General features: G+C 41.8%; 2 protein-coding genes across 3 annotated transcripts; one reads left to right on the top strand and one right to left on the bottom strand.

Annotated features, from left to right (window-relative positions):
* Positions 1 to 17,353: 17,353 nt before the first annotated feature.
* Positions 17,354 to 79,065, bottom strand: ZC3H6 (zinc finger CCCH-type containing 6). Of its 2 annotated transcripts, none has more exons than XM_070068806.1 (12): positions 78,606 to 79,065; positions 58,479 to 58,677; positions 49,178 to 49,300; positions 46,636 to 46,906; positions 42,181 to 42,314; positions 28,194 to 28,310; positions 27,470 to 27,581; positions 25,305 to 25,414; positions 24,862 to 25,115; positions 22,737 to 23,248; positions 22,190 to 22,426; positions 17,354 to 19,849 (listed from the first exon to the last, which is right to left on the bottom strand). In XM_070068806.1, exons 1-12 carry the CDS (start codon positions 78,635 to 78,637, stop codon positions 18,369 to 18,371), a joined length of 3,582 nt encoding a protein of 1,193 aa, XP_069924907.1. In that variant the 5' UTR covers positions 78,638 to 79,065; the 3' UTR covers positions 17,354 to 18,368. The 2 variants fall into 2 exon arrangements, with proteins under 2 accessions (XP_069924907.1, XP_069924908.1); XM_070068807.1 differs by having other exon boundaries at positions 78,998 to 79,065.
* Positions 79,066 to 90,707: 11,642 nt separating this feature from the next.
* ZC3H8 (zinc finger CCCH-type containing 8) lies at positions 90,708 to 114,685 on the top strand. Its single transcript, XM_070068805.1, has 9 exons — positions 90,708 to 90,912; positions 95,473 to 95,569; positions 102,196 to 102,430; positions 103,548 to 103,681; positions 106,813 to 106,935; positions 107,315 to 107,426; positions 108,587 to 108,696; positions 109,912 to 109,959; positions 114,115 to 114,685. The coding sequence occupies exons 1-8, from the start codon at positions 90,713 to 90,715 to the stop codon at positions 109,933 to 109,935; spliced, it is 1,035 nt and encodes a 344-aa protein (XP_069924906.1). The 5' UTR covers positions 90,708 to 90,712; the 3' UTR covers positions 109,936 to 109,959; positions 114,115 to 114,685.
* Positions 114,686 to 119,084: the final 4,399 nt, after the last annotated feature.

Here is a 119,084-nt window from a genome sequence, read left to right as displayed (position 1 = left end):
GAGCTGAAAGATTTATAGGTTAGACTGGGGAGGCCACAATTCACTTTGCTTGAATGATTAGACTCCGTTCAGGTTCTCCAAGGAGAAACTGGGATTGTGTCCACCGGGAGCTAGGAGGTGCAGGTGCGGGGCTGTAGGTGCTGACAGAGAGAGTAACAGCTGGAGCAGAGGCCTTACCCAAGCCCATGGGAATCTGTCAGTTTCACAAAGCTGTCTGGTAAAGGAACCAGGCAAAGAGGGATGAGGACATCGGACCCTTGTACATCCCTGAGGACTGAGTCCTGGGCTGGGGCCACAGTCTGGGAGCAGGAGCTCGCCGAGGGTCAGGGCCAGGGCCAGGGTCTCGCTTGTCTGTGGGGGCACCGTGTGAGCCGCCTAGATTCAGGTACAGCTCTCAGCAGGGAGGGGCCGGTGTTAGATGAAATTGAATTTCCCACAATCCAGTGGGGCAGTGGCTCAGATTTACAATAAAGGGTTTCTTCCAGGTTTTTTTTTTTAAGTGGGGTACAATCTGGTGAGTTTTGATGAGTGTGCCCCCGAACCTGTCACCACAGATGAGATAATGAACAGGTGCGTTGTCCCCAGCGTACCTGCCATGCTCCTTGGTCATCTCTGCCTGCCTCTCCCTGCCTCTCCCCCAGTCCCTATAACGACTAACCTGCTTGGACACTTGCAGGAGAGTCTGCACTCCCTAGGACTTTTATAGAAATACAATCACTCAGCAGGCATTCTCCCCACCCACGCCCGTCCCCTGCACCCCCAGCTTCTTTCGTTTGGCTCAAGTATTTTGATCCTCCTCCTTGTTGTGTGCACTAGTGATGCATTTCTTTTCATTGCCTCGATATTCTATTAAGGCCGGCGCCGCAACTCACTAGGCTAATCCTCCACCTGTAGCACCAGCACCCCGGGTTCTAGTCCCTGTTGGGGTGCCAGATTCTGTCCCGGTTGCTCCTCTTCCAGGCCAGCTCTCTGCTGTGGTCCGGGAGGGCAGTGGAGGATGGCCCAAGTGCTTGGGCCCTGCACCCCATGGGAGACCAGGAGAAGCACCTGGCTCCTGCCTTCGGATCAGCCCGGTGCACTGGCCACAGCGGCCATTAGGGGGTGAATCAACGGAAGGAAGACCTTTCTCTCTGTCTCTCTCTCTCACTGTCCACTCTGCCTGTAAAAAAAATTTTAAATAAAAAAGTCTACTAAGTGGATGTGTATACCAGCATGGTTTATCTGCTCACCTGTTGATGGATGTTTGCATTGCCAGAGGTTTGGAAACCGAAGCGAGGAATGGCTGGTTGCGTAAGTGAATGTAAAGCTACAAAATTATTTTTCAGAATGGCTGTACGATTTCACATCCGCATCAGCAGAGTTTGAAAGTTCATTTCCTCCAGATCCTTGCCAGCACTTGTCCCAGTCTTTTTAATTTAGCCGCTGTAGTAGGTAGGCACGGCATCTCACTGTGGTGTGAATTTTCATTTTGCTGGTGACTAGCGATGCTGTACTTATTTCCACCTGCTTATCTTCCTTAAGGCAACTTGTAGAATCTGTTGCCCTTTTTTCTATTTTTTTTTTTAATTTTGAGATTGTTTAAGTATTCTTTGTCGAGTATGTGACAGCAAGTGTTTCCTTTCAGTAGGAAGCTTGTTTCATGAAGATCATCTAATTTGTGAGTGCACTGTCTGTTTGGTGTCATTGTTGCTGTTGAACCGTGCTGTTGATGTCTTGAGAACTCTGCCGAATTTAGATCACAAAACTTGCTCCTGCTTTCATCTAAAAGATTGCTAGTTTCTACAACCGACTTTTAGATCTGCGGTCAGTTTTGAACCAACTTGTTTAAAGTGTGAGGTATAGCCAAGACACTCTGGCAGAAAAAAAAAAAAAAAAAAACTAAATGAAAGATCTCTGCGAGTGAGATCCTGGTAGAAAGAATGGGTCAGCAAAGGAGGTGCCTTTCTCTGAAGGGAGGAGAGAACTTCCACTTTGACTATGACCCTGTCAGAATAAGATCGAAGTCAGCGAACTCAAAAGGCTTCCAAGCTTTGGAAACTCATGACTAGAGCCTAGGGAGATTACTGACGCCATAAACAAGAGTGTCAATTTGTTAAGTCAACAACAGGAGTCACTGTGTACTTACTCCCCATGTAGGATCTCTGTCCTTAATGTGTTGTACAATGTGAATTAATGCTATAACTAGTACTGAAACAGTATTTTACACTTTGTGTTTCTGTGTGGGTGCAAACTGTTGAAATCTTTCCTTAATATATACTAAATTGATCTTCTGTATATAAAGATAATTGAAAATGAATCTTGATGTGAATGGAATGGGAGAGGGAGCGGGAGATGGGAGGGGTGCGGGTAGGAGGGAAGTTATGGGGGAGGGGAAAAGCCACTGTAATCCAAAAGCTGTACTTTGGAAATTTATATTTATTAAATAAAAGTTAAAATAAATAAATAAAGTGTGAGGTATAGGTCAGGGTTAATTTTTCGAGATGGATGTCCAATTGTTCTAATACTATTTATTGAAAGATTATCTTTTATGGGACCGGTGCTGTGGTACAGTGGTTTAAAGCCCTGGCCTGAAGCACCAGCATCCCATATGGACACCAGTTCTAGTCCCGGCTGCTTGTCTTCTGATCCAGCTCTCTGCTGTGGCCTGGGAAAGCAGTAGATGGCCCAAGTGCTTGGGCCCCTGCACCCACATGGGAGACCCGGAAGAAGCTCCTGGATCCTGGCTTTGGATCAACCCAGCTCTGGCTGTTGCGGCCATCTGGGGAGTAAACCAGCAGATCGAACACCTCCCTCTCTGTCTCTACCTCTTCTGTAACTCTGTCTTTAAAAAAAAAAAGTGGCCGGCACCGCGGCCCACTAGGCTAATCTTCTGCCTGTGGTGCTGGCACACCAGGTTCTAGTCCCGGTTGGGGCTCCGGATTCTGTCTCAGTTGCCCCTCTTCCAGGCCAGCTCTCTGCTGTGGCCCAGGAGTGCAGTGGAGGATGGCCCAAGTACTTGGGCCCTGCACCCCATGGGAGACCAGGAGAAGCTCCTGGCTCCTGGCTTCGGATCGGCGCAGCTCCAGCCATTGAGGCCATTTGGGGAGTGAACCAGCTGATGGAAGACCTCTCTCTCTGTCTCTACCTCTCTCTGTAATTCTTTCAAATAAATAAAATAAATCTTTAAAAAATTATCTTTTTTGCATTTAATTGCATTTGCACCTTGCACACAAAAAACCCACCTGATCATTGTTGTTTGGGTTTGTGTCTTCACTCCATTTTCTGTGTATTAGTCCGTGTCTGCCTTTCAGGAGTCTCACACAGCCTTGATTTCTGCTCTTATAATAAGCCTTAAAATTGGGTAGCATGAGTCTACCAACTTCGTTCTTCTTTTGCAAGTGGTTTTGACTATTTTCATTCCTTTGTCTTGCGTACAAATTTTAGAATCAGTTTTTATCTCACAAAATAATGCTGGGATTTTGTTGGAATTGCATTACGTTTCTAGATTGTTTAGGGAATAAAATATTTTTAAAAAATAAATATTAAACAAAATTAAAATTAAAATATTTTAAAAAATATTTCAGGAAGACAGATGGAGACAGAGAGAATTTCCATCCCTTGGTTCACTCCTCAAATGCCAGCAGCTGGAATGCAATCTAAATCTCCCTTGTGGCTGGCAGAAACTCAGTCACTTGAGCTATCATTGCCACCTCCTAGGTCCACATTAGCAGGGACCTAGATCAAGAGCCAGAGGTGGGACTTGAACCCAGGCACTCTGATATGGGGCATGGACATCTTATCCACTAGGGCAAAAACCAGCCCCTGATACCTCAACTCTGAAAATATTTGCAGTTCTTGAGTGCAATACATCTTTTCCATTTACTTAGGATACATTAATTTCATCAGTATAATGTGGCTTTAAACAGGACTCTGCACAGGTCTTCTATACTTGAACCTAAGTATTCTGACTTTCATGGTTATAAATAATACTGTAAAAATAAATTATACTGTTTTGAAAATTTTTCCCTTCCAATTTTCTATTACTAGTATAAAGAAATGGGATTGGTCTTTACATGTTACCCCTATATCCTGCTAGGAACTTTTTTTTTTTTTTTTTTTTTTTTTGACAGAGTTAGTGCGAGGGAGAGACAGAGAGAAAGGTCTTCCTTCCGTTGGTTCACCCCCCAAATGGCTGCCACAGCCGGCGCTGAGCCAATCCGAAGCCAGGAGCCAGGCACTTCCTCCTGGTCTCCCATGCGGGTACAGGGCCCAAGCACCTGGGCCATCCTCCACTGCCCTCCTGGGCCACAGCAGAGAGCTGGACTGGAAGAGGGGCAACCGGGATAGAATCCAGCGCCCTGACCGGGACTAGAACCTGGTGTGCTGGCGCTGCAGGCAAAGGATTAGCCTATTGAGCCGCGGCGCCGGCCCCATTCTGTTTTTATATTGTCAAGAATGTTTTAGAAATTTGTTATTTATTTGAAAGATGGAGACAGAGAGACAGAAATCTTCCACCTACTGGTTCACTCCCCAGATGCCTACAACAGCCAGGGCTGAGCCAGGCTGAAACCAGGAGCCTGGAACTCAAGCTAGGTTTCCTACGTGGGTGGCAGGGGCCCAAGGACTTTGGCTGTTACCTGCTGCCTCCCAGGATCTGTATTAATAAGAAACTGGAGTCAGGATCCAGAGCTGGGTATGAATCCCAGGTACTCCAATGTTAGATACAGGCATCTTAGGTGAGATGTTTATTTTTTTTCATTTTATTAGAAAGGCTGAGAGATGAACAGATGGACAGAGATCTTCAATTTACTGGTTCAGTCTCCAAATGCTAGCTGAAGCCACAAGGCAGGAACTCCATCTGTCGCCCACATGGCGGGCAGGGCGCCAAGTACATAAGCCATCATCTCCTGCCTTCCCAGGATGTATATTAGCAGGAAGTTAAGATTGGAAGTAGAGCTGAGACTTGAACCAGGCACTCTGACATGGGATGCAGATATCCCAAGCGGCATTATAACTGCTCTGCCAATCCCCACCAACACCACAAGCACCAAATACTGTTTGCAAATAGGCACTGAATACTCAGGGGAAATATGGTAGTTTGTTGATTCCAAGAAAGTACCTGTCTTTAAAACGTTTTATATTTATTTGAAAGGCAAAGAAACAGAGGTAGAGAGAGAGATCCTCTATCCACTGGTCACTCCCCAAATACCACAACCAGAAGGGCTAAGCCATGTCGAAACCAGGAGTCTGGAACTCAATTCAGATCTCCCAGGTAGTGGCAGGGATCCAAGTCCTTTTTTTGCATTTTTAATTTTTTTATATGAGAGTTAGTTATAAACAGAGAGAGGGAGAGACAGAAAGGTCTTCCATCCACTGGTTCACTCCCTAAATGGCCGCAATGGCCAGAGCTGAGCTGATCCAAAGCCAGGAGCCAGGAGCTTCCTCCAGGTCTGCCACATTGGTGCAGGGGCGCAAGAACTTGGGCCATCCTCCACTGCTTTCCCAGGATACAGATGAGAGCTGGATTGGAAGTGGAGCCCATATAGGATGCCAGTGCTGCAGGCAGAAGGTTGGTCCACTACTACGCCACAGCGCTGGTCCCCAGGGTGATTTTTAATGATTATTTCAAAGGCAGAGCAACAGAGAGGGGGCAAGATGGAGATGGAGACACACACACAGAGGGAGGGAGGGAGGGAGGAAAAGAAGGAAGGAGAGATGGGGGGGGGGAATCTTCTATCCACTGGTTCACTGCCCAAATGGCCACATTAGCCGGATCCGCACCAGAGTGAAGCCAGGAGCTTGGAACTTCATCTGGGTCTCCCACATGGGTAGCAGGGGCCCAAGCACTCAGGGTCGTCTTCCACTGCTCTCCCAGGTGCATTAGCAGAGAGCTGGATTAGAAGTAGACCAACCTGGACTCCAACCAGTGCTCAGATATGGCATGCCAGCGTCACAGGTGGCAATTTAACCTGCTGCACCACAGCACAATGCCAGCCCTTGGGACCCAAGTACTTGAGTCTTCAACTACTGTTTCTCAGGTTGCACATTTGCAGGCAGCTGGAATCGAAAGTGGACCTGGAACTTGAACCCAGACATTCTGACATGGGAAGCAGTGTGTCCCAAGAGGTGTCTTCACCATTGCACCAAACATCTGTTTGACTCACTTTTTCAAGTTGTCAAGCTTATTGACATAAAATTGTTTAGAGTGTCTTTTTCTTATGTTAGCCTTTTTGTATCTGTGGGATTTGCAGTTATGTCATGGCTCCCATTCTTGATACCGGCACAGTGATGCACTGCACAACAGCGCTTTGTTGAGTGACAGACTGTATGTACACATTCAGTGGTGGACCCGTGAGATTATATTGCCCAGTGATGTCACGGCTGTCTTAATTTGTGTAAGATGTTTGCACAATAACAGAATCACCCAAATTTCTCAAAATGTGTCCCTGTTGTTGATCAAAACATGACTGTAACTTACCTCTTCACTCATTTTTTTTCCTGATCAATCAACCTAAAGGTTTATCAAATTTTTAAAAAGATTTATTTATTTGAAAGGCAGAGTTACAGAGAGGCAGAGGCAGAGTGGGGAGGGAGGGGTCTTCCATCCGCTGCTTCACTCCCCAAATGGCCGCAACGGCCAGAGCTGAGCCAATCTGAAGCCAGGAGCCAGGAACTTCTTCAGGGGTCTCTCACGTAGGTGCAGAGCAAGCACTTGGGCCATCCTCCACCGCTTTCCCAGGCCATAGCAGAGAGCTGGATCAGAAGTGAAGCAGCCAGGACTCAAACTGGTGCCTGTTTGAGATGCTGGCATTGCAGGTGGTGGTTTTACCCACTGCGCCATAGTGCCGGCCTGGTCCTTTTTTTCTTGATCAGTTTGGCAAGTGGTTTATCAAATAAGTAATTTGTAATTTTTTTATATTGTTTTCCTGATTTTTTTTTTTTTTGACAGGCAGAGTGGACAGTGAGAGAGAGACAGAAAGGTCTTCCTTTTCCATTGGTTCACCCCCCAAATGGCCACTAAGGCTGGCGCACCGCGCTGATCCGAAGCCAGGAGGCAGGTGTTTCTCCGGGTCTCCCATGGGTGCAGGACCCAAGCACTTGGGCCATCCTCCACTGCACTCCCAGCAGAGAGCTGGACTGGAAGAGCAGCAACTGGGACAGACTCTGGCGCCCCAACCGGGACTGGAACCCGGTGTGCCGGCGCCGCAGGCAGAGGATTAGCCTACAGAATTGAGCCACAGCGCCGGCCTATGTTTTCCTGATTTCTACCGTTCTTGTTTCTTTTACTTACTTTGAGTCTACTTTGTTATTCTTGTTCTGGTGTGTCAAATTTAAAACTGAAGCCATCAATTTAAGACCTTTCTTTTATTCTAATATAGGCATTTAATGCTATAAATTACCTCCTAAATACTGCTGTAGCACAGATTCTGGTAATTTTGTTTTTATTTTCATTCAGTTCAAAATATTTTCTAGTTTCTCTTTTCATTTCTCTCTGGAAGAGGGTGGGGAGGGCACCTTGGCACACTTTAATAACGAGCGTGACATAGGTCAGCTCCTCCACGCCACCACATACTCATATCCCATTTGCTGCTGAACCCTCATAAAATGCCTTCCCGTATAATATCACACATGCACAGAAAACCACATTTCTCTTGCACATGAAGTCCATAAACTGAGAGACCCGTGAGTCCTGAGGTTCTCCATTCCAGGGGAATTCCTGACTGTCAATTCTGAACTGGAAGATGGGTCATGTGATGACCTGCATAGGCTTAGGTGCCCCCATTTTCAGAGACCCCATTTTCTCAAGGACAAAGTGCACCCACGTTCCACAGCAAGTGTGTTTTCACACATCCGTAATGATTAATCATATGAACATCATGACAACTGCTTTTGAGGTAATCTTTTGTCACGTATCTTTGTCATTTTTCTTATAATATTTTTATATCAAAGTCTTTTTTCAAGTTGCAACATTTTGAAGAAGCCATGGGCCCTGGGAAGGGACACACACCCCACATACAAAAGCCCCTGGTGGACATTTGGTGCAGCAGTTCAGTTGCTGCTTGCGATGCCTGCATCCCATCTTCGAGCGCCTAGTTTGATTCCTAGCTTCTTCATTTCTTTTTTTTTTTTTTAAGATTTATTTATTTTACTTGAAAGTCAGAGTTACACAGAGAGAGAAGAGGCACGCGTGGGGGGGGGGGTCTTCCATCTGATGGTTCACTCCCTAATTGGCTGTGACGGCTGGAGCTGTGCTGATCCAAAGCCAGGAGCTTCTTCCGGGTCTCCCACGCGGGTGCAGGGGCCCAAGGACTTGGGCCATCTTCTACTGCTTTCCCAGGCCATAGCAGAGAGCTGGACAGGCAGTGGATCAGCCGGGTCTTGAACCGGTGCCCATATGGGATGCTAGAGGTTCAGGCCAGGGCGTTAACCCACTGCGCCAGAGCGCTGCCCCTGGCTCTTCATTTTAGATCCAGCTTCCGGCTAAGGCACCTCCTAGGAGGCAGTAGCCAATGGATCAAGCACCTGGACCCCTGCCACCCACGTGGGAAACCTGGATTGAGTTCTAGGCTCCTGGCTACAGCTTGGCCCCCAGCTCTGGCTGTTGCAGGCATTTGGGGAGTGAACCAAAGGATGGAAAATCTTCATGTCTTTCAAATAAAATGAAATAAATAAAGGTCTCTGACATGAAGTCCAAGGCTGTCACGTCATAGTGTGTGCGGACACAGGGAGCTCCTGCTGAGCACGCACTGGGTGAGGTCATGGAGATGGCGCAGATGGAAACAGCTCCGAGGGCCACGGAGGAGAGCAGCACACAGCGCACTGGAACAGAATGTGGTCAGCAGCAGGGGCGCACACAGAGAACGAGTCCTGCACAGAGCCACAGATTAAGCAGAAAAGGCAACGGAGAAGGAGCCTGGACTGCCCAGCCAAAGGAGCCTGGACTTCTTGCCCAAGTAGAGGAAGTCAGGAATGCTTGGAGGCCAGTGAGTAGCAGGATACCAGCTGCATTTTTGGACAAACTGGTTGCTGTGTGGAGGACTTAGAATGGGGTTCCCACACTGAGTTCCTAGGTGATCCAGGAGTGGGACCCAGCACCCGTCCCACAACTTCAGCCATAATGTCTCTGCTTTTATCTATTTTTTTTACACTGGAGTTACAAATAAAATTTTCATTTAGAAATTGTAGAACATAAAGACAGTCTTTTGTTCACTAATAGGCACAGAACTGGCCAGGAAGAGGTGCTCAACAAATGTTTGTTGAGTGAAGATGGACATTTGCTACAAGGAATCAACCATTCCGATTCTCACTCAGTAATTATTAACCTGCGACCCTTCCACTGTGGGCAGTGTTCTTCCCTAGATAAGGACGTTGGCCAGGACATAGAACTTGCCTTGTCAGGGGAACGTCAGCAGATACAACGGAGGCTTGAAAGGAGCCTGAGTGTTCTTGCTCCAATCTAAGCAAGCAATCTGAGAGCAACCTCTCAGATTCAGATATTTTAACAGAACATTAATTTTAGCAAATTTAAGAGAGGCGGCCAGCGCCGCGGCTCACTAGGCTAATCCTCTGCCTTGCGGCGCTGGCACACCGGGTTCTAGTCCCGGTCAGGGCGCTGGATTCTGTCCCGGTTGCCCCTCTTCCAGGCCAGCTCTCTGCTGTGGCCCGGGAGTGCAGTGGAGGATGGCCCAAGTGCTTGGGTCCTGCACCCCATGGGAGACCAAGATAAGTACCTGGCTCCTGCCATCGGATCAGCGCGGTGCGCTGGCCGCAGCACGCTGGCCGTGGTGGCTATTGGAGGGTGAACCAATGGCAAAGGAAGACCTTTCTCTCTGTCTCTCTCTCACTGTCCACTCTGCCGGTCAAAAAAAAAAAAAAAAATTTAAGAGAGGCTTCCTGGATTGAAGGCAAGATCAAGCAATGGGGCCTTAAATGCTATTACTCTTTTTTGGTTAAATGAACTTCAGTGTCTGTGTACTAAGAATAAACTGGGGGCCAGTGCTGTGGCATAGCAAGTAAAGTCGCCACCTGCAGTGCTGGCATCCCATATGAGTGCCGGCTCAAGTCCTCGCTGTTCTACTTTCCATCCAGCTCTCTGCTATGGCCTGGGAAAGCAGTGGAAGATGGCCCAAGTCCCTGGGCCCCTGTATCCACGTGGGAGACCTGGGAGAAGCTCCTGGCTCCTGGCTTCAGATCGCCTTAGCTCCTGCTGTTGCAGCCATCTCGGGAGTAAAACCAGCGGATGGAAGACCTCTCTCTCTCTCTCTCTGCCTCTCAAATAAATAAATAAATCTTTTCAAAAAAATAATAAACTGGCCGGCACCATGGCTAACTTTGTTAATCCACTTCCTGCAGCACCGGCATCCCATATGGGCACCGGGTTCTAGTCCCAGTTGCTCCTCTTCCAGTCCAGCTCTCTGCTGTGGCCTGGGAAGGCAGAGGAGGATGGCCCAAGTGTTTGGGCTCCTGCACCTACAGGGGAGACCAGGAAGAAGCACCTGGATCCTGGCTTCGGATTGGCACAGCACTGGCCATAGCAGCCATTTGGGGAGTGAACCAACAGAAGAAAGACCTTTCTCTCTGTCTGTCTATAACTCTACCTGTCAAAAATAAATAAATAAATAAATCTTTTAAAAAAGAAAATATAAGGGCAAAGAGTTAAATGCTATCCCCTTCCTTGCAGAAGGTCTGGGATAGGTCCTGTTTGCAAACTCTTACAAGTACACATGGCTCCCCTATGCTCTGTCTTCAAATGCTGAAGTGTGCCGGCGCCACGGCTCACTAGGCTAATCCTCCGCCTTGCGGCGCCAGCACACCGGGTTCTAGTCCCGGTCAGGGCGCCGGATTCTGTCCCGGTTGCCCCTCTTCCAGGCCAGCTCTCTGCTGTGGCCAGGGAGTGCAGTGGAGGATGGCCCAAGTGCTTGGGCCCTGCATCCCATGGGAGACCAGGAGAAGCACCTGGCTCCCGCCATTGGATCAGCGCGGTGCGCCAGCTGCAGCGTGCCAGCCGCGGTGGCCATAGGAGGGTGAACCAATGGCAAAAGGAAGACCTTTCTCTCTCTCTCTCTCACTGTCCACTCTGTCAAAATAAATAAATAAATAAACAAATGCTGAAGTGTTATTCAGGCAAAGCAGCACACTGCCAGACAGGTATTATTAGAAACATTTTTATTTAAATCCTGACAATAAAAAGGTAACACAGGGAAAAAAATGACAGAAACTTGCAGTAACAGAATGCAACCTGGAATTTATAGAGAATTAGAAGGAAAAAAAAAAAGAGAATCTTGATTTTGCCAAGTGGTTTGCTATTTCTCAACATAATAATTTTCCAATTCAGCAAAATAACTGTTGAACAGAGAATAAACAGATTAACAAATTAGTTAATCTACTGAAGTGTCATCTACTACACCTTCCAAAGTGAAGCAGTAAGGCAGTATTTCCCCAACATCTGAAATACAACTTGAAGAACTGAAATAATACTAGAAAGTTAAAACAAACAAAAATCAACCTACCTCATACCAAACAGGCGTAACCTGGATTTCAGGTCACAGAGTGTGCTGGTAGATCTGATAGAAGATAGGTGATCCTAAGTCTAGGCACCTCCCCCCGCCCCCACCACCACCACTGTCAGCCCTACACACTTCCTCTGGACGCACCTGCCACGTTCAGGCACAGACGCCTGAGCTTAAACACAAAGGCCCTGGGCCCCGGGCCCTGGATCTATGCTGAGCCCTTTCTGATTCCTGGATGGATGGGGTAAGAGTGGGAAACAAACAAAACGAACTTTAAACTTTGGCAAGTCAGTACACAAATGACTATTTCTTGATTGTCACTTTTGTAAGGAAACTTCATTCTAACTCTTGAAAAGATATTTTATGTTATTTGACATCCCTCAAACATGTGAAGGGTAAATTCCTGTTCAAAAGAGTTGGACTAAGACCTCTTCCCTGTAATAATGGTTAGTTCATCATTTTTGCACCTTCTCTAACAGGCATATAAAATGTGTGGTCTACCATGGACAAATAGCCAAAAGACGTTGCTGGTTATAGAGGCCTGGGAACATGTGGATAATATTTTGAAAATTTTGGTCTCTATATATTGCCTTTATAAATAAATTATGTGTTTCAGAACTTTCATAAACTATTAGCTAAAGCAAATTTCAGCATTCCTCTAAATCCTAATACCTCTGTGAGGGTAGTAAAATCAATCATGAGCCACGTACGTGGGACTCAATAATTGGCAGAGCTGGTTGCTTCTAAAATGCTATCATTAGCTGACCACTTTTTTTTTCTAACAAACTCTAAGTTAAAAAAGAGACTCAAGATTAAACAATGCTATAAAATACTATTCAAAGAACTCACAATCTTTGATATTAAGGAACAAATTTTCTTTATGCCTGCCATGATTTTGCTAACTGTAACATACTTGTTTTGTTCCCAAGGGTAATGAAAGCTGTTTAAAGATGAGACAAAGACCCCAAATTAGAGTCCCATCATCACTTGAAAGGGTAATTTTTGCTGTTAGTGGTGTCAGGCTATCAGGAATTTTAAATGCTACCGATAATTCCTTAAATTAGACCTATCTTCATAATTTTGGTTGATAGTTTAAGAACAAAGTTGGGGAGGAATATAATTAAAACCAAAAATATATGACTTTGGTTATATACCTTTCTGGTTATGAAAAAAATCCTTCACATATATATAGGAATAAATTACTGATCTATTCAAATTTTCCCCATGGAGTAAGTGGAGTTATGTTTGAAGTCTGGAGGACTTTTAAGAATTGTGAGTTATTATAGAAACATATGACCTCCTCAGTTGTATGTTGTCCTAACCTTGCCTTCATATTGTTTGGGGATGGGAGTGGGAGAAAAGGAGACGAAGTGGGGGTACTGGTCTTGTGGCACAGAGGGTTAAGATACCAGTTCTGATGTCACCATGCCCTACCAGAGCTCGTTTGAGTCCCAGATACTCCACTTCCCATCCAGCTCCCTGCTAATGTGCTTAAGAAAGGAGTGGAAAATGGCCCATGTAGGAGACCTGGATGGGGTTCCTGGTTCCTGGATTTGGCTTGGTTCAGCCCTGGCTGTTGTGGCTATTTGGGGAGTGAACCAGCAGATGGAAGACCTGTGTCTCCCATTCTATTTATTTCTGTCACTCTGCCTCTCAAATAAGTAATCTTAAAACAGATAGCAAGAGAGAAAATGGGTTCCCTATGTCTACTGAAAAGAAGTATAATTGATAAGTTCATTCTAATATGATCAGGGAATGCTTCTGCCATCTCTGTTCTAGTTGACAGCACCTGTGAAACCTACTCCTGATTGGATGTCAAGAAGCAGCTAGCAAAGTACACGCTCTATGCCTGGGTTCGCTGCTAAGGGGAAACTTAAAAGTACGTAGACACAGATGAGTCTTGTCTCTGAAAGTACAAAATGTGGCTTAGAATAACTTCCTACTTAAAAATTAGAAATTCTAAGCATTATGTTGATGTTAGCTTGACATCCTTTCTTAGGTCTGCATTCTTTCCAAGGAAAAGGCAAGTTAATTTGGGTCTTCTTACAACTAGCAAATATTGCTGATAAACAACATACATACCCGAACACAACACTCCCGCAATAGTGGAACTGGTAGCCATTAAAATAGCTTCTGCAGACCACATTAAGCTGTCTGGGGAAAAAACATCACGTAAACACCAAGTCATAACATACTGGGAAGGAAAACAGCTTTAAACATTCAGACCCTGTTTGGTTATATTTTATCAAAACTTAGGTTTTCTAAACTAAGTCTTATTTAAACTAACTATAGCTAATATTTTTTTCTACTGGGCTTAATTTTTTGTTTCATTTTATTTTTGTTTGATACATAATAATCATACCTTTTTATGGGTTTTGAATACAATAATATTTTCAAGCACTGCTAAACCATTTCTGGAAAAAAAAAAAAAAAACTACAACTCTTTGTTTTAGAAACTCACAAAAACCCAAGGACTGAAGGTTCCAGGGGCCCTATCAGTGGACTCTTCTACAGACGGCCCTCAGAGGCAGAGCCCTCAACACAGAGCAGCTACTGAGGTGCAGCCTTCAGTGTGGCAGGGTAACGCCCAGGAAGTCAACTGTAGCCCAAGATTCTGGGTAGTGTACACAGGGATGTGCGACCAGCCCCTCCCAGGTCTCACATCTGGCCCCTAGGGACTTCCTAATTTCTAGCTGCTATGAACCGAAGGAAATGATACCTTTATCAAGCAAGTGCGGAATCCGAAGACCTCAATGTCACATGCCTGAGAGGTGAAGTAAATAAACCCGTTTCTGAGTCAAGCAAACACATCATGCAACATGGACGCTCACAACATTTTTACCCTTCATCAAAACCCAACCTGTATAAAATGGGCAGAGAAGTCAGATACCAAGGAGACACTACAAGTTTATACAGCTCTAAGGTATGGAAGTCCTGTGTCTTTGTGGCACAACAATGCTTAAGGAAATTGTTAACTTGATGGGTTAATAGTCTCTGAAACAACTTCTCAGGCAAGTCTATCTTTGTGTCTTCAGTGTACATCATCTAAAACAATAATATTGGTATATCACAGTAACCGTATCATGTTGTTTTGGAATTTGTACAACTTAATACACCCCAATGGAGGTTTAACTATTATATTCATGAAAGTTATAAAGCAATTTTGTATTTACAAATACTTTACAAAAATCATTCATTCGTTCCTTGCATCAAATCTGTGGTCAATTAAAATTATCTCCATTTCACAGAAAATGAACTAGACATTGAAATAAACTGTCTAGCAATCAGTACAAGAAGAGAACATGATTTCATTTTCTTTAAACTTCCAGCACTTCTGGTGTTCTCTCTCCTCCTCCCTCCCTCTCTTCAGCAATGTAACTTACTGAAAGCTCATACGATTTATCTAGTAATAAACTATTTCTCCATTCTTAAATAAGATTAGCAAGGAACACGACTATGTAAAAGTCCCATGGCAATTACAATAGACAGAAACCTAAGCATACAGCATTTCACAATTAGGGGGCTCTGACTGCAGCTTAATTATGGGGTTTGGAGCATTCAGCTGGGAAACACAGAGGGTCTATAGAGATATGCTTGCTATTACTGAGGCAGGGTGGAATTCACTCCAACTTTGACTTGTTTTAGGGTTGCAAATCAGGTTCTCAGCAAGATATGGAAAAGAAGTTGCTAAATATAAATTATTAGGCTCTTTTGGTGTACCAGTTCAACACACTGATATATACCTTCTTACTGAACATGGAAGTAAACAGGCACAAAACTTCTGTCACAAACCAGAACACCCAGCAACAGGTGTTTGGCCTGGTGGTTAAGACACCTGCATTTCACACTGTAGTAACTGGGTTGGACTCCCAGTTCTAGCTCCTGAGTTCAGCTTCCTCTTAATGCAGACCCTGGGAGGCAGCAATGGTGGCTCAAGTTAATGGGTTCCTGCCACCCTAGGTTTGAGTTCCCAGCTTCTAGCTTCAGTTTGGGGAGTAAACCACTGGATGGAAGCTCTCCGTCTCTCTGCCTCTTAAATAAATAAAAATTTAAAATAATAATAATGAGTTCAGTAACATCTCAGCTGATGAACTTACCCAGACTGTTATTTTTAAAAGTTATTTCTATTATCTCAAAATATGTGTATCCTAAGAATAAGGACATAATTTATTTTTCAGTGTGATAATGTCAAGTACATTCCATGGATTCTGAAAATATAGATTACCTTAAGTAACAGCTCATTAGTAAAGGAAAATAGATACTTACTAAATTTTTGTGAGAAAGTAGAAAAGAAGGAGAATATTAAATAATCCATGTTGATCAAATATGACAAAATGTCCTGTGAGTCAATGTTATCGCAAAAAACTCAGTACTAAAAATAATTTTAAAAATAAATAAAATATTTTCACATAAAATATTCTGTCAGCTTTGAAACTATGCTGAACTTTCTTGTAAAATAGCCTCAGCTGATGCCATAAGGACTCAAAACTAATGAATTAATGAACATTACACACTTTGCATTAATGACTTTTAAACCTTACATTTAAATTAATCTTTCAACATCTCCTTTAGTAGTAAAAATAATTTCTATCAAGAATTTTAATCCCATGTTTTCATACATTTTTATTTATTTGAGAGGGGAAGCAGAGAGCAGAAGGGAAGACAGTAGAGGGAGTGAGAGAGCAAAAGATTCCCCGATGTACTGATTCACTCCCCAAACACCAAACGCCTTGCAATGGTCAGGTCTGGGACAGAGCCAAGATGGGAGCCAGGAACACAACCCATGTCTACCACGTGGGTGCCAGCTGAACCACCACTGCTGCTTCCCAGGGATGCACTAGCAAGAAACTAAAGTAGGAGCCAGATATGAGAATCAAAGCATGCACTCTGACAGAGGATACAGGCATCTCAACAGGGAGGCCACAGGCTTGCTCTCTGGGTCCTAATTTGATCTTTAACAAGCCAAATTATCTCTTTCGTATGACATTTAAAATATAAACTGCATTACTTAACAATTATAAAATACATGAATGAGTTAAGGATTTGCTAAAAAAATTCATTTACTAAACTTCAGAAATTGTACTGATTTGATACTGATTAAAGAGTAAATTGTACTTTGGGACATACATATATATATATATTCATTGTCAGATTTAACCATTTTATTGACTTTTCAATTAACAATAAAGTTAATTTGGACACTAAATCAGAAAATACTTTCTATGGTGACTTTAAACTGCATTTTTCAACCCACAAATTTATCCAGAGCCATGTTTTAGGCAGTAAGAATTCACATTCCCTCTAACTGTCCTTCCACAGAGAATACAATGAACTTCGTAGGTGGGCAGAGTTCTGTTCACTTAACTGCGACCGCGTTTCCTCGTTTTACCATGGAATTGAAGCAAGAAAAACTGGACAGAGAAGTGAATAGAAAGGATTTTCATTATTATCAAACCATATGCTATCTGAGTGTTAAGGTTCCCACACAAATATTTTGCTGTATATTTTTAAAATCACTTCTCAAAGGTAGCTGTTTTCATCTAAGAACTGATTTTACTAGCTATTTTCATTATCTTTTATCATGAAATACTCCTTTTTCAAGTTACTTACTGGAGTTTACACCAGCAAACACAGTCAGGAAACTCCAGTTTAAGATATGTGTCAGTGTAATACTTAGTTTCAGTTATAAATCATGTATGTATAAAACAAACAGAGCTGCTATTATCTACATACTATAATAAAGAATGAATATAAGTTGTTTTTCATAAAAATACAACTTCTTATCAATTTATATTTCCAAAATATGAGGGCATTAAATACTTAAAATGCCAGGTAATCCCCTCTGTTACAGAATGCCAGTCAGGTTAGAACTGAAAGAGGTTCTTTATTGATAAGACATAGATAGTTGACTACCTGCAATCTATATGTTTTCTTGCTGTTTAAGAAAAAATATAGAACCTAGACATTTAAAACATTATCAATGTAATAATCACTACAGACTCACCATATCTTTTAAAATTTTGTTAAAAATTGCCAAAACCATGATGAGCACAATTATTACAGCTACATTATTTGGAAAAGTAATATAAATTATGCTGCTAAAGACAAAAACATTGAGATACATAAACATCACAATGTAACAGCAATAACTCATGACTATTTGATATGAAAAATTAAATTTAAAAAGTTATGTTAGAGAACTTGGGAATCTTTCCCTTTAGCAAAACATTCTTCTATTTATATACCTTCCAACGTCTATGATACAGTATACAATAAAATACTTTTAAAAGATATGACATTCAAATGCTTCATTTACACAAACAGTATTACCAATACTAATAAAGTGATGCCCTTAAACAGTAACTGCTCTGCTAATTTTGATTGTAAAATATTTTCTTTACTTCATTTTGTATTTTAGTTAGCAGTTGGCATTACATACTAATCAGTTCTGGGCTGACAAATGGAGATGGTTTTAGTCAAAATACTGTTTCTCAAAAGTAAGGTACATCAATTGCTTGCAACTAAACAATCATATAAAAGTGGTAATCATTTATCTAAACATTGATTATGAAAGACAACTAGCATATATTCAGGCAGAGCACTGAATTCATGATGGGTTATTTACAATAAAAGTACTTTTACTAAAACTAACATGATATATAAGTTTCTATGTCAATTACTACAGTCTCTTAAAGTTATAAAAATATTATATAAAATACCACAGGCTTTAGAGGATATAACTTCATGTGGTTCTGATACTAGCAGCTGAAAAGTGTTTATAATTTAAAAATAAATAAACTATAGAGGTAAACCAGTTACAAAACAGCAGAGGACTGCAATAGTCACAAGAATGAAAAGAATTGCTTGATTACAGAACAGCTAACAAAATGGTGAAGCAGTTGGATCAAAAGTTTTAAAAACCTCTTTTAGAGATTTATCATCTGTTTCTCTATTGGGATCATTATCTGGAATTGGGCTCACTTGTCCAGGTGGCCTTGACTGCCTTGGATCGCTGTACTGGGGTCTAATCAAACCTGTGAGGGCCTGAATAGGAAGACTGTGCACTGCTGGGAACTGAACCTTACTGGAACTTCTGAGACTATCCACCTGTGTGTCAGCTGGCCCATCGACAGTGCCTTCCACATTTGGAGAGCTTTTTTGTGGCAGGACTGCTTCGCCAGGGGAAGGCTCGTTTTTGTCATTATTTTTTAACCCACCACTTTTTTTCTCATTCTCTGAATTTTCTCCTAAAGCAGCTGTTGCTACCTCTGATGTAGATGAACCCTGCTCCCTAGGGTCATACAAACTAATAGCACTAAGGACAGAACTTGGAGTTCCCAGTGGAAGGCCTGCTGAAGATGAGAGTTTAGGAGCGTATGGAGGCAGAGCCCCAGAACTAGCATTGCTAGTTACTGCCCCTGAGGACTGTGATGAACCCGAGTTTGATCTGGCTGAATGAGGGGCACTCTTGGATGGACGTGATTCCTTCACAGCCACCTGATGAGACTCCGCATTGGGCAGTCTGTGAAGCCTAGGATCGAAATTCTTTTGCAGCCTAGGATCTCCTAATTTACTTCCTGAACTATGTGAGTCTCCAAATTGTTCTGGGTAGCCTTCTCTGCTTGTTGTGTTACTTTTGGCTTTGATTGCTAATTTTGGATCATTAGATGCTATATTTTGATGAAGATCACTTTTTGTATTCCATAACCTACTGAGCCTCTGGTCAGCTATTAGAGGGGGCAGAGGTAAATTGATTGAAGATACTGGATCAGGTTTAGGTAAAGGTACTGGAAGTAAGTCTTCAGGAGCCCACACAATGTGTTTTGCAAAGTTGGGTTTAGTTAGGATAATGTCCATTTTAATGTGACTGAACTGTCTCAACTGTGACCTTGGATCCTGGAGCATTATACCAGGTAAAGGTTCCAAAGGTATGAGGAAGGCTTTTTCTCTCAGTTCTCTTTCTGTATCTTCATCATCATCATCCCCTCTTTTGTGTTTGACATTAGTACCAGTGTTTGTATGATGTAAATCAAACTTTGCTCCACCAACAGAAGAGCTTACATGACCACTTCCATTCCCTCTTAATTTCCTGGGATCCCATGCAAGTCTAAGATCCAGCGGGGCAGACTCGGACGGTTTTCGAACATCTTGCCTTGAGTTGGCCCTAAGTCTAGGGTCAACCACTTGATTTCCTTTACTTTTCTCCTTAGCAAGTCTTGGGTCAGTAGGAGTGCTAAGTTCTGTGGAAGGCTGTTGCTGGTTCCTTAAAGTTTCTGTTTGTTTCTGTAACGTTTTCAGTATTGACTTGACACTGCTTCCTTCTTCCTCTTCACTACTGGAATACCAGTTAACCGTATCATCTAAATGCATATAAAAATTTATTGTAAAGACTGAAGTATTCATATTTTGCCTTAATTAAGATAAAAAATAATATTTCTGAAATCATTATAGTCTAACTTTAAGAAAATACATGATAAGAATGCCATGTTTCAATTCTGGAACAAGATGAAAAGTGGTAAAGTGATTACCAATTTGTTGAGTAACTCTGTAAAGGAAGAAGTACATATCGGAATATATGTAAAATCTTTCCATTCAGAGAAAAGTCAGGATCTTTCATTCCAGTTGGCCAAAGGAACTAAAAAATGTGTGCCATTTGTACAGCAGGGTTGGGGAGAAGGGAAGATACTCTTGGAAAGGTACTCTACACTGTTTGAGTCTCATCAATTCAAACAATCCTTAAGCTTCACAGCTCTGGACTTAAAACAAGGGAAAACAATTAACTAACAACCATGGTGATGGGAGTTGAGCAAATGAGGGACTGGGTGAAATTTCATTTATGCTTTATTCTATCTTTAGATGTTTAACATTTGCGAACATATTAGCTATTCAAACTGAAATTGAAAAGTAACAAAATAAATCTAACATCCTAAAATTTATGTATTTTAACTTTCTGAGACCGTATTGGGCCTTACTCATAATGCCTATTTAGCCCTAATGCACTGGGCACACTTTTAAGAAGCCTGATTATCAGAGGTCCTCTCCCTAGTTAAGTAGGAGGGATCACAAATGGATGTTTCTATAGGAGGGCAGTTCTCCTTCCTGGCCATTAAAACATACATAGGTTGGCTCAAAATTGGCCACATAGTATCTACTCTTCACATTCTTGTCAGAACCCATCTCTATCTTCGAACATCCTGCATCAGTAAAATATCCTAGATATTTTCATTTTTACCTTATTTTGCTGCCCACTACATTTCTACCATATGAAAGTGTGGGTCTCTGGCTTAGTTTGAACAGAACTGTGCTTTATTAAAACAAGCACTGGTATTTAGGGTGGAATGTGGTTTAAAACAGTATATAGCATATCACAAGAGCAAAGTTTTACTCAGATCTCTGTACTTCTAGATACTACATCTCCTTTCTTCTCTTTGATCACCAGGAAGCATTTAGCTGGACCTGTGATTCACTTCAACTGGATGCAGTTACTTTAAATATTTCTGTATAGTGACTCTACTGGTAATATTTGTTGTTTTTATTCTTACTTTCTTTGCATTTTCATAACAATTTATTTTAAAAGCAGTCTTAAATCATTTTTGGAATGACAGTGAATCGTAACAGGATGTAGAAGTGCAGAGATAGGTCAACGGAAAAGAGGTATTAGCTCAGAAATGACAGTTAACAGCTTTTTTAATCAAAAAAGACATACAATTAATGAAAGCATTACAATTTATAAAAATGAAAACACATAAACCTAGCTGTTAAAGATTATTTTTTTCTTTCTATTCACAGCAAACAATTCTCACTGAACATCAACAACTATGTATCACAGTGTAAAATTTTATATCATTTTGAGTTTTCTTCTTTATGAAAATATAAAGTTCGCAAGAATTTTGGAAAGATCGTCATTAAAGTGTTTTTTAAATTAGGTTTTAGTACTTGAAGTAATATATTTAAATAGTAAAAATATGCACTTATGAGAATTCTTCATTTCCTTAGATAAATGAAGAGTTAGCCAGTCTACAGCCATACCACCCTGAATGCGCCCGATCTCGTCTGATAAATGAAGAGTTAGCTTACCTCCTTTGAAAATATAACAGATCATGTTCATAACCTTATAGCTACCTACTCTTAACTTATATAGTTATTTATGATTAAGAGTGGCCAAATACAAACTAAAAAAGAGTACCCAAACATATCAGTATGTCAATTATGTAATTCACAAAAAGAAGTGCTTTAAATTTTTCTGATCCTTAACTGAATTAATTGCTATATACTTATCAATACCCCAAATTCTAAAATATACTTACTATTTTCATCTAACCTTTTTTTCACTAAAAAGTATTTGTTAATAACATAGCAAAATATTAACTGTGCCCATAAAAAATTATCTAATAACGAAAAAGTTGGGGGTTGGTCTAGAAGTCAAATCTCCAAATTGGAAAGTATTTTTTTCCTGTCTTATTTCTTTTCTCCCTTAATAAAAAAGGGCTCACTTGCTTACAAGTCTACTCGCTCAGGACTTGACCTCTAGTTTTAGATGTATTCACTACTTCAAATGAACCCTTTTGCAATTTATTATTAATGCATTAATGTCACAATCAATCCTAAGCAGATAGGGGCTAGAGGGTAAATCAGAAATGGGAACTGATTTTCAAGTGTTAATCTATATAAATTAAGATGTGTTATAATGCCTGACATACCTTCTTCCTTGCTTGGTGCCCGATGAGGATGAGTGCTGGTTGGTTCTTCATCTTCTTGATATCTTTGAGTAAGTCTGACAAAAAGGGCTCTCTGCACTGCAGGGAGGAGCCCTGGAGCAGACAAGGAGCCATGGCCTGTGATGTTGCTGCTGCAGTCAGACCCACCAGTCCCAAGGTTAGGTGAGTCTTGAACCATGGGAGGCTGCTGCTGGCCAAATTCCCCATGCCACATCCCATCTACAGACAAAACAGGAGAGCAGACAGATACTGTGTGAGCACAAACTCCACCACAGACGTAAGAAATAGAAGCTTTACTAACAATCACCTTGATTCTTATATTGTTATATAATTTAAAAACATTGTTCAAAGTTATTTCAAGTTCTACATTCTAAAAGTTTGGCTAAAATTAAAACATATTTTAAGGTTTCAATTAAACCAATTTTACTTAGCTTTACTTAAAACATGCACTGCTATTATACTTTTAATGAAAAAACAAGACTCATAATATGTTAAATTAAATATGAGTTATTTCAAGAGGTAAACTTACCACTGCAGTTACTGGGTGTCTGAAAATTATGTACAGCATGCTGTGAATAGTAATTACCATAAAACTCATCTGGGGTTTGAAGGGATTCATAATTGGTATTGAGTGGCATTTCACCAGGACCTTGCTGGTATGATGAACCTGGAGAACAGTGATTCTCTCTGGGGACCTTCATCCCATGTCCTGGAAATGCCGGGGAGTGATAAGCCCCACTCATATTTGGTGCTGTCAAAGGTGCATCTGGTTGGACAAGTACTCCAGCTTGATTGTGAGGGCCTACAATTTCAGGTGGACCAGGTGGCAAAGGCGGGCTGTGTCGCATTGCTAGGCCAGGAGGACCTGCACATGGGTGATGCCCAGGAGAGCCTGGGTGTATCACAGGACTACCGCATCCCTGAGACACATTAGGTCCTGGACCTGGACTTGACCCAGAATTATAGATGTGCTGAGGGTGTGGGCTGCTTCCCTGAAATTGTGGTCCCGGTGGTGAGGCACTGTTATAAAATGCTGGTGGCCTGCATGTAGAAAGAAAAACAGTTAATAGTTGAAAGAAAAGAGATAAATGAGAATGTTACAATTCTGAAAATAAATTGGTTATGTTTTTCTATATCAGAATACTATGTATTCAAAGATGCCATTTATTCCATATCTTGTATAGCACAGGTGGAAATATCATAAACGCCTTGCTTTCATGGCATGCTAGAATTTTCTTAATTGCTACTTACCATCAGCTAGTCTAGAACTTACTATAGATAAGTATTTTTAAAAATACAGAAAAGTATGAAGATAAAAAAGAACCACCTCTAATCCCACTGCCTCCAAATTTTTTCATTGGTTCTCAGTCCTTTTTCTAGGCATATGTACACTGTTTTTTTTTTTTTAATTTTATTTATTTATTTATTTTTGACACACAGAGTGGACAGTGAGAGAGAGAGAGACAGAGAGAAAGATCTTCCTTTTTGCCATTGGTTCACCCTCCAATGACTGCTGCAGCCGGCGCACTGCGGCCGGTGCACCGCGCTGATCCGAAGCCAGGAGCCAGGTGCTTCTCCTGGTCTCCCATGTGGGTGCAGGACCCAAGGACTTGGGCCATCCTCCACTGCACTCCCTGGCCACAGCAGAGAGCTGGCCTGGAAGAGGGGCAACCGGGACAGAATCCGGTGCCCCGACCGGGAGTAGAACCTGGTGTGCCGGCGCCACAGGCGGAGGATTAGCCTATTGAGCCGTGGTGCTGGCCTACACTGTTTTTCACAACAAAATTGGAGTCATACTATATAAACAAACAACTTTTTATTATACTTTCATAATTGGTTATATATCTGATGTACAAAATAACTTCTGCTTTTTAAATGTTGCTTATCTTCCTGGACATTTTACTAATTAATTATTATTTCTAAACTCAATCTTAGTCAAAAGGCCAAGAAGCAAAATAATTCTTATTTCTAATACTTCTATCAGCTGATTTTTCATGATATAGTCAGGATCACTACTCGGCCTTCTGGCTAAGATCAAGTGCAGGATATAATGAGGAAAAATACACAAATAATGAGTCTGCTCTTCACTTCTAGTTTTTATGCCTTTTCTTTCTTTTATCTTATTGGTTGGGATCTTATATCAGCAAAATTGGACACACTTGTTCTCTTGACTTTAACAGAAATTTTTTTCAATTTATTTTATTTTTATGTGGAAGATTTACAGAGAGAGAAAGAGTCAGAGAGAGGTGGGGGTGGGGGGAGGTCTCTTATCCCCTAGGTCACTCCCCAGATGACCACAACGGCCAGAGCTGAGCTAATCTGAAGCCAGGAGCCAGGAGCTTCTTCCAGGTCTCCCATGTGGCTGCAGGGGCCCAAGGACTTGGGCCATCTTCTACTGCTTCCTCAGGCCATAGCAGAGAACTGGATCAGAAGTGATGCCCATGTGGGATGCTAGCACTGCAGGCTGGGGCTTTAACCCACTGTACCACAGTGCCAGCCCCTAACAGAAATACTTTTAATGGCTCCAATTAACTGTGATATCTGCTTTAGATTTCTTGTTTCTCATTTGCTGAGACCACATTGCTTCCCCGAACTAACAATGGGACAAATTTTTAGGGAAAAAATGTGCTACCACTTTGAAAATTTTAACTTACTTCTTCCCAATTTTATGTGCTAAATCCACAGTAGGTTTTACAACTATTTCAAAAAGAGAAGGGATTTTCTTGAAGTCATCTGGAATATCCGTCTGAAAATCATCTTCAGGATCAGAAAAGGGAAAATGCTCTGGTGGGGTTGGCAGAAGTCCAACTCCTGGAGGCGGCTTGGGAAGAGGAGTTATGCCACGTTTTCTAAGTTCTTCTAATTCTCTTTCATCTTCATTTATAAGTTCTTCCTCAGTATTCAATACCTAAAATAATTAGTTAAGATTATTATTTCAAAACAACCTCTCTTCCTCACTTTTAAAACTGTAAAGGCTTTAGTAAAAGAAAATATAATATTAAAGTTAAAATAGATCAGAGACAGTTAACTCCTCATTTTAGATACAGACTGATGATGTTCAAACAAGTTAGAGATATTGTTTGAAGTATATACTCACTTTGTCCAAAAGTTTCTTTGTTTCTTTAGTCAGATCATCATGGGAAAATTTACATTTATCTCCTTGGTAACATTTTGCTCCTGTATGATAGAACTTACATGGAAATTCATGTAAATAAAAATATTAAGGAACAGACCAAGTAAAGTCAAGACCTAATTTTTGAAAACCAACCAATGTAACTGCTATGCATGATTAGCTCCTGGAGAGCTACTGTACAACATTGTGCCTGTAGTCAGCAGTACCATACTGTATACTAAACATGTCAGCCCCATCCCTCAATTATAAACTTCCTCATTAACCGTTCAGCTAATGATTTTAGTGACTATCAGTAACCACTACTCGGATCTATTATTAGAATTTGCAAAATGATAGGATTGTTAGATCAAAAGGTGAATGCATGTGTAATTTTGCCAGACACTGACAAGCTCTCCTCCATGAAGATGCATCATTTTGACATCCACACAACAAGGTATTTTCTTACATTTTTTTGTACCAAATTTTGCTGTTACATTTACTTGATTCTTATAAATCTGTGTCATTTCAATGTAGCTTAGATTATGTTCCTCTTATTATCAATAAGCTTGAGCATCTTTTCCTATGTTCTGAGATTATTTGCATTCCTCTTTCTGTGAATTACCTGTATCTCTTGCTCAATTTTTCTAAATTTTTTCTAAATTTTTCTAAATTTTTAGAAACTCACATATTAAGGGTATTACCTTTTTATGATATAAATTACATATAATTTGCCCACTTTATTACTTATCTTTTTACTTACTCTGTTGTATCTTTTTGTTATACAAATTTAAACTTTTTTATTCAGTCCAATTTTCAATGCTTTCCATCATTGCTTCTGGATCTTAAGACATAGTTAGGAAAGTTCTCTGTTCTGAGTTATAAAGGACTTCACTCATGTATTCCTCTAGTAAGTACATGGTTTCATTTTCCACATTTGAATCTAAGACAACAGAAATTTTTCTCTATCCATTTTATTCACTTTCCTTTTGTTTACATTAATTAAAAAATTATCTGGAAAAATAAATGTGAGAATCTAGCAAATGTCACAGTATGCTGTTGAGGCAGCAACAGTCACTGCAAAGCAGCACAAACATGAGGGCAACCAAATCTACACAGCCAAATAGAAAGTTCAGGAAAAAATGTATGTATAAATATTCTGTCTCTGATAAAAAATGGGGTTTCAAATCCATGGGGAAAGCTCCCATAGCTATAAATGGTAGTAGAGAAGCAACTAGATATTTGGGGGAAAATTAGTGGAAAGATGCATAATAACTATTTTTTCAAAGGATCAGAGTACCATATATAGTGGAATCCCATTTTGGGTAGATGCAGCAGTCCAATTTAAATGTATCATTTCCAAAGAGAAAAGTATGGAATTACATACAGTGTTTATCACTGGGTGGTAAAAACTGATGAGACCTCATGTTTATAATTTTCAACATTGATAATTTATTAAAGAAAAAATTACATAAGAAAATGAATATTTTGCTAACTACTCCTTCAGGAAGCACATTCTCTTGATATGATTTAAACTGATTATATAAAATATAAAGTACGGGGCTAGTGCTGTGGCATAGTGGGTAAAGCTGCTGCCTGCAGTGCAGGCATCCCATATGGGTACTGGTTTGAGTCCCAGCTGCTCCATTTCCAATCCAGTTCTCTGCTATAACCTGGGAAAGCTGTAGAAGATGGCCAAGGTCCCTGGGCCCCTGCACCCACGTGGGAGACCTGGAAGAAGTTCCTGGCTCCTGGCTTTGGACTGGCGCAGTTCCAGCCATTGTGGCCAACTGGGGAGTGAACCGGCGGATGGAAGACTGACTCAACTCTCTCTCTCTCTCTCTCTCTCTGCCTCTCCTCTCTCTCTGTGTAACTCTCTCAAATAAATACATTTAAAAGATATATAAAGTACCTTCACTTCATAGAACTGCCTTCCAAAGGGAAGATATTTCATTTCCCTGAAAAATGAAAAGTTAGTTTGTCCTTTTGAAATATAAGATTTGACTAGATGGGGTTTATGCAATGTGTTGTTTTAAATTTAAAATCAAACTAGGCATTCTAGGTTATATTTATGATTTTTAAAAACTTCAATAATACTTTAAAAACCTTAGTATTTTAGCATTTTGGTCAGTATATATTATAATAAAGGATATTATGCATATAAATGCAGTTCTCTCCTTTGGTACAATATCCTTGTAAATAAAATTTGCAGATCTCTTTTCTCTTCTCCAACTCTGCATCATGATCAAATTTACATTGATCTCCCTGTTCAAAAGAAAGAAAGAAAGAATTGAATTACTGAATTGCATTTTCTCCATGGTGTTTCTTGGTAGAATAGCAGTCATTATCTTCAGTCTTTAAATAATGAGATAATAATAACTGAAACAACCCCTTAGAATTCTTGTCCAAGACAGTGGACATGGCCATTTGCAGCAGGCCAGCTAGTGAGCAAGGCCTCAGAGGATACTGGGAGCATTCCAGGGCATGCACCATTTCTAGATGAGCTACCCTGGGGACTTATTTAACTTCTTGTTGCCATGTGTAAAATGGGGACAGTAACAGCAAGTACTTTGTAGTGTCACTGTAAGGAATGAATCATTTACAGTTAGTTGTACTTTGAACAGTACTTGCTACACAGTCAGAATTATGTGCTTGTTAAATAAAACCTGATTTTAACAAATTATGCTATTGTCCCAGAATACAATTAAATGAACACTCATGTACAGTATTTCCATGCAAGATAAATTTTAACTAATCAGTTTTATTACAATTACCCAATAATAAAGTAAAATAAGATAATCACCGCCAAGAAAGACTTTTAAATTTTAAAAATCATTTTAGAAGCAGAAATGATTTATGGCATCTCCATAGATTTACCTTAATACATCTCCCTTCCAGGAAGTATTTACAGATTTGTTTTCCTTTGTGTTCCACTGTGTGTTGATTAATAAATTCCTGAGTCATAACCTTCCATTTTTTCCCTGGTTTACTATACTGTAAGAAAAAATTTCATTTGAATGCAACATGTGAAATATTAATAGTTATAAAAATATACAGTTAAACATACCTGGGAAATGGTATACAATGACTATTAAAGTTATCAAGATCCAATGTTCTGATGCTAATCATTTATTTATAGAGATATACTTCTATTAATCTGCTTACACAACCTACTAATAGTTACAAAGAAGTCTATTTCTATTTTAATGAGGATCATAACTATATTTTTAAAGTAAAATCATAACAGGCTTGCAAGTGCACAAAACTCTGTTTTGGTGAAGGCACAATAAAATGTGCACTGTCATGTATCATTGAGATGTCTCTTATGAAAGACTTCAAAATAGCCATGCTGCTTGACATATAACATGTACATTTCAGGATCACTCTAAAGGAACTATCAGGGAGGCACTCAAAAATTTATTCACAAAAGTAATTACTGAAGAATTACATACATGGTAAATCAAACAAAAATAGAAACAATCTACACATACAAAACTAGGAGACTGGCCGGTGCCGCGGCTCAATAGGCTAATCCTCTGCCTGTGGCGCCGGCACACCGGGTTCTACTCCTGGTCAGGGTGCCGGATTCTGTCCCGGTTGCCCCTCTTCCAGGCCAGCTTTCTGCTGTGGCCCAGGAGTGCAGTGGAGGATGGCCCAAGTGCTTGGGCCCTGCACCACATGGGAGACCAGGAGAAGCACCTGGCTCCTGAATTCGGATCAGCGCAGTGCACCGGCCGCAGCACACCGGCCGCAGCGCGCCGGCTGCGGCGGCCATTGGAGGGTGAACCAACGGCAAAAGGAAGACTTTTCTCTCTGTCTCTCTCACTGTCCACTCTGCCTGTCAAAAACAAACAAACAAACAAACAAAAACAAACTAGGAGACTGGGCAAATATATTTTATTCATTTATGTGCTGAACTATTACATAATCATTAAAAAATATATGCTTACTATACTTTACCAAGTGAAAAATGATCCCAGTTTTTTAATAATAAATAACAGCAAAAAAAAAAAACTTGAAAGAATAGATTGCTACATCTTACAGTGTATATCAATCACTAATTGTGACATTAAAAGATTTTGTATGTGATTATCTTGTACTTTCTTCAGGAAAATAAGAAGAAAACAGAAAGCATGTCTTACCTTTAAATTAAAAAAAGTAAACTAAGAAAGAGAAATGTATGAAGAAAAATTAAGAAATCTCACAGCCAGATTTGTTCTCCTCAGTCCCCTGTTCAATTTTTGCTGCAAGTCTAAGAAGACTGAGTAACAAGTCAGGCTATGATGTTTGGTCACACTGAATGTAATGAGTTACATTTATGAACTCTAAAATTTTCAAGCACCTATCATGTGCTCTGTCTTGCACACCACAGGCGCTGAAGTAACTATTTACTCTTGATACGATTTCAGATTTCCCTCTTCTCTTAATGGAACTTAATGACAGTCTATGGAAAATGGGATATTGCCTCACAGAAAATACTTGAGGCAATGAATGGCAGGCTGAAATGTGATACTTTGCGATCCCAGCTGAAATTATGTTTTACTGTATGAATTCTTTTTTTTTTTTTTTTTTTTTGACAGGCAGAGTGGACCGTGAGAGAGAGAGAGAGAAAGGTCTTCCTTTACCGTGGGTTCACCCTCCAATGGCCGCCGTGCCCAGCGCGCTGTGGCTGGCGCACCGCGCCTATCCGAATTCAGGAGCCAGGTGCTTCTCCTGGTCTCCCATGGGGTGCAGGGCCCAAGGACTTGGGCCATCCTCTACTGCACTCCCTGGCCACAGCAGAGAGCTGGCCTGGAAGAGGGGCAACTGGGACAGAATCTGGCACCCTGATGGGGACTAGAACCCGGTGTGCCGGCACCCCGAGGCGGAGGATTAGCCTACTGCGCCGCGGCGCCGGCCTGTATGAATTCTTAAAAGATAGGCAGCTGAGCCGGCGCCGCGGCTCACTAGGCTAATCCTCCGCCTTGCGGTGCCGGCACACCGGGTTCTAGTCCCCATCAGGGTGCCAGATTCTGTCCCGGTTGCCCCTCTTCCAGGCCAGCTCTCTGCTGTGGCCAGGGAGTGCAGTGGAGGATGGCCCAAGTGCTTGGGCCCTGCACCCCATGGGAGACCAGGAGAAGCACCTGGCTCCTGGCTTCGGATCAGCGCGGTGCGCTGGCCGCAGCGCGCTGGCCACGGCGGCCATTGGAGGGTGAACCAATGGCAAAGGAAGACCTTTCTCTCTGTCTCTCTCTCACTGTCCACTCTGCCTGTCAAAAAATAAATAAAAAAATAATTAATTAATTAATTAATTAAAAAAAAAAGATAGGCAGCTGAGTAAGATGATCTGGTAATTGTTTCCTTACAGAAACATCAATTTGAGCAGCTATTCACGCACAAAGTCACCTTCACAAGAGCTAAGGAGGTCAGGTTAGAGACCGCAGTGCCTGGTTTTAGCACGATAAGAAGAAAAGATGCATTCAAGAAAGCAGGAAGGAGAGCTGCTGGATCATCCCTCCAACTCCTTCAAGTAGCATAGAGTGGAGAAGGACTTCCTGTTTGGGAGAGGCAGAGGGAATTAAGTCTAGACTTTAGAACTGAAGCCCAGTACCAAACCTGCTTCACAGGCCAATACCTGTGGACTGAGTCTTTGGACCTTCCTTAGCCAGGAGGCCAAGGGAGCTGCCTTCACCTCCCCTCCCCCAACCTCCAACAGACAGTAGAGCAAGGCTTCAGTCAACAGGAATTAGGGCAGGAAAGTGAGCTTAGGACTTTCCCTTGAAGCTCATTGCCAGACCTGCTGCAGTAAGAACCAAAGAAAGCTCAAAAGCCTCCATCCCTAGGCCAATGCTAACAGAGCTTCTAGATGTATCCTGGCATCAGGAGATCTATATTCTTGTGGGATAGACTTTTTTTGGTCTGTCATCACTAGCACTGCATAGGCCTGGATTACACCCTGAGAATGCACAGGGCCCAGTGATGCTGACACTTAGGTGCAATGTGGTCTATTGTCAGCCTGGGCAAATCCTCTCAGTTGATCTTATATCCCAGCCAGTATCACCTGTGGTTGGTTGCAGCAGGCTTAGGTCACATGTCTACCTCAGCAGCAAGCAGCCATAGCAAGGTGGACTTTGGCCCTATCCTATGCTGTGCTGGTATTGATGGGCTGTAGACTCCAGGTGTTACCTAGCATTGTGGTACAGGTGCCCATAGCACTGCTCAGTCCATTCCTCGCCCAACCCCAGGTGGCATAATACAGAGGGAGTAACTTATCTGCTTGAGGGTTAGAAAAGGGAGGGGAGGGGAGGGGGAAAAGGAGAGGGGAAAGGGAAAAGGGAAAGAAAAGAAAAGAAAGATTAAAAAAAAATACTGAAGACACAGGGCCAGCATTGTGGCACAGCTAATTAACACACTTCTTGGGATGTCCACACCCCATGTCAGAGTGTCAGTTCAAGTCCTGGCCACTCTGCTTCCAGTCCAGCTTGCTGCTAATACATCCTGGAAAGTAGCCAAAGAGAAGAGTAAAGGCATAGAAAACCTATCTAATAAAATAGTAACTGAAATCTTCCCCAGTCCTGAGAAAGATTTGGACATCCTAGTATAGGAGGCCCAAGGGATACCAGATAGATATGACAAGAAATGACACTCATTGCAACACATTCAGGTCAAATCTCAAAAGTACAGCACAAGCCGGCGCCGCGGCTCACTAGGCTAATCCTCCGCCTTGCGGCGCTGGCACACTGGGTTCTAGTCCCGGTCGGGGTGACGGATTCTGTCCCGGTTGCCCCTCTTCCAGGCCAGCTCTCTGCTGTGGCCCAGGAGTGCAGTGGAGGATGGCCCAAGTGCTTGGGCCCTGCACCCCATGGGAGACCAGGATAAGTACCTGGCTCCTGCCATCGGATCAGCACGGTGCGCCGGTCGCAGCGCGCCGACCACGGCGGCCATTGGAGGGTGAACCAATGGCAAAGGAAGACCTTTCTCTCTGTCTCTCTCTCTCACTGTCCACTCTGCCTGTCAAAAGAAAAAAAAAAGTACAACACAAATAATTCTATGATCTGTAAGAGAAAAACATAAAACACTTAGGATAATCAATTTATCAGCAGAAACTTTATAGGCCAAGAGAGAATAGAATAATATACTCTAAGTATGGAAAGAAATAAACTGCCTACCAAGACTACTATACCCAGCAAAGCTAACCTTCATAAATGAAGGAGAAATATTTTCCAAAACAAGAAAAACTGAAGGTATTCATCGCCACCACACTGGTTTTACTAAAGATACTTAGGGGAGTCCTATATACAGAAGCAAAAGAAAGGGTAGGAGGGTAGAGTGGGAAGTATCACTATGTTCCTGAATCTGCATATAGGAAACACATGGAATTTGTATACCTTAAATAAAATTTAAATAGATAATTATCATTATGAACACATATGAAAGTATAAAACCCATTAGAAAAAAGAACATTCAAAATAAACAGAACAAATTTTTTTAATGACAAGACTAAGTCATGCTTATCAGCAATAAATCCTTGAATGTAAATGGAATAAATTCTCCTATTAAAAGCTATACACAGGGCCTGGCACTGTGGTGCAGTGGGTTAAAGCCATGGCCTGAAGCGCCAGCATCCAATATAGGTGCCAGTTCTAGTCCCGGCTGCTCCTCTTCCGATCCAGCTCTCTGCTATGGCCCGGGAAAGCAGTGGAAGATGGCCCAAGTCCTTGGACCCCTGCACCCATGTGGGAGACCCAGAAGAAGCTCCTGGCTCCTGGCTTCAGACTGGTGCAGCTCCAGACATTGCAGCCATCTTGGGAGTAAACCAGTGGATGGAAGACCTCTCTCTCTGTCTCTAGCTTTCTCTGTAACTCTTTCAAATAAATAAAATAAATCTTAAAAAAAAAAAAAGAAAAAGAAAAAAAAACACACTATAGACCCAGGGCCAACACTATGGCGTAGCAGGTTAATCCTCTGCCTATAGCACCAGCATCCCATACGGGCGCCAGTTCGAGTCCTGGCTGCTCCTCTTCCAATCCAGCTCTCTGCTATGACCTGGGAAAGCAGTGGAAGATGGCCCAAGTCCTTGAGCCCCTGAACCCATGTAGGAGACCTGGAACAATCTCCTGGCTTCATATCGGCTCAGTTCCAGCTGTTGCGGCCATCTGGGGAGTGAACCAGCAGATGGAAGACCTTTTTTTCTCTCTCTCTCACTGTCTGTAACTCCACCTCTCAAATAATTAAGTCTTTTAAACAAATAAAATAAGTAAATAAAAGCTATAGACTCTGGGTTGGTTCTGTGGCACAGTGGGTAAATCTGCCACCTATGGTGCTGGCATCTCCTCTGGGTGCCTGTTTTGAGTTCTAGCTGTTCCACTTCCTATCCAGCTAATGTGCCTGAGAAAACAGGAGAAGATGGCCCAAGTGCTTGGGCCCCTGCACTCACTTGGGAGACCCAGAAGAAGCTCCTGGATCCCAGCTTCAAATGGCCCAGCTCTGACTGTTGCAGCTATTGGGAGTGAACTAGCAGATGGAAGAGCTTTCTCCCTTTCTGTTTCTCTGTAACTCTTCCTTTCAAATAAATAAATAAATCTTAAAAAAAAAAAAAAAAAGCTACAGATTCACTGAATGGATAAAATCCAGCCCTAATTATATGGTGCACACAGAAACTCAATTCACAGACACACACAGACTGAAAGTAAAAGGATAGAAAAACATACTCCATGCAAATGGAAAGCAAAAGCATGCAGGAGAAGCTATACTTATATCAGACAAAATAAATTTTGAGACAAACACTTTATAAAAAGAAACAAAGTCACCATATAATAATCAAGGGATCAATTCAACAAGGAAATCTAATAATTGAAAATGATATGCACCTAATGCTGGAGCACCCAATTTTATAAAACAAACATTTTATGTCTGAAGGGAGAGATGAGTTCTAATATAATAACAGGGGGTACTTCAACACCCCCACTTGCATTAATGGACAGATCATCCAGACCAAAAAATTTCAATTAAAATAATCAGTTAAACTGTACTACAGATCAAATAGACTTTACAGATACTTACAGAACATTTCATCCAACAACTGCAGATTACATACCCATCAGCACAAAGAACAATCAATCTCTCAGATAAACCATATACAGGCCACAAAATAAGTTTCAATAAGTTCACACACACAAAAAATCATAATCACATCATGTGCCCTTTCTGAACACACTGGAATAAAACTAGCAAAAGAAACTTTTGGAATGATACAAATACAGAGACTGAACAACATGCTCTTGAATAAACAACGAATCACTGAAGAAATCAAAAGGGAAATTTTAAAATTCCTTGAAACAAATGAACATGGAAATGCAAAATATCAAAACTTATAAAATACAACAAAAGCAACACCTTAAAGTTTATAGCAAAAAACTTTATAAAAAAACAGAAATATATTAAAGATAATGATGTATCTCAACATCTCAGAAAAGAACAAACCAAACACAAAGCAGAAGTAAAGAAATCGCAGAGGCCAGAGCTGTGGCGCAGCAGGTTAACGCCCTGGCCTGAAGTGCCAGCATCCCATATGTGTGCCAGTTAGAGACCCGGCTGCTCCACTTCTGATCCAGCTCTCTGCTGTGGTCTGGGAAAGCAGTGGAAGATGGCCCAAGTGCTTGGGCCCCTGCACCAGCATGGGAGACCCGGAAGAAACTCCTGGCTCCTGGCTTCGGAATGGCGCAGCTCCAGCCATTATGGCCAAGTGGAGAGTGAATCATCGGATGGAAGACCTATCTCACTCTCTCTCTGCCTCTCCTCTCTCTGTGTAGCTCTGACTTTTGAATAAATAAATCTTTTTTAAAAATCACAAAGATCAAAGCAAAGATAAATTAAATACAGGCTAAAAAATTATAAAACATTGATGAAAAATAACAGAACAGGAGAGGAACTGTGTTCCCAAAGCACTGTTGGAAATTTTTTGGAGGGAAGTATACAGAAAGAACAGAGATTTAGTGGAGCAGCAAAGATCGTACAATCATGCAGCAGCTAGCAGGATACCACCAGCAACTCCTGTGGCTGTCAGGGATGCCATCTTCTCAGGCCACAGTGAGATGAATCTTAGCAGCCTGCCACACCACTGGTAATCCTGTCTAAGGGAGAATCTCATGATCCCTACTTTGTGAGTCCGGCCTGAAGAGCTGGTGGGGTACAAGGTTCACATCTAACTGTGAACGGAGGGCACACCGCTCCCCTTCCCTCACATGATCAACCTCTGTTGAGCAGGTGGCTGGCTCTGGGAAGGGGCAGTTCTCTCTGTGGACGGAGAGGCTCGCAGGACAGGAAATGGATCCTCTGCACCATGACTGTGGGAATCCTGTGACTGCACCATAGGCCGGAAAACTGAAAAAGGTGTGAGGTGTGCCTGGTCTTTGGCAATCACTGTGTCTGCTTGCAGCTACCTGAGTGCTGGGGAGGGTCATTGCAGAAGGCTCCGTGCTCACACTAGGGAGCACAGAGATCCTTTGTATGTTTTGTGCCCCTTAGTGTGTGGGGTGCACAGGCACTCTGGGCTCACCTTGGGCAGTTGGTTCACCCTGGCAGAAAAGGGTTGCAGTTGTAAGCAGGCTAGCCCGTGTGCCACTGCTGCTGACAATAGAGATCTACCATGCCAAACTTGGGTGGTTTTTTGTTTTTGTTTTTGTTTTTGTTTTTTTTTTTTTTTTTTTTTTAACTCTGGATTCTTGTCCCAGTCTCAAGCTCTGGCCAGAGCTTCCGGCCCCATTCAGCACTAGCCTCAGGATATCTGCTGAAGGAGCACACATTCCACTAACCCATAGAGGCACATTTCAGAGAACAAAGATTTCAGTGGTGATATCATCAAGTATTTACCCAAATGCATAAAAACAATTGTAGAGATACAAGAAACATGAACAAGGAAAACAATATGACACCCCAAAAGGAACACAACAATACTTCAATATTAGTCTGTGAAGACAAGGAGGTTGATGAAATGCCTGAAATGAATTCAAAAGAATGACCATATGATTACTCAAAAACATTGAGAGGCAAACACATGAGTTAAAAAAAAAATCTATACATGACATGAATGAGAAACTCTGCCAGGTAATAGAGATATTAATGAAAAATCAAACTGAAATATCAGAAATGAAGAATTCAATACATCAAATACAAAGTACAGTGGAAAGCCTCAGATTTGATGAGGCAGAAGAAAGAATACCTGAGCTAGAGGACAAATCTTTAGAAATATCTATTAGACAAAAAAAGAAGAAAAAATTAGAAAAAAAATCAAAAACCATTTTGAGATCTAAGGGATACCATCAAACAACTACATATATGAGTCTTAGGAGCTCCTGCGTATATTGAAAAACAGAATTGCTTAGAAGAATTACTCAGTGAAAGACTATCAGAAAATTTCCCTAATTTGGAAAATGTAAGGACAGTCAAGTACAGAAAGTGCATAGAACCCCTAATAGGCATTATCAGAAAAGATATTCACCAACACATACTACAATCAAACTTTCAAAAATAAAACATAAAGAAAAGATCTTTTGTGGCTGGTGCTGTGGTGCAGTGGGTTAAAGTCACAGCCTGCAGCACTGGCACCCCAGATGGGAGCTGGTTTAATTCCTGGCTACTCTACTTCTAATTCAGCACTTTGCTAATGTGCCTGGGAAAGCAGCAGAGGATAACCCAAGTCCTTGGGCCCCTGCATCCATGTGGGATACCCAGAAGAAGCTCCTGGCTCCTGGCTTCATTTGGCCAAGCCCCAGCCACTGTGGCCATTCAGAGAATGAACCAGTGAATGGAAGATCTCCCCCCCCTTTTCTCTCTCTCTCTCTCTCTAACTCTGCCTATCAAACAAATAAATAAACCTTTTAAAAAATCTTAAAATGAACAAGAGAGAAACACTAGATTACCTTTAAAGGAACTTGAATTAGATTAATGGCAGATTTCTCATCAGAAATCCTACAGGCTAGGAGAGAATAGAGAGACATAGTCCAAGTCCTAAAAATTGTCAACCCAGAATATTGTACCCAGTGAAGCATTCATTTATAAATGAAGACAAAATAAAGACTTTGCAAAAATAAACAGAAATTGAAAGAATTTGTCACTACCTGGCCAGACTTACAAATGATATTTAAGGATGTGCTACACACAGAAGCAGAGAAAGATAATCAGCATCACGAAAGAATATAAAAGCAGAAAACCTCCTATAAAGGTATAAAGGAGATCCAAAAGAAACATTAGGAATATGGCAGGACCAACAATAACCTTTAAAAGTAAATGACCTAAATTCTCCAATTAAAAGATACAGACTGTCTCGATGGTTTAAAAAACAAGAGCCATCTATTTTCTGCCTACCAAGAAAAATACTTCATCAACAAAGATACATGCAAACTGAAAGTGAAAGGATGAAAAAATATATTCCATGCAAATGAAATTCACAGAAAAGCAGGAGTAGCCTTCTTTAATATCAGACAAAATAGACTTTAAGACAAAAAATGTTAAAAGAGACAAAGAAAGGCATTATGTAACAATTAAGGGATCAATTCACTAAGATGTGACTATAGTATATGTACAAGCACCCAATGCTAGGGCACCTGGCTATTTAAAATAAATGTTAATGGATCTAAATGGAGAAAAATGCTCCAATATAATAGTAATGGATGACTCCAACACCCTACTTTCATCAATGGACAGATCAACTAGACAGAAAAATCAATGAAGAAATAATACAGCTAATCTACAGTATTAACCAAATGGATCTAATTGATATCAAGAGGAAATTTCATCCCATAGCTGCAAAATGCACATTCTTTTCATTGCTGTATGGAAAGTTCTTTAGGATAGACCAAATACTAGTCCATAAAACAAAATTTAAATCATATCACATCCTTTTCTAACTATAACAGAATGAAGCTAAAAATTAATAACATAAGGAACTCTAGAAAATATGGAAACCAATGAAGAATGATCAGTAGTGGGTCATAGAAGAAGTCAAAAGGAAAACTAGAAAAGTCCTAGAAAAAAATGAAAATGACAACAAAACATATCAAAACTTATGGGATATAGCAACAGCAGTGTCAAGAGGAAAGTTTATAGCAATTAGTGCCTTCATCAAGAAATTGGAAAGAGAACAATAACTGATCTAACAATATATCTCAAAGATCTAGAAAAACAAGAACAAACCAAACCCAAAATTAATAGGAGGGAAGAAATAATTAAAACTACAGAAGAAATAACCAAAATTAAAATAAAAACACACAAAATATCATGGAAATGAAGAGCTTTTTTAAAAAAATAATAAACAAGACTGATATACTACTGGCCCAACTAACACCCCCACCAAAAGGAGAAGACCCAAGTTAATAAAATTAGAGATGAAAGTAGCAGCTCAAAGTACGACTCAGGAAACTAAACTTTTTTTTTTTTTTTTTTTTTTTTAATTTTTGACAGGCAAAGTGGACAGCGAGAGAGAGAGAGACACGGAGAGAAAGGTCTTCCTTTGCCATTGGTTCACCCTCCAATGGCCGCCGCAGCCAGCGTGCTGCAGCCGGCGAATCGCGCTGATCCGAAGCCAGGAGCCAGGTGCTTTTTCCTGGTCTCCAATGAGGGTGCAGGGCCCAAGCACTTGGGCCATCCTCCACTGCACTTCTGGGCCATAGCAGAGAGCTGGACTGGAAGAGGGGCAACTGGGACAGAATCCGGCGCCTCAACCGGGACTAGAATCCGGTGTGCTGGCGCCGGCCAGGAAACTAAACTTTTTAGCTATAAAGTAAATTACTGGGGGCCAGCACTGTGGCGTAGCAGGTAAAGCCACTGCCTACAGTGCTGGCATCCCTTGTAGCTGCTGGTTTGAGTCCTGGCTGCTCCACTTCCGATCCAGCTCTCTGCAATGGCCTTGGAAAGCAGTAGAAGATGGCCCAAGTCTTTGGGCCCCTGCACCTGCATGGGAGACCCAGAAGGGGCTCCTGGCTTCAAATCAGCACAGCTCCAGCCACTGAGGCCAATTGGGGAGTGAACCAGCGGATGGAAGATCTCTCCTCTCTCTCTCTGCCTTTCTGTCTCTCTTTAGGTAACTCTGCCTTTCAAATAAATAAATAAGTAAATAAATCTTTAAAAAAAATAAAGTAAAAGAACTGGGTATAGAAGCACACGTACTTCGCAAGCATTCACTTTATTTTGGGTTAGGGAAAGCAGCACATCATAGAGGTATAATGATGTCTAAGATGATGAATATGAAGGTTATAATAACTACAAATTCTAAATTAGTACCTTTAATAATTCCAATGCTGCTCTTCCATGGAACAGTGACTATCAATAGGTATGCATTTGTGGGAGAAGAGTTTGTAGTCAAATAAATTTTGATAATTGTAGGCTTCTTTATTCCTAACCTGCTCAGAACATTTAATATATTAATACTGACATTTTGCTGCTGTTTACACCTGGGTATATAATTCCTAGGAAAGGAAAGCCTAACAGAACACTATTAGAGGATTATTTTTGTTTTTAAAATCATCAATTTTATTTTGAGGCTCTATTAAACATTTTAATTTTATTATGAGATCACTTAAATTTGCACCTCTATTGTGGTATTATAATTAATTAAAACAACAAATTTTTTCAGTTTATTTACACTCATTTTATCTGAGCTGGCTATCTTTCATTTAGTAGGGAAGGAGCATTGTCATCAGAGATGCATCAAAGGGTGAATAAAGAAAATGTGACATAACTACACAATGGACATTATTCAAGCAAAGAAGGATGAAATTCTGGGGCCATCAGTGTGGCGTAGTAGGCTAAGCCTCCACCTGCGGCACCGGCATCCCATATGGTCACTGATTCGAGTCCCAACTGCTCCAATTCCAATCCAGCTCCCTGCTAATGCACCTGGGAAAGCAGAAGAGGATGGCCAAGTCCTTGGGCCCCTGTACCCATGTGGGAGACCAAGAAGGAGCTCCTGGCTCCTGGCTGTGGATCAGCCCAGCTCAAGCCATTGCAGCCATTTGGGAAGTGAACCAGTGGATGGAAGACCTCTCTCTCTCTCTCTCTTTCTCTCCTGTGTCTCTCTCTCCCTCTCTGTAACTGGTTTTTTTTTTTTTTTTTTTTTGGACAGGCAGAGTGGACAGTGAGTGAGAGAGAGAGAGAGAGAGAGAGAGAGAGAAGGGTCTTCCTTTACCGTCGGTTCACCCTCCAATGGTTGCCGTGGCCGGTGTACTGCGGCCGGCACACCGCACTGATCCGAAGCCAGAAGCCAGGTGCTTCTCCTGGTCTCCCATGTGGGTGCAGGACCCAAGGACTTGGGCCATCCTCCACTGCACTCCCGGGCCACAGCAGAGAGCTGGACTGGAAGAGGGGCAACCGGGACAGAATCCGGTGCCCCAACTGGGACTAGAACCCGGTGTGCCAGCACTGCAGGCAGAGGATTAGCCTATTGAGCCACGGTGCTGGCCAATGTAACTCTGCTTCTTAAATAAATAAATAAACAAATCTTTAAAAGGATGAAATTCTGTTATTTGCAGAAACGTGGATGGAATTTGAGAACATTATTTTTTTATAAAAGAGCTATTTTCTTTTTTCTTTACAAAGATTTATTTATTTATTTGAAAGTCAGAGTTACACAGAGAGGAGAGGCAGAGAGAGAGGTCTTCCATCCACTGGTTCACTCCCCAACTGGCAGCAACAGCTGGAGCTGAGCTGATCCGAAGCCAGGAGCCAGGAGCTTCTTCCAGGTCTCCCACATGGGTTCACGGACCCAAGGACTTGGGCCATCTTCCACTGCCTTCCCAGGCCATAGCAGAGAGCTGGATCGGAAGTGGAGCAGCCGGGTCTTGAACTGGCGCCCATATGGGATGCCGGCGCTTCAGGCCAGGGCATTAACCCGCTGCACCACAGCGCTGGCCCCAGGACATTATTTTTTTAGAAAGATTTTATTTCTTTATTTGGAAGGCAGAGTTACAGAGAGAGAGAAATAGAGAGATCTTCCACCTGCTGGCTCACTCCCCAAACGGCTACAATGGCCAGGGCTGGGCCAGGCTGAAGCCTGGAAATTATTCTGGGTCTCTCATGTGGTTGTAGGGGCCCAAGGACTTGGGCCATCCTCTGCTGCTTTCCCAGGTGCATTATCAGGGAACTGGATCAGAAGTGGAGCAGCTGGGACTTGAACCAGCACTCTTATGGGATGCTGGCACTGCAGGTGAAGGTTCAACATACCATGCTACAGCACCAACCCCAAAGGCATTGTTAAATGGAACAAACTATACACAGAATTACTAACATAGTATGTTCTTAATCATTTGTGGAAGCTAAACATATCAATCTCTTAGAAGAGAACATTATATAAGGAATCTTCCAAAAATCATGGAGGATACATAGTATAAAAAATTGATGAATAGAATGCAAAATAGCTTTTGCACCAAAAATAAATTTAGCTCTTAATTCTCTTTTCCATGAACTTTTTAAAGCATCCTTGCTGTGTCACTAGAAAATGGGAAGAGAAGCAATGAGGGGGATGGAGATCAGTTAGATAACAAGTACTGAAACACAGTTACCAGGCATTCATCCTGGTGCTCTGTAGCACAGTAAGGGAACTATTGTCTGCATCAGTTTATACTCTATTTAAAAATAACTAGAAAAGAAGGCTTGCAACACACAGAAATGATAAACGTTGTTGGAAGGAAATGCTAATTACTCTTACTGGGTCATTATACATTGTGTACGTGGCTCAGATTATTACACTGTGCCCCAGAAGTACATAGAAATATTGTGTTGATTTAAAAACACATGAATATTTTTAAAACGTTAAAAAACCTTCTTTTCAACCAAATAAATTAAAATATGGAAAAGCTACTCTCTTCCTTAATATAAAAATTCTCGGTACCTCTTGATAGTCATCTGTTCCTGAAAAAACATGTCCTTTATTAGTTCTTCCTCCACGGTCTTTTCGTTTGATTTTCTTCGGCAAACTACGTCCACGACCAACATTATAACTTTTAACTCTCTGTTGTTCAGTACCTAGAAAGTTGAAAAGTACTTTAAATATTATAGAAAAAGAGTAGAATGGTCAGTCTATTAATTTCAAAGGAAGGGTATATTTTTAACTAGATTCAATAAAAAAATTAATGAAATCTTTTTACTTTACCACAAATGTACTGCTTTTTGTTCCTTTGCTTCTTAAAGGATGTTAGCAACATAGGAAGGAAAGGAACAAGGATATACATGGCTAGAGAAGCCAAATGTAGCCTTATGCCTTTTAAATTTCCTTAGGATAAATGCAAGTCCTTCTGTTTTAAGAGGATTAAATATTATATTAATACTTAAAGAAGACATCACAGATATTAGTGATTAATTTGTAGCAAACTATTTTTTGAGGCTTAGAACAGTTTATTTTCTGTGATTCAACTTAAGTTTAGTTGAGATAGGTTGATGTTTAGCTCTATGCAGTGGTTTTTATTTTTAAGAAAACTTTTATTTAATAAATATAAATCTCAAAAGTACAACTTTTGGATTATAGCGGTTTTTCCCCCAAAAACCACCCTCCTACCCACAACCATCCCATCTCCTACTCCTTCTCCCATCCCATTCTTCATTAAGATTCATTTTTAATTATCTTTATATACAGAAGATCAACTTAGTATATACTAAGTAAAGATTTCAACAGTTTGCACCCACACAGACACCCAAATTATCAAGTACTGTTTGAAGACTAGTTTTACCTTTAATTCTAATAGTACAACACATTAAAGACAGAGATCCTACATGGGGAGTAAGTGCACAGTGACTCCTGTTGGCAAACTGTATTTCTATCGATAATCTTTAGTAAATCTAAATATATATCTCCAAGTAAAAATTTTTTTTCACTTTAGAAAAACTTGGTGCTTAAAAGTATCCCAAAAGAGGCCGGCGCCGCGGCTCACTAGGCTAATCCTCCGCCTAGCGGCGCCGGCACACCGGGTTCTAGTCCCGGTCGGGGCGCCGGATTCTGTCCCGGTTGCCCCTCTTCCAGGCCAGCTCTCTGCTGTGGCCCGGGAGTGCAGTGGAGGATGGCCCAGGTGCTTGGGCCCTGCACCCCATGGGAGACCAGGAAAAGCACCTGGCTCCTGGCTCCTGCCATCGGATCAGCGCGGTGCGCCGGCCGCGGCGGCCATTGGAGGGTGAACCAACGGCAAAGGAAGACCTTTCTCTCTGTCTCTCTCTCTCACTGTCCACTCTGCCTATCAAAAAAAAAAAAAAAAAAGTATCCCAAAAGATACCTAAATTACAAAAACTATTATGTTAGGGTACTAAGTTATAATATGTAGTAATTTCTCATTTTACCAAAGTCATACTGAAACTACTAAGTTTCCTAATAACCTTAAAACCTACATAACCAACCAATAAACATATGAAAAATGTTTCACTTTATTAAAATAAGTAAAAGTATAAAATTAGCATATCCATTTTCACTTTAGAAAGTAATAAAACTTGGAGTCAGCACTGTGATGCAACAGGTCAAGATGCTGCTTGTCAAGCCAGCATCCCATATGGAGCGCCAGTTTGAGTCCCATGTGTTCCACTTCCCATCCAGCTCCCTACTAATGTGCCTGGGAAGGCAGAAGCGGATGGCCCAAGTACCTGGGCCTCTGCCACCCATTTGGGAGTCCAAGATCGAGTTCCTGGCTCCTGGCTTTGGCTTGGCTAAGACTTGGCTGTTGTAGTCATTTGTGAAAGAACCAGCTGATGGAAGATCTCTCTTTCTTTCTCTTCATCTCTTCCTGTCACTCTGCCTTTCAAATAAATACATAAACATTCTTTAAAAAATTAAAGCTGATTGTTGGTATAATGTGGAGAAATTTGCATTTTCACACTCTGCTGGGGCTGGGGTTATAAGTTAGCACATTATCTTTCTGGATATCTATTTGATATATACCCTCAAATAGATGAAAGATAAGTCTTTTGATTTAGCAAACCTATTTTTTATTGTGATTTTTTTTGAGAGACACAGAGAGATAAACAGAAAGAGGGCCTCCATCTACTGGTTCACTTCCCAAACACCCACAATAGCCAGAGGGGAGCAAGGCTGAAGCAGGGAGCTGGCAAGTCAATCCAGATCTCCCAAGAGAGTGACAGGAATCCAACTACATGGGCCATCTGCTGCTGCCTCCCAAAGTCTGCATTAACAGGAAGCTGGAATTAAGAGTTGGAATTGAGAATTGAACCCAGTTACACCAACGTGGAATGCTGACATCCTGGCGACAGCCTTAACCATTATGCAAAACAACAGCCCCAGGAAATTTACTTTTTATAATTTATTCTTTTTTTTTTTTTTTTTTTTTTTTTGACAGGCAGAGTGGACAGTGAGAGAGAGACAAAGAGAAAGGTCTTCCTTTGCCATTGGTTCACCCTCCAATGGCCGCCGCGCTGCGGCCGGCGCACCGCACTGATGCAAAGGCAGGAACCAGGTGCTTCTCCTGGTCTCCCATGGGGTGCAGGGCCCAAGCACTTGGGCCATCCTCCACTGCACTCCCGGGCCACAGCAGAGAGCTGGCCTGGAAGAGGGGCAACCGGGACAGAATCCGGCACCCCGACCGGGACTAGAACCCGGTGTGCCAGCGCTGCTAGGCGGAGGATTAGCCTATTGAGCTGCGGTGCCGGCCATAATTTATTCTTTTTTTTTTTTTTGGATGGGCAGAGTGGACAGTGAGAGAGAGACAGAGAGAAAGGTCTTCCTTTGCTGTTGGTTCACCCTCCAATGGCCGCAGCGCTCCAGCGCACCGCGCTGATCCGATGGCAGGAGCCAGGTACTTATCCTGGTCTCCCATGGGGTACAGGGCCCAAGCACTTGGGCCATCCTCCACTGCACTCCCGGGCTACAGCAGAGAGCTGGCCTGGAAGAGGGGCAACCGGGACAGAATCCGGCGCCCCAACCGGGACTAGAACCCGGTGTGCCAGCGCCGCAAGGCGGAGGATTAGCTTATTGAGCCACGGTGCTGGCCCCATAATTTATTCTTAAGAAAAAAATATATGCCAAAGTTATTTTCTGAGATATGCTGAAGTATGTTTACTGTAGAGTTCATCACAGAGTTGGAAATAAAACTGGTTATAACTTGAATATCAAATAATCATTGTACTACTACTAAACAAACTGAACAATTTAAGACAACTGTGTATGATTGATTGAATAGAATGTAGGTATTTAAAACTGTTCATCAACATAGTAGTGATTGAGATACATTTCATAGTCAAGGGAAAAAACCAATAAAACAATATGTATAGTTTTATTAAAAATAGTGATCAGATTATTGCTGGATTATCTTTCCAATACATAGGAAAATTTTTCTGTACTTTATCTTCTATTACTTCTGTAACTCTGGGGGAAAATATCCAAAATAAAATGCAATATTCTTTAAAAAGACAACAGTGAACTTGAAAACCGTAGGCAGGAAGGGATATGTAAGCTCTCTCAATATTACCCTTCTTCTTCAAATATGATGATCCCTAATAATACTACATTTAGATTCCAGGAACAAACTTACTCACTGCAATAGAATCCATGTAGATAAATTCTTTTTCCTTTAGTTAAGCTAACCCTAAAATTCATAATTTTAAAAGGATTTTTTCTAGAAAATGAAGAAAAATTTAAGCAGGGAAATGGGCAATTTTACCCATTATTAATTCCTTTATTCAAAAAATAATCTTTAAATTGGGTGTGAGTTCACTTCTTCACCTCAGCCTCATCTTGTTCTGGTTCTCTGGAATCAGACATATTAACTAGCCAAAACCTAAGTCTGATTTGAGCCTTTTGTGTTTCACATAAATATGAAATATCTGTCACTAGCTAGCAACTCACCCTGGTCTGTACAAGGACAATGTACCTCAGTATAGCAGATAAACAGGTGATCATGACACAAATTTCTCTAGATTATGTTCTTATTTCCAATCCTAAAGGATGTTTACAGCCCTATGTATATTTGCATAGCATAGATAATCATCATATTTTAGCCTAATAAAATAATAGCTACCTAGAATGCTGCCTTATTGGTCTAAAATATAAAGTAATATAGAAACATAACTATATACTAGCATAATATAAAAGAGAGGGGAAAACATAAGAAAGTTGTATTAAATTTTTATATACTTTTAAAGAGTATTTTTCTAATTGAAATAGTAAGACATCAAACAGATCAATATATTTGTAGATTTTTTTCAAGGTCTACCAAAAAAAGGAAAATGAAATTAGGTACCATAAGAGTAAGCTGATTTGGAGAAGGGGTTAAGACATTCTAAGTTTCACTCTATTGGTACCTACTGGAATAAGGTTCTCATATTCTAAAACAGACTACAATTTCAAACTTACCTTGTTGAACTCCTTTCATTCTTTTTTTGCCTGGTTCTTTAGAAAATGATGACCCTAAAGCAGTACTTGAGGTTTCTTTAGCATGTCTGTATTGTTTCAACTGACTGGCAAAATCTTCCTCAGTTTCCTGACCGTAGTTACCAAAGTTGTCATCACTGTAGTTACCAAAGTTGTCATCACTGTAGGTACTGTAGTCATCATATTCCTTACTCTTAAATTTTTTATGTTGACCCTTCTTTGATGTCATGTAGCTTCCTGATATGTGTCCATGCTAAGTGAAAATGGAAAATCATAAGAATTTTTCTACTATATACTTAATAGCAACACATCTTTTCCTCTAAGTTGGGAAAAACAATAAGAAAAAGTAGTTATTAGTTCTGATTCTTTCTTTTTAATTAACGTATTTAACAGGCAGAGAGAGAGAGAGACAAGCAAGAGAGAGCTCCCATTTGCTGGTTCACTCCCCAAGTTCCTGAAAAAGTCGTGATGGGGCCAAAGCTGGGAGACTTGAGCCATCACTGTTGCCTCCCAGAATCTGCATTCAAAGGAAGCTGGAGTAAGGAGCCAGAGCCATGTGTCACACACAAACTTTGATGTGGAATAGGGGCATCTCAACCCCTAGGCTAAACACCTGCTCCCAGTTCTGATTCTTGATTAGTCTTCATTTATAAAACTTTTGAACACTAAGCTCAAAGAGCTAAATGCTAGCTCTAACGTTATCAAACATTATATTTTTTACACTGTAGCTTAAAAGCCTGCTTTAGGCCTCTCTGACAACACAGAAAAGATAATAAAACAGAATGGGGGAGGAGTGTGGAAAATATATGAATACCTAACATTATTATTATTATTATTATTTTTGACAGGCAAAGTAGACAGTGAGAGACAGGGAGAAAGGTCTTCCTCTGCCATTGGTTCACCCTCCAATGGCAGCTGCAGCCAGCGCACTGCGGCCAGCACACCGCGCTGATCCGAAGCTAGGAGCCAGGTGCTTATCCTGGTCTCCCATGCAGGTGCAGGGCCCAAGCACTTGGGCCATCCTCCACTGCACTCCCGGGCCACAGCAGAGAGCTGGCCTGGAAGAGGGGCAACAGGGACAGAATCCGGCGCCCCGACTGGGACTAGAACCCGGTGTGCCGGCGCTGCAGGAGGAGGATTAGCCTATTGAGGCACGCGCCGGCCTGAATACCTAACATTGGCATTGCAGCATAGCTGGTAAAGCTGTCATCTATGATGCCAGCATCCCATATAAATGCTGTTTCAAAATCTGGCTGCTACGTTTCTGATCCAGCTCTCTGCTATGGCCTGGGAAAGCAGGTGAAGATGGCCCAAGTGCTTGGGGCCCTGTACCCATGTGGGAGACCCAGGAGAAACTCCAGGTTCCTGGCTTTTGCCGGGCTCAGCCTCAACTGTTTCATCCATTTGGGGAATGAACCAGCAGATGGAAGATCTCTCTTTCTCTGTCTCTATAATTCTGCCTTTCAAATAAATAAATATTAAAAAATTCTCAAATAACATGACATTAAATTAAAAAATTACATGTTTGGAAAATGTTGTTTATATCTAAGGCCTAATAGAAAACAGAGCTTTCCCTAATAGTGAAGATAATCTAGTGGGTAAGCTGCTCACTAGAAAATGTTTATTACAACAAACATCATTAATTTTATTGCTTTTTACTAAAGGATGTGAATCAAAGGATGCAGTTTTGTTTATGTGATGATGATATTCAAATCTGTCTTAAAAAGCAGATGTAAGTGCTTCTTCAGTAGCACATACACTAAAAAAGCAGATGAAAACCAAAGCAAAAAAAGGTAACTGATTAGATGAAACTGTAGATTCATTAACTGAACAATGTTTAAATCACCTTTTATTAAAAATAATTATATTAGTACTCCAGTGATATATTTTACTTTTTATGATTAAAGACTATTTTGTTAGTGGATTTTCTTTGCAGATTAGATGCTTGTCATAAAATGTTTTTAATTTTTAATATTCTCTGTTCATTGCTTTATACAAATAATCTCTGTATTCCCACCTTTTAAAGCAGAATTATACTTAAATTTTCAATTTATTTCCTCTCATGATTCCCAATAGCTATGGCAGAAGCAGTCCCAGTGTCAATCAACAAACAGACAGACAAACAAAACATGGTATATACATACAATAGAATAGTATTCAGCTTTTAAAAGAATGAGATTCTGATATGTGCTATAAAATGTGCTAAGTGAAATAAGTTGGATACAAAAAGACAAATACTGGGTGATCCCACATATATAAAGTATGTAGAGCAGAAAAAATTCATACCGACAGAAGGTAGAATAGTCATTATCTGGGGTTGCAGCAAAAAGAAATTGGGTTTTATTATTTTATGAATACAGAGTTTCTGTTTGGAATTAACAAAAAGTTTTAGAAATGGCTAAGTGATGACGACTGCACAATACTGTCAGTATACTTAATGCCACTGAATTGTATACTTTAAAAATGACTGAAGTAGACTTCATGTTATATGCTTTACCACATGTGTTTTTTAAAAAGGCAATACCTGAGGAAATGGAATGTCATAATCCCTGTAGAAACTAGTTCTCTTTTTATGGGAACTTTCTGTATGTTCAACATCTGAATCAAGGCTGTAGTCGGAACTATCATCACTTGATGGAGAATTATGCTGAAGGGAAGAAAAAGACAAAGATATTACATTTGCAAAAGGAAGAAAATTAAACTAGGAACCAGACAAACTTGTTTCAACCATAAATACTAGTACATTACATTATTCCAGTAGACTCTGAAATACTATTGAAAAATTATATTTTTTAATTAGACTCTGAAGTATTTTAGAAAAATCATTGCATCAGAGGCTACCACCATGCCAACCTCTCCTAGGTATTCTGAGAGGAAAGTATGTATCTTCCCCCTCTGCTTAAGGACTTTATGGCAACATTTTCTTCATCATCTCTTTGGCCCCAAGACTTTAAACAGAAGTTCCCTTTGCTCAAAAATGATCTAGTCCTTGGGCCCTGCACCTGCATGGGAGACCAGGAGGGGCACCTGGCTCCTGGCTTCAGATCGGTGCAGCACCAGCTGCAGTGCGCCGGCCACGGCGGCCATTGGAGGGTGAACCCATGGCAAAGGAAGACCTTTCTCTCTGTCTCTCTCTCTCACTGTCCACTCTGCCTGTCAAAAAAAAAAAAAAAAAAAAAAGTTGGAAATAAAGTAATCAAAAGTTATCAGACAATTAAGTGAAAAGATATGGTATAGTTTTTATTTGAAAACATTTGTGTTTCCTTTTATGTCTCCTTTAAGGGAGAAGGGGAATACTGTGTTTAATGTTCAAAAGTATCTCTTAAATTATTTTACCTATTATATACTAATGGATTATCTCCTTCAATAGGCATGGTTGTTAAGTACTCGATTTCAAGTCTAAATTATGTTTTCTATTACACTCCTTAATACTAGCATCACATCACCCTACAGTGAGTGAAGAGTGTAAAAGGTTCGGGGCCAGCGCCATGGCACAGTAGGTTAATCCTCTGACTGTGGCGCTGGCATCCCATATGGGCACTGGTTCTAGTCCCAGCTGCTCCTCTTCCAATCCAGCTCTCTCTTATGGCCTGGAAAAGCAGTAGAAGGTGGCTCAAGTGCTTGGCACCTGCACCCACGTGGGAGACCCAGGAAGAAGCTCCTGGCTCCTGGCTTTGGATCAGCACAGCTCCGATTTGTCTGTAACTGTCTGCAACTCTACCTCTCAAATAAATAAATAAAATCTTTAAAAAAATGAGTATAAAAGACATATAAGCGCTGGGGCCAGTGCTTTGGCATAGCGGGTAAGGCCACCACCTGCACTGCTGGCATCCCAAATGGGTGCTGCTTCAAGTCCCAGCTGCTCCATTTCCGATCCAGCTCTTTGTTAATGCTCCTGGGAAACAGTGGAAGATGGCTCAAGTCCTTGGGCCCCTGCACCCATGTGGGAGGCTCAGAAGAAGCTCCTGACTTCTGGCTTTGAATCAGCACAGCTCTGGCCATTGTAGCCCATTGGAAAGTGAACCATCAGACGGAAGACCTCTCTCTCTCTCTGCTTCTCCTTCTCTCTGTGTGTAACTCTGACTTTCAAGTAAATAAAATAAATCTTTCTTCTCTTTTTTTTTTTTTTTTTTTTTGGACAGGCAGAGTGGACAGTGAGAGAGAGAAACAGAGAGAAAGGTCTTCCTTTGCCGTTGGTTCACCCTCCAATGGCCGCCACGGCCGGCGCGCTGCGGCCAGCGCACCGCGCTCATCCGATGGCAGGAGCCAGGTGCTTCTCCTGGTCTCCCATGCGGGTGCAGGGCCCAAGGACTTGGGCCATCCTCCACTGCACTCCCTGGCCACAGCAGAGAGCTGGCCTGGAAGAGGAACAACCGGGACAGAATCCGGCGCCCCGACCGGGACTAGAACCTGGTGTGCTGGCGCCGCAAGGCGGAGGATTAGCCTAGTGACCTAGTGATCCACGGCGCCAGCATAAAATAAATCTTAAAAAAAAATAAAAATAAAAATAAAAAAAAATAAAAAAATAAATCCAGGACCAGCGCCATAGCTCACTTGGTTAATCCTCCACCTGCTGCGGTGCCAGCATCCCATATGGGTGCCAGATTCTAGTCCCGGTTGCTCCTCTTCCAGTCCAGCTCTCTGCTGTGGCCCAGGAGGGCAGTGGAGGATGGCCCAAGAGCTTGGGCCCCTGAATCCGCATGGAAGACCAGAAGCACCTGGCCCCTGGCTTTGGATCAGCTCAGTGCCAGCTGTAGCGGCCATTTTGGGTGGTGAACCAATGTAAGGAAGACCTTTCTCTCTGTCTCTCTCACTGTCTATAACTCTATCTGTCAAATAAAAAAAAAAATCCAATTAATGGCACCGGTGCTGTGGTGTAGTGGGTAAAGCCACCGTGCTGGCATCCCATGTGGGCACCAGTTCTAGTCCTGGCTGCTCCACTTCCAATCCAGCTCTCTGCTGTGGCCTGGGAAAGCAGTAGAAGATGGCCCAAGTGCTTGGGCCCCTGCCAGCATGGGAGACCCGGAGAAGGCTCTTGGCTCCAGATCAGCCCAGCTCCAGCAATTGTGGACATATGGGGAGTAAACCAGCAGAATGGAGGACTTCTCTTTCTCTCTCTATCTCTGCCTCTGCCTCTCTGTGTCTCTGCTTTTCAAATAAATAAATAAATAAATCTTTAAAAAAATCCAATTAATAGGAAAGCTACTAAGTGATTCCCTTCAATATTCAAATAGTGACAGAAAGAATTTAAGGACTTAGGGGACTTTATATATGCCATAATTTTCACACTTCTCTGCTTTTGTAGTCTCTGTCTTCTTGGATAGCTCACTAATATCTACCTATCCCTCAAGATTTACTACAAACAACTTGCTGCCCAACAATAAGAGAATGGTTTATTAAAATGCAGTACCTAACAGTCTATTAAACTGATATTTTGAAAGATTTTTATAGTAACACAAAAGTTATCTTTTATATTAAATATTAAGTGAAAATTTAGGTATAAAAACAGTATTATTTCGAATATTAAGAACAAAAACAGAAACAAAGATATAAAATAAATACACCAAAATGTTAACAATGATTATTCTTAGTAAGTTTAATTATAGAGGTTTTTCTCTTTTCATTTTATATTTCTTAATTGTCTAATTTTCTTGGAATACATATCCCTTACAAGAAGAAAATCATTTTTAAGAACATATTCAAAGACTCTTGGAATATTTTTCTGACTTCTTGGTGAGATCAAATATTTCTCAGAGGCATACAGAATGCTATTTGACATGTTTACAAAAGAAAAAGCTTTTCACACTTCTGAAGCCTTTCCTGTTTCACTTTGTACTGCTTTCCTCCCAATAGCTAATGGTTCTGTTCTCTTCCACCTCTTCTTGGAGAAAGCAGTCTCTTAAGGGCTCAGCTCTCCTGGACCTTTCAAAATTACTGCAAAGAATACATGCCCAATGGGAACTCTCTTGCTATTTCCAATCCATAATGTCCTCCCTCTGTGTATTTCATATTTGCCCTAACCTAATCATATCTAAATTAAATTCCATTTTTTTTTCCTAAACTAGGATTATCTATTTTCTGTTTCTAACATTTATCTATTAATAATAATCCCCTCTTGGCTAAAAATGTAGGAGTCTTCTTTGCTTACTTCTTCTTACTCTTCTGCAAGTTTCATGAACCCCTTCTGCAACTTCTTAGATTTATCTATTCTTCACCATTCTTTTTTTTGTTTTGTTTTGTTTTTGACAGGCAGAGTTAGACAGAGAGACAGAGACAGAGAGAAAAGTCTTCCTTCCGTTCGTTCACCCCCCAAATGGTTGCTACAGCCGGCGCGTTGCGCCGATCCAAAGCCAGGAGCCAGGTGCTTCCTCCCAGTCTCCCATGCAGGTGCAGGGCCCAAGCACTTGGGCCATCCTCCACTGCCTTCCTGGGCCACAGCAGAGAGCTGGAATGGAAGAGGAGCAACTGGGACAGAATCTGGTACCCCAACCAGGAGTAGAACCTGGGGTGCCGGCGCCGCAGACGGAGGATTAGCCTTGTGAGCCGCGGTGTCAGCCCTATTCTTCACCATTCTTACCACCACAAACTTGGATCAACCTCTCATTCTACAAACTATCAAACAAATTCAATATAGTCTAAAACAAAAGCTTGTATAGGACAAATAATTAACAAAAGTAAACAAATGAATAATAAATCTTATAGGGAGAAAGTTTAATAGTTACTAGATATTTAGCATTATTTGTTAGCACATACCTAAGAATAATATCTTCTCTTTCTATATATTTTTGTCATGACTGAATTAAAAAAAGTTAACTTCATGTTTCTTTGGTAAACATGAACAAATAGTATATAAATGTACTTCTATGGCTAATATAAATAAACAAAGCTGTCTCCTGCACTATGTGCTTCACATTTCTCAAACATCCAGTCCACCCTGCACCCTGGTTAAATTTCCTAAAATGCCACTTTCCATGCAAACAAGGCTTACTAAGACATTTTCTTAATACTAGTACATCAGTGTTAACCAGCTTTGATATTTTCCAAACCTTCCCAAGACTGGCTTGTCTCACCCTTGTCCTGCCTCCTGTACAATGAAAACAAGCAGTTTAGTTACTGTCCATAGGTCTCTTTCACATATGAGATGCTCCTGAAGCTTCTAGTCTTGATATTCCTCATCACCGGAAATATTTTATCTTCTTTTCAAATATCTTTTTCCACATCAACTCTGATACTAACTGCCCTCCCCCTTTTTTATTTTTTTTTTCCCCAAGATTTACTTATTTGAATAGGAAAGTGACAAACAGAGGTGAGGGGAGAGAGAGAGATTTTTTTCATTCTTTGGTTCACTCATAATGCACAATGGGCCAGGCTGACCAGACCAAAGCTAGGAGCCCAGAACTCCATCCTGGTCTCCTACTTGGGTGGTAGGGGCCCAAGTACTTGGGCCATCTTCCACTGCCTTCCCAGGCACATTAGCAAGGAGCTGGAGAAGTGGAGCAGCTGGGACGCAGACTGGGTAATTTGTAACAAAGTTTCTTCACTCCCAGATAATAGAGTATATTCACTTATTCTATCACTTATATAGTTTCATTTTTAAATTTATCCACCACTGATTAAAAAAGTGGTTCCACTTTTGTGTTTGTCACTAACTCTCTCAGCACTCCTTATTTTAAAATTCACAATGTTGTTGATCTTTTAAAAAATTACTGGTTTTTCATTCTAACTTATTACGTTCTAACTGTAATTTTCTTACATACTTAATTTTCCTTTGTTTTGTTTGCTTTGTTCTTCCTGCCTTTCAAGCTGGATATTAAGTTTACCTTTCCCCCCATTTTTATCACCTATTCCCCCCATGGACACTTGATACTATAATACTGCTACAGTTTAGATGCAATGCCCCCAAGGCTCAGGTGCTGGAGGCCTGGTCTTCAGTGAAGTGGTAGCTTTAAGAGGTGAGACCTAGTGTAAGGTAATGAGGTCTCTGGGGGCCACTGTACTTGGAAGAGATTAATGCTCGTCTCCCAAAATGAGTTAAATCTCTTTGAGAATGGGTTGTTATAAAGTGAGGACACTTCACCCACTTGGTCCCTTCTACATACAGCCAGTTCCCTTTCCATTTTGTGATGCAGCCCAGAGAGCCCCTGCCAAAGGCTGAGTGGATGTGGCCACCCAATCTTGGATTTTCAATCTCCAAAACTAAATCAAACAAACTTCTTTTCTTTGTAAGGAGCCAGCTTCAGGTCTTTTGTTATAGCAACAGAAAACAGATTAATACAAACATCATTTTTCTTCAGATAACTGCTTTAGCTATATTCCCAGGATACTGATATATTAAGATTTTATCATTATTTTCATAGATTTCTGCAATTTTCATCTGTGTGTTCCTATGTTTCACAGGCTACTTACAGCAAGTATTAAATTACCAAACAAAGACATTTTTGTTTCTTATTTTATTATCATTAGTTTCATTGTACTGTGGTTTGAGACGGCTCTTTGTACTATTTCTGTTCTACTGAATGATCTGTAGTTTTCTTTGTAATCTATGATATGGTCAGTTTTTATGATTATTCCAAGTGTAGTTCAAAGTAAGATACATTCTCAGGATTCTAAACTTATTACGAGGATATTTCAAAGTGCTCACAGAAGACAGAATTAAGATAAGTTTATTTTGGTACAAAAATTTTAAAGCCATGCACATGAGTATTTATAAAATATATTCCATATCCTAACCATCTGATTGATCTCTTAGATTAAGAGGTATATGGGGGGGTGGGCCGGCACTGTGGCGCAGTGGGTTAATGCCCTGGCCTGAAACACTGGCATCCTATATGGACACCGGTTCGAGACCTGGCTGCTCCACTTCTGATCCAGCGCTCTACTATGGCCTGGGAAAGCAGTGAAAGATAGCCCAAGTCCTTGGGCCCCTGCACCCACGTGAGAGACCCGGAAGAAGCTCATGGCTCCTGGCTTCAGATTGGCGCAGCTCTGGTCGTTGTGGCCAATTGGGGAGTAAACCAGTGGATGGAAGACTTTCTCTCTGTCTCTCCTCTCTCTGTGTAACTCTTTCAAATAAATAAATAAATAAATCTTATTTAAAAAAAAAAAAAAAGAGGTTTATGGGTATGTTGGATATGCTAGGTATTATGTTCTACTTCTGCTGTATTAATAACGTATCTTTATCATAAATTGTAACCTTTAACATTATAAAAATGCTCTTCTTTGTTTCTTTCAAGGGCTTTTTGACCTAAATTTGACTTTCTCAGTTGTTAGCAGTGTGACTTCTCCCTTCTCTTTCTTTGCATTTTCCTGGTAGTTTTCCCATTATTTGTATATATTTGAAAGGCAGAATTACACAGAGAGAAGGAAAGAAAGGGAGATCTTCCACTGGTTCACTCCCCAAATGGCTGCAAAGGCCATGGCTGGGCCAGGAGAAGCCTGGATCCCATAACTTCATCTGGGTCTCCCACAAGGGCAGCAGAGTCCCATGTGCTTGGGCCATCCTCTGCTGATTTCTCAGGAGCATTAGCAGGGAGCTAGATGACTTGTGGAGCAGCTGGGACCTGAACCAGTGCCCATATGGAATGACATTATCACAGGTGGAAGTTTAATACACTAAGCCACAACACAGGCTCCATATTTCTATCTTATACATAGCAGAGTTGGATTTTGTATTGGTATTTAGAAAGGTTTTTATTTTTATTTGAATGATTTTTCCATGCTACCTTTATCTAATAATTTTAGTCTATTTTTGCATCCAATTTATTTGCAAATAGGAACAAATGAAATTAGGTAATAACCTCATTTCCTCTCTCCCTTTCATTCCCAGGACAATAGCCTGATTATCTTTTTATTCTCAGTTAATAACTTGGTCTTTTTTTAAAAAAAATTATTTGTTTGAGAGGAAGAGAAACAGACAGAAAAAATTGCCAATCAGCTGGCTATCTCCTCATCTCCTCAAATGCCCTAATAGCTGGGGCTGGGCTGAGCTCAAGCCAGGAGCTGGCAACTCAATCCAGGTCTCCCATGTGGGTGGTAGGAACCTAATTACTTGAGCCACCACCAATGCCTCCCAGTGTCTATATTATCAGTAAGCTGGAAACAGGAGCTGAAGCCAAAAATCAAACTCAGGTACTCTGATATACAACGTGGATATCTAACTGCAAAGCCAACATCCACCACAGAGATTTGATCTTTTTACCTAGATGGCGAAAGAACTTTGTTTTCCAAATTCTATTTGTGTTATCTGATCATGGCTTGTACTGTTTGCTTAACTTTTTATTATTTTGAAATTAAGATTTTTCATATGCTTTGTGAGCACTTTCTTTTCTAGAAAACAGTAGTATCTCCTTATTCTCTTTGTTCTTATAACTTCCACAGAATAAGATAATAGTCTTCTCTCACTATTTATGGGAAAAGGGATGGAGCAGGCTGGGAAGCTTCCCTAGCACCGTGGCTCTAGAGTTCTCTCTTCTGCTGTTGGCAGGGCTGAGCATTTTCTGAGCTGTGCCTTTCCTGCTCCCTTCCTCCATTTGTTAACTGATCATTTCTTCCTTGGACTCAGTATGCCTAGGTCTCAATTTGGATTCTATTCCTAGAAGTTATCATTTTTTTAAAGATTTATTTTATTTATTTGAAAGACAGAGTTACAGAGAGAGGTAGAGACAGAGAGAGGTCTTCCATCCGCTGGTTCACTCCCCAGATGGCGCCCACATGGGATGCCAGCACTTCAAGCCAGGGCTTTAACCTGCTGTGCCACAGCACCAGCCCCAGAAGTTACTTCTTAAGTGAGTTATTCTGTCTTAGAAAAGTACTTGGTTGATTAGTACTAAGAGTTCATCAAGCCCAGAGCATTCCAGCATCATCCAGTTTTCTGCAGCCACCTGACACTCATGTGTAAACTGGAGCTATTAAAGTCCCTCCTGGCTTCTGTTGCTGTTCCCAGACTGACCCACAAGCTTTCCATGCTGAGTGGGAATCTACCACTTGAGATAAAGGACTGTTGGCAATTTGTTTTCTAAAAGTCCTATTCCTCTCCCCATGCTTTGTTCTGCACAGTTGCTGATACTACACTAGTCCTGTTACTGTCTATGGTTTAACTCAATCCATTTGTAATTTTGAGGTTTCTGGGGATAAGTTGTTACTTCATTTTTCTGCAGATGTTGTCCATGAATTTTTGGTTTTGCTATTCTGTTATTCTGTTTTTATGGGGGAAATAAAGAGAATTTCAAAAACTGCTCCATCACTGCTGCCAACTTTTTCCTGATTTCTCTGTCAACATAGGTTCCCCTTCTTTCCCACCCAAAACCCACATTATTTTCCATCCAGAACCCTATTGCTTTCTTGATAACATCTGTTTTTTTTTCTTTGATTACTGCTTCTGTCCTTCCTGCTTCAATATAATCTCTGTAAGACGTAACTGCTTCACATACCACTACAACGCTCATCATGTAGCACAGTGACTTCCACAGTAGGCACTGAATGCATATGAATGAATAAATACATGAACGGACATATAAAATGTTGCCAAACTATATCTGCAGAGAATGAAACCTTTCCTTAACCTCCCAATATCCTTGCATGCAATCTCCCATCTGTTAAAAGACTATTTATTTTAACCTGCAGTACAATTTATCTTGATTTTTAAAAATCTTTAAGATAATTCATATAATCTCTGCATTTAGAAACTTTGTTAAACATATAAATAAAATATCTAACCCATACACATCATAAGAAAGCAGCCACTGACTTACAGGTTCTAATTTTCAGTATTTTATATTTCACAGAAACTTACCAAAAGAATTTTTTTAAAGTAGATTCTAACTAACCTTATGTTTCTCACGTTTTCTCCTTTTGGATTTTTTCTTCTCTCTTTCTTTCTTGTGTTTTTTCCTTGATTTTCTGTAGGATTTCTCATTTTTCTCATTTTTCTCATTTCTCTGCTTTTTATCCTCTTTTGCTTCCTGTTGTTGTGTTTCTTCAAGTCCTGCATCATCTATTTCACCATCTTCTAATTCACCATCTTCTCTGTAGAATACAGTGAACATTTTAATTTTCCAATGTCAACTATAAAAAGATCTTACAGAAACTTTTCAAAAGGAAAAAAAGTATGTGCCAAGAACTTAAATTATATTCATTTAGACCTTTTTTCTATAAAGGCATAGACAAATATTTTACATTTTTAGGCCATGTGAATTTTTGCTGAAAATTCTTTTTTTAACAATCATTAAAAATTTAAGAGCCATTCTCAGCAGCTGAAGTTTTCAAACCTGTTTTAGATTGACCCTTTCACAAAATGAATGAATAAATGCAGTGCCACTTCAAATTATTATACTAGTTACCATCTACTAAACTACCTTTAAAAAATTAAATTACTTTAGGAAACACTAATTCCAGAAAGAAAATTTTAACTTAGCTGTTCATGGAAAGCTTTAAAATAAAAGCCATCTAAACTTCTTATCAACAAAATAAACTTTAATAAATTTTAATATGTAAATATATAGTAAAACCTGACATACAAAATAACTGTAAATTCCTCAATTTGAAAAAACTGAAAGGCAAAATTATAAACCTAATCCCAGTTTCCAAATTCTAGTACATTTGGAAGCTCAATTAGAGGATAAAGATGACTTTTACATTTTGATTTTTTTATAGTTATAGAAGCCTAATGTTCAACTGTAGCACTTTGGAGCCACTTGTGGCACAGTGGGTTGAGCTCTTGCCTAGGACATTCACATCTCATATCAAAGTGCTGAGATAGAGTCCCCACTCCTCTGCTTCCAATCCAGTTTCCTGCTAAGGCACCTGGCTGCACCTGGGAGGCTGTAGTACAATACTTGTGTTCCTATCAACAACATGTGAGACCTTGACAGAGTTCCTGCCACCCGGCTTCAGCCTAGCCTAGCCCTGGCTATTTCAGGCATTTGGGGAGTGAACCAGCAGATGGAGGATCTCTTTCTCTCCCCCAATCCCCTCTTCCTCCCCCCTTTTCTCTCTCCATCACTGCCTTTCAAACAAAAATTTTTTTTAAGATTTATTTGAAAGTCAGAGATAGAGAGAGATTGATCTTCCATCTGCTGGTTCACTTCCCAGATGGCCAAGACAGCTAGCACTGGGCCAGGTCAAAGCCAGGGCCAAGAGCAGTCTCCCATATGGGCAGCAGGGGCCTAGGTACTTGAGCCATCTTCCACTGCTTTCCCCAGGCCATTAGCAGGGAGCTAGATTGGAAGTGGAGCAGTTTGGAAGTACTCAGCTAGTAACTCTTACCTCTCTCATTACTGCACTCAGCATATTATGTTCAAATGGCTTCTTTTTTATTTGTTGGTGAAAGCAGAGTACGATTGTCTTTCATAGACTATTTCTAGCTTCTTACTGAATGCCTGAATATATAATATTCATGACCCTGCACTACAGAACAGGCCTATGATACCACCTTAGACTGGTTGTAAAGAAACTGTTATTTTCCCCTGCATGAAATAAAAGAGGTATCCACTTTAAAAAGACTTCAAAATTTCTTGTGAGGCATTTCTTGTATTGATTTCAATAAAAATGCTTTGAGTCTTACAAAATTATATAATGTTATTTCCCAAGAAAATTAGCATACATATTCTCCAGAAACAAATAAAAGAATGCTTTTAGTAGACTTTGTCATAATAGTAAAAAAAAAACAAAAACAAAAAAAAAAACAGTAAGTCCCCAAATATCCATCAATAGGTTAATAGACATAAATTGCGCTTTATTTACATAAAACTACATTGATGAAATTTATAAACAATGAGCAAAAGAAGCCAGACAGGACACTGTTCCATGATTTCAAAAGCAGATAAAACTAATCTATAGTGACAGAAGTCAAAATAGTGATGGCTCCTTGAACAAAAAAAAGGGAAGGAGGACACTAAGACTCTTAGTGGGGCTTTGAAATATTCTGTACATTGACCTGTACATATATATATATATAATTTGTAAAAAGTCATCAAGCTATACATTTAAGAACTGTGTATTTTACCACTACACAAAAAAAAAATTAAAAACAAATGACAAAACAAAATCAATGACTGTTTATCCTTTCTTATACAACCCCTCTTTCCCTGATCTGAGTTCCTTAAAGTAAAAAAATTTTTAGCTGGGGGCAGGTATTTGGCCTAGCAGTTAAGAAACCCCATATCAGATAACTGGATTTGAGTCTCGGTTCTGAGCTTGATTACAGTTTTCCAGACTCTGGGAGGCATCATATGACTGCTCAAGTAGCTGGGGTCTTGCCACCCACATAGGAGACTGGAATTGAGTTCCTGACTCCTGGATTCAGCCTGACCCAGCCATGGCTGATTTGGACATTTTCGAGGTGAATTAGCATATGGAGACTCTCCCTGTCTCTGGGTATCCCTCTGCCTCTTAAATAATTTAAATAAATAAATGATGGGTTTAAAATTTTATAATTGGAAATCACTAATTCATATTTAGCATTTGACTATAATTGTTTAAAAATATAAAGTATCCAAACTAAAATTGCTACACGGGAATTTATGTGCAACTTCATATAAATTCTTTAAGTGTGAAATATGGACTGTTTATATTTTATTAGACAAAACACTACAAGTTTTTAAAAAACTTACTCTTCTCTCAGCATATTTATGATTTCAGTATTCATACAACTGATTTAAACTTGTGAATTTTCATTTGGTTATCAAAAAAAAAAAAAGAACAAATAAAATGTCAGTGTTGGGACATGTCGTTAGCCTAGCATTTATGATGCCACATCCTTTATCACTGTGTGGGTTTGACATCCAGTTCTGGCTCCTGTTTCTAGTTTCCTGTTGCTAATGCCAATCCTGGGAGCCAGTAGCGATGGCTCAAGTGATTGGGTTCTAACCACTAGCCCTGGTCTAGCCCTGCCACTGTGAGCATCTGGGGAGTGAACTGGCAGATAGCAACTCTCCCTCCCTCTTTGGCTCTCTAATAAAAAAATTTTAAATAAATAAATAACACCTCAACTTTGAGTACATACATAAAACGTGTGGTATAACAGAAGGAGAAGGAGATTTAACAGGAGGAAAGCTGGGCTCTAATTCCAGCTCTGATGCCAAAATAAAATAAATCTTTCTTGAATGAGCATCTAGTAATGTATGAGACACTAACCTAGTTCCGTGGTCTTGAGAAAAATCAAAGGAAGAGATTACAGAATTAAGAAGGCAGGTATTTTGTGCAGCAGTTAAGCCTATGCTTGGGACACCAACATCCCATATCAACATTCCTGGTTTCAAGTCCCAGTTCTGCTTTCAATTCCAGCTTCCTGCTAATGCGCACCCTGGTAAGCAGCAGGTCAAGTACTTGGCTTCCCTGCCATCCCCATTGGAGACTGAGACTGAATTCTGGATTCCTGGCTTCAGCCTGGCCCAGACTTGAGTACTGTAGGTATTTTGGGAGTGAACCAATGGATGGAAGATCTTTATTTGTCTCACTCTTTCTGCCTCTCAAATAAAATTTTTAAAAGTTTTTGGCCGGCGCCGCGGCTCACTAGGCTAATCCTCCGCCTAGCGGTGCTGGCACACCGGGTTCTAGTCCCGGTCAGGGCGCCGGATTCTGTCCCGGTTGTTCCTCTTCCAGGCCAGCTCTCTGCTGTGGCCAGGGAGTGCAGTGCAGGATGGCCCAAGTCCTTGGGCCCTGCACCCCATGGGAGACCAGGAAAAGCACCTGGCTCCTGGCTCCTGCCATCGGATCAGCGTGGTGCACCGGCCGCAGCGCGCTGGCCCCGGCGGCCATTGGAGGGTGAACCAACAGCAAAGGAAGACCTTTCTCTCTGTCTCTCTCTCACTGTCCACTCTGCCTGTCAAAAAAAAAAAAAAAAAAAAAAAAAAGTCTAAAAAAAAAGTTTTCAAAAAGAATGCTTAGATTTGAACTAATGACACCATTACAAGAACTGTTTCTTTTACTAACCTCAAAACATTAAGAACTTTATAAATCAAAAAGAGAAGGGAGTGGCCATTTGGTGCAGTGGTTAAGATGCCATTTGTGGGGCCAGTGCTGTGGTATAGTAAGTTAAGCCTCCGCCTGTGGTGCCAGCATCCCATATTGGTGCTGGTTCAAGTTCTGGCTGTTCCACTTCCAAGCCAACTCTATGCTATGGCCTGGGAAAGCTCTGTAAGATGGCCCAAGTGCTTGGGTCCCTGTACCCATGTGGGAGACCTGGAAGAAGCTCCTGGCTCCTGGCTTTGGATTGGCCCTGCTCTATCCATTGCAGCCATTTGTGTAGTTTAACCAGTGGATGGAAGACCTCTCTCTCTGCCTCTCAAATAAATAAATCTTAACAAACAAACAAACAAAAAAGATGCCATTTGTGATGGCTGCAACCCATATTAGGTTTAAGTATCAACTCCACTACTGATTCCAGCTTCCTGTTAATGCACACCATGGGAGGCAGCAGGTGATGGCTCAAGCAATTGGCCCCCTGCTACCTATACTGCATTTAGGCCTGCATTTAGTTCTAGGCTTCTTGGCTTTGGTCTGGCTCAGCCCCAACTATTGTGGGCATTTGGGAAGTAAACCAATGGGTGTGGAATCTCTGTCTACCCTTCAAATAATTTTTAAAAAGTAATTCAGTTATACATGTGAATTTTTACTAATATAAAATAATAATCATTTCTTTTTTAGGAAAGCTGCATATTCATGTTTATATACCAAATATTGGATATAACTGTTCATTTAATAAAAATATTTTTAAATAGTTTATCTTTTTTTTTTTTTTTTTTTTTGACAGGCAGAGTTAGACGAGAGAGAGAGACAGACAGAGAGAAAGGTCTTCCTTTTCCTTTGATTCACCCCCCAAATGGCACCTACGGCCGGCGTGCTACGCCGATCCGAAGCCAGGAGCCAGGTGCTTTCTCTTGGTCTCCCATGCGGGTGCAGGGCCCAAGCACTTGGGCCATCCTCCACTGCCTTCCCGGGCCTCAGCAGAGAGCTGGACTGGAAGAGGAGCAACCGGAACAGAATCCGTCGCCCCAACCGGGACTAGAACCTGGGGTGCCGGAGGATTAGCCAAGTGAGCGGCGGCGCCAGCCTAAATAGTTTATCTCTTGAACAAATCGAAAGAGACAGAAAATAGATTAGGTGCTGCCAGGTTGATAGAGGGAAGAATGAGTCACTGCCAATGGGCATCAGGGTTTTTTTTTTTTTTTTTTTTTGGAGTGATAAAAATGTTCTAAAATGAGATAGTGGTGATGACTCCATAACTCTGAATTAAATCTAGTTATATTTAAACTTTAAAAGGTTTAACTGTATCTTAACGAAGCTATTACTTACGTAAAAAATAAAGCTAAAAATGATTTTTTTTTCTCCAGAGTTACATCTGGATTGGAGACAACTGGAGAAAATCATAGTATACAATAAACTCTATGGAATGTATTTAGTTTATGGAAACTAGCTTGAATCAAGTAAAAATTGATTTTGTCTTTGATCCAGTCTTTTTTTTTTTTTTTTAATTTTTTGACAGGCAGAGTGGACAGTGAGACAGAGAGAGACAGAAAGAAAGGTCTTCCTTTGCTGTTGGTTCACCCTCCAATGGCCACCGTGGCCAGCGCACCGCGCTGATCCGATGGCAGGAGCCAGGTGCTTATCCTGGTCTCCCTTGGGGTGCAGGGCCCAAGGACTTGGGCCATCCTCCACTGCACTCCCTGGCCAGCACTCCCTGGCCACAGCAGAGAGCTGGCCTGGAAGAGGGGCAACCGGGACAGAATCCGGCACCCCGACTGGGACTAGAACCCGGTGTGCCGGCGCCGCAAGGCGGAGGATTAGCCAAGTGAGCCACGGCGCCGGCCCTTGATCCAGTCTTAGAATCTGAATCTGTCAAAGCTTTAATCCAAATACAGATTCTTTCAGGAATGAGACTTAGCAAACATACATGGACAATATTGTACTATTTAATTAGCCTAACATGCTTCATAGTCCTATGAGAACCTTTTTTTTTTACTTTGTAATTTTTTTTTTTTTTTGGACAGGCAGAGTGGACAGTGAGAGAGAGAGAGAGAGAAAGGTCTTCTTTTTGCCCTTGGTTAACCCTCCAATGGCCGCGGCGGCCGGTGCGCTGCGGCCGGCGCACTGCGCTGATCCGAAGCCAGGAGCCAGGTGCTTATCCTGGCCTCCCATGCGGGTGCAGGGCCCAAGTGCTTGGGCCATCTTCCACTGCACTCCCGGGCCATTGCAGAGGGCCAGCCTGGAAGAGGGGCAACCGGGACAGAATCCGGCACCCCAACCGGGACTAGAACCTGGTGTGCCGGCGCCGCAGGCGGAGGATTAGTCTATTGAGCCGCGGCGCGGGCCCTATGACAACCTTTATAAATTTTGTTTAATCCTATTTAAGATATCTCTACTTCAGAGATAATTGAGAATTCCTTTCTTACTTTTGTTACAAGTAATCCTCTTTGTTTTTGAAACTGTATGTGACTCTCCTAATCTCCAGAGCCATATATCTCTATCTATGCTACTACATAGCTGCTATTTCACTGATGTTACAAAAACTTATTTTGCAATAGAAGGGATATAAGACGACTCTAATAGCCAGTCAGGCTAAGTGCCAACCCACACAGCAGTAAAAATGTAACCTTCTGTTGTGCCCCTATAGGACTAAGGGAGGAGCAAAAGGGGGAAGTGTTAATATGAAACTCTTCCAAGTTTCCAGTATGTGCATGCAAGTGATGACTGTATGTCCAGGAGTTTAACAGACTTGCATATCCTACATCAGATCCCTCTGTTAAGTAATCCCTGTACTTTTGTGACACATGCAGAAAAAAAATCGAGAGATTTACCAAGCACCAAATGAACCAATCAGATCTTAATACATAGATTCCCTCCAAAAAGATAATACTTTATTTCTCTCCTTGTCTCTACTACAGTTAGCGTGGAGAGACACACTGAACTCTTTTATTGCCCAGCAAGCACATTACATTAGCTTTTATTTTTAAGCTCTAGTGACATTTGTGTTATTCCTTCAAAGGTATTTATCGAGCTGTTTTATTGGAAAAAAAAACATTAAATATGCAACAAATCACAGCTAAAATCCCAAAGATTAAGGATGACACTAAGATTGAGATTAGACTATAAGAGGGTATGTCAGAAATCACTAATTTTTAGATGTAAGTTATAAACTTGGCTTTGAGCTTTAGGACACAAGGATTAGGCATAAGACAATAGTGCTTCAAAGACAAAAAACAGACTAGCTGCTCCAGGTAAGCACAGAAATAAGATCACCGAGAAATTTCTCCTCTTAATACTCATAAATATTACCTATTATAATGGAAAGTACTTAATATGATGGACACTGTCCTCAAAAACATCTCTAACTCACATAAATTTGTTGTTTACAGCATACCTCAATTTGTGCCAACAGACAGGCTGCCAGGATTCAATTAAGAAAAAGCAATTATATAAGGAAACAAAGAATTATTGTCCAAGGACATAACTGTCAGATGTTCTAATTTAATCCAGGGATGAAATCTACACTATCCAGAGCAGCAATTCTTAAAACTATATGTAAATTAGCACTGTCCATCCAACTTAAAAGTGGGGCACTCATTCCTTTAAAATGCATTTATTCACCACCTTCTCAGTAGGGACAAATGATAAACAACAAAAAGAAAGAGACATGTTTCTTCTCTCATTAAGTTTTAATCTAGTGGTGGGAGAGATAGACACAAATCAAAGAATCATACAAATAAATATAAAATAACAACTATACAATTATATGAAGGAGGCATGTGGTGTTATGAGAACACACAATGGGACAGTCATATGCCAGGGAAGTCTGGAAGCCTGTCCCTGAGGAAGCAGTGAATGCACTGATACGAGTAGTTAGCCCAACCTCTCAGAGTACAACACACTACAGAAACTGAGACAGAGCTGATGCCAATGGGTAATAAATATGAATTATTTCAATTCCTCAGGAGTTATTTTAATGTTTGTCAGTAAGGGGTTGCCACCAGGATAAATCAATTAAGTTGAGAATATGGGATCTGGTGTTAAAAGATACTAAAGGGTCTTCTTTTTATGAAACTATTTTCTTAGATATTCAAAGAACATTAATCTTAACTTTAACAAAAATTTTAAAATGTGTATTTATTTCTTTGAAAGGCAGAGAGACAGGAGGAGACAGAGAAAGAGAGAGATCTTCCATTCCCTGGTTTATTTCCAAAATCCGCGCCCCCCCCAAACAGCCGAGGCTGGACCAGGACACAGTCAGGAGCCAGGAACTCCATCCAGGTCTCCCTCACTGGTGATAAGAATCCAAGTACTTGGACCACCATCTGCTGCCTCCCAGAAGCATTAGCAGGAAGTGGGTCAGAAGCATAGGCCAGACTCAATCCCATGCACTCATGGGATGCAGGCATCTTAAGTAGTACCTTAACCCACAGTGCCAGAATGTCTGCTCCAGTCTACAGTTTTTATTGTAGCTTGTAATTTTTCCTAAATAAGAGGTAAAAAGACTTAACAAAATCAAAAAGAGATGGGAAATGGGCCTCCTTATTTCATTTCAGGGTAACAGGTGTGATGACAGAATAGTGCAGTTTATTTAACTACCCACTAGAAAAAAGCCTCCACATCAAAGTCACAAAGAAGGGGGGAAAAACTGGAGAATGCTGGAAGAAATGAGAACTGCTTGCATTGCGAAGGCTTGCAGTTCAATTAAAACAAGAATGGGCCGAGCACCAATACCCAGAAGAGAATGGAATATATTAATGAGGCAGATAGCTGCCAGAACAGCAATTTCTACCTAAAAGTTAAAGAGGAATCAAACCAAAAACAAATACATCTTATTTAATGAAGACCCAGGGTCTTGACAAAATGAGATCACCTGAATCTGAAAATGTAAACAGGAGTATGAAACAAGAACAATAACCAGCAACAATAGATTTCATAAAAAGTACCTTTCAATGTTCTAAACTGTGGCATATTAAAACTGATTACATAAGAAGGCATCAAAGGGCTGGGGTATACTGCACAGCAGTTAAGATACTGCCTGGGATACCTACATCCCATATTGGAGTGCCTGGGTCCCAGTTCTGTATGTGTTGCCAATTCCAACTTCCTACCAATGTGCACACTGGAAGGCAGCAAGTGATAGTTTAAGTGCTTGGTCCCTGTCATCCACATGGAAAACCCAAAATGAGTTCTAGCCTCTTGGTCACAATCCAGTTGTCATGGGCATGTAAGGAGTGAACCAGCAGATGGAATACCTCTAACTCTCTTTCTGCCTTTCAAATAAGTAAAAATAATTTTAAAAAGAAAGACATTGTCGGCCGGCGCCGTGGCTCAATAGGCTAATCCTCCACCTTGCGGCGCCGGCACACCGGGTTCTAGTCCCGGTCGGGGCACCGGATTCTGTCCCGGTTGCCCCTCTTCCAGGCCAGCTCTCTGCTATGGCCAGGGAGTGCAGTGGAGGATGGCTCAGGTGCTTGGGCCCTGCACCCCATGGGAGACCAGGAAAAAGCACCTGGATCCTGGCTCCTGCCATCGGATCAGCGCGGTGCGCCGGCTGCAGCGGCGGCCATTGGAGGGTGAACCAACGGCAAAAGGAAGACCTTTCTCTCTCTGTCTCTCTCTCTCACTGTCCACTCTGCCTGTCAAAAAAAAAAAAAAAAAAAAAAAAAGAAAGAAAGACATTGTCTAGGGTCGAAAGAGCAAAAAGCTCTACAATCAGAAAAACCGATGTTCAAACTCTGCTTCTTAATCATATTCATATACTACCTATACAAACTTGAACAAACTACCCTACTCCTCTAATACTGTTTCCTATCTATAAAATAGGACTAATTAATCACCTTCACCATCACAGAGTGGTCTAGGGTAATTACCCAGCACTACACCTGTCCCCTTTGTGGTTTACCTGAAATACCTGTATTAGAAAAGATCAGCCCTTGTCCTGACTGTTGATGAACAACTTAATACTTTATCCCTTTTAGTATTTTTTTGTCCTACTTAGTACTATTGGTTGAACTCTGTAATTAACAATTATTCTTAGGTGTTTAAATTTAACTGAAATGTGAACTCTGTTAAATATAAGAGTGGGAACAAGAAGGAGGAGAGGTACAATTTGGGACATGCTCAATCTGACTTGCCCAAACGGTAGTTAGAAACGTGCCAGGGGATTCCAATTCAATCCCATCAAGGTTGCATGTACCAATGCCATCTCACTAGTCCAGGTGATCAATTTCAGTTCACAATTGATCATAATGATAGATCTAAGAGTCAAAGAGATCACCTAAACAAGTCTAGTGTCTGCTAATACTAACTGATAGAATTAAGGAGGAGAGAACGATCCAACATGGGAAGCAGGATACACAGCAGACTCGCAGAAGGGCAGATGTCCTAAACAGCACGCTGGCCTCAGAATCAGCCCTTAAGGCATTCGGATCTGGCTGAAGAGCCCATGAGAGTATTTTAGGTATGGAAAGCCAATACACTCTGGCGGGGGGGAAAAAAAAAAAAAACCAACTCTAAATGGTGAGATCCCAGTGGAAAGAACGGGTCATCAAAGAAGGAGGTGCCTTTCTCTGAAGGGAGGTGAGAACTTCCACTTTGACTATGACCTTATCTAAATAAGATCGGAGTTGGCGAACTCAAAATGCTTCCATATCCTTGGCAACTCATGACAAGAGCCTAGGGTAATTACTGACGCCATAAACAAGAGTGTCAATTTGTTAAGTCAACAACAGGAGTCACTGTGCACATACTTCCCATGTAGGATCTCTGTCCTTAATGTGTTGTACAATGTGAATTAATGCTATAATTAGTACTCAAACAGTATTTTACACTTTGTGTTTCTGTGTGGGTGCAAACTGTTGAAATCTTTACTTAATATATACTAAATTGATCTTCTGTATATAAAGATAATTGAAAATGAATCTTGATGTGAATGGAATGGGAGAGGGAGCGGGAGATGGGAGGGTTGCGGGTGGGAGGGAAGTTATGGGGTGGGGGAGCCATTGTAATCCATAAACTGTACTTTGGAAATTTATATTTATTAAATAAAAGTTTAAAAAAGACAAAAAAAAAAAACAAGAAAAGCATGGGCATGCTATACTAAAGGTGCTTTCACAGAAATGGGAAAAGTTATAAATCCAAGGAGGATTTCTAAAGAGAAATTTCTCTAATCTTTCAGGGACTAACAACTAAATACCATGTGAAACAAGTAAAAGCAGAAGGTATGCTGGAGTAGAACAAGTTTAGAGTCTGTCTCTATGATTATGCAATGGGTAGCAGAGGTCTGCTTAAAAGTCTTTGATACAGCCAAAGACTTCCCAAAACAAAAATGAAAGTTCATTTTCATAATATTCATTCAAAAGACCCTTAATATGTATGGATTTCATTTTCTTTTGTATCAAAATAAACTTATAGGGGCCAGCGCTGTGGCATAGCGGGTAAAGCCACCTCCTGCAGTGCCGGGATCCCATATGGGCACCAGTTCGAGTCCTGGCTGCTCCACTTCCGATCCAGCTCTCTGCTATGGTCTGGGAAAGCAATACAAGATGGATCAAGCCCTTGGGACCCTGCAGCCATGTGGGAAGACCCAGAGGAAGCTCCTGGCTCCTGGCTTCAGGTCGGCGCATCTTCGGCGTTGTAGCTAACTGGGGAGTGAACCAGCGGATGGAACATGTCTGTCTGTCTCTCTGTCTCCGTCTCTCTGACTTTCCCTCTCTCTCTGTGTAACTGACTTTCAAGTAAAATGAAATAAATCTTTTAGTTTCACTTTCCATGAACTTTTTGAAATACCCTCATATTTTTGACATTATGGAGAAAAACCATGCCATTCTTCAAATATCCTTTATGCTGTAAACAGATGCATACTATATGTGAACAAATCAAAAGTGTAATTTAGCTTGCCATACAGGTTTTTTTTGAGACTACTTTTTTTTAAAGTATCCACTTTTATATTTCATTTACTTTCTTGTGTATTTAACTAACCTAGAACTGACTTACATTCATTCAATGTCTATTATCTTTTTTTTTTTTTTTTTTTTTTTTTTTGACAGGCAGAGTGGACAGTGAGAGAGAGAGACTGAGAGAAAGGTCTTCCTTTTTGCCGTTGGCTCACCCTCCAATGGCCGCCGCGGCCGGCGCACCGCGCTGATCCGATGGCAAGAGCCAGGAGCCAGGTGCTTTTCCTGGTCTCCCATGGGGTGCAGGGCCCAACCACCTGGGCCATCCTCCACTGCACTCCCTGGCCACAGCAGACAGCTGGCCTGGAAGAGGGGCAACCGGGACAGAATCCGGCGCCCCAACCGGGACCAGAACCTGGTGTGCCGGCGCCGCAAGGTGGAGGATTAGCCTAGTGAGCCGCGGCGCCGGCCTCAATGTCTATTATCTTGATTTGGACTCTCTAGTGTAGACTAAAGAAGTCAGAAACTCCAGAAACATCAAATAAATTTCCATTAGAATATGAATGTCAGAGAGCCGGCGCTGTGGCTCACTAGGCTAATCCTCCACCTTGCGGCGCCGGCACACCGGGTTCTAGTCCCGGTCGGGGCGCCGGATTCTGTCCCGGTTGCCCCTCTTCCAGGCCAGCTCTCTGCTATGGCCAGGGAGTGCAGTGGAGGATGGCCCAGGTGCTTGGGCCCTGCACCCCATGGGAGACCAGGAGAAGCACCTGGCTCCTGGCTCCTGCCATCGGATCAGCGCGGTGCGCCGGCTGCAGCGGCGGCCATTGGAGGGTGAACCAACGGCAAAAAGGAAGACCTTTCTCTCTCTGTCTCTCTCTCTCACTGTCCACTCTGCCTATCAAAAAAAAAAAAAAAAGAATATGAATGTCAGAAAATAATCTTCTAAGTGTCATGTCAAAACAAAAATAAAAGCTGTCAGTGCTTTCCACGTTTTTGTATATCAGCTGCCTAGAAACGCCTATTGCATGAATCAACAATGAACCATGGTGAAATTGTTTGTTGACTTAGTAAATATCCCAAAAGGGCATTTGGTCTCCAATTGGTGTTCAAGATGCCAGTAACTATGGGGGCCAGCACTAGGTTAAGTCTCCGCCTTTGGTGCCAGCATCCCATATGGATGCTGGTTGGAGCCCCGGCTACCCCACTTCCAATCCAACTCTCTGCTAATGGCCTGAGAAAGCAGTGGAGGATGGCCTAAAAGCTTGGGCCCCTGAACCTATGTGGGAGACCCTGAGTAAGCTCCTGGATCCTGGTTTCAGATCGGCCCAGCTCCAGCCATAGCAACCATTTGGGGAGGGAACTAGCAGATGAAGATCTGTCTCTCCAAAAAAAAGAAATTATATAACTATAATTATGAGATCCAGGAGCCAGGTATTCAATCCAAGTCATCTATCAAATTAGTAAGGACCCAACCACTTGAGCCATTACCTGCAGTCTCTGAGAGAGTGAATTAGTAGGAAGCTGGAGCAGAGCTGGGATTTGAACTGAGGCACTCCACTATGGGATGCAGCTATCTTCCCAACATCTTAGTTGCTGGCCAAATGCCCACACTCAAAGTAGATATATAAAAAAAAGAAGGGGCCAGCACATGGCACACTAGGTTAATCCTCCGCCTGCGGTGCCAGCATCCCATATGGGCACTGGATTCTGTCCCGGTTGCTCCTCTTCCAGTCCAGCTCTCTGCTGTGGCCCAGGAGTGCAGTGGAGGATGGCCCAAGTGCTTGGGCCCTGCACCCGCATGGGAGACCAGAAGGAAGCACCTGGCTTCTGGCTTCAGATCGGCGCAGCACACCAGCCTACTGGCCATTTGGGGGGTGAAACAACGGAAGGAAGACCTTTCTCTCTCTCTCTCTCTTACTGTCTAACTCTGCCTGTCAAAAAAAAAAAAAGTTATTTTATATAAAGAAAAAATTAACAAGTTTAGTTCAAATACTGAGTTGGCTAATGACTAGGATGACAAATGACCATAAAAATCTTAGCAAATATAAAGGTTAATAGTGACTATATATAATCCTAACTCTGTTCAATTGCTGGTGTATTAGTTTTTATAACATAAAACAAAAATCACTTATAAAGATTGTTTCAGATTTTTAGTTATTTTGCCCCATGAATCTTCCAGCAAAAAAAGTCTTACTTGGGGTTTCTGCACATATTTTCTGGATGAAATATAAGCAGAATGTTAACTTTGCCACTTTAAAATTTCATGTGAAAGATTATGTTACATCTAACATAATTTTTGTTCCAGAAGTATTTATGTATATCTGAATATACATACATACAAAGATGTTGGAGGAAAAAAGGTTCAACTATCTTGTATTCCACCAACCTAAAGTGAAAGTGACCATCTATTTAATACCTACAATGTACATTACAGCAATCACACCAACAATCTACCAATAGGCAGTGCCTACTGCTACTACACTTGTAGATTCCACTCTTAAAACAAGGTTACTACAATTGCTAACAGAAAACAGCTGGTTAGCATAGAGTTAAGACGCCTGCATCCCACACTGGATGTGCCTGGGTTAGATGTCCAGCTCTAACTCCCAACTCTAGCTTCTCACTAACTTGGACCCTTGGAGGCAACAGTGATGGCTCATAATGTGAACTCCTGCCACATGTGTGAGACCTAGATTGTGTTCTTGGATCCTGGCTCCAGCTGCCACCCATCCCTAGCCACTGCAGGCATTTAAGAAGTCAACAGATGGATAGGGATTCTTTCTCTTTCAAATAATTAAAATTTCTGACAATAAATTATTGCAACTTTAGGGATGACGTTTCTTATTTCTTCAGGTATGCTAGATGTTTATGATGATAATGACTTTAGCTCCTACTTTGGCCAAATAGTTGTATTGGGTTTCAAACTTGACAAACTGCCATTAAAACAAACAAAAAAATATTTTGTGCAATGTATGTATAGTCAAAATATGTAGGTATTTCTTAGGCCAATGGATCATCCCTGTCCATGCTGATTTGCTTATATAAAGCATACATTTTAAACAGAATTGTATATATCCCAAGGAAGTAGAAATCAACCCACAATCTCTCTTCTTATAGAGGTTATAAAGCACTCAACCTCACACACAAACACAAAGATCTAATGTTAGTTTATTGTAAGCACTACCCAGGAGAAAAAAATACCTTGTAAGGCAGATAGATCCAACTGACTGCTGACAGTGTGCATAGATATTAAGCTTAAAGTCTACCAGTTTGCAAACCCTACAGCACTCTTTCATGTGAATAATAAAATACTCTAATATCCTTTTCTCCATGACACACAGACCTGGGTGCTGATTCATTTCAACTAACGTCACAGCTAAAAACCCCCAGACACTCATATTTATCTCCACTTCTATCGATGCTAAGAAATACTTCAAAGATTTTGCCTTGTGTGTGCTTCCTCATTGCCAATGGCTTTGATTAGGACTTCATCAACTGGACTTTCACAGCAACTTGGCTCATCTTTTCTCTCACACTCCATATTCATCCACTAGCAAATCTACTAGTTCTGCCTGCAATCAAATCCAAAGCTAGCCATTTTCACACGCATGTCCTAAAATAGCATCTCCTGTGGCCTGGATTACTACAGCCATTTCTTTTCACCACTCTTTACAAAACTCTATACAATCATCATTACAACTCTCTCACTCCTCTCCCCCTTGTTTGCTCTCTTCTCCAGCCACACTATTCCCATATCTCACTGTTATTGTTTGCTTGCTTTTTCCTACTCCTAACCACAGAGGCTCATTCCTGGCTGCAGGCTTTTTGCACCTCCCATTCCCTTTATCTTTCCCCAGATGTCATGAGACTGGACTGCTCTCTCAGTTGAGGGCTTTGCTTAAATGTTATTCTAAGTGCTTCCCTAAACACCCTATTTAAAACAGAAACATTCTCCCATATCCACAAGACTCCCTATTTTCCTTTCTGCTTTATTATCATCTGATGCATTTTTCAAGCGTGTTTATTTATTCTCTTCCCAGGATAATCTAAGCCCCATTACAGTAAGGATTTTTTTCTGCATTGCTGTGCATGGAACAATACATGTTAAATATTAGGTGTTTACTGTTTAATGAAAATGATTGAATAGCCTGTCTTCCTTCTACTGACCCACCTTTCCAGAGTTCACTTCCTCCTAGCTCTCAAGTTATTATACTAAAAAATGCATCTGATCATTCTCCTGGTTAAATACTTTAATGGCTTCACATCCTTCAGAGCCTTTCCCCCCATGTCCCAAATAGTTGTACAGTCTCTGCACACTAATGCTCTTGTCATAACAGAACCTACTATGTCATTTCATTTCTCCTTGCTTTTCATATAGCTCTGGTTCTACTTAGCCTCATCTTTAGCTATCCTCCAGACCTATCTATTCCCCCCCCCAACCTTTTTTGTTTGTTTTGAAGATTTATTTATTTATCTTAAAGTCAGAGTTCACAAAGAGAGAGGGAGAAACAGAGAGCCAGCGAGGTCTTCCATCCACTGCTTCACTCCCTAAGCGGCCACAAAGGTCAGGGCTGGGCCATCCTCTGTTGCTTTTCTTAGGTCATTAGAAAAGAGCTGGTTGGGAAGTGGAGCAGCTAGGACAAGAACCACTGCCCACATGGAATGCTGGCATGGCAGGGGACAGCATAACCAGCTATGCTACAACATCAGCCCCAAGACCTCTCTATTCTGCAATGCCTCCCTGAAGATTTTCTCTGTACTCTAACACACTCAGTTCATACCCCCACCATAATACTTGGGCTATAACTATGTATCCATTTCCCAACTAGATTCTAAGATCCCACAGAGCAAGTACATGATGCCATGATGCTGCATCTAGATTTGTTTCATCAGTGCTTAATGCTATACTTCGAAAGGAAACACTGAATCTGGGGTGGGGGGGGGGGAGGTAGGGGTTGGGGACAGAATGTCTTCCTAAGAGAGTGCTTTCCAACCTCAAACCTGAACCTGATACATAACTTCAGTTTCACATTTCCTAAAGAAGGACTCTGTATGGTAATTTCAATAATAGTTAAATTGGTGGATTCAGAAATCCAAAATAATAGTCAGGGAGGGCAGCTACTCCACTAAACAAGCTAATTTACAAATCAGATATTGAGTAGAGCATAAAGTATACTCTGATGTGAAAAAAGGCATCTATAATTCTTTTAACTGACTTTTTAAAGAGAGAAGGGAAACTGGTGACAATCTAGTTCAACTACCTCATTTCATGAAGAAAAAAAAATCATTAAAAAGAGTATTAACCAAGTTAGAAGACAGACCAGAATCAAAATGGAAGGTTCTCTCAAACATAACACATTACAATTCCAACCTATACAAGAATTAAAGGCCAGAAATCACTCAGTAACTTCCCTGTGCCAAACGTAAATAGTGACAAAATATGGCAAGTAGTAGTTTGTATACTAGGTCCTTATCTGGGCTGTGATTGTGAGAGCTCAAACAAATCACTGAACATTGTAATACTACCATGATGACCTACCACATGGGATTAATTCAACAATCAAAGGAAAGTCTTGTCATAAAGAAAGTACAATCATCTCTATTCTAGTCACTTCAGAATCTCCAGTACAATCTTTTGGCAAGATTTCAATTGATATAGGGAGCTATGGAGGGCCATAAACCACCATAATTCTGACTATTTGGAATTTTACTGTTGTTTATATGACAAAGGAAAGGAGGGAAGGAAGGCATTGAGGATGTTTATAATAGGCAAAGAATTATCTCCTTGCAAAGGAAAGTATTAGCCATACCTCCTCATCAGTTAAACTCTAAGGATCATAAGCTTACATTAATTCATATTAAAAGCATCTTTTGCCCCAGTGCAGGCCTTGTAAAACTTATCAGTAGCCCATTTCAGAAAATTCTTTAGTAGTTACTTGGGTTGCATTTATCTTTTCCTTCTCTACTGCAGAACGTGTCCAAAGCAGGGGCTCATAGTATTTAGCCTTCAAGAGTTGTTTGCAAATTGCTTTAATTGGGTTTAACTGGGTTAACATCCAACTGAAATATAAAGCTAGCTTGCTCGAGCTGCGCCTGAGAGGAATTCAGTATTCCTGGGAAGCATTCAAAACTGTTTAAACACAGGCCGAGGTTCAGCCTACAACAACGACACCATTACTTTTTTCCAAAGCGCCCCAGAGATGGTTGAGAACCACCGATCTTGGGGAAGTTGAAATTTTCCCTTGGAATCCTTTTAGCAATAACATAAGTAGCAACAAGGCTGGAGCTAGAACCATTTCTCCTGACTATTTAGATAGTTCAGGTTTTCTGGGGTTTGTTTTCACGTGGGACGACTAAAAAAAAAAAATAGTATGAGAAACAATCTATTTGCCTCAGAATACTGCCACTTAACTGAATTAAAATATAGCTGAAGAAAATATTGTGTACTAATCTGAAACAAAATAGGCTAAAATCACACTAATCTTGACCACTAATCTTCAGTTCCTACTAAGCTGTTAATATTTCACAAAGAATTCTTCAAAGTTTTCAACATTTAAACCAGTATTTTAAAATTTCAAGTCATTTTTAAATTCCTTACTAGAAAACTTATATTGATTTTTGAATCTGGTGACATGGTTGCTTCATTATGTAGAATACATAATTCTAAATCTTAAAGGTACTCTACTCTGCACTAACAGATAACGGATTTCCTTTCACATAAAAGAACAAATTTTAGTCTGTTTTAGCAAAACCCCATCACTGGTTTGCCCACAGATATTCAGAGTGGAAAACTTCTCAAAGTACTAGTGAATTCATTTCATGCATTCTTTTAATGGGGAAGATTAAAAAAAATAGTGAGGTGCAAAGTTCATGCACCTATATTTTTAAGAGTGCATTTTCTTTTCTAAAAACGACTACACCTTTGACTTGTCTTCTAGGAATCTGCTTTTATTATTACCGTACCAAAACTGTTGCAAAATCACTTTTATCTCTCTCAAGATTATCAAACAGATATTTCAAATTCCAGTGATGTCTGTGATTTTTGTTTCTGGGTTTAAAAACAAAACAAAAATAGAAAAGTGTTTAGAATGCGTTACCAAAAGCTGAACAAGTTACTCCACAGGTAAAACTTCAGCAACCTGTATATGACTTAGAGCACAATGCATACTTTTGATTACTTCTATTAACAATGAAGCTAATTACGAGGTTCTACATTTTCAAACTGTTATTCTACGCAAAAATAAAACGCAATGGATTTTGTGCCGGTAATTTTAATGAATGAAAGCCCCTCCCTCTCCGTGATTAAGATGACTACGGACGTAAACTTACAATCTAACCGAAGCTTAAGTCTCCTAAAAGCGCATACTTTATAACTGTCCACCGAACTGCTAAATGGAACCAAGAACCTGCCTCTTCGGCCACAGCCAGAGATTAAAAAAAAAAAATTTTTTTTCACCAGAATCTGTTACATCTTCAAGCGATACACAGTATCTAGAAAATCGGGCCAGCTGGAGTAACCCTCAGCGTTCCCACTTTCGGAGCAGGCTGCGCTACATACACCGAGGTCTGCACATCCCAAGTAGTCTCCGTGTTAACACGTTTAACTTGCCATTCCCAATCCCAAGGGCGAGACCGCAGACGACAACGGCCCTCGGGGTAGGGGGTAGGGGGTTGGGGGGGGAGACTCCAAACTTTCCTTAAACCCAAACGTGTTTGTTTTCAGAGGCGTGCTCGGGTGGGAGTCAAACAGCACCACGCCACTCCGAGTGGGCGTCCTGGGCTGCTCCTGCTGGGCCGTCGTCGGCAGCGGCCCCCGGGGCCGGGGAGACGGAGGGAGCGCGGCAGAGCCGCGCGCCGCACCCCCAGCCGCCCCGGGCGGGGGGCTCGCGCGTGCCCGGCCGGGGCGGGGCGGCGCCGGCGACCCCGGACCTGCCCGCGGCCGCGAGCCTGAGGTTCACACGAGGGCGCGCGTCATGGAACTGACGGAGCCACACAGAGACGTCCAAGTCATGCAGGAGGCGCCCGGCCCGGCCCGCCCCCGCCGCCCGACCCTCCTCTCCTCCGACAGAAAGACAGACAAGGGTTCCCGACCTGTCGTGCCCTGCATGTTCACAGTCTGTCATGTTTGGTCAAGAACGGGGGGGGCTGGAGGGCAGGTCTGCGAAGCCGGCGGCGGCGGGGCGCGGGGCGGACCCCCTGCGCCGCCTGCGGGCACCTGCTCCCGGCCGCCGCCGACAGGTGACGAAGTGGTAAAAACTCACGGTTACTAGTGAGCGACACAGACACAGACTTTCCAGTCTATTAACAACCACGCCAGAGAGATGGGGCTCTAACTGCACACACTGGGCAACGGCCCCGCGCTGCCGGCGCTGCCGCTCTAGTCTCTATTCGCCGCCGGTGGCTGAGGCGTGGGAGCGGGCGGGCGGGCGGCGTGCGGCGACGCGGGGATTTGGACAGTGGCCGTAACGGTGATTTCTCCTCACCAACATGGCGGCACCCGAGATAGGCGGCTCGAAAAGATGGCGCCGGCCGCAACACCTTGCCCGGGACTAAAGGGCAGGAGAGATTCCTCCGCGAGCCGCGGCCCTTGCCCAGCCCGCCGGGGCCGAGCGCGCGGGCCATTGGAGGAGACGGCGCGTCAATCACCTCCAGGGGCGGGCCTCTGCCCGTCTCTGCGCGCCGGCGGAGGCAGCAGCCTGGCGGCGAGGCCGAGCGCAGAGAGACGCGGCCGGGTGGCTCCCGCTGTAGCTCCGGGCGGGGGAGGCGGCCCGTGGGACCCGCGAGGTCCCCCGGTCCACCCGCGCCTTGGGCCCGGCCGGTGTGAGGCCGCGGCTTGCCTGCGAGACACTGGCCGCCCAAGGGCTGAGGAGTTGCAGACGCAACGAATTAAAGAGTCAGCGAGCCGTTAGCCGATGTGGGCAGGGATGGGGTGATAAATAACCGGCGCCTTTGTTGGTGAAACAAGGGGGAAATGTACTTTTCTCCTTCAAAGATGTAGCGATGAGCTCGTTTTGTAATGTTTAGTGCTCAGAATCGCGTCTTGAGGACCATGGCTCGGCCGTGCAGTATTTCTGATACGTGGCAGTAAATTTATGCACCTGACACTTTCTTGGTAATCAGATTAAAATAGATGTAAAAAATAATTATGTAAACGTTAATTCTTATATCGACATGTAAAATGCATGCGAAGGTCTTATAAATAAGAACTAGGCGTTACATTACTCCAAACGAATGTGGCCATTAGAATGTTTAAATGACAAGCCAATGTTTTGGCCTACTTAATATGGTGGATGACTTCATTGTGAAGGAAAGTTACTTGATTTCTATAAAAATGATGGACTTAATGGTTAATCCTCCCACCCAACTACCCGACTTCCATTGTGTCCTGAACAATGCATTTTGGAGATGCGTAAATGGAGTGCATTTAGAAGTAGCTGCAGTAAATGGATTATTTTGAAGTTAAAAGCTTTGTGTTTATACGTTAAAAGGAGAAAAATCTCTTTTTTAAGTTGAATGCACCCATTGAGAGGATAGATAATTCCAAAGACAGCGGCCATGATACCTTAATAGGGAAATTTCAAAAAGCAGATGGTTTGGAGGGAACAGTATTAGCATCTGGAATTATGTTAGAATGTCGGGGCTTTGTTATACCTATTTTACTGAATCTAGGGCTTACCTTGGCTAATTTGGATAGTTGATTAGTGTGAAGTTATCCAAAGGCATTTAAGACACCGTTTCTGTTTTTTCCTGCACTTCTGTTTTCCAGTCTCCTAGACCTAGAGGCCTGTCTCTGGTTTGTTACTGGGTGTGCAACAAGGCAATTCTTTCTGGATGAAAAGCCTGCTTTTGTAACCCTTGGTACACTCTGCTTAGGATGTTTGATGCTAAAGTATGGCATCAGGCCCAGTCTGTTTCCTTTGGTAACAGAAAGGGAAGAGTGGGTGGGTGGGTGGCTGAAATACAGGGGTAAGAGTGCTCGGATAGATTTAGGTTATAAATGTGTTTAAATCTGTTACACAGAATGCGGCCTTTTTTTTTTTTTTTTTTTTTTTTTTTTTTTTTTTTTTTTTTTGGATAAAGAAAGCCAACATTTCTCCCTTTGTCTTTAACTGGCTCAGTTAAGGAAAGGACCGTATCCATCACAGAGAGTAATAGATTCTACCTAACAATGACCAGGAACCAAGAGAGAGATAAAAACTTTCACCCCATAATGAATCTGCCCAAACCTCCACGGTAAGAGACAACCAAACTCTGGCAAGGTTTATAGCAGCAGGAGGCTATGTCCCTAGGATGATCCCAGCCTCCCATCAAAATGCTGGCCTAAGAAGACACAGCACTGTAGTAAAATTTACCAACGGCACTGTAGGCCCCTGATCTCTCCTTGTTAGAGCCTTTGCTAAATTGAGAATCCTTTCTCTGTCCCTTTGAGATGAGACTGTATCTCGTACAACTCTGGAATGTAATCAGGAATGATATTAAAAACCATTAATATAAATGAATAAGGATTTTTTTTTTTTTTTTGACAGGCAGAGTGGATAGTGAGAGAGAGAGACAGAGAGAAAGGTCTTCCTTTTTGCCGTTGGTTCACCCTCCAATGGCCACCGCAGCTGGCGCGCTGCGGCCGGCGCACCGCGCTGATCCGAAGCCAGGAGCCAGGTACTTATCCTGGTCTCCCATGGGGTGCAGAGCCCAAGTACTTGGGCCATCCTACACTGCACTCCCGGGCCACAACAGAGAGCTGGCCTGGAAGAGGGGCAACCAGGACAGAATCCGGCGCCCCAACCGGGACTGGAACCCGGTGTGCCGGCGCCGCAAGGCGGAGGATTAGCCTAGTGAGCCGAGGCGCCGGCCCAGGATTTCTTAATATGACTTCTTTTAAAAAAGTTTTTTGGGTTCATGAAATAAGGCTAATTTTATTTGCTTTGTTCTAAATCTTAAAAATTTGGTAGATATTATTCATTACTGTTTTGTTTATATTTTTGTATTTAAATTCATAAAATAGATCTGTCATTTTCTTTTACTATTTTAACTATATTATCAAGGTTATGCTGGCTTTGTAGAATGAGGTGGGAGTATTCCCCTATTTTTGATCATCTGAAAGAGTCTGTGTAAAGCTAGAGTGTTCTGTTCTTTGAAAGTTTAGAACAATTTGTCTGTAAAGCTGAACATGACATCTTCTTTGTAGAAAGATTTTTCCAAGTCATTGCTTCAGTTTCTTTTACTCTTTATAGGACTATTCAAGTGTTTTATTTTTTCCTGAGTCAGTTCTTGGGATGATACATTTTCTATGGGTTTATACATTTTAGCAAGATTTTCTAAGAATTTACTCGTCGTCTAGGATATCAAATATACTTGTTAATAGTATTCGGTTATTAGCCTCTTATTGCTATGTCCTTTCAGCCAAGACTATTGCTTGCAAGTTTTCTAGTTTCTGTATCTTTGCATGATAAAACAGTCAAGCAAAGTAATTTAAAACCTTTTATTATGATGATGTTGGATTTACTGATTCCTTCTTTAGTTGTATCTCATTTTTGCTTTTATAGTATAAGGATAGTTTACTAGGTGCATTAATGACTTAGTAAAGTTTTGTTTTCTTTGTGAGCTATTTACTAACTTTCTCCATTTCTAATGCTGTTTGTCATAAAGTCTTTTTAAAAATATTTTTAAATATACATATAGCTACAAAAGCTTTTTTTTTTCTGTTTTCTCAACCTCAGCATTACAAAAGCTCGAGATTCCATACTACCCTGGTTTTAGTCTGTAGGGCACTTGCACTAAGTGTGGGTTACTGTTTGTACAAGGCTTCCGTGGGAGAAGAGCATAATCAGAACCATTTCTCTTTCATTTTTCTCCTTCCACGTCCTTCCCAATCTGCTACTTATCTCACACACAAGACACTAACTGCTGTAGTTTGTGTCCCCGAGAATTCATGTGTTAGAAATTTCATCCCCAAATTAACACTGTTGAGAGCTAGGGCCCAATGGGAAATGTTTGGGTCATGAGGGCTCTTCCTTTGTGAATTTATTAATGCCCCTAGGAGAAGGGCTATGGCAGCGGGTTCTTTCTCTTTTGCTCCTCACCGTGTGAGGATACAGGGTTTGTCCTTCTGTCCCTTCCATCTTCTGCCCTGTAATGATCCGGCAAGAAGACCCTCATCAGATTTGATGTTGGTGTCTTGATTTGGGAGTTCTCCCTCTAGAACTATGAGGAAATAAATGTCTGTTCTTTACTTATGGCCTAGTCTGTTATAGCTGCACAAAATGGGCTAACTCCAACCCATACATAGACCTTAGTTCAAAATATCACCCAGTCCTAGAAAATTCTCTCTGCCCCTTCCCATTCAATGCTCATCTCCACTCCAAAGACAGCCACTCCTGTGAGTTTTTCTATTCTAAATCAGGTCTGCCTCCTTCATAGCATCACTGTTATGATTCATGGATTGAAAATGCGCTGTGTCATATTAGGCTTCTTTCATTCAATGGAGTAACTTTCTCCTAAAAATTCCCTTTTTAATTTTTATATTTCTTGCCTTGTTCAGAATCTTAGTGAGAAAACACTCAGTTGTGTCAAGTATATTAGCTGTGGGGTTTAAGATGCTGCTATGGTTTGGGTTTCAGTTTGGCTATTAGGGGCCCACCAAAGCCCTGTGTGTTAAAGGCTTGATCCTCAAGGTGGTACAATTGGAAGGCAGTGAAATGTTTAGGAAGTGGGGTCTGGTTAGAGGTCCCAAGGTCATTGGGGGCATGTCTTTGCAAGGTAATTCTTGCAAGAGAAAGTTGCAAAAGCCTGAGCTGGGTCCAGCTGCTGTCTTTGCCTCGGGGCTCACCATGCGGTCCTTCCTCTGCACGTATGCCCACCACCCTCCATCCTTACCAGGTGCCAGACCAGTGGGGCTACCTGATCTTGGACTCGATCCCCAGAGCTGTGAACAACTAAATAAACCCTTTATCTTTAAAAGTGAGGCTGCCCCGGCGAATTTTGTTACAGTGATGAACAGCGAATACAGATGCCCTCTATCAGCTTAAGAAAATTCTCTTCTATTTATAGTTTGCTGAAAGATGTTATCCCAAATCCATTTTAGATAATTGTAAAATAATTTTGTGTTAATTGATGCATTCATTTTATTTGACTCATAGTGTGTTGAATTAACATTGACTTTGAAATATGAGCCATCCTTATAATCCTGAGATAAACTTCACTTGGTTATTATATATTATTCTTTTGTATTGCTGAATTTGCTGTCTAACGTTTTCTTGAAGATTTGAAAATCTGCGTTCAAAGGAGGATATTGGTGTGTAGTTTTCTTTTATTGCCTGACTGTACTTTTGCAACTGGGTTGATGTTAGCCTCATAGAATAATTTGGAGGCCTGGCATTGCTGCATAGCAGGTTAAGCCACCACCTGCAGTGCCAGCATTCTGTATAGGCACTGGTTTGAGTCCTGGTTGCTCCACTTCTGTTCCAGCTCCCTGCTAATGTGCCTGGGAAAGCAATGCAAGATGACCCAAGTCCTTGGGCTCCTGGATCCACATGAGACCCAGATGGAGCTCCTGGCTGTTGGCTTCAGCCTGGACCAGCCCCGGCCATTGCGGCCATCTGGGGAGTGAACCAGCAAATGGAAGGTCTCTCTCTGTCTCTCCCTCTCTCTGTAACTCTGCCTTTCAAATATAAAAAAAAAAAAAATCTTTAAAATTAAATAATTTGGGAAGTGTTCCATCCTTTTCTGCTTCCTCTATGAGACCATGTAAATTTAATATTTCTTCCTTAAATTTTCAGTATAACTACCCAGAAAAAGCATCCTGGCCTTGAGACTTCTTATTTAAATTTTTTTTGGTTCAAATTTCTAGTTATTTTCATTTTATTTGAGAGAGAGTGAGAGCGAGAGAGTGAGAGAAAGAGAGAGAATATCTTCTATCTACTGGTTACTCCCAAAATGACTGTAAAAGCCAGAGCTGGGCCAGGCCAAAACCAGGAGCCTGAACCTAATCCGGGTCTCCCATGTAGGTGTCAGGGTCCCAACTACATGAATAAATTTGCAGGAAGCTGGATCAGAAGTGGAGTCAGGACTCGAACCAGGCGCTACAGACGCTCTCTGGGCATCCCAAGCTGCTCCACGTGAAGACTTGTAAGGTAGGAGTTTAGTTTCCTCAGTTGTTCTGTTATGATGATAGGTGCCATCTTAGATGAATTTTCACACTTTGTAGTTGAGAGGAACTTAGCCACTTAATCTAAGTTGTCAAATTTATGTGCAGTGATTTTCATAATTCTGACTTACTGTCCTTTTCATTATATGTGGAGTCTGCACTAGAATCCTTTCATTTCCAATTGGGCATTTATATTTTCTCCCCTTCTTAACTTTTATGTTTTGCTAGAGATTTATCCATTTCATTATCTTCTCAAATAATTAGCTTTTGGTTTGATTGATTTCCTGTATTTTTCTGCTCTTACCTGTCATTTATTTTTATTTATTTTCTAATTTCTTGTGTTATTGATTTGAGGTCTTTCTTCTTTTCAGATATAAGTATTGAGAGCTCTAAGATTCCTGCAAATACAGTTTTAATAGTAGCCCACAAACTTGGCATTTTCATTTTTATTGAGTTCAAAATGTTTTCTTGTTTATCTCTTGAATTGTTTGACCCATGGATTATTTAGAATGTATTTAATTTCCAAGTATTTGGAGATTTTTCCATTATATATTGTTGATTTCTTATTTAATTCCTTTATAGAGAACATACTTTATATTATTTCAGTTATATTATATCTGTTACGGTTTATTACACAGAATACGGTTTATCTTGGTGAGTGTTCCATTTGCTTTGCTCTGTGCACATGTATTTAAGATTATGACATTGTGATGGATTTATCTTATGACTATGTAATATCCATTTTTGTCTCTGCTGATTTTTTACTTTGAAGCCTAATTGGTATAATGTGATCACTCCATATTTCTTAGGGTTAGCATTTGTATAGTATAACATTTACTTTTTTTTTAAAGATTTATTTTATTTATTTGAGAGGTAGAGTTACAGACATAGAGAGGGAAATACAGAAGGAAGGATCTTCCATCTGCTGGTTCACTCCTCAAATGGCCACAATAACTGGAGCTGAGCCGATCTGAAGCCAGGAGCCAGGAGCTTCTTCTGGGTCTCCCATGCAGGTGCAGGGGCCCAAGCACTTCCACTGCTTTTACAGGCCATAGCAGAGAGCCAGATCGGAAGAGGAGCAGCCGAGACAGGAATCAGTGCCCATAATGGGATGCCAGCCTCGCAGGTAGAAGCTTATCCTGCTATACTTCAGCACCAGCCCCTACTTTTAATTTGCCCATGTCATTATATATATATATATATATATATATATATTGTTGTTGTTGTTGTTGTTGTTGTTATTTGACAGGCAGAGTTAGACAGTGAGAGAGAGAGAGAGAGAGAGACAGAGAGAAAGGTCTTCTTTCCATTGCTTCACCCCCCAAATGGCCGCCACGGCTGGCGCTGCACTGATCTGAAACCAGGAGCCAGGTGCTTCCTCCCAGTCTCCCATGCAGGTGCAGGGGCCCAAGCACTTGGGCCATCCTCCACTACCCTCCTGGGCCACAGCAGAGAGCTGGACTGGACGAGGAGCAACCCGGTACCCACATGGCATGCTGGCACCGCAGGCGGAGGATTAACCAAGTGAGCCACGATGCCGGCCCCCATGTCATTATATTTAAAGGGACTTCCTTGTGGAGGGCAAATAGCTTGATCATGTTTATCCTTCTGATGATCTTTTTGTTTTGCTTGGTACATTCAGCCTATTTACATTCAGTGTGTAACTGCTGCTAAGCATGGCTTCCTGTCATCTCAAAAATGTTTTCAATTCATTCTTTTTTAATCTTCTATCTCTCATTTTTGCTTTAACATTTTGAGATTTCATTTTAATTTATTCATTGTATTTTGGAATATATCTTTTTATTTGTTTTCTTAGAGGATTCTCAGGAATTATATAAACTGAACTTACTACAGTGAATTAGTATCAGTAGATTGCTACTTCCTATGTCTGTTAGAACCTTACCACCAGTTTGGTCTTACTATCTTCCTTGATGTATGTTATCATTGTTTCATGTGTTATGTCTATACATATTGAAAACCCCATCAACAAATGATGGGTGTTAGTTTTTGCTTTTAACCATCAAACATATTGTAAGGAACTCACAAGAAGTGTTTATTATTATATTTACTCAGATATTTCATATATTTGCCGTTTCTGTTCCTCCTAGCTAAAGAACTTCCTTTAGCATTTCATCATGATGCAGCTGTCCCAGGTTCAACAAAAACCATGCTAACACTTCCCTCCAGAAAGGATGGAAAGTCCCTTTTCTACTTTTATATGATCTTTATTCTTTTTTTAAAAAAGATATTTATTTATTTTATTTGAAAGTCAGAGTTAGACAGAGAGAGGAGGAGAGGCAGAGAGAGAAAGAAAACTTCTATCCGATGGTTCACTCTCCAGTTGGCCACAACAGCTGGAGCTATGCGGATCACAAGCCAGGAGGCAGGAGCCTCCTCGGTGTCTCCCACACTGGTGCAGGGGCCCAAGGACTTGGGCCATCCTCCACTGCCTTCCTAGGGCATAGCAGAAAGCTGGATGGGAAGTGGAACAACCAGGACTAGAACCGACACACATATGGGATGCTGGTGCCTCAGGCCAGGGCTTTAACCCACTGTGCCACAGTGCCGGCCCCATATGATGCTTATCCTTCTAATTCTTTTAGCTTAGTCACACGACTGCTTTCATACCCTAAAATAATGAGATATAAAGTTTACTATTACACATCTCATGTTAGATGCAAGGGCCATATGAGAAAGATTTTAAATATATATGCATATATATACATAAATTTGTATGTATATACACATATATACATATATACATATATGTATATATACATGTATACATACATATATACATATTTGTATATCATATATGTGATATATATGTATATATGTATATATACATATCCTCACATACATACATGTATACAAATATATATCAAATAAAGCATGAAATATTCATAGCTATTCCAGTCAGTTCTGCTACTGGTCCTTGTGTTTTTTGGTATTCATATCCCAACTTTCTGCCTCTGCCTTTGGCATATTCCCTCCCCTGTAGCTGGCCTAGGCTCCTTGCTTGCTGTGTAACCCAAATCTTGATTCCAGACAGGTTTGGGCCACCAGTAGTGCTGCCTGTGATGGCTGACTTTTCTGTTTTCATCAATAGGACTTCTGTTGTTTAGCCCTTCCCTCTCTCCCCTTTTCTAGACATATTTTCCTTCAGCTTCACTGCATAGTCAGGATAACTTGATAGGATTAGTCACCACTGCCACCACCATAAGTCTCTTCTTTATCTATAGGTGTAGTGGCCTGAGAAGCCCTAAATGGTCAGATGGCTGTTTCAGTTTCTGATTTAATGGAACCATTGTCGTTCTCTTGATGGAAGCGTTCCTACTTTTGGAACGGATAACTACACCAGTGATTCTCAACTAGGGACGATTTTGTCCCCTAAAGGACGTTTGGCAATGTCTAGCGACATTTTTGGTTGTCACAGCTGGGGAGCAGATGACATCTAGTGGTAGAAATTAGAAATGCTGCTAAACATCCAACACTGCCCAAATCTGTCTCCTGTAACAAAGAATTAGGCAGCCCCAAACGGTAATACTGATGTTGAAAAACCCTGCCCTAGATCAGCAGAGCCCAGAGTTTTAGGGATGGGAAGCAAAATACTTCGTCTAATACATCAATATGATGGTACAGAGAGGCTCTGCTCATTTCATGCCTTGTTTCCCAAAACCCCTGACCCTGGCTATGGGGAAATATGTTGGTGAATGTTGACTTGTAGTGTATGCCCATGAGGTACTAGACCTAGATAATTCTGTTACTATGTCCTCAAGAAAGAAGTCATTCTACCATGGTATCATGCCATGTTATTGTGGCAAAATAAAAATGACGTGATTTCAGCCATTTTTAAGTGTACAGTTCAGGGGCAACAGTTACAGCCACACTGATGTACAATCATCACCATCATTACCAAACCTTTCCATTATCTAAAACAGAAGCTTAATGTAACCTTTCCATTTCCCCTCCCCTCAGTCCCTGGTAACCTCTAATTTACTCTTTCTCTCTATGAAGATGCTTATTCTAAATATTTACTGTGAATGAAATCACACAATATTTGTCACTCTGAGTCTGGATTATTTTAATTATATGATTCTCAAAGTTCACCCATGGCATGTCATGTATTTATTCTTTTTAAAATATTTATTTTCATCTGGTTGAATGGGTGACAGAGAGGGAACGAGAAGAGGGGAGTGCCTGCAGTGCCGGCATTCTGATATGGGTTCCGGTTCGAGTCCCAGTTGCTCCACTTCCAATCCAGCTGCTCCATTTCCGATCCAGCTCTCTGTTATAGCCTTGGAAAGCAGTAGAAGATGGCCCAAGTGCTTGGGCCCCTGCATCTGCGTGGGAGACCTGGAGGAAGCTTCTGGCTCCTGGTTTCAGATCAGTGCAGCTCCAGCCGTTGTGGCCATCTAGGGAGTGAATCATCAGATGGAAGACTGCTTGCTCGCTCTCTCTGCCTCTGCCTCTCTGTAACTCTTTCAAATAAATAAATAAATAAATCTTTTTTTTAATTAAAGATTTATTTATTTCAAAGTCAGAGTTACACAGAGAGAGCAGGAGAGACAGAGAGAGAGAGAGGTCTTCCATCTGCTGGTTCACTCTCCAACTGTCTGTAATAGCCAGGGCTGGGCCAAGAGCCCGGAACCCAGTCAGAATTCGCATACGGGTGGCAGGGAGACAACTGTTGCCTCCTGGGGCACACATTAACAGTATCTGAAGTGGAGAAGCTGCGCCTTGAAACAGGCACTCCAATATCAATATCATCAATATCCATATAGTATGCAGGAATCTCAAGAGGTGACTTTAACCTCTGTGCCAACAGTGCACCTGAGTTCCTCCCAATTTCTGTTTTCAGTTTTTTAGAGTACATATTTTTTTAAAAAAGATTTATTTATGTGCAAGGCAGAATTACAGAGGGATAGGGAGAGGGGCACATTTCATCAGTTTCACTCCCTGAATGGCCCCAAACCCAGATGGTCCCAATGGCCAGGCTAAAGCCAAGGGCCTGGAGCTTCATTAGGGTCTCCCGCCTGGGTGAAGAGGCCCAAGCACTTGGACCAACTTCAGGTGTTTTTGCAGCCACATTAGCAGGAAGCTGGATTGGAAGTGGAGCGGCTGCGACTCAAACAGCGCCTGTATGGGATGCCAGCTTAACCTGCTGCGCCACAACACTGGCCCCTAGAGGGTATACTTAAGAGCAGAACTGCCAGGCCGTGTAATCATTCTATGGTTACGGTAGCCACTTAAAGAGATCATCACCTAACTCCATCTATATAGCAAACCATCCCAAGACTTTGTGGTTTAAAACAATGATTTCCTGTTTTCCAAATGTGTGCTCTATTTTCCTGACTTCATCTAATTCTCTCTAGTCTCAGTGGGCTGCACAGACTCTAAAAGTTACCTAACTTGTTTCTTCACTCCTGCTTCTATCTACATTTAAAAATGTAGAGGGCAATAGTACATACAGTACCAAGCTACAGCTGAAGCTAGAAGCAATTATTTCTTTTCCAAAAAAAGATTTATTTATCTGAAAGGCAGAGTTAGAAAGAAGCAGAGAAGAGAGAGGTCTTTCATCTGCTGGTTCACTCCCCAAATGGCCACAACAGCCAGGGCTGCACCAGAGAAGCCAGGAGCCAGGAGCTTCTTCCAGGTCACCCAGGTGGGTGTAGGGGCCCAAGCACCTGGGCCATCTTCTGCCTTCCCAGGCGCATTAGTAGGATCTGAAGTGGAGCAGCCGGGACTCAAAAGGCCATTCCTGCTGCAGGGGGAGCTTAACGCCCTGCGCCGCAGCCAGCCCCTGAAATGGCTTAAATAAAAGTGAGCTATTTGCAACCCTCGCTTAGAAACACTATGATCTCTACTGAGGAGTTTTCGCCAAAGTGAAAGAAAAGAGAAGCCTAAGGAGTTAAGTTACAAAATTCCATTAAATATCTGACATGATAAAAAAAAAAAAAAAAAAAAAAAAAAAACACGGAAAGCACCACCATCGGCGCCTGCGCAGAGGCGGGGCGAAAGCGAGCCTGCGCGGTCGCGGAGGGCGGTGCGGCGCATGCGCGGGGGCGAGACGCGCCTGCGCTGGGCGGAGCCCGCAGCTTGGCGCGGCGGCCGGGTGTCCGCACGCGTTTGTGGTTTGTTTTGTAGGTACGGCGAGAGGGAAGCCCGTGGCTGGGTGATGGATTTTGAGAATCTCTTCTCAAAGCCCCCCAACCCAGCCCTCGGCAAAAAACAGGCCTCGGATTCTGATGAAAGGTGATCCCACATTTTTTCACTTTGTGACTGCAGGTCCCCGGCAGGGCTCCGCCGCCTCGTGCCCTGGAGGGCACCCTGGGTCCTCGTCCACGCCGCTCCGTGACGGGCGCGGGGGCGCGGGGCCTGACGTCGAGAGGCGGTCGTGCGGGCAGGGGCGGGGCGGGGGCCACGCGCGGGGCCCGGTGCCGTGTCCAGCGTGGGGCGGGGTCCCCGGGATGCTCCCCTTTTTCGCCTGGCCCTCTAGGCCGCAAGGGGAGCCCTCCCGAGGGTCCTCGTGGCGCTTCTGTCTCCTGCGCACAGGAGGCTTCCGCGGGACTGGGCTCGTTTGTCCTTGAGACTGGCACGTGCTAGGCTCGCTCCTTGTAGAAAGGACCGAACCACGAGTTCGTTAAACGGCGAAGTAGCGAACACTCTGCGGGTCTTCTACCGGTAGGCATCGGAGGTTTCTATGGAGATCATAATTAACACCATTTGGATTCAGTCCCACCTTTAGGCTGAAAAGCACCTAAAGTCGCTGGCCAGACGGCACTAATTTGATTTCCCTACTGGACGCCCCTATAGTGTAGTTTATCTATACCCAAATATTCATTGGCTTTTCTTTTTAAGTTTGAAATGCTAAAAACCACCTTCTCTTCCTAAATCTGTCTTCTCTGTTCCCCAGTTTCCCTAAGCCAAAACCTTGACACACATCGTTTTATTCCTTTATTTACGGTGTCCCAGATGTAAGATGTATCTCTGATTCTGGTTTGTTTTTTTTTTTTTTTTTTTTTTTGAAAGGCAGAAATACAGAGAGAAGGAGGGGGTGATAATCTTTCATCTGCTGGTTCACTCCCCAGATGGCCGCAACTGAACAGGAGCCAGGAGCCTCTTTCTTCCAGATCTCCCACATGGGTGCAGGGGTGTGGCCAGGGCTGGGTCAGGTGGAAACCAGGAACCAGGAGCTTCTTCCGGGTCTCCCACGTGGTGCAGGGGCCGAAGGACTTCAGCCATCTTCTGCTGCTTTCCCAAGTACTTTAGCTGGGAGCTGGGTTGGAAGTGGAGCAGTGGGGACTCAAACTGGCACCATTAAGGAACGCAGGCAGAGCAGGTAGAGGCTTAACCTATGCCACGGTGCCAGCCCCCCCCCCCCTTTTTTTAAAGATTCATCTTATTTGAAAGGCAGAGTTATATATAATGAGAGGGATTATTCACTGGTTCACTCCCCAAATGGCACAAGCAGCGAGCTTCATCTGGGTCTCCCACAAGGGTGCAGGGGCCTAAGCACTTGGGCCATCTTATGCTGCTTTCCCAGGCACATTAGCAGGGCCCTGGATTGGAAATGGAGCTGCCAGTATTCCAACTGGTGCCCAAGCCACAGTGCTGGCCTCAGATTTTACCTCTGAGCATCATTCACTTCTCTTTGGGTCAAACGCCTTACTGGAAACTGCGGCCTTCAGGCTAAGAGCCTACTAAAACGCTTTGTGGTTACTACAAAAGCTTTACTACATACTTTACATGAAGTTTATCATTTAAGGCTCACAACAACCTTGAAGAGAAATGATGTTACCCTTATTTTACAGATGAGAAAGTTGAGGCGTAGTTTAAGTGGCAATGCTAGGATTAAATTGCTCAGGTAGTCTGAAGTAAAATGAGACGTAAATATTGGAAAGACAAAGACGCTAATTGCCGGCAGATTATATGAACATCTCAGAAAAAACGAAAGAAGCCGCTTGATAAACTATTAAGATAGTTGAGAGTTCAACAAGGTGAATCATCATGAGATAATAGTAACATAAAATTCCATTAGCAGCTTGAATATTGGACAGGAGTCATTCACAAAAACTTAACTGAAGGGCCGCTGCTGTGACAGTGGGTAAGGCCACCGCCTGCAGTGCCGGCATCCCATATTGGCACCGGTTCGAGTCCCAGCTGCTCCACCCAATCCAGCTCTGCTATGGCCTCAGAAAGCAGTAGAGGATGGCCCAAGTGCTTGGGCCCCTACACCTACACGGGAGACCCTGAAGAAGCTCATGGCTTCAAATCGGCCCAGCTCCGGCCATTGCAGCCATTAGAATAAATCAGCAGATGGAAGACCCCTCTCTCTCTCTCTGCCTCTCTGTAACTCTGCCTTTCAAATAAATCTTTAAAAAGAAAAAACCCTGAAATACATAAAGGACACTTGGAATTCTACCAGAATTCATCATGGAAGTAAGGTCGACTATTCATTCAAATCATTTGCCCATTTTCCTGTTTTAACGGGGAAGACAGATCATGGAGGGACTCTGAGTGAGATGAGAGGCCTTTGGAGGGTTTTCAGCAGAGTAATGTTATCTGATATTTTAGCAGGGTTATTCTGAATAGATTGAGAATTGAATGTAGGGGAAGCGAGAGCAGCATAAATCATTTACTCGTGGCAAGAAGTGGTCAAATGTGAGTGTATTTCAATGATAGTGCAAACTGAAGTTCCTCAGATTGGATAGGAGATGTGAGAGAGGAGTCAAGATCAACTTCAAGGTTTTGGTCAGCTCTGAAGGACAGAGTTGCCTGTTCAGACAGTGTGATTAAGTTGTAGAGAAGAAATCAAGGGTTCAGTGTCAGACATATTAAGATGATGTCTAGGGGCTGGCGTGACACAGTGAGCTAAGCTGCTACCTGCCGTGCCAGCATCCCGTATCAGAATGTGGGTTCTAGTCTTGGCTTCTCTTACCAATACAGCTCCCTGCTAATGTGCTTGGGAAAGCTCCAGATGGGGAAAGCTCCAGATGATGGCCTGAGTGCTTGCACCCCTGCCACCCGCGTGAGACGGAGTTCTGGGGCTCCTGGCTTCAGCCTGGACCAGTCCTGGCAATTGTAGCCATTTGGAGAGTGAATCAGCAAATGGAAAATTTCTCTCCCTGTCTATCTGTCATGCTGCCTTTCAAACAGATTTAAAGGACTTTTTAAAAGATTATGTGCAGTAAATATCCAGGGGGCAACGTTGAATAGGAAGTTGGCCCTGAAATAGATCACCAGGAATGATTGTCTACACAATGGAGGGAAATGTAAGGATTGAAATTTTTAGGGCTGTAAAAATAAGGAACCAACACAGGAGACAGAATAGCAGCTCGTGAGGGAAGACAAGACCAGGAGTGCTGAGGATCCCTGAAGCTCCTGGAAAAATGTATTTTATGGAGGAGAGGGCAGTCAGCTGCACTCCCTCCGGCTCGAAGGTCAGGTGGTGCAAGGACTGAGAATCGTGGCACAGACAGTGCAGAATAATAGGGTGTGGTTTGGGGGCGCACACTTGGAAGCCTGCTTGGTTTCTCAGCTCCTCCATTTACTAGCTATGTGACAAGTTGCAGGACCTTTCTGTAATTGAGTTGCCCATCTGTAAAATGGGCTCTTAACCACTAGTATGCGGGGGTTGGTGTGATAAGTGTGAAGTGCGTGGAGCAGCAGCTCGCGCAGGAGAAGCACTGAGCAAGCGTTGGCTGCCGCTCGGCAGGAGGAGAGCTTGCCTTCTGTTCTGTGTGGGACAATTCCTTACTGGAAATCAGCGCAATAAAGGTTCATAAGCGTTTGGGTTTTGGTCCTTGTAGTTGTGGCTTCTGTAGAAGCACACGACTTGCTGCCTCATCTGATGGATGTAGCTCAGGGGTTCTGAGATCAATACAAACGGCTGAGTTCCTGCAGCGTTGGAAGCAGCAGGAAGCCACTGTTCACATGCTGCTTGCGTCTCTTGAGAATGATCACACTGCGCAGTCCTTGCCTTTGCCTGGCGTGTAACTCGTAGTTCAAAGCTTTTAGCAATCTTGTGTTCAGTAGTTAGAGCTTACGGAGACGATATTTTCTTCAGCCTCTGTACCTTTAGCATTACCCATTGTTCGGACTTCCTCAACTTTTACTGTCTTCTTTGTTCACCAGTTTCTTACATTTCCCATCTTCATCATTCTTGGGCTCATTTTTAGTTTCGCTGGAATGTTGTCAGGTTAATTGTCTCAGGCAGTGCCTGTGCATGGTGCACACTTGAGGATATTTGTCTCTCCACTAGCCTCAGAAGGCAGCTTGTATTCTGCCTGAAATACCCTTCTGTTTTATGTATCTTTTAGGTTCAGAAGACCTCTGGCTCTCAAGTCTAGGTTAAGTGTTTTTCTTATATGCATCTATTAAAATTGAAATTGCTTTCTTTTTTCTTTTCCAAGTATCTAGTAAGCTCTCAGCAGCAGTTCCAGATAAGGAATATCTTTTTCATTGTTGTGGCCCAGAATATAAGGCCCAGAGGCTGGTATATGGTAGGTAGTCAGTATTCGTGAATAAATGGGATGATGGATAACTGAATGTTTTATATACCTGTCAATTCCTGAACACTAAGGCAGCATAATCTAAAATTTCATTTGTAAAAGTGGTCCACAACATTGACACTTATTGCTCACTGTAATTTTATACGTTACTTACCTGGAGTATTTGGAGGAGAATTTAAATTCGGAATCTCTGTGAGGACAAGTTTGAAGATTAGCTAAAGCAGCAACTTGTGATGCTGTGGTATGAATGCTTTTCATGTTGAAAAACCCCTTTGTATGTTATTTGATATTTTTGCTACAGAACCGATGATGAAATAGATGATTCAGACGTTGAAGAAACACAAGAGGAGAAAATAAAATGGGAAGTAAGACTGGAGAGTGAGCAAGTCCCAAAAAAAGTAAGATTAAGTTGACATATTGGAAAAAGAGATAGGCATGGAAATGAAAAATCATTGAGGTCTCCTGGCTGCATCAGTCAGCATTTGAGACCCAGTTACTTACATCAAGGAAACTTGGTTACACTTTTTAAAAATTATTCATCATTCAATACCTTTGTCATTGTACATGTACTGTTTTTGGTATTGATTTTACTTCATTTTCCCTATTTCCCCCTCCCACAGTAGTTGGATAATGTGCTGACATCATAACAGGGTTTTTTATTTTCCTATTTCTGGATGAGATTATAAACTATTTCAAAAACTTCTTTCCTTAATTAAAATTGTGAACTGTTTTGATTTGCTGACTTCACCAACCTTAGTGGTATATAGCTTAAAGCCGGATGTTAGTTTGCTCAGCTCACATAGCAGAGAACATCTGGAGCCGATGCTGTGGTGCAGCGGGTTAAAGCCCCAGGCTGCAGTGCCAGCATCCCATATGGGCACTGGTTCGAGTCCTGGCTGCTCCACTTCTGATCCAGCTCCCTGTTAATGTGCCTGGGAAAGCAGTGGAAGATGGCCCAAGTCCTTGGGCCCCCGTACCCACATGGAGACCCAGAAGTTCCTAGAGAAGAAGCTCTTGGCTCCGGGCCTTAGATCAGAACCAGTAGATGGAAGACCTTCTTTCTGTCTCTCTACCTCTTTCTGTAACTCTTTCAATAAATAAAATAAGTCTTTTTTTTTTTTTTTTTTTTTTTGAAAAAAAAAAAAAACATCCAGGTAAACACTGGGCAAATCAAGAAAGAGAGAACATTGTTGCCTCCTTTATCGGTCATCCACCCTTTTCCTGTTAGAGAAAACCACAGCCCTAACTCGTATAGAATTCACTTTCTTGCTCTTTACATTTTTACTGCTTATGTAGTTATCCCTAAGGTTTTCCTGGCCTGTTTTTGCACCTTATACAACAGAATAGGTTTACATGTGTTCTTTTTTGTTTGGCTACTTTTACCTTTTTTTTTTTAGGCTTCATAAATACTGTGGGGTGTACACATTTGTTCCTTCTCAGAGCAGCATTGTCGTACTTAGACATTTGAGCTGCCTCCTGAACAGGGTGGTTTGGGGCAGGGCTGCCACATTCTTTGTCTTGTGCATTTTTTGATAAGTTTGCCCATTGAGTTTCCCTTTTTTGTGCTTGTTGAGATCTCTTTGTCCTTTTTTATCCCCTGTTGGATTGCCTGTTTTTGTTTTTGTTTGTAAGATTTATTTATTTATTTGAAAAAGTTAGAGGGAGAGACAGAGAGAGATCTTCCGTCCTCTGGTTCGCTCCCCAAATGGCTGCAACTGTTGGGTCTGGGCCAGGCTGAGGCCAGGAGCCAGGAGCTTCTTCCTGGTCTCCCACATGGGTGCAGGGGTCCAAACACTTGGGCCATCCTGCACTGCTTTCCCAGGCCATTAGCCTGGAGCAGAATTAGAAGTGACTCCAGCTGGTGCCTGTTAGTATAACTTGTGCCACAATGCTGCCCCCCCCCCCGTTTTTTTTTTTTTCTTCTTTCTTTTAGTTCTTTATTCTATATATGAGTGGTTTTAAAATCTGTATTGTTACATATTATGTGTTGCAAATAACTTGGAGGGGTGAACCAACAGAAAAAGGAAGACCTTTCTCTCTCTCTCTCTAACTCTGCCTGTCAAAAAAAAATAGATATTTCCTTTTACTCAGTGGCACTTTTCAATTAAATTCATACTTTTAATGTAGTCAGATTTATTAATCTTTCCTTTGCTTTTTGTGTTTGTTTAGATATCTTAAGATAATGAAAGGTTTTCTTACATTGTCTTCTAAAAGCTTCATTGTTTGCCTATAACATTGAAGGCAAATATAATCCCCCACAGTTGGTTTTTATATGTACTGTGAGGTAGTTGTCACTAATTTTGTTTTTACTTGTTTTGTTATAATTTCTAATTATTCCAGCACCATTCATCAGAGGGCAGAGGACTGTCTTTTCTCCCAGGTGTGGGCTCTGTTCTCTTCTACTGGCTGGCCTATCCCTGCCCCAAGACCTCACTGTATTACTATAGCTTTATAATGAGTTTGAATATTGCTGGACAAATCCTCTCATCTTTTTTTTTTTTTTTTTTTTTTTTTAGTATCTTGGCTGTCCTTAGCCCTTTGCATTGCCTTATAAATTTGAGAATCAGTTTGTCAAGTTCCACAGAAAGGCCTGGGGAGGTTTTCAGTGGAAATGCCTTGAACCTATAGATCTTTTTGGAGAGACTTGACATCTTTAGAATATTATCCAGTCTTTACATCTCCCCAAATGACCACAGCAGCCAGAGCTGGGCTGTCTGAAGTCAGTAGCCAGAAGCTTCTTCCCAGTCTTCTATGTGGGTGACAGGGGCCCCAAGCACTTGGGCCACCTTCTTCCACTTTCCCAGGCCGTTAGCAGAGTGCTGATTGAAAGTGGAGCAGCCGAAACTCAAACTGGATCCCATATGGGATACCGGCGTGGCAGGCAGCAGCTTTACCTGCTGTATCGCCACAACGCCAGCTCCCCCTCAAATACATTTTTAAATATCTTGTTCCAAGTTGTAGAATTTTTTTTCTCTTTCATTATATAAGTATCTACACAATATCCTCTGTCTTTGCCTCTCTCTCTGATCTACTCTCTTTGCCCCCTCTCTCTTTCTCTCTCTCTTTCTTTCTCTCTCTGTGTGTCTCTGCCTTTCAAATAAATAAGTAAATCTTAAAAAAAAAATGTATTTGAGAGACAGAAAGACACTGAGAGAGGGAACAGATTAATTACTGGGAGGCCTTTACTGACTGCTATTAGTCTTTTCTTGCCTTGTTAGCGTGACATGACATCGCATATGAGTTGTTTGCAGGTGGATGGAGCTCTTCAGTTGCACAGTTAGACAGGTTTTGATGGGGCAGTTTGTTTTGCACTATTATTAAAGGAGTTGTCATTTGAGCATGGAAAAATATATCTGCTGCGAATGAGTGTGGGTTTGGAGAGCATGCTCCTTTTATAACAGATAGCACAGTGATACTGAGCAAGGAAAACTGTTTGACCCATTTGCATGATTTGCCAATTATCCATGGAAGTATCTCCCAGTTTCTGCATGTCTTCAATCAGTTGTTCTTGCCAAGAGTCCACTTGTCTTAAACAACTTTCTTTTTAAAAAATATTTGAAATTTTCAGTTGACATATGGTTAATTTTGCATGTTTATGGACACTGAGATGTTTCAATACATGTGTACAGTGTTTGATGATCAGATGAGAATTATTGGCATGGCTATCACCTCATTTACCATTTCTTTGTAACAACTGTTTTCTCTGGGGATGTGCTTCTTCAATTGATTGAATTAGCTCACCCTCAGCCTTTCTATGATTGGCTCACAAATAAGCCACTGGAAGACTTTCATTGTAGCCTGAAGAAAGAAAGCTGTGATGAGATAATCATTTAAATTTTAAAATTTTTCCGACTGATTGGCTGGTGCTGCGGCTCACTAGGCTAATCCTCCGCCTTGTGGCGCCGGCACACCAGATACTAGTCCCGGTCGGGGCGCCGGATTCTGTCCTGGTTGCCCTTCTTCCAGGCCAGCTCTCTGCTGTGGCCAGGGAGTGCAGTGGAGGATGGCCCAAGTGCTTGGGCCCTGCACCCCATGGGAGACCAGGAGGGGCACCTGGCTCCTGCCATCGGATCAGCGCAGCGCGCCGGCCGCAGCGGCCATTGGAGGGTGAACCAAAGGCAAAGGAAGACCTTTCTCTCTGTCTCCCTCTCTCACTGTCCACTCTGCCTGTCAAAAAAAAAAAAAAAAAAAAAAAAAAAAAAAAAAAAAATTCAGACTGACTTTCTTATGTTGGGAATATTGTGATGAATACATGCTACTATAATGTCAACATATGTTGTGTTCTTTTGGCACTACAGTGTTACTAATAATGACCTTGTGCTTTGCCATCTAACTCAACAGTAAAATAACCCACACTGTTGTGGAGGAGGACTTAGTACTCGCATGGGAAGCTGAGCTTGTACTGTACATTTTACTCAGTTTCCTTGGATGCCAGCCCTTTTTTCCCCAGGGAAAGTCCCTGTTGATTCTGTTCTGGTGAGGGGGTAAAACAAAAAGAATTTGTTATAATGCTTTGTCTGTTCTTAGCATAGTTTTATTTCATTTTCTAAAAACTTATTTATTTATTTGAAAGGCAGAATTACAGAGAGGGAAAGGCAGAAACAGAGATAAAAGTCTTCCATCTGCTGATTGACTCCCCGAATGGCCGCAACAGCCAGAGTAGGGCTGATCCAAAGCCTGGAGCCAGGAGCTTCCTCTGGGTCTCCCACATTGGGTGCAGGGGCCCAAGGACTTGGGGCACCTTCCATTGCTTTCCCAGGCCATAGCAGAGAGCTGGATTAGAAGTAGAGCAGCTGGGACTCAAACGGGCACCCATATGGGATTCTGGTGCTGCAGGCTGTGGCTTAGCCCACTACACCACAGCACCAGCCCCAGTGTAGAGTTTTAATTCCTCTTGTATAGCCCTCTTTCTCACACTACAACCTAAGCCAAATCTCCAGACACGGCTTCCTTTTTTGTTTGTCAGAAATCCCTCGAACTCCCTCAGTTACTGCTGAGTGCACTCTACACCCTCGTACTCATACACACTGTTATGTGTTTACACTTTTATTCTTGTGAGGTGTCAAGAGAGCATGCTAGTGCAGTTACTCAGCCTGAATCAAAAGCAAGAAAATGTTTTACTTGGGAAAAAAATATGATTTTAGACACCTTTACAGAAGGAGGTGTATACATGTTTGTATACTTTCTGAGTTTTATGAAGAACAGTAAACTGAAGCAGTAAATTTGTAGCCAGTTAAGTGAAGAAAAGTATTCAGTCATTTGCATTTTATGTATTTCAGTGCCTTCCAGAAAGAATCTCTAGCAATATTCATCTGTATAAAAAGCAACACAATTGATGATTGTCCTGGTTTTATTAATATTGCCAGATCATCCCGTGTCTTCATTCAGTGCAAGCCAAACGTGTTACCTCTTGTGGTAAAAGGAGTGTTTTCCAGTTCTGTAGGCCTAGGAGGTTATATAAGTGGAGGACACTTCATCTCTCAGTTGAGTCATAATATTTTGATTCAGTTACACTGAACAGAATCTCATCTTTGAGTTTGATTAAGCTAAACTTTGTGGGAGCTGCTGCATAGTGAATGATCCTTTGCTTCTCTCTGTGCCCACTAAATAAAATTAAAGATCAAAATGAAGGTGAACATAACAGTCTGTCTCTGGGGCTGGCCGGCTTTTCATAAAGTACTGAGTGGTGAATTTTTTGACTTTATGGGGCTAGTCTCTCACTACTAAGCACGGCTAAGACAACTTGTAAATGAATGGTGTGACTGGGTTCCAAGGAAACTTATAAAAACAAGTGGCCAGACTGAAGTTTTCTGATCTGTGTAGATTACTCCAAAAGTTATATTTACGGGTTTGTTCTGTGGTGTTATTGGGGAAAGGTACTTTTAGAGACTTGATAGCAAGGAACTTGCTGATGGCCTGAAGATTGTTAATTGGTTTCCTTGTCTGGTATAATGAAAATGAGGTATTCATCAAAGTCATTGTCAGATCAAGAAGTATCTTAGCTTGCTTGGATTCTTAAAGCAGGGAGAAAATACATTTTCTAGGCTTATGGTACAACTCCTACCTTTGAAGTTAACCATCACGTAAGCCATTAAATTAGACTGCCCTGGTATGTTTTATAATCACTTATTTTTTGTTTGTTTTGAGTTTGCTGCCTTAATCAGTTTCCATGTGAAAGCAGATAAGAGACCAGGTCACAGTCCATGGTTTGGAGCAGGATTATTGGTACTGTAATAAGGATGTCATTTCTTCCTTTTGTCAGAATAGAGGCTTCTTGGGATTTGGTCATTTTAAAAAAATAAAACTTTTTGATTAAAATTTATCATGCTTATATAGCTTGATGTACTTGTGTCGCCAAATGTAGACATGTATAACCAATTATATTATAGCCAATTACTTAGTTATAACCAAGTAATTTTTATGTAGAAATTTCTTCAAGTCCTCAGCTGTGATTAGCTTTGAGTCCTCTAGGATCTCTTCCTGTATTGAGTTTCTGTTCCAGTGGGTGCTTGGCTTCTTCACTGTCACCTAGGGACACCTTCAGCAGAGTTGGAAAACTGGTTCTGAAAGCAAAGTCAACTTGAAAACCAAGAACAGGGCGATTCTTTCTTCCTTATCATTGTTACTGCCACCACTGCTGGAGTTACAGGAGAAAGAGTTGGCGTTGGTAGCTGTGATGTAGTTTAGGTGTCAGTGATTTTTCAATAATGCCATTAATGTTTACTTGGTATTTTATCAAGTAATTAAAGTTTGAACTTTGAATTATGTAAAATGCAAGCTGTACAAATTCAGACTCTTCCCTCAAATTATCTTTCAGGTTAGATATATCATGCTGCATGTTTTTGTTTATTTTTAATTCTGAAATTTTCAAATATATCTTTGGGAAGATTAGTATACAAATCCTGTGTACCCACCCCGCAGTTGTAACAGTGATTGGTTCATGGCCAGTCTTATTTCTTGTGTACAGCCAGATTATTTTCTGTCATGCTAGGTTTTTTAAATTAGAAATTTAATTTTTACCTAGGCTCGGCACTTTGGAAATTCTGCGTCACCACCAAAGAATTCACTACATAGAAAATCAAGAAGTAAGGACTATGATGTATATAGTGACACTGAAATCTGCAGTCAGGAACCAGAGGATACTTTTGCCAAGGAGCTTCAGCAGTACATACAAGCTAAAGAGATGGCAAATGCCGCCCAGCCCTTACCATTTCCTGAAGAATCAGGGAAGAAAGAGGAAGCAAAAGATACCCAGCAAGGTAAGGGCCACACTGTTTTGCTGTTTAAACGTGACAGAAGCAGTCACAGTTGTCCGTTTTCTCCTGCACTGTGTCTCATGCTAAGGTCTTGGTTTTCTGTGGGTCGGTACACCAGATGTGGCTTCACATGGCCTGAGACCTGACACCTGGCTGCCTGATGCAGAAATGCTTACCATGTGCATGAGGAGCTGGTTGTATGGTAGTCTGTTAGCTCAGAAGTTTATTCTTCCAGATTATAAGAAGGAGATGTAGCCGTAAGTATGAGGGCAAATGACTGTTAAAATAAAAGTCTTACTGCTCTCATTTTTAAAGTTCTTTTCTTTTTTAAATTTTTATTTATTTTTATGAGAGGCTGGGATTCAGGAAGTGAGAATACAAGACAGATAGACAAACCTCCAGTCCTCTAGTATATTCCTAAAGTGCCTGCAATGGAAAAAGCTGGGAACTCAATTCAGGTCTCTCACAGGAGTGACGGGAACCCAGTTACCACTGCCTGCCACAGGCTGCATTAGCTCCTGGAGACAGGAGCCAGAGCCCGGAATCAAATCCAGGCACTCCAGTGGGATGCAGCCGCCTTAACTGGCATCTTAACCACTAGGTTAAAGGCCTGCCTCTACTGCTCTCATTTATGATTCTTTTTCCTCTGTTTCTTTTTATTTGTTTGAAGGATTTATTTATGTATTTGAAAAAGTGACAGAGATCTTCCGTCAGCCAGTTTACTCACTAGATTGCCACAATAGCCAGGGTTGGGTCAGGGTAAAGCCAGAAGCCAGAACTCCATGAGCGCTCCCATGTGGGTGTCAGGGGCCCAGGCATTACAGCCATCATCTGCTGCCTCCCAGGATGCATTAGGTGGAAGCTAGATCACAAGTGGAACAGCTGCAGATTTGAACCAGGACTCCTATGTGAGATGTGGGCATCCCAAGCAGTGTTTTAACCTGCTGTGCCACCATAATTCTTTCAGTCTCTTAATCCCAGAATTTCTGGAAAGTTCAATATCATACCAGTTTTCATTCATAGAGATACAGAGAACTTTTCCTGGATTATTATAATATGTATTTCTTAAACTGATACTATATTACTAAGTCATTTTTAAAATTAACTTTCTTATTTTTAGCTGCTAAACAGAAAAATAAAAATTTTAAAGCTGGTCAGAAGAATGGTAAGCAGAAGAAAATGAAGCGAAAATGGCCTGGCACTGGAAACAAAGGATCCAGTGCTTTACCAAGGAAAAAGTGCTCACAGGAAGAGGTACGAGAACCACAGCTTTGCTGTGGGATTTTTATCTTAAAGCTCAGTGACAAATGCAGTATGATATCATGAGTTGGGAGCATCCCACAAAGTTAGGGTCACCTGATGAAGAACTTCTCCTCTTATCATTGGTGGGCTTTTTGTGTTCTTACTATTGCAGCTTCTTTCTTTTTTTATTTTTTTCCCCCAACACTTATTTATTTATCTGAGAGAGGGATCTTCCATCTGCTGATTCACTCCCCCAAAGGCTGTAACTTTCAGGGCTAGGCCAGACTGAAGCCAGGAACCAAGAGCTTCAGTTCTTCCACATGGATGCAGGGGCCCAAATACCTGGTCCATGTTTTGCTGCTTTTCCTAAGCCATTAGCAGGGAGCTGGATTTGAAACTGGAATAGGGAGGACTAGAACCTGTGCCCATATGGAATGCAGGTGCAGCTTTACCCTTGTTTACCACAACACAGGCCCCCTGAAGTTTCCTTCTGTCTCCCTCATTAGCCTTCCCCATTGTACCTGGATTCACGCATACTGGCCCCTTGATTTTTGAGTATTGTACTGTCAATGACTGAAACCAACTCCCCCCTCCCCCCCCAAGGAGAGGGAAGGTAAGATAGCCTTGAGGGCATTTCAAAGACCTGAGTCTTACAAAAAGTTTTTAGTGTTGTCAGTCCCTCTTGTCTACTAATTCCTGACTCCCTTTAGAAATTCAAACTGAATCTTTCTGAACATTGGCCTTATGGAATACTCCCACCCTTAGCCCCCTGGATTTGCTTTTGCACTGCACTGTAGAAGTTTCTCTTCCTTCGTCCCCAGATGTGATCAGAGTAGGGTGATAAGTAACTCCTGAGGACCCTGGTTTTCTGGAGGGCTTTTAAACTGGATGGCAGCCTTTTTAATAGTCTTGGTCACAGGGACAGGAATGGAGAGAGTACCAAGTATGACTGCTTAAACCACAGTTACATACAATCTGTCCCTGCCTCCACGTTTACACATGAGGAGGCTGAAGCCCCATTAGCAGCCCTTGGTCACACAGGGCTCAGCAGGGACTGGGAGCTCTGGATCCCCTGTCAGCATTCCGTCTCATGTGGTTTACATTGACACACATGATTCAGCCAAAGCTGGCAGTCCTCGTACATGAATAACACGTTCTAACCATATGTGTTAGAGTTTAAAAATGTAATCAGATGAAACCAAAGATTTAAACTGACACAGGGGCTGGCGCTGTGATGCAGTGGGTTAACACCCTGGCCTGAAGTGGAGGCATCCCATATGGGCACCGGTTCTAGTCCCAGCTGCTCCTCTTCCGATCCAGCTCTCTGCTATGGCCTGGGATAGCAGTAGAAGATGGCCCAAGTCCTTGGGCCCCTATACCCACATGGGAGCCCAGAAGAAGCTCCTGGCTCCTGGCTTTGGATCGGCACAGCTCTGGCCATTGCGGCCATCTGGAGAGTGAACCAGCGGATGGAAGAAATCTTCCAAAAAAAAATAAACTGACATGTAATTCGCATGATACAAAGTAGAAATTTGTTTTTGTTGCAAAACAAGTCATACAAATGACTGTTAGCTCCCTTCTTAATTGTACATTCTGTATTCCCGACTATATTCATTAATTTGGTATACAGAAGCTGTTAGCTGTGCCAAAAGCTAATATTAACAGTAATTTATTTATTTATTTAAAGATTATTCATTTATTTGAAAGAGCTACACAGCGAGAGGAGAGGCAGAGAGAGAGAGAGAGGTCTTCCATCTGATGGTTCACTCCCTAATTGGCCGAAATGGCCAGAACTGCGCCTATCCAAAGCCAGGAGCCAGGAGCTTCTTCCAGGTCTCCCACGTGGGTGCAGGGGCCCAAGGACTTGGGCCGTTCTCCGCTGTCTTCCCAGGCCATAGCAGAGAGCTGGATTGAAAGTGGAGCAGCCAGGTCTCCAGCCCATTTGGGTGATGTTGGTGCTTCAGGCCAGGGCGTTAGCCCACTGCACCACAGCACCGGCCCCAGTAGTTTATTTCTTAAGAGCTAAAATGTATTATAAAATTCCCCTTCTGTTTCTTATATAAGAAATCTCCTTTATTTCCATACCTTTATCATAACCTTTTAGGATGTATGTCTAGTTGGATTTACTTTGAACTAGTCGGTATACTTAACTCATACCTACTGAGCACCTCATTAAAACCATAGATTTCAGGCTGGTGCTGTGGTGCAGCGGATTAAGCTGCACTTCTGATCCAGCTCCCTGATAACACGCCTGGAAAAGCAGCAAAGGATGGCTCAGGTCCTTGGACCCCTGCACCCATGTGAGAGACCCCGATGAAGCTCCTGGCTCCTGGTTTCAGCTCCTAGCCCAGCACTGGTGTTCACAGCCATCCTGAGGGAGTGGGGGAGCCAACAGATGGAAGAGCTCTCTCTCTCTCTCTTTCCTTTCTCTTTGTAACTCTGCCTGTCAAATGAATAAATAAATCTTAAAAAAAAAAATACAGCTTTCACTGTTTTTGGTCCATGCTATGATTTCTAGCCTTGTCTCCATTCTAAAGATATTTGTTTTTTGATTTGGCTTTTTATCACAAATATTAGTACTTTCATTTTAAAAGTTTTTCATTTGTTAATAAAATAAGGGCAAAACATAAAATATTCAAATTGCATGCTGATATGTGATTGATGGAATGCTGTTGAAATTGGCAAAACATTCTCTTTTTTTTTTTTGAAAGAGTTAGAGAGAGAGAGAAAGAGATTTTTCCATTTGCTGATTCATTCCCCAAATGGCTGGAATGGCCAGGAGTGGCATAGCCAGGAGCAAGAGCTTCATCTGGGTCTCCCATGTGGGTCAAGGGGCCCATCTTCCACTGCTTTCCCAGGCCATACCAAGAGCTGGATCGGAAGAGGAGCAGCCAAGGCTGGAACTGGCGCCCAAGTGGGATGCTGGCACCCCAAGCGGGAGCTTAATCACTGTACCACAGCACTGGTCTCAAAACATTCATTTTTAAACAGATATACAGGAGTCTAAATATTGCACATGAAAGCCAATTTAGAAGAGTCACTTTTAAATGTTTTAAAGGTGGTTTAAAATAATTTTTGTGCAACAGAATAAAATATGTAATGTTTTAGTTCTCACATGTGGGTCTTTGTTTTTGTTTTTGAAGGATGGTAAGCCTAAAGAGAAGCAGCAGCACGTGATAATGAGTCAAGGGTTCATCAACCAACATACTGTGGAACGCAAAGGAAAACAGATCTGTAAATATTTTCTCGAAAGGAAATGTATTAAGGTATAAAAATTTGTAAGCAAAAATACAACAAAATATAAAGGTATAGCAGAAATGTACTCGAACAAAGCATTGTTTCCATTTGAGACTCTTTAAATCATACCTATAGTTTATAGAAGAAATTCAATTAGTAAATTTCAGTAAAATATACTTTTATGTTTAAAAAAGATGATTTTAAAAAATGCTTTGTATTAAAAATGTTTAAGACTTAAAATTGTAAGCAGATTTCTGCGATTTGGTTATAACTCAGTAGGAACTAAGCTGTACTGTTTCTAAGACTGTTTCTGGAATCATTTGCTTATTTAAGGTTTAGTAGGAATTGCATGTTAATGACTTCTCTGTTAGGAATAATGACTCTTCCGTGTTCTTTCTTTTGGCCCAGGGCGACCAATGTAAATTTGACCATGATGCTGAAATAGAGAAGAAAAAGAAAATGTGTAAATTTTATGTACAAGGATATTGTACCAGAGGTGAAAACTGTCTGTATTTGCATAATATCCTTTATCACAAGAGTAATTTGGGTCTTTGAAGATATTTATAGGGATTTATTTTTATTTTTTTAAAGTTTTATTTAATTACAGGGATATTTTTTAAGTATGCAAAACACTTGATGAAATCAATATTGTAGCTTCAGCAGGATTATGCTGTCCAAGACCAACTTAGTCTCAGTGTTTGGATTACATGTGGATAATTATTATTATTACTAATATTTGACATAAGAAAAAAGAAAAGTCTCTCGAATAAAGATGCTTTCTGCTAAACCTGGGTGGTACAGTGGATTCATGAAACCATTTCAAGTCCCAGAAAGATGTTGTCAAAATTTCTACTGTGACTTTTACTAACTGAATCTATCCTCATATAAGCTATTCGGTAAAAAAAAAAAAAAAAAAAAAGGCAGGGCTTGCATATAAGAAGGTACTTGTTTTCTGTGCTGCAGGAAGGGTAATTGTCTCTTAGTTTGAAGAATAACCTTAGCTCTTCAGTGCAAGATATAGACATGTTGCAAAAACATATCGCATAAACATTTTAGGATAATAACACCTTTGGTCATCTCAAAAAGTTGATTTTGTTAAGTCATTCAAAACAGAAACCTCAAATTCTAACTTGAAGATGTTTTTTCCTAGATTTTTTTTAAAAAAGATTTTATGTATTTATTTGAAAGTCAGAGTTACACAGAGAGAAGAGAGGCAGAGAGAGAGAGAGAGAGGTCTTCCATCTGATGGTTCACTCCCCAGATGGCCACAACAGCTGGAGATGTGCCAATCTGAAGCCAGGAGCCAGGAGCTTCTTCTGGGTCTCCCATGTGGGTGCAGGGCCCAAGGACTTGGGCCATCTTCTACTGTTAACCCCAGGCCATAACAGCTGAATCGGAAGAGGAGCAGCCGAGACTAGAACCGGTGCCTATATGGGATGCCAGCGCTTCAGGCCAGGGCTTTAACCCACTGCGCCACAGCGCCGGCCCTGTAATCTTTCTAAAATTACATTTTTTCATGCTTTTATTAGGTTTTTCACCCGATTTATTATCTAATAATTTAAACAGATAATTCGATGTTTCTACTAGTAGGAAAGGTCTTGAGGTAGGAAAAATGAAGTCATTAATAACAAATTATTACAGCTGGATTGAAATTGTTCTCTTCCTTAACATTTGGATTACATGAATATCCTTGTAAGTTTTACCATACAGGAACAAAATGTTACCAGGGGGAGTACTGCAAATTTTCACATGCTCCACTGACTGAGGAGACACAAGAACTGCTGGCTCAAGTAAGTACAATTTTAATGATCTGTTGGTTTTCTTTTATAAAGAATGTTTGAACTAAGCGTCAGAATCTGAAAAGATGCTCTTCTTTAAGGAGAGTGCCTCATGGGCTAATAGATGGATCAATTTAGGATTGATAATCTGAGAACTTTTTTCAGTTGGAAAATTATTTTTTATTTGGATATTTTTCATTTCGTTGAAGATTTACATTCATTGCTGATATAAATTGGAATGTGTTTTTAAAACCTTCAATTAGTTGTCAACTTTAGTAGCTAGGCTAAACAAAGGAAAGTAAAGCAAATATGAAGAAGAGAATTCTGATATAAAGAAGCAAGTTATATCAGAAATAGTGAAGTAGGCCGGCGCCGCGGCTCACTAGGCTAATCCTCCGCCTTGCGGCGCCGGCACACCGGGTTCTAGTCCCGGTTGGGGCGCCGGATTCTGTCCCGGTTGCTCCTCTTCCAGGCCAGATCTCTGCTGTGGCCAGGGAGTGCAGTGGAGGATGGCCCAGGTGCTTGGGCCCTGCACCCCATGGGAGACCAGGAAAAGCACCTGGCTCCTGGCTCCTGCCATCGGATCAGCGCGGTGCGCCGGCTGCAGCGCGCCGGCCGCGGCGGCCATTGGAGGGTGAACCAACGGCAAAGGAAGACCTTTCTCTCTGTCTCTCTCTCTCACTGTCCACTCTGCCTGTCAAAAAAACAAACAAACAAAAAAAAAAGAAATAGTGAAGTAGTAGTTTCAGAGTATTTTCTTCAAATATTCTTTGCATCTATGAGAAAAGATTATGGAAAAAGCAGTTATTTTCATTTCCCATGTATAAGTTGAAAATAGTCTCTCAAAATTAAATTGAAATCAAGATGAAAAGAAAAGTTTCTTTTAAAACAGTCATACCATCTTGTGATTGGACCGCCATTAGCATATGCAAGTATTAGGAAATTAAAGGTGCTTATTTCTGGATATTTCTAGGTGGGAAAATATGAAAGGTTACTGTGGAATTAGAAGTTACAACAAATATTTAGTTATTTTATATGCAAAATATATAGAAAAATAACATAAAATTAGTTTTTCAATTCCTCTTGTAGTAAATATTATTAGATGATTATTAGGATGAATGTTACAGGAATCATTTGAAAAGTATGAATATGATGATGTACCTGAATTAGATTTTAAGGCATAGTAAATTATTCACAAAATGATTATGTGATTTTTCTTCATATTAGGTTTTGGATTCTGAAAGGAAATAATGTAAATAAAATAGACATGAAAAGGTAAAATTAGAATATATTGCATTTCTTTTATTCTCTGAAACATCTCTGGAATTGGCATGGCAGCCTCATTTTGGCTTTTTCTCAAATAAAGTGTTTGACACATACACATAGATATGTGGCTCTCCATTGGCCTGCTTCCCTGTCTACTTACCTGTTAGTATTTTTATTCTCCTCTTGTATTTCTGTGTAGATTTACCAAATGTATATAGTTTACTAATTTTATCATTTCTGTTAATTGGTGTTTTCATTCAACCTCATACCTCGAAGATTCATTCATGTAGATGAATTAGCTTTCACTCATTGAGTTTTATTCCTATATAGCAATTCATTCTATGAATATGTTAGTCTTTTAATGAATATTAGCTTGTGTTTTATTTTTTTAAATACACGTGCTTTGCAAATATTCATAGACATCTAGTATAAACATGCATGAGTTATCTAAGCTTTATACCAAGGAGTAGAATTGTTTTGTCCATTTAAGATATTATCTCTTTTTTTTTAGATTTTTATTATTTATTTGAAAGGCAGAGTTACAGAGAGGCAGAGGCAGAGAGAGAGTCTTCCATCTGCTGGCTTACTCCCCAGATGGCTGCAATGGCCGGAGCTGCACCAATCCGAAGCCAGGAGCCAAGAGCTTCTTCCGGGTCTCCCACATGGGTGCAGGGGCCCAAGGACTTGCGCCATCTTTTACCTCTTTCCCAGGCCATAGCAGAGAGCTAGATCAGAAGAAGAGCAGCCAGGACTAGAACTGGTGCCCATGTGGGTTGCCAGTGCTTCAGGCCAGGGCTTTAACCTGCTGCGCCATAGCGTTGGCCCCGATAATATCATTTTTTAAGAGTATTATATAACAGCGCTTAATACAAACTGTGTAGAACTGTTGTTCCACACTTGCCAATAGTTTATATTATCAATACTTCCAAATTTTTTTAACCAATTTAGTGAGTGTAAAAGTGGTGTCCTGGCCTTTATTTTCATTATATACAGCATCTTGCCTTATGACCCTTGAGTTTCATCTTTGGTGAAATGCTTGTTAATGGCTTTTGTGTGTGTTTCTATTGGTCTGGTGGTCTTTTATACATTGATTGTATATATTTTTGTTGTAATCCTTTGTGAAAAATGTGTAGCATTTTCTGGGCTATCTTTACTTTCCTTGAGGCATCTCTGAATAGAATTCCTTATTTTGGCAATCTTGGTTGGTTTGGTTTTATGTGTTTGTGTGTAAGATTTATGTATTTGAAAGGCAGAGTTACAGAGAGACAGAGAAAGAGAGGTCTTCCATCTGCTGGTTCATTCCACATATGGCTGCTTTGGCCGGAGCTGAGCCTATCTGAAGCCAGGAGCCAGGTATTTCTTCCAGTCTCTCACGTGGGTGCAGGGGCCCAAGGACTTGGGCCATCTTCTACTGCTTTCCCAGGCCTTAGCAGAGAGCTGGATCAGAAGTGGAGCAACTGGGACGCAAACCTGCGCCCAAACCAGCGCCCATATGGGATGCCAGCACTGTAGGCAGTGACTTTACCCGCCATGCTACAGCACCAGCCCCCTGCTCCACTTCTGATCCAGCTCTCTTTTATGGCCTGGGAAAGCAGTAGAAGGTGGCTCAAGTGATTGGGCCCTTGCACCTACGTGGGAGACCCGGAAGAAGCTCCTGGCTCTTGGCTTTTGATGGGCCCAGCTCAGGCCATTGCAGACATTTGGTGAGTGGACCAGCAGATGGAAGATCTCTCTCTTTCTCTCCCTCTCACTGTCTATAACTCTGCCTCTCAAGTAAATAAATAAATCTTTAAAAAAAATTCACAGAAAACCAATAGCTAATATCAAAGCGCTGGTGAAATTTAAAAAGGAGGGGAGCTGGTGCTGTGACATAGCGGGTTAAATTGTTTCTTGGCTGCTTTTTGCATGTGGATATCCTGTTGTCTCAGCGCTGCTTTTTTTTTTTTTTTTTAAGTTTTATTTATTTACTTATTTGAAAGGCAAGCAATAGAAGGAGAGACAGAGAGATATTTTATATTTCTTGGTTCACTCTTCAAATGCCCACAACAGCCACGGCTGGGCCAAGCCAAAACTTGGGCCTGAGACTATATTCAGGTCCTTTAGTTTTGGATTTTTCATTGATAGTATATAGAAATTGAATTCATTGGCTGGCGCCGCGGCTCACTAGGCTAATCTTCCGCCTTGTGGCGCCAGCACACCGGGTTCTAGTCCCAGTTGGGGCGCCGGATTCTGTCCCGGTTGCCCCTCTTCCAGTCCAGCTCTCTGCTGTGGCCCGGGAGTGCAGTGGAGGATGGCCCAAGTGCTTGGGCCCTGCACCCCATGGGAGACCAGGAGAAGCACCTGGCTCCTGCCTTTGGATCAGCGCAGTGCACCAGCCGTGACGGCTATTGGAGGGTGAACGAAGGGCAAAGGAAGACCTTTCTCTGTGTCTCTCTCTCTCTCACTGTCCACTCTGCCTGTCAAAAAAAAAAAAAAAAAAAAAAAAAAAAGAAGAAGAAGAAGAAAAGAAAAAGGAAAAAAAGTGAACACAAATAGAAAACATCACCTTTGTCCTGGGTCTAGGCAGGAGCATTCAGTCTTTGACCATCGCATATGATGTTAGCTTTCGGTTCCTGTGAATGGTGGTTTTTTTTTTTTTTTTTTTTTTTTTTTAGATTTACTTATTTACTTGAGAGGCAGAATTACAGACAGAGGGGGAGAGAGAGAGAGAAATATTCCATCCAGTGGTCCACTCCCCAGATGACTGCAACAGCCAGAGCTGGGCCCATCCAAAGCCAGGAACTTCTTCCGGGTCTCCCACATGGGTCCAGGAGACCAAGGACTTGGGGCATCTTCTGCTGCTTTCCCAGGCCATAGCAGAAGTGGAGCAGTCAGGACTCAAACCAACGCCCATATGGGATGCTGGTGAAATCGGAGAAGACCCCCTAAAATTCACACTAAGATGTGGCCCTTTAAAGTTCCCTAGAAATATTATCCAGGGTGCCACATTGCTACCAGAATTTGGAGTGCCTTACAATTTCACCATGGGCTTATTACTAAATCCCCGATATTAATAAGCCCGAGAGGGTTCTTGCTTAATATTTAGAAAAGAATTCTAAATGCTGGCACAGATAAACAAGGCAGCATGGTACGTTTTAAGCTTTTATTTAGTAAGAAAGATGCATAAGAGAGTGAGAGCTTATTTAGGGGAGAGAGGTGAATAGGGGTTCATACCGAGCACCAGGAACCAGCCACATGGAAGAGCATCTAGGCCAGGAAGCCTAGAGCACATGGCGCCCTGGAGGCGTGGGGCTACAGCAAGTCCTGTCCTGGCAAGAGGCCAGGGAAGAAGAGCAGGCCAGGCCACACTGTGTCCCAGGCTTTTAACCCACTTCCAAAGGGGAGTGGTTAATTAACCTGATTGGCTGGTTGGAACCTAGGTCTGGCCAGGTAGGGGGATGAGGACACACAGGGGCGTGGTCTTCCAGCTCACAAACCTAATGGATTTTAACCTGTGTGCCTGCCTACGTCATTGGCGCTGCACAGGTGAAGGCTTAGCCCTACGACGCCACAGTGCGAGCCCCAGCTGTGAATGTTCTTTATTAGTTTGGGAGAGTTCCCTCCTTTTTCTAGTTTATTGAAGATCTTTCTCATGGATGGGTATTAGACTTCATTAAATGGATTTTCTTTATCTATTGAAATGATTGTGTGATTTTTCCTTCTGTTAATCTGATACACACTAGCTTCTTCTTATCCATGGGGGATATCTTCCAAGCCCCTTAGTAGATGCCTGAAACCACAAATAGTAATACCAGATATGTATTTTCCTCATCTTGTTTTTATTCTCTTTGTTCTTGTTCTGCCTTTGTCTAGTACCTTTTATTACCTTTCCATTCAAGTCTGTTTTTTCTTGTAATCATTTTGGTATGATTTTTTTCTTGTATCATCTCTAAGGTCACTCAATTCTGTTTCATTACTTACTTTTTTTGTTCATTTGTAGCCTTGGTTTTTGAATTTCAGTTTAGGATGTTTTCCATTTTCCCAAAGAGGGGTATTTAATTCATTTTGGTTTTTTGTTACGGTTTTCTTCTGCTGCAGTGTTTTTTTGGAGGGGGCAGGGGAGTGGGGCAGCTAAAACGGTAATGTTCACAAGCCGATGTTTTTGTTCTCTGTTTTCTTACGCAGCTTTATATAGGTGAAGAGTGCTGAAGCCTGTCAGAACTTTTCAAGACTGGTGATTTGGATGGAGTACTTTCTGAGATTGCGCAGTTAAAGCGCCCTCTTGTGCCATGGTGATGCTATGCAGTTTCTTTAATGGTGGTGCAGAGGGACAGAAGCCACTGTACAATGAGGGGTTGGTCTTCACCGTGGTGCTGCAGCCAATGGAACGCGGCTGGCAGAGATGCTGGTGGGTGGGTAAATGTGGTAGTAAATGACATAAGTCTCTTGACTGGCTTTTCTCAATAAAACAGGAGGAGAGGCTCGGCTGAGTGAGGACGGGTGGTAGTGTAGCTCTGAGGAGAGAGAACTGCTGGGAAGACATTGGAATAGTATAAAAGAGAGCTGGATCTCTTCGTGTCATTAAATACCTTCACAGTGTATTTTAATGGTTGTTCACAATTCCGTTTTGTAGCGTAAAATAAATTATGGTTCTTTGATATTTCAAAATCAGTTTCCTGTTGGACATTTAATTTATTTCTAGTTTCTTACTGTTGTAAATAAAATGGAACAATATATTGAGCTATATCATTCTAAACTTGGTGTTACTGACTTTTCTGTTGTTAAAGTATATGTAAGAATATTTCTGTTTCCTGTTCACAAACTATACTCAGATTAGACACTTGTCTAAAATACAAATTTTAGGAATGTGATGATATCTTTAACAGTATTCAAATACAAAATTGTTCACTTTAATGACATTCTAAATAGGAACTTTTCTGTAGATGTACTGATTATTAGAAAAATACCAAAAAAGCATCAGATTATTGCTGGGAAAATAATAGCAGTAAGAAAATAAAATAATAAGAGTACAGCAATGCTAGTGGCCCTTCTTAGCAAAGACCTATTTGAAAACATAAGCCAAAGTTATTAAGTTATAATCCAGTCTCACTGAAGCAAGGAAGGGAATTAATATCTTGCAAGTAGAGATTCTCGGGCAAAAACGAAGAAAGGAAGAAATCAGGGTGGGTCCTTGGCCCCTAGAAGCAGGAGACAGCTGAGGGTGTCATCCGTCAGTACCCTGTTGCTGTCACCAGGGTGATGGCTATGGAGGAGGGTCAGGCAGCCCATAAGGAGGTGCTAGAGGCAGGTCAATGGGTCTGTTAAAAAAAAAAAATACTGATAATTTCATGAGATTGTCCAAGGCAATAGTTATATTACCCATAGAATTTTAAAGATCAAAAATAACTTTTAAGGAGTGCAAGGTAAAAGATTTATCTATTTGAAAGGCAGAGATACAGAGAGGGAGAGAGGTATCTTCATCCACTGGTTCACTCACCAAATGACTGCAATGGCCGGGGCTGGAGACAGGAGCTTCTTCCATGTCTCCCAGTGGGTGCAGCGGCCCAAAAGTACTTGGGCCTATCGTCCGTTGGTTTTCCCAGGTGCATTAGCAGGGAGCTGGATTGAAAGTAGAGCAACCAGGATTTGAACCGGTGCCTATATGGGATGCCAGCACTACAGGCAGATACTTAACCTGCTATGCCACAGTCCTGGGACATTTGTTTTTTATTATTCTGTCTTCATGGGCTCCATAAATATTTGTAATTATTATGATAATCTTAACAATTGCTTTCCTAACATTACCTTATGTGAAGGTTAATACTGAGGGATGCATAAATGTTTATTTATGAAACTTATGTATAAGAAAAGAAACAATTCTTATATTCCCAAGGCAGTACCCATCTTGTAAATTTATTTAAAATTTTATTTATTTAAGAGGCAGAGCTATAGACAGAGGGAGAGACAAAAAGAAATGTCTTTTATAGGCTGCTTCACTCCCCGAATGGCCACAACTGCTGATCTTGTTGAAAAGACAAACTCGTCTGTTCAGTGAGATCTTCACTTGCGTTAAGTCAGGAGAAAGCCTACTGGATTGCCCTGTGCACCCAGAGCAGCCACTAAGCCGCTTTCTCATCCTGGGTTATTGTATCCCCTTCTAAGGATCGCCTGCCTCATTCTGCACTTCCTTCTCTACAGTTCACCCTGGTGTCCACGGAGCAGGTTTCCCAGGGTGTGGTGTCCTGAATGAAGACCCGTGGTTCTGCCTGGTGTTGGGAGTGTCCTGTCATCTTGCCACCTCTGCCATACCAAGCTTTACTCCCTTCTCTCTCTACCCTGTCTCTCCTTGGTTTCCTCCTATATAAATCTCACTGCCCCTTGATGCAGCTCCAAGCCAGTACATGTATGAAAAAATGTAAAGAAAGATTTATTTATTTGAAAGGCAGTTATGGAGAGGCAGAGAGAGAGATCGATCTTCCATCTGCTAGTTCACTCCCCAGATGGCTGCAATGGCCAGGGCTGGGTCATGCTGAAGCAAGGAGCCAGGAACTGCAAGTCTTTCCCTTGGGTGACATCTTGGCCATTCTTCACTAAGCAGTGGAGGCTGTCTTCCCCTGCATTCGCAGGCGTATTAGCAGGGAGCTAAAGCAAAAGCAGAGTAGCCAGAACTGGAACCAGTGCTCATGTGGAATGCTGGCATCACAAGCAGCGGCTTAACCCCCTTCACCATGAGGCACAGGTCTCAATTCCATCTTATCATGACCATTTTGAAGTATCTTTGTAGTTATCACTCTTTACAGATGTGGAAATCACAAGTGTAAAGAAGACATTCCTGGGGCTGTCACTGTGGCGTAGAAGGTAAAGCTGCCGCCTGCAGTGCCAACATCCCATATGGGTGCTGGTTCAGGTCCTGGCCGCTCCACTTCCGATTCAACCCTCTGCTATGGCCTGGGAAGGCAGCAAAAGGTGGCCCAAGTCCTTGGGGCCCCTGCATCCACGTGGGAGACCTGGAAGAAGCTCCTGGCTCCTGGCTTCAGATCTGCACTGCTCTGGCCGTTATGGCCAATTGGAGAATGAACCAGGGGATGGAAGACCTCTCTCTCTCTGCCTCTCCTCTCTCTCTGTAATTCTTTCAAATAAATAAATAAATCTTAAAAAAAAAAAAAAAAAACATTTCCTGCCCTGGGTCACCATGGTTTACATGTTGTATACTATCACATGTATTTACTCCTCTTCTAATGGAATGTTAGTTTTGGTTAGCTTCCTCCTTCTTCCATGGAATCATCTGTGTTTTGTGGATAGTGGGCCCTGGCCCAGACCCTAAGGGTTATTATCAACAACAGGAGTCTAAGTTTGTGGTTCTCAACCTTGGCTTCACAGTGAAATCATTTAGCAAGTTATTTTAAAAAAAAAAAAAAAGTACTGATGCCTGGGGCCCACTCTTAGAAATTCTGATTCCCACCCTCCTTTCTTTTTTGGCTTTGGTTGTGGACATGAGATTTTTCAGTAGCTCTCAAATAGATACCTGATTCCAAAGCACAGCCAACATTGAATACCACTGGTATCAAAAAATAATGGAAGCCGGCGCCGCAGTTCACTAGGCTAATCCTCCGCCTTGCGGCACCGGCACACCAGGTTCTCGTCCCAGTCGGGGCGCCAGATGCTGTCCCGGTTGCCCCTCTTCCAGGCCAGCTCTCTGCTGTGGCCAGGGAGTGCAGTGGAGGATGGCCCAAGTGCTTGGGCCCTGCACCCCATGGGAGACCAGGAGAAGCACCTGGCTCCTGGCTTCAGATCAGTGTGTGCTGGCCGCAGCGCGCCAGCCACGGCGGCCATTGGAGGGTGAACCAACAGCAAAGGAAGACCTTTCTCTCTGTCTCTCTCTCACTGTCCACTCTGCCTGTCCAAAAAAAAAAAAAAAGGAAATGCCATTCTTCTTGCCAGCAACTGGTTCAAGCTTGAAATAAGAATATATATCCTGGGGCTGGCGTTGTAGTATAGTGGATTAAGCCACCTCCTCCAGTGCCAGCATCTCATACAGGTGCCGGTTTGAGTCCTGGCTGCTCCACTTTTAATCCAGCTGCCTGCTGATGTGCCTGGAGAATGGCCCCCAATACTTGTGTCCCTGCTCTGATTTGGGAGACCCGAAAGAAACTCCTGGCTCCTGGCTTCTGCCTGGCGCAACCTAATTGTTGGCGGCCATTTGAGGAGTGACCCAGTAGATGAAAGATTTTCTCTCTTCTCTCTCCCTCCTTCCCTCCCTCTCTCTGCCTTTCAAATAAATAAATAAATCTTAAAATTTTTCAATAGTAGATAATCCCAATATAGCCTCTGTTCCCTCCTTTATACTATATGCAAATTAAATTTGTGTACATTGCAAGTTCATCAGCATGATTTTGCAATTATTGTTTCATGCAGTTGTCACTTAAAGCAGGTAAGATTTGTGGCCAGGAGCCTGGAACTCCATCCGGTCTCCCACATGGGTAGCAGGGGCCCAAGCACTTGGACTGTCTTTGCTTTTCCAGCTGCATTGGCCAGGGAGCTGGATTGGCAGTGGAACAGCCAAGATGCAAAGTGGCACACAGTACGGGATGCCAGCGTTGCAGGCGGCAGCTTAAGTTGCTGTACCACAACACTGCCCCCCCCCCCATCTTTTATGTTTATGTGTATAATTATCTTTACTGATGTTCTTTATGTCTTTGTGTAGATCCACGTTTCTGTCTGTATGGTTTGGATAGTTTGAATGTTGGATTCCAATAATTACCAGATAAAGTGCTCATGTCTGTTGGCAAGAAGCTCCTGGATCATGAGAATTCAGGTTCCCCTTACTGCAAATTTCTAAACTACTTTTTAAGAGATTCTACAGACATGGTCTTACTTACCATTCCCATAAATCTTAAATAAATACAAGCTTTGTATCCCAGCTGTATTCTACGCAAAAAATATTTCAAATTTATTTGCCCGGATATGTTGCTTGGCAGATAGAGTCGTTACATAATCATATGAACTGGACTTTAATCTTGGACTTCCTGAACAAATTGGTGATTCAGCCTATACCTGCTGACATACCAGCTCTTTCAGACTCCCTCCGATAGGCCCGGGGACTGCAAGCCAACTTAAACTTCGTCGTGTAGCTGAACTCAGTTAGGTAAACCCGG

The sequence above is a fragment of the Oryctolagus cuniculus genome, chromosome 2, assembly GCF_964237555.1.
Source record: "Oryctolagus cuniculus chromosome 2, mOryCun1.1, whole genome shotgun sequence".
In the NCBI taxonomy this organism is placed as follows: Eukaryota; Metazoa; Chordata; class Mammalia; order Lagomorpha; family Leporidae; genus Oryctolagus; species Oryctolagus cuniculus.
The sequence above is the reverse complement of the archived record's forward strand: the minus strand, read 5'-3'. Positions and strand labels throughout refer to the sequence as shown.

Coding starts and splice junctions, on each gene's coding strand:
- ZC3H6 (XM_070068806.1), bottom strand. CDS start 78,637: ATGACAGACTGTGAACATGCAGGGCACGACAG. Junction 46,907..49,177: donor ATGACATTCCATTTCCTCAG/GTATTGCCTTTT, acceptor ATTTTCACTTAG/CATGGACACATATCAGGAAG. Junction 22,427..22,736: donor GACACCCAGTAACTGCAGTG/GTAAGTTTACCT, acceptor TTTTGTCTGTAG/ATGGGATGTGGCATGGGGAA.
- ZC3H8 (XM_070068805.1), top strand. CDS start 90,713: ATGCGCGGGGGCGAGACGCGCCTGCGCTGGGCGGAGCCCGCAGCTTGG. Junction 95,570..102,195: donor GTGAGCAAGTCCCAAAAAAA/GTAAGATTAAGT, acceptor ATTTTTACCTAG/GCTCGGCACTTTGGAAATTC. Junction 107,427..108,586: donor AAACTGTCTGTATTTGCATA/ATATCCTTTATC, acceptor CATTTGGATTAC/ATGAATATCCTTGTAAGTTT.